Source organism: Sitophilus oryzae, unplaced genomic scaffold, assembly GCF_002938485.1.
Source record: "Sitophilus oryzae breed Bouriz unplaced genomic scaffold, Soryzae_2.0 scaffold_1440_pilon_pilon, whole genome shotgun sequence".
NCBI lineage: Eukaryota > Metazoa > Arthropoda > Insecta > Coleoptera > Curculionidae > Sitophilus > Sitophilus oryzae.
Genome location: NW_022146105.1, coordinates 1,298,199 through 1,426,772, shown reverse-complemented (window position 1 = coordinate 1,426,772; position 128,574 = coordinate 1,298,199). Strand labels below are relative to the sequence as shown.

Sequence of the window (128,574 nt, the reverse complement as noted above, 5' to 3'; positions counted from 1 at the left end):
TAGGGGAGAGCGGGTACAGTTGTAACAGTTTTTAGAAATTTATTTTTCAAAAATAGAATGAGAAATTTCGCGAAGTGTACTTATTATCTTTAGATAGCCTAGATATTTATCATCAAAATGCACATAAGAAATCGAAGGTATATTCACCTATGTAGTCTTAAAAAAGGCAACAGTGGTGTGATGACATGTGTTACAATTGTACCCCGCGGTGGTACAGTTGTAACATAGAGGAGGGACAAATGTAACGTCTTTAGTATATTGATTTTTCATCTGAAGCAAATAAAATTTTAGCTCCTAGAATCTGACAAACGTTAAGATATGATTTGGATGCATTCAAACAATAATAATTGCTAGAAAATGAATGCCAACTTTTATTTACAATATGTGAAAAACTGGTTCAGACAACAATCTTCAAAAGTTATACCTATTCTATAGAATTTTTTCTAAGAATAATTCTAACCTAGTCACAATCATAGATTTTTCCAAACAGCGTTCTCAAAAAAACTAATGCGCCTATAAAAAATACAATATTAAAAACAAGATAATTAAAAACTTTAAAAAAATATCAACTTGCGAATTTCCCTTTTTTCCAAAAATGCTTTTTCTTGTTCGGGGGATAAAATTCGAGTATGTGGATTGTAAATAACGGAAAAGTGTTACATGACAGAGGTCCAAACTTCTAGCAACTTGTCGAAATCCAAGATTTTCGTTCACAACCAAACCCGCAGCTCTTTTTATAAGTTGTTTTGTAGGTCCCTTATCACTATTAATTATTTTTACTTAGGCATGTTAATTAAAAAAATGAGTACATCTAACGAAACAATGGGTAGGTATCATTGTAACATGTTACAAAAAGTACCCTTTGCAATTGTTACAATTGTACCGAACTGACAACCCTGCACTTTTATTGAAATTAAAAACTAGAGCAAAATTTACCTTTAAACTGAACCATATCATGTTAAATATACATGCATAGGCTACAAAAGTATATACCTACATTGGCTGTAAACTATCAGATATGATAGTTATTTAAAAACTGATAAAATGGCTTAAGTTTTGCTTTTGTGTCGATAAATAGATATAGCTCTATTGTTATGTCACTGCACCATTGCAAAAGTCTCAACTGTCGTCAGATTGTACTGAGTCTTAAACTTGAATAACTGACAAGGTGCCATAATAATGTATTTGAATTTAAAAAAGTTATGGTACCTGTTACATTTGTACCGCGTTACAATTGTACCCGATCTCCCCTACATAAAATTAGCAGACAATTAAAGCTCTGCTGATGATGCTAACATTGTTAGCGGAACGCCCGTCAAGTGCAAAAGTAAAGTGTTTTGGTGTATTTTGGCGAATTAGTGTTTTATTTTGCTGTTGTAACTTCAAAGGTTCCAACCCCTACCTGTAATATAAGACCAAAAATATTAAGATGTTTGTGCACAACATGTTTTGTTTTTTAAAAGATTTCTGTTACATGTGGTGTTTGAAAAATCAAAGAGGCGATAGCTGAGCAATATACATAATGTTTCAAAAAACATGTACCGTTTCTCGTGGGGACATTCCTCACGTGTTTTTTTTTTGAAAAATATTCCAGTGATAACCCATATGCACGTCCCTGATTAATTTATCGCCACTTTTTTAGCATTAAAATATGTAGCACTTATATAGTAACTTTTACCCTCAAAATTTCATCCGAATCACTAAAGTACTTGGAAGAAAATTATAATAAATCGAAATATTATTAAGACTTTAACACCCTGTAGCTACGAAACAAAGCAGAATCGGATCTAACAAATAAACCTCATTTTTACGTGAGGAATCCCCCCACAAGAGATGGCACATGTTTTTTGAAACACCCTGTATATTTTTTATTTGATTGGATTAGAAAATCCTTTTTTATTTCTCATTTAGGGGCTTTTAATTTTGAATTTTTAGGGGCGTTCTTGCATTATAACTTTTGTATCCCCAAATTAAATTTAACCAGTAAAAAACAACTGAGCTGATAGAGGCAGCATTACATATAATAAGGGAAATATAATTTGACAAGAGAGATTAGAATTGATTGTGGCATGTATATTCGGCATAATTTTATTCAACGACATTGTCTGGTACTTTTGAAATCAATTAAGAGGCCATAGATAAGACGCCGACAAGCCAACTATACTAGTCTGCAAATTTTATGTAAATGTATCTGAAATTACCCTACTAATGCTTTTGTTTGTATCTCGGTGTCCACGCCAAGATAGCTAATATAATATTTGTCTGCGTAAACTATTCAAAGCTATTTTATTTGGTAAAAATTTTAACACTTTGAACATTAAACGTTATCGCTTTTGTCCCGGCCAATATAAAGAACTCCACCTAAATGTTGCTCTTAACGTCTCAGTGGCGTGTTCAATTTATAATTATTCTCATTATAAAACTTATTTAATGAACAGCTAATGAGTCTGATAGAAATTGGATTAGATTATAATAAAATTTCAATTTATTTTATTATAGCACACTTATATGTAAGTATCTCCGTAATAATAATTAATTTATCTATAGAAATGTATTAATATGCTTCTCTAAATTACGATTATTTCTTGAAATTGATATCTGTATACATTATTGCATTGTTATAATTATATAGTAAATTAATACGTATCGACAGTAGATACCTTACATAGACCATAGACATGTATAAAAGCTATAATACATTTGATTTGTTTTGGCCTAATATATGCAATAAAATGTAAACAAACCGTACGTTTATTAACAATTTTATTTGACCACAGACTTAATATACCTAATTAAGGTTTGAGAACGTATCGGGATCTTCATAAATACACTTCTTCATACAATTCTGAATTATTCATAGAAGAAAAAAATCTATAAATCTTCATATAAAAAAGGTGTGTTCAAAAAATATTTATAATTTAATGACATACTATAATAAGTCTATAATAATAATATACGATCTCCCTTAATGAAAATAAAGTCCTCCTACTCTGGGTGCCCGCTTACCAAGGGATAGAAGACAATGAAAAAGCAAACGAACTAACTAGAAAAGGTACGAACACTCCACTAACTGGACCAGAACCGTTCTGCTTTCCAAGTGGAAACCTACTTAATGCGGACATCAAGAACATGGAAGATTCCATCCGTAACCTGGAATGGGAATCCTCCAACGGTCTAAGACACTCGAAAAAAATTCTCAGAGCTTACGACCAAGAAAAATCAAAGATTTTCTTCGATCTTTGAATTGTCACGTGGTTTCTAACAGGACACTGTCTCTTCAGCGAACACCTCAGTAGATTGAAGCTGAGAAACAACGGGGAGTGCAGATTCTGTGGGGAAAATGGGGAAACACCAGAACACGCCATCACTGAGTGCGCCGAGACAACAACCATTAATTTGTGCCATATACTTTGGTACGACTGATATCGGAGATGGACAATTAACCTTGGTAGTTATATCTTGGCCACAGAAGTCAGCTTGTGAGGATTGATACGTCTATGTCTTCTTGTAAGCCTATAGAATGTGGTGTCCCTCAGGGTTCAGTACTTGACCCTATTTTGTTTCTGGTGTTTATCAACGACATTGCAAATCTAGACATTAGCGACAACATCTGCCTCTTTGAGGACGATACTAGTTTCACTTGGGGCGGCCCAGATGTTATGGCACTATATAATACTATATCTAGTGACTTATGCACCATTAAATCTTGGTGCGACTCTAATCTCCTATGCCTCAACCTATCAAAAACTAAAGTTTTGTCATATAAAAGTACTATACAGCCTTTTGTACTTAATAACACCACTATTGACTTGACGTCGTGGACTCTGTGAAATTCTTAGGACTTGTTGTAGACAACAGGACTTGCACATCGAAGCTTTATCAAAGAAACTAAGCGCTGCCTGTTTTGCGTTAAGATCAGTTTCTAAGGAACTTAACTTATCAACCTCTTGAATAGCATCTTCGTTATGCCCTTCCATTCTGGGGTACTTGCTGCGCAACAAAATTTGATCGTATTTTCAGACTTCAAAAGAGAGCAGTTCGATATTTATTGGGACTGAACAGTAGAACTCATTGCCAGAATTTCTTTAAAAATTTCAAAATACTGACTCTTCTGTCTTTAATAATTTTTGAATCCGTTTGCTTAATCCGCAAGCACATATCTGCTATTCCCGAAAGGCCATCTCACAACTACCCACTTAGGAATGCGGAGCACGATCTTTATCTGCCAACCCCGAGCTCAGAACTAGTTAAAGGGTCAATACTGTACAATGCCAAAAAAATGTATAATCATTTGCCTTTGAATATTAAGTCGCTTTCATTCTTTCCCGCATTTCGCAAAGCTCTAAAATCATACTTACTGGAGAGATGCGGTAAACGACTTTTTTGTTGATGTTTAATCATGAACAATTTTGAATTTTAAAATTTTGATCATCTCACACACTGGTTAAAAGTCTAGATAGTATTTAATATTTTATAACTCTTAAATCCATTTTTTATCCATTTACAATTTTCCTAAAACTGTAAAATTTTATTGAAAAGCCTTTTTTTGTGTTCTGCAGTGTCCATGTATGTTCTATTTGTAATTTTAATTACGTATTTTTTTTTGAATTGTTAGATTTGTATTGTATGATATTTTTTATTATTTGTTTATTTTTTGTGCTTTTGTTTGTTTTGTAAATACTTTGTCGATGAAGCTATTTTGGCTTTTTGTACAATAAAGCGTTATTTATTATTATAAAACCGCCTCAGGTACTAGCTTTCGTCAAAACCCTGATACTGTATGATGAGTTATAACTCGTTATAACTCAAGAAAGAGAAACAGACAATAGATCTGTAAGGTCAAAGCAAGTCAAAGTGTCACCCCCCTCCTAAACATTCTACATTCTACATCTGTTTTGTATATCTTCGGTACTATGGTTTTGTATAGCAAAGTTTGTTTTCTTACATATATTATTTGTCTGAGGTTAATATTTTTGTAGACAATTTATAGAGCTCCAATTAATTCTTAAAATATTATTTTAATTATTATAATAATTTTTTTTTCTGCTTATGACGAAAGATGACTAAAACGAGCATGTCCCCTAAAACTTTAAGTGATTTTTGTTTTATTTGTTAAAAAATGAACTTGAAATGGCAGTGCGCCGCTACTGTGTAGGTAAATATAAAACTGTGGTCCATCTGAACTCAGCATCCATCGAATGCGAGTACCCGCCTACTTTTTACTTATATCTCGGTTTCATTACCAGCTATTTGTATGCCAGTGTCGTTTGGCGCTTATAAGGCTAGGGGCAGCCATCGTATGTCCACTCGCTTTTTTTTACCATCGGCTATTTCCGTTAAAGATATTTCAAATGGACTGACAATACGATTTATTGTATTTTAACTGATTATAATAAGTACAGGCCCTTTAATCTCTAAGCTATGGCTAAACACTTTTTCCTCCTGATTTATGATGGCTATTGTCACAACCTTTATCTAACGTATTGCGTAGTAAAGCCCCCTATTTATGAGCAATTCGGTTTTTCTCTTCCTAGCCTGTCAATAATTACCACAAAATATTTCTTAGTTCAAAGCTGGCTGACTGTTGAAAAACAAGGAGTATTTAGAAACCCAAAAGACAAGATAGGATAAAATATTTTATAAATTTATATACATACATAATAGGGAGCACCAAAAAAAAATTTTTATTTTAATTACCCTGAAAATACCATTCACCATGATGAAAAAAAGTTCTGGTAAAGTTTGAGCTCTTCATCTTCTACACATTCTTCTTCATCTTCTTTTACAAGTTCTTATATTTCTTTCTTGTTCTGTCTTGTTTATAATTTTATCGTTATAAATAATAAATATATATATGAGACAATTTTAGGATGCTGGATCTCTTTGAAGTGGATGGTATGAGTTCAACAGTAAACCATTAGCTGAAGATTAATTTTATCTTGGATTGATGGGTATATAAAAGTTAATACAATAAAAGAATCTCTCCCTTAATTTTTTTTAAATATGTATTTTAAAGACGCTGAATCTATCTAGATACAATCGAGGTTAATTAATTAAATAAAACCGAAGAAACTGTTGAATAAAGTTAAATTAGTAACGTTATAGTAACAGTATCTAACGATCTTAAAGAGAATTCCATCATGAAAATTTATTACGAATCGTTCAAGACTAAAATGGATGAATTGCGGAGTTTTTCTTGTGATCGTTTACTTTTACGTACGCTAGCAAATTCTTTTTATGTAATTAAACGTCTGTAAACCTTATTCCGACAAAAGAACAGAAAAAAACTAATGATAATCTTCTTTTGCCTAACGAAATTCTATCGGAACATAAAGCTGGAAGCATAAATTAACCAGTGACAAAAAATCATTTGGGAGATTATATTTCTAAAAACTTTGTGGTGTTTATTCTTCAACCTTGACCTTCAGGTTATTTATGTATAGGTATCTTTACTTTAAAATGTTTCCAAATAAGTCTTACGTAATATCTCCGAACATTAATTTTATTATAACTATAAATTATTGTCTTACATCTGCGCAAATAAATTGTTTTTGTCTCGAGAGATCGAACTCTCATTTGAATAATTTAACCATTTCTAATATTACATGTTTAAAAGAAACACAGCAATAGATTATAAGTTTTTAATTTATCTATTTATATTTTAATTAAAAAAAACAACATTTTATAATTTTATTCGTCCTGTCATTATTAAATTAATCTGTTTTAAAAATATTTTTTCTGTGCATAATTTTTAAATTAATACTACGCTAGCGACATCTATTAGAGAATGAGTGAACTGTTGGAATGTTTTCTATGTATAATAAGTTGCCTACCCATTTAAGACATTCATATTAATCTTTGGTTTTTGAAATTTTATGGATCTTTAAATCTGACGTCTGACGTTTATTTCTAACCTAAGATTTTCTGTTAATTTTTCTGAAAATTGATTAATAGAGAGAAACCACTTTGAAAAGATTTATATAAACAGACGCCATGGCAGGAGACTTGATTGTAGATTCAGAAATAAGAGTCTGGGTGTTTTTGCCGATAGTGATAATTACTTTCCTAGTAGGAATCGTGAGGCATTATGTCTCAATGCTCTTAGCTAGCCAAAAGAAAATCGAGACTCAACAACTTAAGGACAGGTAAATACCTATATGTAGCCCTACTTTTTTTCTCTATGCTAACTTTGTTTTACAACTATTTAGTCAGATGATATTACGATCCAGAATTCTTCGTGAAAATGCAAGATATATTCCTAAAAATGCATTTCTGATAAGAAGACAGGCATTTAATAAAGAAGAGGATGGATATTTAACTCAAAAGAGACCTGCAGTAACACAAAACATGATGACTGACCCCTCAATGATGACAGATATGGTTAAAGGCAATTTAACTAATGTTCTACCCATGATTATTATTGGTGGATGGATAAACTGGATGTTTTCAGGATTTATTACAAGTAGATAAATTTACCCTTTTTTATTTCTAAAACACCAAAGGTGTAATGCATTTTATATATCATTTTCAGCAAAGGTTCCATTCCCACTAACTCTACGATTTAAATCTATGCTTCAAAGAGGAATAGAATTGTCACATTTAGACGCTTCGTGGGTGTCATCAGCTTCATGGTACTTCTTGAATGTATTTGGTTTGAGGAGTATCTATACGTTAGTTTTAGGGGAAAATAATGGTAATAATTAGATTATTATACATGTTACTGTTTCTATATATGAAGAATTTTTTTAGCTGCTGATCAGTCAAGGCAGATGCAAGATCAAATGTCCGGTGCAGCTATGGCAATGCCACAAGACCCAAAGATTGCTTTCAAAGCTGAATGGGAAGCACTAGAAATAGTTGATCATCAATGGGCTTTAGCAGATGTAGATAATAAGCTTTTTGGTGAAGAAAAAGTAAAAACTGACTAGTCATGAGTATCTCACGCACTAATTTATTTGTTGAACTTTACTATTTAATATCAAATGCGTTTTTCTTTTTATTTATATTATTATTATACATACACTTTATACTTTTAGAAGTCATATGTATGTTTCTTAAATATGGCGAATGCGCTGGTTATTGCTAATTTATCCTTCCTAATTTATGAAGTATAAAAATCGCAAATTGTATATCCATTAAATTTTGTTAAGGTTTCTCATTAAAAATATTGATAGGAGTTCTCATTGTATTAATAACCTTTTGATGAAATTTCCTCACTGGTGTTATAAAGATGGTATTCATCCACTCAGAGAAATTAATTGTTTTTTATAACTAGCTGTAGGTATGAGTTTCAAGCAGAATTTTATAATAAAAAAGTGTCATAAACCGATAATGTGTGTTTTTTTGCTCGAAGCCGAGTCTGAGGTTGAAAAAAGCTGAAGAGACCTTTGTTACTGTTAAGAAAACGAGCAGTTGCATATATTCTAAAACTTAAAGAGGTTTTTGAGGTGTTTTACTATCTTTTTAAGGGTCTTATATTATTTTTGGCAACTAATAAGTCCAAGTAAAAAAAGAGTTTCGGTACAGACTCAGCATCTTTACTAAGTTATCACCTGTGGAGATTCTGTGAACATGCGCAAACGCCGTTGTCTGCAAGTTCGTTGCACACATCTACTTGTTTGTCTTTAAAAACTAACCAAACTAAGCGGATGTGTGTCGAGGTAACATTTGATTTCTTGCGAAAAAAATGCTGAAGATTTCGGTGACAAAAGTTGACTGGTGCGTTTGTTAGGATGTCTTCGCCCAAATCATGGTGCCCGATATATTTACAGACCAGTGTAGTATTTTAAACTTCGTGTCATCGTTGAATCTGCCGCCTGTCGTTGCTTCTTTGGAATTTGGTAGGCGTTATTTTGTTACCTCAATCTTCCTTTGCATGTTCAATTCATATCTACCTGTTTATTCACGACCTTTCATACCTCTGCTCTTTGATCTGGGAGAATAGGTATTTTTAATTCAGAATACTTTATTTTGTTTTTATAATGCAGAACTTATTTTTAGCGATGACAATGTTATTTAACTATTATTACAGATGCCCTCAAGCAACCAAGTCAGGTTTTTCAATGTATAATCTAGTTTAATTAATATAATTCAACCCTAAAAAAGTTGCAGGAAATATTTAAATTGCGCTAATTTGGCCTATAGAAACAGCCACCTGTTGCTCTTATTTTCCTTGCGTAAGATCTATTTTTTTTTTCGAAACCGTAAAAACATTAAATAATACAATCGTTAAGTAAATATTTATTTGCTAAATTGTTCACGCATTCCTTGTTTACATTAAAACCCACTAAATAATGTGAAGGTTTTTTAAAAAAAATGTTTTATATATATTTTTATATTATTGATAAATTTCTTGGATTTTTGAGTGAGAATTTAGATGGTTTAATTTTTAAATGTCTGAAGAACCTATTTATATACTTTTAATTTCCTGTAGTTTAGTTGTCCTTTGAACATCTTAATTTAGATCTGCAACAGTCTTAAGTTATAAGAAAAAAAGGACTTACAACTCATTAGATGATTAAAAATAGCCCTAGTTGAATGACACATAGCACAAAATGTGTGAAAAAGTCGACCTATTCTTGTAAAATCACCAGAGAAAAGCCTTATTTTACTGTCACTTCAAATTCGTGGAAGACCAACATTTTATATTTAGCACCATTCTTGATTTACTACTACGGTTCTTCAAATTAGTTTCTTTTAAAAAAATCGGAACGGATTTAACTTAAAGTTTAGACGGTTTTTAGAAAAGAACAACAAGAAGGAAAAGATGACTAAACGTATTAAAAAAAAATATTGGAAAATTATTAGGGCTTACAATTATTTTATTAATTTTTATTTTAAAGGGCAACAGTCGTACGTACACACACATGTCACAATAAATACTTTTTTATCTAATCAAGTATTTAAGCGACAGCATGTATAATACCAGCATAATGTAATCTATTTATTATGTTAAAATGGACATGCGTGATGTGTTCGATACTGAATTTAAGGCTAAAAATCGTTGAATTATACCTAAAACACCTATAGCCTTTTTTGCTGGTATTTATAAAGTTGACATTTTTCTTTGCAGCTAGGACAAGTGCTAATTGAAGCTTGATAATGTCATATCCCAGGTTCAAGCCAAATATTTCACCAGTGAGGAATGCGGAAAGCGGTAAGTCTATTGATTCCTTGCTTTAAGAAAAATTTAGAACAATAAAAAAATCGTAAACCTAGTATAATATGCTTGCGTTTTTCGCTAGGCAATTCTAGCTAGATCTTTGTTTTTGGTTCGACTGGAATAATTTCAATACAATGTACCCGCCTTAGTTTGACTTAGCATACAAAAAGAAACGATAATTTATAAATGAAACACTACTTTGCTTATGGCATTTGTATGCATGATCGTAAAGAGATATTTTGCCCGTACACTTTCTAACTGTAAGCCCACCCACACCATACCATGCTGATAAAGGCGTACTATCGATTTTTTTATTGAATTAAATCGCCCACCCATCTGCACATTTTTTTGGAACAGACGCAGTCAAAATCGTTTTGAATATTAATAATTTCTGGGATGCTGGGTATAGCAGGAAGATTATAAAGATACACAAAGCTGTTTCATAAAACGGGGATTTTACGCTTTAGTCTGTTGTGTAAATATAATAAAATTTTGCTTTCGTTTTGACCTTGGTAGTAAAATACATTTGCTTTATGCTTGAAATTTATTTATATTTGATTTTTTTTTATTTTTCTTCGTTTTTTTACGCTCAGATGCAAAAAATAAGTTTTCTATAATCTTTAGTATTTGGTTGATTGAAGGGTTGTTTTTTTATCCTATTTTTAAAACACCCTGTGTAATAATTTCGTGATCAAATTTTCCTAAAACATTTGTTTTCAGTCAGAACCGTGTCTTTTGAGCATTTTGTTTTTTTGATTCATGTCAACAGACGCCTTGGTTAATTTTTAAGAGCGAAAAGAACTTATTGTCAAGAACAATTTGCAATTTTTTCAATTATTATCATTATTTTTGGGGATATATTTCAATATGGGGGGGGGGGAGATTACGGAGTGACTATTGTCATAACGCTGTCATATTACACTGCGTTGGATACTCTGTACTAAATTAAAAAAACGCTAAAAAACTTAGTTCACAATAATCACCAAAGCCACTTATTGTTGGTGGCAACTTCATTAAGCTCTTAAAAAATAACCAAGGCATGTAATGACATGAACCAAAAAAACGAAATACTCAGGAGACATGGTTCTGACCGAAAAATAATGTTTTAGGAAAATTAGTTCACGAATTATTGCATAGGGTGTTTTAAAGTTAAGGTAAAAAAAACAACCCTTCGAATAACCCTGTGTAAAAAGCCTAAAACTAAAATTTATAAAAAAAATTAATTTACGAATTAAAGCAGATTATATACAGTTTCTTAAAAAATAAAAATAGGGGGGGGGGAATAAAAATATCACTTTAAATTTGACCGCAACGTTTTTTTGCATCTGAGTTTATATATAAATAAAAAAAATATTTCTAAACATACATTTTTAAGTTATTCTCATACGGTATCGTTCAAGAATTAGTATGATAATATCACTTCCCGTCAAAGAATATTCAAATTGAAACACGAACTGACTTTAAATCATTCCTTGTTGTAACTATATACTGACACATTTTCTGTATTAGAAATTGTAAAGTATTTTCTCGTTACTTGTTTATGAAATCCACGAAAAAAAATAACATGACCGCATTATCACAGCGCTTCAAATGGTTTGACCTCTGACATCTTTCAGATTATCATTCGTGGTACGACGAATGTACCTGCTGTCCCTATGGGTACCACATCGACCTGGACTTCGTACGCTATTGCGAATCCATCAGCAAGGAGGATAAAAATCGCACTGGGTCTATTAAAAGAAGAAAAGACCGTAGAAAGCAAAGACAGAGCATGGAAATGCTTCTAGGCTTGACACCACCCGTGTTGGCTGTATTAGATGAAGCATACAAGGTATAGAATAAAAAAATAGGCTAATCTTACTCCTAAAGATAGTACAATCATTGAATTTAGATTTTCATCTTTATAAAAGATTCCAGTACCTATAATTTTGCAAAGAACATCCTGCCTTATCTCAGGAATGATATTTAAATTTGTATAATAAAGCCACATACAGTTTTATCAGTACTGATATAAATTTAGATAATACAGAAACATACAGTCAACATTTTTTTACAACAAACAAAACAAACATTACTCAGGGTCTTGCTATAAATAGAGTTTGTACTCTTTCAGCCTGAATATCTGCAAAAATCACCGAAAATTATTCAAAAAACCAATCGACAAGAACTTCAGTTTCCGTTTACAGACGGCTTTGACGATGCAGTCTCTGATTTCGAACGAGCCTTGCAAAGATCCAAGAATAAGTTGTCCAACAATTTACCAGATGTTACTGCTGTTTCAGGTTTGTAATCATATTAAAATATTCCCAATTATTCCTTAAAATTCCGTATTATTTGTAATATTACTATTCTTTAATCTATTTAAACAGAACAGATGAAATAATATATTCTGTAATCTCGTTATACTATCATCGAAAAAAAAACAATGTCACAGTGACCTTAGAAATATGAAACAATGGCAATTTCTGTCGGGTCAATCCATATACAAAAAAAGGATGTCTTAAATAAGTGTAAATATTTTTAGGGGTAGGTAGTGTATTTCGACATCAGAAATACGTCTATGAGGTTTTTTTCACGAAAAAAAAAACATTTTGAAAATATGGAATTTTTTGAAAAAAAATTTGGATTTTTTTTAATCACAGCCCTGAAAATATTTGCACTTATTTAAGACTCACCCGGTATATTATTTATTAAAGCATTGGCATCAAAAATTTGCCAAAATTTCTACTGTAATCGTAGTATTCTTTAGTCTATTTGAACAGCACAGAAGAAATAATATATTCTGTAATCTCGTTGTAGTGTTATCGAAAAAAAAAACAATGTCACAGTGACCTTAGAATAAGAAACGATGGAAATTTCTGTCAGGTCAATCCATATATTATGTCATTTATTAAAGCATTGGCATCAAAAATTTGCCAAAATTACTAAAAGAAAATAAGTCATACATCCAAATAACTGAATTTTGATTAAAATTTTGTAATCAATCAGCGTTATAATAATTATTGCATTAATGACTTAAAATAACATTCTAGATATTAACCATTACGTGAAAAAAATTAAGAAAAAAAGAAAGTGCCTATTTCTGTGTTATGAAATTGTATTATGTCATAATTATCACCAAATATGGTGACACTATGAAAATATTCATTATTACTTTAATAGGTACAATTGCAAAATATCTATCAGTCTCATATAAGGATATAGTATGGCCTTAATTTATTTTTTAAATGATTCAACATTCAATATCTCTATGTACGTTAAGTATAACCTTAGTATAACGTATAGGCGAAAAAAATACCGTCATAGTAGGTTTTAAAATGACATTCATTGATAAATTCTCTCGGGCCGGTTCCTATATACAGGGTGAGTCTTAAATAAGTGCAAATATTTTTAGGGGTAGTCTATTCCGACCCCAGAAACACTATTATAATTTTTTTTTTGCGAAAAAAAAAACTTTCCAAATTTGAAATTTTTTGAAAAAAATTTTGGATTTTTTTTTTGTTTTTAGTTAAAAACATAATTTCTTGATAATATGTAGTAGATTTAATTTACAAGAAAGAAAATCCAGAAAAGATCCAGTGGTTCTCAAAATTTTAGCAAAAAATATTTTTTTGGTAATTTTCAAAGTAAAATAACTCGGTTATTTTGGATTTATTTGAAAAAAGGTAAAGAAAAAATATGTTTTTTATCGAAATCTATCGAGCCCTGAAAATATTTGCACTTATTTAAGACTCATCCTGTATATATGTTTTTAAAAATTGGCGTAAAAAGTTGTATAAAAATCATTATTATTTTTAATAAATTTTATACTTATAGAGATTGTTGGCTCAACAGAAATTATAATTTATTTTCATTTCAAAAGTCACTACGACACTGTTTTTTTTTTCGATTGTATGGTAGTCTTAAAATGATTGTAATTTATTTCATATTTAGATATCTCCGGATTTTAAAATAAAAATGATGAAAAAAGGAATTAATAAGATGTTCTTATCAGTTATCCTGTTAGATAAAAATTGTAACTTGAAATACTCTTGCAATCGTTGGAGTACTAAAATAAAAAAAAATATATTTTATTTGATTAATACAATTAAATAGTAAAATTAAACAAGAATTTTAACTAAGGGTCTGCAGAGGAAGTTCTGTTAACAGGGGAACAACTAAAGAGATGAACAAATTTAACACGAGCCTATTTACAGCTGTTTTTGTTTGGGAACCTCCGCGACAACGGCAATTAGAGCTAACAAGCGAACCGTGAACTTTCAAACTTTGCTGTTATGTTCAACAGACCTAAACACTGCGAAGGAGTGCGCAAGCCTCTCTGTAGTTTAGCTTATGCCACTTTCAGTTCAGCTTAGTCGACTTTACGTGGCTTGAAAAAAATTATTCAAACAACGAAAATAATCAACAGGTCGAATGGAGCAGCACAAAATCCAATTGTCTCGTGTTTTCCTAATGTTCGCCTGGCTTGTGTACGGTGCCGTCCGAAAATTCGTTCTCTTTATCGATAACATTATCTATATCAATTCGGTGCGGTGCGATGCCCGTCCTAACTTAATACAATTCGCGCAATCAGAGTGTTATCAAGATTTTTTAATATGTTTAGAGAATCTGCGAAGGGTGCCTTCAATCTCGTCATTGTCCACCACTTCTGGCTCTTTGACGGTTCTGCCAGATAACCAGGATGGACAGCTGAAGGGCGACTTCGACTCAGTCAGCATCGAATCTTGTGGACTGAGCCCTATGGCGTTGCAAAACATCAGAGAGGCCCTGGCACTCAGCCTCGAGCACACCAAGCAACTGGAGAGCCAAGTGAAACTAATACCCGACCTACAGGTAGTTTAACAATGGACTTTATAACAATTAGATTTGCTGTAGAATAGTCTGTTTTGTTTGAAATTGTTGTTATTTTTGCGAAAGCCCAACTACGTGAATATTTATAGATTTAATTCTACTTGTTATCAAACACAGATCTATTGTTTAATAACGTTTATCTAATTTTTACCACTCATTATCAAAAGAGTTATGTTACCTGATGATGTAAGTGCTAACCAATATTTTTTACACGTCTATTAAAAGCTTCTTATGAATTTATTCAATAGTTTTAGTTCTTTATTTAGGATATATAAAAATATAAAATATTCAGTTAAATTAGAATTCCCTTATCACTACACAATAAACAAAACATTATCTTGTACTTGTAACCAAACACGACTAAATATATTTTAATGCATTTATTCTTGAAACATCCACTTCAGAAATGACCGCACTTTTTTATTTGCTTAAACATTTTCTAATTTCCAAAGAGTTCATGGCTTTAATATGAATTCTTTATAAGCGCGTCATGTAAGAATATGACTACCATTTATGCAACGTTTTGTTTGTATTGTAATAATCTTACGTGTATGGGCAACTTTAAAATTTAGTATAGCCTTCTCGGATTTATTTTAACCTCTAGTATCCGCTTATTATTGATTTTAGACACTTCTCATTTTTAAGTTTATTAGGGGTTTTATCAGCGGAGGTAAAATGTTTTTTAATTTAAAATTTCAACTATTATAAAGTATAGGTTTAAAGCTTAACGGTATATTAAATAACAGTGTGTGAAGTGATACAAATAAGTGACAACAGTCGCGTGGAACTACCCGCATCAATTTGTATTCATATACTGAGGTACTGATTATTACAAAAAAGGCTAGTGTCAATAAATGGTTATTATTAATAGACTAAAGTTTACTTTTCAACCGGTTTTGAAGTAAGCATAATATGAAAAAATATTAGATATTTCGTGTTTTAGTCTTGAATTTTGGTACTTTATTACTTTTAGCGTGTTTTTGACAATATAGAAAATTGTTCATAGCATTTCCAAAAAATACAAAATTATATACTTTTAGTGAAGTACAGAGATATGTCAATTTTTTATAATTAATAAGATATGTGTCTTACAATGATTTTTCCCATTAGTGTACAGTGTAGCATTTTATTTGGCCACACTTTTAACATATTTAATTTTGTATTTTTTTAACTAGAACACTCATTAAAAATTTATAGTTTTAGATAAATTTTAATATGCTGTTAAATGTCACAGTTATACAGAGTGAGTCTTAAATAAGTGCAAATATTTTTAAAAGTACTATATTTCGACACCAGAAACACGATTATGACGTATTTTAATTGTATTTTTTTTTAGTTTTTAGTTAAAAACCATAATTTCTTGATAATATGGCAACATAGGTAATATATTAAATTTGCAAGAAAGAAAACCCAGAAAAGATCCAGTAGTTCTCAAAATTTACGCAAAAAAATATTTTTTTTTGGAAATTTAGTAAAAAAAGTAAAATAACTCGGTTATTTTGGACTTACATATTTGAAGGACGACAAAGAAAAATGTTTCTTTTATCGAGATCTACAATCCCTGAAAATATTTTCACTTATTTAAGACTCACCCTGTATATTAGAAGTTTCTTTATCAGTTAGAATATTTTTTTCGGATTTCAAAATTATGTGCCCATTTTTTTTCATAGTTAGGTACCTATATCAAAATTTCGTAAAAAAATCAATGCTAATATGTTTATTGCTCTTAAGTTAGATATGTAGATATGTTTTCTTTTCATACATTTCATCAAATACAAATTCATTTTAAATTATCTATATTTTGCTTCAGGATGAACTAGCGTATTTAAGACAAGAAAACAAACGCTTACATCACCAAATAAAATCGGAAGAAGCTTCTAAAAAGACCCTTTTAAATGGAAACTACGAACCTGCTGCACCAGTGCCTCCAAATCGAAGACGATCGCAGAGTTTCACCCACATAGAAAACTTTAATGACGAAACGAAGAAAGAACCTCCTCCTCCACCTCCCAGAAAGGATTTCGGTGTGATGTGCGGAGTTTTAACCAGAAATATCGGGGTTGGACATCAGAATCCCCACACAAAACACGCAGCTACACTGACCACCGAATTTGCGGACAAGTGGTATGTAGAAAAAGCAAAATTCCTGAACACATCACCCATAGTGAGCCCTAAAATCACGGCTAGTAGGAGCACGCAAACTGTTAACCTTAGGGATAAGAGGGACATGGGAATTCAGTCGTCCATACAGGCACCCAAGGCAGTGACCGAAGTGAAGTTTTGCCAGACAGATACCATCCAAAAACCAATAACTTCTAACGCAGCTATACAGGCTGTGACTCGAATGTCTGATTTCGCTGTTCAAAAGGACGTGGAATCTTATTCGATCGGGTGTTCAAAAGACACCATAACAGACGTTCTCTGTGAAAAATGCAGCATTGTAAAAATATCCGTAGGAGTAGGCCCTGAGAAAGACGAAGACTTGCACACATCGCCAGTATCATTATCCGCTTTAAATAATAGAAGTAAGTCGTTTAATTTAGGAGAGGAAAGACTAGATTTGCACAAAAGAACACGAACGGTAGCTTCCCAATACGACAACACCAATACAATATCGAGGGGTTGTCAGAGTGAGATTAAAACGTCATCTAAGTCTTCCCAGCACGAGGTGAAGAATGCAGAAAAGACTACGCAGTCAGAATACACTTCTGAAAGCAAGAAAACTGATACTGAGGACTTGAAAACACCTACAAAGTCCGTGGCTTGCGAAATCAGGGAATACAAACCAAAAACTTCGGAAAAAGGCAGCAATACGATAAGCGAAGAAAAGGAAGTGTCTGAGGAGAAAATTTGTGCGAAATGCGCCAGTAAAGAGATGGAATCTTCTAAGGAATTCAAAACGCCAGGTAGTCCGAATCCTAGTAGAATTCCTGTACCGACCACACCGATTGAAGCTCGGAAGTTTAGGAGGCAGGATACTTATACAAAATTGTATTCTTCATCCCCTACAGATAAATCTCCAATAGATCCTTCCAAGTAAGTGTTGTATTTATACATTCAATACAAACTAATAATTAAAATGCATCATTAACAAGTAAACAACATTGTGCATGCACACTAGTAATTTGATCTTCTCTTAAACAAAATGTTTTTGATATCTTCCTGATAGTTTTCGTCTAAGTGATATCCCCCCCCCCCAGTTATTGCTCATGTCAATAAGGTTTCTGGCTAATTAAAAAATCAAACATTCTTTCCCTCTTAATTCAATGGACTATCTATTAGATTTTCAAGGGATAAAAAATACATTATAAAATAAAATTTACCACATCGATATACACAACACTTCCTATCAATTGATATTTAGTACTGTCTTATTATACCATTAACATTTTTATGTTTCTACTTACTACTCTATTTAATTAGTATGAAACACGCCTTTGTAGTGGGACCTAAAAATATCTCTTGGTGCGTGTCTGTATTTACTATTTCTTCCCAATTCCCATTCTGGGTGTTAAAAGGTCCTAAAAGCCAGGATTTGAAAGCGCAAGCGCTGCTGCCAAATCGTTATTGATGAGGGGAGAAAATTAGTATTTGTATAACAATGCTTCTTTTGCCGTGAGCAGAATTATTCGCGCTTGAATTTTTTTCTTTGCTATGTCTTGAAAGACACGCTTCTTACGAATGTTAGCTCCGAAGCAAACTTTTAGCCAAAATGCCCACTGCTCATACATGCATCAACATATCCTTTTAACTAGGTAATTATTTCTGGTTCTTTATAAATTCTTTTTTGAATTACTAGGTTACCTTAAATGAAATCTTTTTCTCGTATTTTCGGTTTTTCATTTTAGTTTTTGCAAAAATGCGCATGTTCCAGAGTAGTAGTCCCAGTGCAAATTAAATTTTTTCTTGCCTGTTTGTACAATTTTATAACATTTTAATTTTTAAAAGCTGTAGTGAGTAATTTAATAAAGATTAGAGAAATAATAGAGATTTTTCATAATAAAATAAAATCTGATTAATGAATAATTTGTATATTTCGCTCTAAAGTATTTGCAACTCTTTCTAAAAATATTCTAAATCATTTTGACAGTCTTAATTTAATTCTATGTTTAAAAAGTTATATTTTTTGATTGATTTTATCACTACTATAGCATAAGAAAAATTGTTTTTCTGAAAGGAATTTAAAAAATAATATACTGATAATTGGACTAAAGAGAATTCTTTTGAGCAAACTAATAATTTAATAAAAAAAAATTAATCAAAGTAATTGAGTATATCAGTAAACGGTGATGTTCAGTGTTACTATTGTACTTATGATTTTTTGATAACTACAACCTGTGTTGTTATTGTACTCTATCGTTCTTGGAAAATATTATGTGTTGTATTTAAAATTGTATCTAAATATTATTATATTTTTTCTAGATTATCGGGCCTAGATTTATCGCCAAAATCAGTTTCCACAGAAGCAATAAGCAACTTTGAAAAAGTAAAAGAAAACCTCAAACTCGACATCCCAGCCAATGCTTCCACCTCAAAATCGCAAAACGGCTTGAGCACTTCGTTTTCTAAAGTTCAAATACAGGAAACAACACTGCCAGTATCGGAGTCGACAATATTCCAACCGTCGACAGACAATAGACTGAAGTAAGCCTTTTTTTTCTATCACCGAAAAAACATACTACTTCTTTTTACCGTAGGGCAACTCCTAGTAAAGAAATGCAGGGTGCAATGAAGGTCCTTAACGATTCCTTGCAAAAAAGCCCATCTAGAATAGGCAAGAACCAAAGTGCAATAAACATAGTGCAACAGGAATGGTTTAAGATATCCAGCTTAGTTACCGCAAACCCTCTAGATGTAGAAGACTATTTAGACGCATTTGAAGATATCTCTTTATTACTTCTTCAGTATATCGTGAACATGACTGATGTCAGTGGAAATACAGCTATGCACTATGCGGTCTCTCATGGAAACTTTGACGTCGTGTCCATTCTTCTGGATTCCAAAGTATGTGATATTAACAAACCGAACAAGGCTGGCTACACCAGCGTCATGTTAGTTTCTTTAACGGAAGTCAGAAGCCAGACACATGCCAACGTCATTAGAAGACTCTTTCATTTGGCAGACGTAAACATACGTGCTTCACAGGTAGTTCTTTTTAGTTTGTTTTTTATTGATAAGCAAACGCAAGCCCAAGACTGGCTTGGTCGTAGTCTTACACTGGGTTTTAGTCTTGCTTTTTATGCAAGACCAAGACCAGTCTCGTTTATCACTAGTTTGTTTCATTAGTTACTGGTCCCAGTCCATATTAACAATATTTAAAATAATTGAATTGTATTTTCTAGCATGGTCAAACTGCTCTGATGCTAGCAGTGAGTCATGGGCGTCTTGATATGGTGAAAATGTTACTTGAGGAAGGAGCAGACATCAATATTCAAGATGAAGATGGTAGTACAGCTTTAATGTGCGCCGCTGAACACGGCCACATCGAAATCGTCAAGCATTTCCTTAGTCAACCAGATTGTGATTCTAGTATTACTGATGTTGTAAGTTAACATAAAACACGAAATTAATAAGTATTTTGACTATTCGCATTGCAGGATGGCAGTACAGCGTTGAAAATAGCTATGGAAGCTGGACACAGGCACATAGGAGTTCTATTGTATGCTCACGAACGAAACTTTCAGAAACCTCATCCGAACAAATTGAAAAAAACGAAATCAAACAGCCCTAAAACTCCTTCATCTCCTCTTCCAATTAGAAGTAGTCATCGTGCTCTAACTGACACAAAAAAGTAATTTTTAGATCCAGACAAAAATAGTGATTTTGATTTATTCTTAAATTTGACACACACTATAGAATCTCTAATTACAAAGGGTATTATTTTGTACTTAAAACGTAGATTGAGTACAATATGTTTCAGCTAATCAGCACTACCCAAGTACACATACATGTACATAATCCTCAAAGATGACAGCGATTTTTACAGTTTAAAATGTGTTTATATCACAAATGTAGGTGTATTAACTAAACCACTTGTTTCTTATTTATACTAGTGTGTCATATATTTTGTTACTTAATTGTTAAAAAAATATAAAACTGTTTGTATTTTTAAATAACTGACTGAGAAAAATATTTTGCCTCGTTTTGCATAGCTACCCTGTACATATTTTTATACATCGACTTAAAGAATATTTTTTTCAATCAGTATATTATTTGTTATATAGTACAATAACTGTTAACTGTACAATTTAGTATACTAGCATTTTGAATTAAAAGATTTCCATGTTTTATATATTTTTAACCAACTAACACCTTAATTATATCTTATCCCAAAGTGTTTTTATTTCAATAAGTGGAAATCTAAAAATCTAATTCAATTTGAATTGAAAATAAACATTCCATTGTTTCTAATATGTATGTGTGTTGTAATATATTGTACAATTTATGCTAATAATACAGTGTTTGCAGAAATTCTTATAAATTTATTTCCTAAATTAAAATTTGTTTACAATTTTATACTAATATTAAAGCTTTCTCTGTTTTCTTGGTCTAGGCGGGTACCAAGAGACCCTAGTGTTGTCTGTAATAGACACAATATTTATACCTGCCATTTGTAGACCTTTTATAGCGGACATTCTTCCTGGGCCCATTCCTTGTACACGAACACGGGCCTAAAACAATTAAAAATAAAGAATTATTTAATGTTTTGTGTTAGAATTACATACAGTTTTAGTCCCTCGCTCTATAATCTTTGTACCAATTGTAATAGCTGTAGCCTGAGCCGCTACATTTGTTCCTTTTCTGGTGTTCTTGAAACCCTCTATTCCACACGACCTTATAATTTCAGGTAATCCCTTTGCATTCGTTAAGTTTATTATTGTATTATTAGGCGACACTCTTATATTAATAATTGGCAAGTCTTTGAAAAGAACTCCGTCAAAGCGTTTACTGTCGATTTGGGAGTTTGGAAACCTGTCTCCTCTACCCTGTATCAAGGAATCTACATCGATACTCTTTTCTCCTGCAGTTCCCTCATCGGCTACAGGGAGAGACTTTAGCATTTCCTTACGGTCTGTGACTTCGCGGAAATTCACTCCAGTGGTAAATACTGTCCGTCTATTTAAAGCAGTTTCGAAAATATCTAACAGTCCTTTTCGTAACATTGTAGTAAAATTTTACAGGTTATATCTAAAATGTGAGGTTATTTTAAATTATTTGTAAATAACATATTACTACATCTTTACCTTTCTCTACCAAGTATACATACAATGTATATTTTTATTAATTAATTGATGCTATATGTATAAATAAATAACTTCAAAAATTGCAAATTTTTTAACTTCAAAACAAACCATAGAAGAACTACAGATGACAAATGACACAAAAGCAAGGACGAAAGTGACATGTGTAGCCACAGACAATATAAAATTATCGGAGATTTAGGGTAAGGATGTATCTACATTTCAAACTATCGATATTTTAGTGAGAAGGTCGATACCCTACTTAAAGTTCAATTTTCTTTTGGCAGAAATTATATTTATAGCCTATATACTTCGATAAAGATCTCATAATCTTTTATAAGGCAGAATTGAATTATTTTGATTATTGCGCTATCAAAAAAACGCACGACAATGTAACCACTACTACTATGATATTTAGGTATATCTGAATATTACTCACCTCATAAATTTCTAAAAAAAAATAATAAATGGCAACTGGTACTAAATTCTTTGAATAATATCTATCCTTTTTCCATATTATCTTAAATGAAACCTCGACTTAAAGGTGTATTTTCGATTTCAGACAAAAGGGCATCTTATATTAAGCCCTTTCTAATAGTCCTTTCAAGACACTGCTTATTGCAAACATTTTCAAGTTCCTGAAAGGATGAGAGTCGTGTTTTGTATGGGTAATTTGAGCTACAATAGAAAAAAGTAAATTAATAATTAGAATGTAATTGTAACTACAATAAAAAAATATATTAGTTTAGTGATTTATTCAAAATGTAATTTAAAAAGTTTATCATATGGCTATATGCATAATATGTCCTAAAGTGATATTACGTAAAGCAGCCCAAAAGAATCCTAAATGGTCTATTGTATTTTGCTAATTGTTACAAACCTTATATAAATATTGTTGGGTCAAAAATAATTGGCGGTTCCTATTACTTCCACTGACAATTATGTCTATTCTAACTCATGTTTTTTTGACTTGACTAACTAAATTAACATCTCGTAATTTCTTCAATATTTTATTTAACACGGAGTTTTTTCCTAATCTCTTCTAAAATAAAGGCCCCATTTCTGGGGTACCACTTCCTATACATATAAAAGTAACGTAAAAAAATGTATTAGCAAATAACTATAATTGTTTTATGATTGATTCTAATAGGTATTCGTCGTGGCCTGAAAAATACAACAAATAATGAGAAATTAAACAGCCACATAAATATGTATGTGTATAAAAATACACATACTTACCTTTTTGTAACAATATGTAGAAAGTTGATATCCTGATCTCTTATTGGGGTCCCTGTAATATTATCTGATATTATTAGAAAGTGCCCCTCCCTAATAGCTAGAAGGTCAATGGTGGACAGTTGACATTGAACGCTAGATTCCTACGCATCCTAATTGTTAAACTCATGTATTATTTTATATTTAAATAATAAACATATATGATTAAACAATAGTAGTTTAAGTCATACTACAGTCCCCATCACTTCACTCCCAAAAAAAATTCAACAAATACTTAATACTATTCCTACCTTATATAATTTATACGGCTTTGATACGGCTCTGTCCTCTTCATGGAGTCTTGGGAGGAGATGACTGACTCTTTCAACTGCTTCGTGATGACTGATAAGGGGGACATTAGCCCCGTTAGAGATCAGCTTCTACACCTTCTTTGCTTCAGTGAGGACTCATAGGGGGAACGTTAGTCCCCTTAAAGTTCGTCTCACACCTAGGGATATCTGAAATAGGGTTTCCAATTCTCGGGATCGGGATCCCGTTTTGAAAATCCCGGGATTGAAAAATGAATGAGAAATTTAATCCAAATAAATACTTATTAATAAAAATGCAAATACATATATCAAAAAGAAAATGAGAAAAGAGCTTTATTAAAATAGAGAAAACAAAGTAACATTCATATTTAGTGATTAAAAACAAAATAAATTTTTGTTGAAAAAAAAACACTAAATATAGCAAATTAACAAAGGAATATGACTTAGAATTCTGCTTAGTATAAATAAAATTTGACCTTTTAAAGACTAAAGTGTCGTCATCAGTCGAATCATTTTTTCAGGATCCCGAGATTTCGGGATCCCGGTTTAGAAACCCTAATCTGAAACATATAATTAACAAAAACAACCATAACGGACTGAGAGCAAAAAAAACTGTTTAATTTTCCAAATAATTCCGACTTGAAAAACGCACATCCCCCCAAGAGGGTCCATATTCACTAACACTTGCGAAGACGGGCTATATCAAAACTATGCCTAGCACTAACCTGAAACAATAGAGAAAAAACATTAGTTCGATATAAAAAATAGAACAATCGTATAACATACCTGATTCAATCTCGTTCCGAGCCTCGATCCTGATACAATCCTTGTGGTTCCGCAAGATCTTCATTCTAGAGTTGGCATCAGTTGTAGTACCTCTACAAGAACTGCTTTAAGAACATACGACCTTTCAAGCAACAGTAAAGAACAGGAAATGAGACTTCAATAGCTATAATATTTTAGAAAAACATTTAATATGAAATTACTGATATTTTCTAGCTGCTTACTAAGCCAGCATTTTTTTTATTATCGGGATACGAGTGAAAGAAAAATGAACTCTCTTTTAGTTCGTTCGACGTTTTGAAAAGTTATTAGCATCATCAGGACAATTTAAATACTGAGTTTCTCTTTCATTGAAATAAATATACAGATATTAATGAGGGTAGAACCGGATTTTGCTCTTCTGTTGAGTTTTTTTCAGTGTTAACCCATTACACTTGGATGTTACGAAGCTTTCCAACACTTGGATAAATATTTAATATATTTAATTTTATATATGACAGCATCCAAGTGTACTTGGATAAAGTACTTTGTCCAAGTACTTACTTGTTTTATTACAGCATCCATGTAGGTATACATACCCCGCTGGCAAGCAAACCCTTAGGTCGGCGTTTACATGTATAGGAGTGAGTCGTTATGGCAATCTAGTAAGTCGAAGTGAGCAAAAATACGAAGTATTTATTACATAACTACTTAATCTGACGCTATATTCTATGCGCTTGGGAAAATACTCGCCTTCTGTCTTTATTCAGTACGTCTTATTTTACTAAGCGTGTTGAGCGTACTCTTCGTACACATGAAAACCGGCACCCAAGACCAGAAATGCCAACCCTTAGTATATGGCAGCATCCAAGTGTATTTGGATAAAGTACTTTGTCCAAGTACTTACTTGTTTTATTACTTTTTTTTAAATGCTGCACAATATATTTTATTTATATTTTTCTCAGCACCAATTAAAATAAATTTATTAATAATCGAACCTGTGATCAAATAGGAAGTCAAATATACAATAATATACAGGATGTCAAAAAATTACTCACGCATACTCGCACTTTTTTATATATCCTCTAAAAGTGAACATATTTTGAACAACATTATATTGTGAAAATATGTTCACTTTTCGATTTTTGGGGAGGAAAAATTAATGAAAAAAAAAGAATTAGTATTATATATACAGGGTGGTCCGAACTGTATTCCGGAAACTTCGGCACCATATTCTGCAGATAAAAATAAGTTCGTATAAATGTATGTCCTAAAATGCTTAGTTTCGGAGATACAGGGTGTAGAAGTTTCATTTTTATTTCGATTTTTTCCAAATAATTTCTGAAGCAAAGTCAATATTTGAATGAATTCTAATTCTTCACCTTACCTAAAACATTATCATAAGCCATGCATGCATCTAATATCACAATTTTATTATTGGTATAAACATTTTTTCATGACACCCTGTATAATAGGTATAATCGAAAAAAAGGCGTCCAGATGCCTTGGAAATGTTGATCGCTGACATTCTCCATATAATTTTATATATAAAATGACAGCGATATTGTTTTTTTCGATTACATTATAGAAATGTACTTTTTTAAATAGTTTTATTTCAATTTCATAAAAAATGTCTAAAAATGACACGTACGGACTTAGTCGACGGAAAGTTAAATAAATTCTAATAACATAAAAACAGTATCAAGTTGGGAAAATTATGATGTAATTTTATATGTATTGTAAATTATATTGGGATGTCAACGGTCATATCAAAGCCAACTGGGCCCAATTATTTTTTGGATAATACAGTCTAATGACATAAGAAGTGTTTTCTGTCATCGTCCAAAGCACGCTAGATAACATTTTCATCATATTGTACTTCCTAGAGTGTCAAAGAATTTCACTTCAGGTACTTTATTCCCTGTGTACACCATTTTTCTCATGCGAACTTATCGCTCACATACATACATCATAGAACAAAGAAACTCATACGCGCAAAGTTCAAAATTAAAAAGGGACGAAGTTAAAAAATGAATTCAACGAATACGAATCTAGTACCTAGTGCCCTTATACTATATGTATAAAAATACTTAAACATTGTTATATCAGTTAAAAAGATTGAAATTAAATATAATATATATATATAACATAACTACATATTAGTTTCATAAAAAGTCCTTAAGCTTATAAGCCATCTGGTGGTCCTTTGTTTTTTGTTTTTGCAACAGGTGACAGGTGAATTTAACCAAGAAATGTAAAGTAAATAAAATTGCGAAATTTACCATTCCTGGGCTTCTGCGGTGCACTCACTATAACCGATTAAGAAGAAATAATTGTATAAAGGCAGATATCTTTTTACTCTGAAAGAGTTCCGGAACGAACCCCAAGGCCGCCCATGTTTGGTGAATCGTCCAGAACTAGATATCGATCAAAGCCAAAAAGTCAATATCATAGGATTTTTAGGGGTCGAAGATACACGAACGGAAGCAAATCCTACCTTTTGTGGTTACACATATTTTAAACCACTTTTAAATAAAGCTACTTCAGGAAATAACACTGAACATCTTTATTGAATCATACGTAGGGACATTACAAAATATTAAAAAAAACTTATTTTTTAACATTTGGGGGTAATTATAACAATATGCGCTTGCGCTGCGCTTTTGCCCTAAGTTCTAACTTCTAACTACTTTTAAATTAAAATATTTTATGAAAAACTGTATATTTTTATTGAATTATTTTTGCATAAATGTAAAAAAAATACTTTTCATTTATTCTTTTTTTTTAGAGTATTTTAGAAATGCATTTTGCCAATATACATTTACATAGCAAGGAGATTAATCAACATGCAAAACGCGCTTGCGTTGTACATGTTGAAAGAGGAAGTCTTGTATGAATATCCAGGAGGAAAATTTGAATTTTTACAAATCTTAATTTTCTCATAGCTAAAAATATAGCTAAAGATAGCTTTTTGGTTCGATTTTGAACTCTCATATCGGTCCTTTTTAAACAACATAAAAAATTAAGTTATCTGTGCAAAATACAGTAAAATAAAAAGAAGAAGAAATCGTATGATTTAATGATAGTTTTGATATAACCTGTAACTTGAATTGACAAAAAAATATATATGTATATATTTTTAATTAATTACTGATCTGATAATTAAAAATCTATTGAAAATGTGGAAGAAAGTGACTCTATGCACAAGACGGTAACAAGACATTATTTTTTTTGTCTAATATAGTTTTTAAATGTGTATGCTTCAAAAACATAAGAATTTGTGTATGGATATGGAACCTTGGGTAACTATTTTGTTATGTTCAGAAAGTTTATAAAAAAATCTTAAATTGTAGGTAGGTATATTCGACAGACATGGAATTAATAGTGTGGAGTTAATGCCCTTAGTTATTAATAAAAATAGTTCTACAAAGCTTTAGAAGGGAATTTTTGATTTTATAACCGAAAAACTTAATGAAAAGCTCAAAGGAGACCAAAGTTTATGTAGGTATAAGAAAAATTACTATATTTTTCTATATAAGTAAATTTTAAAGCATCAATTTTTTAACTATTCTAGGGATAATGTGGTCAAGAGAGCTTTGACTTTACTGGCTAAACAAATTCTAATGTAATTTACCATAAAAATTGTTTATCTGTTATCAAAATACAAAGCATTCTTGATCATGAATTAAGTTTAAGAAAAAGTAGAATACCTACTATGTTGTTGTAGTACAACATTTTTTCCTCAATAAAAAATAAATGAATTAAAAGACTAAAAACTATACGTAAAATAATATCAATTATTTATAGAGTATATGATTAGAAAGTTTTATGATCAAAAGTGCTTTCAGTTCAGTTAGTTAAAGCAAATGTAAAATAGCGTTCTATAAGAATTGTTGATCTGTCATCGTACAAAGCATTCTTGATCATAAATTCGGCTTAAAAAATAGAATACTAAAAATTTAGAAGGTTGTTGTAATAAAGCATCTATTTCTCAATATAAAAATAAAATGAAATATCACTAAAAATCGTATATTTATCTATTATATAATACAGTATATGATAAGAAAGTTTTATGATCAAGCGTGCTTTCAGTTTAGTTGGTTAAAGCAATTGTAATATACATAGCTTCCCATAAGAATTTTGTTGATATCTGTCATCGTACAAAGCAGGCTTGACCACATTGCATATGCAATCAAGTTCACTTACATTTTCTACTAAGGGGTAAAACATATATTTTTGGTGACAGTTTAACTATATACCGAACACTACTAACGTCTTGATATACATAATTTACTAGGATGAACTGACTGGGCTCCCCCAAATGAATATCCCAAAAGACAAACATTTGGTGTAAGCCCAGCTCAAGGTTTACATTCTAGGGAGTTCTGTAAATGTGTAAGCTTAGAGTAACTAATAATCTACCCGTTTCAATTAAATTTAGAATACTTCACTGCTTTTTAACTAAAAACTTTGCAAAACTATTTAGCTTTGAAACGCGTTGATTTGAAAAGGACGCGGACGCCACAATATGGCGGCCCTAGCGGAAAACAAATGAAGATCTATCTCACAAAAGCGACATCTATAGATTTCTTTTAGATAAAAAAATAATTAATTCTAAATTACTTTTAAAATATATTTTTTATGATAAGATTATACCCATTTTTGTTGATGCTTTTAATATCCTGTTAATATATATATAATTTGTATAAATATAGTGATTTTTTCATTTTGTAAATGTTGGTTATGATATATGTATTACTGGTTGCATACTGATTCCCTAACATGCTCCTCTTATATTTTAGAAACATATGCTTTATGTAAACAAGTAGGCTATTATTTTTAATTAAAATATATCTCTTTTTCAACAATTTTGAACGTTCTTTTAAAATTTGATTGAAATGAGTTTAAGCAATATACCCAAATCCACAATAAACTTAGTCACTGGGTTACCTGAAGCATACAACAGTAAAGTGATAAAGCGTAAGATGTCGAAATATATTTTAAATATATATAAATCTTATTATTTTTGTTAATTTTAGTAGCTTTAGCAGCCTTACAGCCAGATACTCCAGACTTATCAAGATCTCTAAGTAAATTAGAAGCTGATGGTCATTTATCATGCGAACAACTTCTTGAAGTATTAAGTTTGTATATTCATTTATTAAAAGAGTTTTGCAACAATAAGGAGAAGGACTTTGTGGACACATTATTAGAGGAAGGTTTCCCAAACAACTTTGTTTCGAATTTACCATTTTTAAATAATCAGACAGAAATAATAAGGAAATATTTTTCTGCCAGCTATAACACATTTGAGAATGTTTCGAGTATTAAGTGGAGAATTGATATCAGTCTACTAAACAAGTCAGTATAAATATATATGCTGTTTCTTATGACTTTACCTAAAAAATAAATTTTAGCTCTATAGGATGCAGTTCAGCTCCAAATATAACGTTGTGTATAAAACTAACAAATGGAAAGCTATATATACTTCATTTAAATAAAAAGGAATTCCATAGCCTGAGATTTAACATTGCACTTATCTTGAAAGAAATCAAATCAAGGAATTTAATAAATAAATTATTAAAATAAGTTTGCATTTTTTGATAAACCCCCTTAACGGAACAGTGTATTACTTTGAGAGATTATCTCCGATTATTTTTTATAATACCAGAAACAATCAAACTGTTTTAAAATTGAACAAATTAAAGTAAAACGCATATAGTTTGTATTTATTTAAAATTTATTATACAGGGTTATTCGCCTCATTTGACAGAGAGTATTGTAGCCAGCAAATTATTGGATTTTTAGAAATTATGAGTGATGGGATCATTGGAGGACTACTAAAGTTACAATTTAAAATTATTTTCAAAAGGCACAGAGTATCCCAAATAAAAAAAATATCAAAATTTAATTTTTTTAAATGGAACACCCTGTATATTATTACATTTTTAGTTTCTACCATTAAAATATAGGTAAATTTGATTAAGGATTACTGCACTTTAATCTTACCGTTTTTGAAATATTTACGATTTTGTGAAAATGCGGTAACAATTTTAATGCTTCATTTATCTGCTTATTTAAGCTTTTAAAACCAAATATTGTCAGAAGTTTTTCTGTTTACTAAATTTTGTGTTGCAATAAAAATAATACTACCTTATACAGAGTGTCTAAAAATTTATATTAAATAATTACTAGCTGTAAACAGCAATATCTTGTTTAATTCTCTATCAAATTGTATTATAGCATTTTTTACCTATGTATATCTTAAAGTTTTCATAGAAAAAACATATTTATCAACATACCCATGAAATATTGACATTTTAGATTATTTTTAAGATGTAACAAATTTTTACAGATATTAATATTGTTGATATAGTTCGCGTATTTTATTACTATTCATATACAAGAAGTTCGCGTATTTCATATTATTCATATACAAGGAGTTGTTTTAATTGTTGTTTTAGATGTGTTTACACATCTAAAAAGAAATTATCGCTATTCAAATAACGTACAACACTGATTTATAATTAGCTATATTTAATACATTAACAAATATCACGTTCCTAACATAACTTGAAACAATTAAATAAAATATATTAAATTTTTAACACTTCTGTTACTGATTTGAAGGAACATACCACAGCAATATAGTTAGGACCCATATATGTACAATAACCTAAAAGATAAAGAAGATATTATTATCTATTTACTAAGATAACTCTTTAATAGTTACAATATAAAGGAAAACAAACACCCGAGCTACAGGGTATCTCCTAAGAAATATTCCTGTTCGAACACTCAAGGCATCTAAGGTTGAATAGGCATGCTTCACTCTTCTGGTTACTGCAGCATCATGTGGTGTCACCCTCAGGAAATTTGACATGTAGCTTTTTTCTGGAATAAAAATATTAAATTTTTACTTTAGTAATAAGCTTAGTAATGCAAATCATAATACTCTTGTTAACCAAGTTTAGAATTCTCGTTATCTTCATAAAATTACATTTCTTTCAAGTTTTAAAATTTTCTTACCCTCATTAAACTCTTGGATGTTTATTACATTCACTTTATCATTCTTTAGCTGTGTAATTTTTCTCTCATGTTCTATCTTGAAAAGAAAACTGTATTCTAAAACAATATAATTCAAATTTGAAAATATGACACCTGTAATTTTTCCAACTGTACTCTTAAAGCATTTCTTTCTGTAGTAATTGTTTCTAAAGCATTCTGTTTTGAAATAATAGTTTGCGTTAAAGATTTCAATCTATTTTCATATTCTTCATGCGATAAAGTATTTGAAACTCTTGAGTAATTCTCCTTTAATTTGTCAATTTCTTCATTTTTAATCTTGATAACATTCTGCAACTGTCTTAATTCATCATATCTATTTTGTAACTCCTATTAAAGAAATAAAACATTTCATTTAATAATATTCAATAAATACACAATACACTTTACCTTTGTCTTTTGTGCACAATCTTCCTCAGTTAAAAAGTGATTCTTTTTTTCAGTTAACAGACTCTGTTCTAAAAGCTGATTGGATTGTGCCATTCGGTTCTGAATAACCTGGTGTTGCATTTGTTGAGAGTGCATATCATTTAGCATGTTTTCATTCTTTTTATTTAATTCAGCTACCTTGTCTTTCAAAAATTCTAATTCCTTCCTAAAAATAAATGATATCAGTAAAGGAGATATGGATTTGTAATCATCAGTTATTTTAACATCATCCATCAGACAGACCATGGCTAGCTTACTTTTAAAGAAAAAAATCTTTCTTACTTGAGTTCCTCATTATATGTTTCAAAAATATTTCTGCCTTGTTCACCAGAATTATTTGTCTGCTTAAGTTCAATTAATTTCTCTTTCTCTTGTAGAATACGCTGTGCCCTAATAACATACTGCTCTTTCTCTTTTTGGGATTGAATAAGTTGCTCATTTATCCTTTCAATTTGACTATGCAGGTTTGCATTTTCATTTCTCATCTCTAAATATAAATGCTGTATATTCAACAACTCCTTGGTCACTTCGTGGTTTTCTAATTCTAATCTTGCAACTTTTAAATGGAGATCTTCTATTTCCTTAGTTTCAGTGAAACTGTTGTGCATGGAACTTGATGATACAGATGCATTATCATTCTTAATAGTCTTTACCTCAGCCACGGGACTTTCATCTAGAATACCTAAAATAAAGTTTTACCATAAATCCATTAAAAAGAGGTTTTGAATCTGACCAGGGTTTTCGTCTTCAGATATATTAGTAACAATTACTTCACTATTAACCACTGGATCTATTTCAGGTAGTGAATTATCTTGAATTTGTTCATTGTTAATGTTTCTTATTACTTCTTCACTAGACACTCGAGCTAAATTTTTATCACCGTTGTTCACATATCCATGTCTAAAATCATATAATACATTAGTATTTTAGTTAAGCTTCTAAAAAATCACTAAAACTTACTCATTTTCTTCTGATATTAGCTTATTTCCTTCATTTAGAACAGTAGCAGCATTTTGATCTATTTTATTTAATAAATCCTCTGCATGTCCAGCAAGGTTTTGAAACCATGCCATAATAGATTATTATACTTGAAGCTATAACGATCGATCTTCATAAACATATAACTTCAATCATAATATAAACTATAATGAATTTTATATTTTTATTGCAGAAAGTTTTAATCATAGGTTTTGAGTTGATATCAAAACGTCAAAATAATTTTAGGTTAGAATAACTGTTTACGTGATGTTGACGTGTAAATATTTTTTCCTTAGATTAATAATATATAGTTTTGACCACAGAATATATGTGTCTCAAAAATTGCAGATACCGTTATTCGGCAATAGGTTTTAGTATTTCTCATGGACACGAGATGGCGCTACAATGCAATTAAATTTTTTTTCGATCTATAGTCAGAAATGGAATATTTTGTAACAGTTGAGTAGTTGCTCTTACAGACTTGAAAAAATATATCCGTTTGTTGAACTTTACGGTTTTTGCTACCAAATAATAATTTATCCACTCAAAAACAAAAGATATTAAAATTATCAATAGTTTATAATTTAGATTTATCTTTAGTAAATAAAAAAAAATCAAGCAAGATTTTTACGCATTCTGTGTTTATTATCTCTTAACTGCTCAGTTTCGTAGAAATATTACTAAGGAAAATAACCACTCAGAGCATTGTTATTCTTTTTTCCCATGTCAAGATGATCTTTCATTATTTAAACGACAATTCTGGATTAACAAATATCCTTTTATAGTACGTTAACGAAGTTCATATTTTTAGAGCCGTCCTAAAATATCGATACATTAATCGATTTATTTACCTATGTATTTTACTTTTTAAAATTTTACTATTTTATGAAACCCACTTATTCTACGTATAACAGTATTTTTTAAAGATATAAGAATATAACTTCTATATATTTTCTAATATGCCGTTCTGTATATTCTACAAAACTCCATATATTATACCGATATAACGGTATTATTTGCCCATATATCGAAGACTAATAATATATATATCGACATTAGTAATTAAAAAGGGATATCCTAGCTTATTTTATTTTATTTATTTTGGATTAAAATAATTTTTAAAAGCGATATGTCACATAAATATAATTGATTGATAAGATTTATATTAATCTTGTAATGTGGAAGTTAAACTAGCATAGTAGGCAGGATGATATTTTTAATTAACAAAGAATGTGCCTAGATAAAGGTTTTCGTCTTAAGAAATATTTTTATTAGGTAGTATTTTCCAGATATATTGTTCACAAAAATTTCTCAACACTAATAATACACAGGCCATAAAACACCAAGAAAATATAAAAGAAAAAATATATAAACCCTCTAGAAAAACGCGCTTACCAACTAACAAAATTTAATTTTTTTGATAGGTACATACATTGAGCCATATATTTTCGAAAATATTAACAATTTTTTATTTAAATACTTTAAAATATTCTTTTATCTTGAATCGGGTGAATGCGCCGTGAAATATTAAGTAAACGTTATTATGTACTAAAATATTTGAAGTAGTTATTTCACTTTCAAAAATAAACTTTAGAAGAAAACGAAAAATATATGTGCTATACTATCTCCAGATCCTGTTGTCAATCAGACAGTTCATTCTAGGTGAAGTCCAGCATAGTTTTGCTAATTTACGAGGTACATCTCTGAGTCAGATTGCCCATTTTTTTAACAAACAAGTATAACAACTTTCCAGAGATACAGAAGTTATACAAATAAACAAATTTTGTTGAAATAATAAATAGTAATACTTTATCTATTTTTTAAATTTAGAAAAATTAATGGATTATATGAAACTACATATATTGTAAAAAATATTTAAATCGAAATCCTAAAAATAAACCGAGTATCTACTTATTGCTTTTAGGATATAATTTTCGAGAGTCTCTTGACATTTATTTATTTCATATCCTGCGTGATTTTGATTTATTCTCAACTAAATTATTTATTTAAAATAATCTTAGTGACAAATTGGAGTTTAAGGATATAATTATTTAGGATATAATTATTACTTATTGCTATAATGAACTTATTATATTGATTTATACCTATGTTTTTAGGGCAATTTAATACACAAATTGACTTAGAATTAAAAATTATTTAAGTATATCTAGTTATTTGTAACTATAACGAGAACACTCTCTATATATTCTTTCTTGAACTCTCTAGGCTCTTATAGACCGTCGTTATCATTAGATGAAGAAGTCAAGTCTGAATTTAACAATTACTGTATAAGGACTATTAAAAAATATGTATGTCGTGTTAGGCTTGGAATGTAGCATTTCTTAACATTATCTTAAATGTTTAAAGACGTAGCAGATTTAATAATTATAATTATTGTCGAATTTGTCAAGATTTCTATACTTAAAAATTGCTTACGTTAAATTATAAAAAATATAGGAAAGGTAAATAGAGTGACCAACGATAGATTTATTTAATTAAGGAACATGATCATACAACTAAACATAATATAATAATAAATAAAACAATAATTAGCAGATTTTTCTTTACTTTTGACAAAGCTATATCAAAAAGTGATGTTGTTTATGCACTAATCAATTTTTAATCGACATTTACTCTTCTCCTCGACCAAATGGTTCTTCTGAGTTGGTAGTTAGGTAGTACACACCTGTAACACTAAAAATAAAACAGGGACATCAGTAATCCTGTTACAATTTACATGAAAAGTACACTCCTTTACATTTTTGTTAAAATTTCAGAAATTTATATCGATATGGTTGTCTGAAATACTTACGTTGTATCGATCTTTATACCTCCCATGAAGGTGTGACTGCCATCACAATCGTGATCTACGTAATTGGTATAGCTGCTGCACTGTTGGGCTACAAATTTATTATCTTTTATGGATTCGGCATATAAAGCCCACGCTCTGTTATGACTGCAACCGAGGCCGCTGCATCCAGGTTGGGACTTGCCATCGTTGGGGAAGAAATCGCTGTGACCCAGAACATCAGCCATACCTGCAGAACCTGCATCGGTATGAATAACCTGAACGTACTTAGCATCAGCGGTGTTTAAACAAAAAGACGTGTCTTTAGCGCTAATTAAAGGTCCGGCAGGGTCTAACCCAACAATTAGGGGAAGTTCTCCGTTAAAGTACTTTCCTACGTTCCCTGCTACGTGAGCTCCGAGAGAAAACCCAACGATGGTAATATTGTCGTAGGGATATTGGAATTCGTTTGTAAGATCATCTAAAAATTCTCCGGTCCATTTTCCGACGCTTGGTACAGCATTCTTCGCAACCACGTATAATTTTCCTGCATTTACACTCCAATCGACTTTGATGATGTTTGCATCGGTGGTGGATAATATTGCCTCTCTGATGAACGTATTGGAATCCGATCCGTATCCATCTTTCCATCCGTGGATAAGGACCACAGTAGGGTGCGATGAGTTGAAAACGGTTCTAATGTGTGTGGTGTCGTTGACTTCTTTGCTGGTCACGTGAAGACCATCTGGATGAGTTCTGCTGTAGAAGTAGAAAAGCACATCATTTTCTTTGGCGGCTCCAAGTGAGGCATCTTCTGTAAGAAAAAGCGTAACCAATTTTAGTTTTAATATCTAGTTTTAAATATATAAGACTATAACAGTACATATTTTCTCTGTCACGAGGGTCACAAGTGTAACAAACAAAAAGGCAGATGAAATAGCCAAAAAAGGTTTATAATTGCCATTCTTAGCTCAGAACCTATCACTTACGGGTATAAAAAATAGATAACCTATTCTCAGACCTACTAAATATACATATAAAATTTCGTTAAAATCAGTTAAGTTGTTTCGGAGGAGTATGGTAACTAAAACTGTGGAACAAGAATTTTATATAGGGTGTCCCAGAAATAAGTGCAAGTATTTTAAGGGATGGTAGATCTCGATAAAAGACACATATTTTCTCTTTATCGTTTTTCAAAAAAGTCCAAAATAACGGAGTTATTTTACTTTGAAAATTTCCAAAAAATTTGCTAAAATATTGAGAACCACTGGATCTTTTCTGGATTTTCTTTCTTGTAAATTTAATCTAATACCTATGTTGCCATATTATCAAGAAATGATGTTTTTAAACAAAAAACTAACAACCACCAACGACAAAAGCCTCAGGCCTGTTTTTGGGGTTGAACTATACTACCAGTTAAAATCCTTGCACTTATTTCTGGGACACCCTGTTAAATAAAGTTTGTTAAACACTAACAATTCAAGCTCTTCTTTGCCATTTTAAAATTTAAAGATAGAGTGGGATTCAATAAAATTTTTAAAAAATAAACATAGTAGGTATAATTTCATACGTTAAAGAAGTACATAATCATTGATTAATAGTTGCAAAAATGTGTTCTTTGTATGAGACTCTTAACAGTGTCTCATTTTGTAAGTGCTTACTTTAAGATTAAAAAAATTGTAAATAAATCTACTTAACAAATAGTTATAGTTACCTAAAGGAATAGAAGATGCCAGGGCAACAAGGACTACGCTGACAATGATGTACCTCATCCTGCAAACTGTGCACGAAATATATTAGAGATAGACTTGAATTTATATAGTTATTATACGATTAATTATTCTGATTAGGGGACTATCTTAACTAATTAGGTTTTTTCGTAACGAGTTAAGTGTATATTACCTGAATTAAATAAAAAATTAGAGATAATTCCAGACTGATATATTTTGACGGATTTCGAGTATATCGATACTGTTTTTTTATCGCTTTCTGCTTTTAGGTATATTTAGATTGTTTCGAAATGTTTATTTTTTCAGATTTTTCTCTGTCTAGATATTATTATCAATTACTAACACCAACAGGAAAAACATATTTTATGGAATGCAAGCGATTATTGAAATATTTATATTAATAATATTTTATTTTTGTTTTTATCATTAATATTTTTTTAAGTGGAACAATTACAATTAAATGATAAGGGAAACAGCTGATAGGGCATAGTGTGATCAACGTGATGATCGAGGCCTCAGACTTTTTGACATCACGAATTTAAATCCTAACGAATTCTGGTATATATATATGAAAAACCTTTTGAAATGACTGGCCATTTTCCTTTCTTTAAATGTTCTTATTCATACCAAATCTACATTATCAGCTGCTTGAGAAATATATATTTTAAAACCTATTCAAATGAAATATAAAATTAAGTTAGATGGATACAATACGATAATGAAATACTTCTAACTTAAAAAAAACATTTTGTTTATCGATACACTTTCGACATTAATTCTATTTCACTTAAATTAACTTTATTTTTAGCTTTTTCTATTGTTCAATTTTACAAATGGCGTTACGTGTGAGCTTTTCTATGAAAAATCACTCTGCCGCATTTTCCGCTTACAAATGACTCACCTGCGACATAATGGTAATTTCTTAAGTTGAAAGCGGCATATTTTAGGCCTTATGGAACTTTTCGATTTCCTGTTTATTCTCGTGCATTCAAATGAAAATTGCACGAATTTTTAAGGATTTTTTGGGTTCTTTTCATTGAATTGTGTTTGCTCGCACTTGACAGAGAGATAACGAAAAATCAAGACATACACTCTAAGGTGTATGGCTTTATTTTTAATATAAAGTATGTATATTTATACTAATATATAAAATCCTTAAGTGACTGACATACTGATTAATCACGATCCTGCTCAAACCACTCAACGTAAGAAGCTCAGTTTTGGCATACAGGTTACTAAGAGGGTGAAACCATCCCTCAAATATTACAATATTTATTTACCATTTTTTATTTAAAAAACGGTCAAGTTTCCGAAAAAACACGTATATTTTATTTTGTTTTTTTACATATTTTAAGATTTTTTAAAAATGTATACAGGGTGTTTCGAAAAATCTGGTCAAGGATTAATCACGATCCTGCTTAAAGCGCTTGACGTAAAAAGCTGATTTTTGGAAAACAAATTGAATTTAGGGTGTAGAGGTTCGATAAGAATGGATTTTTCGAAATTCGAATTCTAAGGGGGTGAAACCACCCCTCAAATATTAGAATATTTTTTATTTAAAAACCTGTGAGTTTTTCGGAAAAACTCTTAAACACGTATATTTTATTTTGTTGTTTTACATATTTTAAGTTTTTTTAAAAATTTATACAGGGTGTTTCATAAAATATGACCATTGAGTAATCAGGATTCTGCTTAAACTGCTTGACATTTAAAGCTGATTTTTGGTAAACGGATTGACTGTGGGGTGTAGAGGTTCGAAAGAGGGGTTTCTCGAATCTCAAATTCCAAGAGGGTAAAAACGCCCCTCAAATATTACATTATTTGTTATTTAAAAAACGGTTAGTCTTTCGAGAAAACGCTTGGTCACGCATAATTTATTTTGTTTTTTTGCAGATTTTGAATTTTTTTAAAAAATCATACAGGGTGTTCCAAAAAGTTGGTTGTGATTGATTAACCACGATTCTGCTTAAATTGCTTGACGTAAAAAGCTTAATTTTGGCAAACGGATTTTTCGAAAGGCAAATTCCAACAAGATGAAACTGCCCCTCAAATATTACCAAGTTATAGAATAATATCGCCATATTGTTTTTTCTCATGCTGTTAATGGAAATTCTTGCTTTGCTTTATCATCACCATTACAAATATAATGATTAATTCGACGCGAACGAAGTCGCGGAAACACGCTAGTATTTTATAAAAAATGTTCTTCGTATGCATTTATTTTCTTTAGAGTTTCTGGAACCGGAAATTTCGGTACTGTGCTACTTAGGAATCGGGATTTCTCGTTTTTTTCGGTACTTTTGATACTATTCTATAAACGGTACTATAAATAAGGGACGGGATTCTAAAATTAAAAATGCAAATGCCTATAAAAACATAACATAAAAAACTTTAACCATCTAGCAACATTATACCAAAAAATAAATTAACATATTTGAACTTCAATAATTGCTAATAAATATTATAGGAACTTGAAAACAATTTCAGAAGTAAGAACAGTAAGAGATAGCATCATTACTTATTTAGAAGAGTTTGATTTCGGCCGCTAAAAAGTATTAATGGACTTTCGCATGCAACAAAACATATTTTTTTGAATATTGTTACCAACTCCCGAAAGTACCGAAAGAACCGGGAATTAATAATTTCGAGTCATGGTCCTTTGATGTCTTAAAAGAACCGTGGGGAACTTAAATTCCCCGTTCTGAACTCCAATTTTCTTAAAGAGTGTGATTTGATTTTTTTTTCAGTCCAAGTAGATATTATATGTCTTAATTTTCTCAAAGTAAATAAAAAAAAATGGCTTAAATATGTAGTTAAAAGGATACTGAATTAGAACTAAATATTTACGATTTAAGTAAGTGTCTTACGAATGTCAATTTTTTGATAAATTTGATTCCGCAGACGACTAATAAATAATAAAATTGTAAAGCAGCTTAACTGAAACCATTCATAAATCATATCAGTTTTTGCGTTTCTTTTCTATTCACAAGTGCAAAATAAATATCCATCCATACTTTGCACATTTTTTGCGTATTTGTAATGTTCTAATTAGGGGAATACGGAGCACCTAAACTAATTTATTGGGTGGTCTGCGCAGTAATAGTGAATGTCTATAGATACTTTAAAGAAGCTATTAAAAAAATCGGTTAAAACTAGGACTATTACAAATCTTGTTTAACGTAATTTGTTTTTAATTGGAAATGTAATATTTCATTAATCATATTTTGAACATGAAAATTGTTGAGGATTTATAATTTATAATGACTGTCTACGGCAGCAGTTTTATTCATACTCGCTATAGTACAAGCTTTATAATAATAATAATGTAACACTAATTGAAATAATTTTATAAAATACGTATTACCTGGAAAATCCCGTTTTCTATTTAATTTCTTTTATTTTACGTTATTTATGTTGCCCGACATTCCCCCATTTTAATATTAGGAAATATATCTTGAATATATATTTTTTAATTAAAATTGCTGTAAATAGATATACAGGGTGTCATTGAAATGGTGTAAAAACAATCGGGGGGTGATAATATTCCTAAAAATATTAAAAAAAGTTCCTATAAGTATAGGAAGGAAAATGCATATTAAGGGAGTTAGGGGCACTGAAAGGGTGTATTTAAAAAACGGTTGTTTTGAAATTGTAGGCTTAAAAAACTAGATACAATTTTGAAAAAAAATTCTCTTCCATAAATTTTGATCTTAAATGAAAAGGTGATACTGAAAAATTATTTGGAAGAGCGGAAAGGGTGGTTTTTGCAAGGATAGGGGATTTTTTCGTGAATAACTTATTTGAAGTTATTTTTTTTGCAACGTGGGTTCATTTTTTGAAAACTACATACACTTTCCTACAAAAAAGGTACTCTTGTTGCACATCCCTAGAGTGATGGTTTTCGAGAAAATTGAAGGCATAGAGTTTGCTCTGATAGGTTGCTAACTGGTTAATCAACATAAATTTATGAAAGTTATGGCGCATGGCGGTTCAAAAGTAACCAAGTAGTTATTAAATAATTAATTGGAAAATCAAAATTTCAGGATTTTTAAAACATCTTTTTGCTTTAAAAACGATATAAACCAATCACCAAAATTCCTTATTAAAATAAATGCATCCCAAGTAGCATTTTCACGACTTGCGACCACATGTTTACTAAACACAACGTTGGATTAGTTACAAAAAATAGTTAGCTCCCTACCTTGTGTATTAAAATAAATTTAAAGGTTTTTATAACGTTGTGCCGACGTTGGACTAGTACTACAGCAAAGTAGAAGCTTCTGCGACGTCGAATAAACGTTGTCTTCTAACCTTTTTTGCTTAAGTGATCTTTAGGTGATTCGGACAACGTAGTTACAACGTTGGACAATATAGAGTTTTCCGACGTCAGTTTCAGGACCTATTCCAACGTTATGCAAACGTCGTCTGTTTTACTAATTCCAACGTTGTTTAGATTTCCTTATTCTTACGTTGGTAGGACGTCGAGTCACTACCTTTTTGCAACTGTATTGAACCATAACCTTAAATCTTAAATTTTCACTTCATTGTTCTGTTCAGTCAGACAGTTCAGTACTGTTTTTATTTTTATAAAAAAAAACTTAATTAAAATGGGACATAAGAAAGGTACATATATTACCGATAGTTTATCCACTCCCTCGTTTATTTAGATTATAGAGAGCGGCACAAGCTAGACTCTAGGATGACTAAATTAGGCAATCTTGCGCCTAGTATACTACCTGTTAAGGCCGAACTGCGACTTTATTAGTCCAGTATGCGACTACTCGAACTACTCCATCTTAATCTCCCAAAACAACAAAGTGAAAGCCGCCATGTTGTTAAATAAGAAAATGTTTCGTTCCTAAAATAGCAATTCCTGCTTTTTGAATATATTAACTTGAAATATTTGACCCTAAAAATCACGCGGAAACAATTTTTTCGACTGCGAATAAATTATTCTTATTTTATTAAAAAAAAATTCAAGAAAATTTTTAAAACTTCTTTAATTTTAACGCCCATTAGTATTTTTCAAAGTAGAAACAATACATTTATCAGTAAAGTTGTTTGCGTTTAACTTTTTTGCCTTGGGTAACGAGTTACAGAGTCGGTTAAAGTGTTTCAATAATTATGATCTTCAAACATCCTCCACACTTAAAAACTTTTGTTTAGTATTCCTTCACTGCCATCTGACATATGTCTCTAACTAAATCATAAAAATAATATTTTTACTATAATTGTCCCAATTTAGGTTAAAACGCGACTTAGACGCCATATTAGTTTTGTATTTCTGTGAATTAGGATTATAAACAACGTTGCAGTTTGTACTAAATTAGGCTTCTAGCCAACGTCGGTATCCAACGTCGTTTCGACCCAAAAATTATTCTCCAAACTAGTGCAGAGTAGGGTTGGCACGAGGTTGTCCCGACGTTGCGCCCCGACGTTTGGTCGCGTGACACAACGTTGTCCCGACGTCCAAATGCCGCTTGGGATTCCTTAATTCATTCATAGTAAATGTTCAAAGTGACCACCATTCATTTCAATGCAGACATCTGCTCTTCTTTTCTAAAATCTGCGTACCCTGTGGATTATCCTTGGTGTCCGAATTTGATTGGAACAGTCAATAATGCGTTGCCGTAGTTGCTCTTCAGTATTAATCGGTACTGAGTAAACCAAAGCTTTCAAGTGGCCACAGAAGTAGAAATCTAGTAGGTTATTTCGTTTTTTAAAGCAATAAGATGTTTTAAAAATAATGAAACTTTAATTTTTCAATTAATTATTTGATAGCTAATTGGTTACTTTTGAACCGCCATAACTTTCATAAGTTTATGTTGATTAACCAGTTAGCAACCCATCAGAGCAAACTCTTTGCCTTCAATTTTCTCGAAAACCTGCCAGCCTGATGATGGGCAGGACTCTTGACAAGAAGGACGGACAACAGGTGGACCACAAAAATTACAACATAGTAGCCACGAGAAATTAAAAGACCTAGAAGAAGATTAAACCTGAGATGGGACTATGATATTAGCAGGGATAACTTGGGCACGCATAGACAACAAGAGACAACTATGGGCCCAACTACAAAGAGAGTATCTAAATATGTGTTTCAACTACACCATAGTTGAAAATTGTTGAATAAGCTAAAAATGATGATGATGATGATATCAGTCACAGTGTTTTCTTTAGTTATTGATTGTTAGATTGTATACAGGGTGTTTTTAAACATAAAAGTCAATAAGGAAGTCTATTTAATAAATTTGCTATGTTTTGTAGTTCCTAAGAAGCTCCTCTTAATTTTGGGTCTAAGGAAGATAGCACGTCCTTTTTAATAACTTTAATAAAATAAATCTCTTGGCCATAATTAATAATTCTAATATCTGGTAATTTTATTTTTCGTAATAAGATTTTTTTCATTTATTGATACGAACTTTGTAGCTATATGTAATTTGCCAGGTGTACAGTATACCGTTTAAAAAAATCAAGAAATTTAATAAAGTATTCTGTTTATTTCATCTGTTTGTTACTATTCAAAATCTTGACTTTTAAAAGTGAGATAACGTAATCTCTACGATTGATTACGTGCGTATAAAATTGATGTCCTGTTATTTCTACCTCAATTGCCAAAATGAAGTTTTCAGTGCTTGCAAGTTTGGTCCTTTTATATTCTTGCTGTACAATTGCAGGTATGTACAAAAATATTACTACAACAGAAAAAAATACATAGTATATTCATTCACAGGTGCGGCTATAATAACTAGGGCAAGTGAAGAAGATGTGACCTATGTGTTCTACAGTAGATCCGTTTTTGATGGAATAGAAGTCACCATTAAAGAAGTAGATGACGTTGAGCATATTAAGACTGTGTTTGATCCCGAGCATCCCACAATTGTTCTTATTCATGGTTGGAAAGACGGCTATGCTGCTAATTCAAACACTTACATCAGAAGTGCCATTTTATCCCACTTGGATGCAAACGTGATTAAAGTCGACTGGAGTAAACTTGCCGGAAAAATATATTTGGTTGCTAAAAATGCTGTTCCATCTGTCGGTAAATACGCTGCACATTTTCTTCAAGAACTAACAGAGGAATTTGATTATTCTTTGAAGAACGTCACCCTAGTAGGCTTTTCCTTGGGTGCCCATGTTGCAGGAAACATTGGTAAAACCTTAAAAGGCGAGTTTCCACTGATTATTGGTCTTGATCCAGCGGGTCCTTTGATCAGCTCAAAAAATAAGGCCTACTCTCTGTGTACTGATGATGCTGATTATGTCGAAATCATTCACAGTGATGCTGGAAGTGCAGGCATGAAGGATGCTATTGGACACAGCGACTTTTATCCAAACGGAGGAAAAAATCAACCTGGGTGCAGTGGAGTTGGATGCAGTCATAATAGAGCTTGGGAATACTACGCTGAGTCTATTACTGATAATAAATTTGTTGCTCAAAATTGTAATAGTTATAGAGATTTTACTAAGAAGAGGTGTGAAGGATCGTATGCTTACATGGGAGGATTTACCGTGGATAAAACGTAAGCTTTATTATATTTAATTTAAATGCACAGGGTGATTAAAACTACTATGGCTAATACCAGGAAAATTAAGATTATTGAAATTTTTTTATATAAAATATGCGTCAATGTTTTTTTTTGATATAGAGATAAAATTCAATTGCAGAAAAAATAATACTACATGGTGACACTGTAGTATTTTATACACGGGTTATCTATTTGCGATTTTTTTTGAGATTTTACACTTATAAAAAAAGAATTTAAGATAATTTTTTAATAAAAAAACAAAATTTTAATTAATAATGTATGAAGTGGTTACACACGTGTTTGAGTTAATTATGTTATTATCATTTTTTTTCTCCTTTTAGGGTTAGCGGAGTCTATTATTTAGATACTAATTCTGAGGCACCATATGGACAAGGCTAATTAGAAAATGTGTGTGTATACAACAATCACTAAAAATGTTCTATTTTGAAAGAAATAAATATTTTTACAAGCTGATTTAAATTAGTTTCATTGGTTAATTAGTAAAGTAGGTGATTAATATATGAATAAAAAATAATTATTTTGTCCCAGCAGCCACTTTTCAAATGTGGTTCCACCTTTGATTAGGGTGTATTTTTATATATGTTCACCTCGTTTTTACCACTATTCAAACTAATTTATTTTACATACCCTTTATTTCTTATGTTAATTTTATTTAGAAAATAAATATTTCTTACTTCTATGGCAATTAAAAAAACACCTGTAAATAATTCTGTTTCTTAAGATGTTCAATCATACAGAACTTTACTTCTCTAAAGGTAATTTTTTCTTTGTAATATTATATAAAAGATGTCTACTCTTCTGGTAGGAAGCGACATAAAAAATGAATATACATTTATATAAGCACAAAAAACGTATTCACAAGCAGCGACATTTTTTGCGTATTCTATAATTTAGAAATATAGCTAAAAGTGGAATAAAATATGGTTTTCCTTTCTATGCCATTTATCTCCTCTATTTATATAAGGATATTAAAAAAACACATATTCGTTATTTTGATTAAATAGATTATTAAACATATTAATATATTATTGATTTGAATTTGAATGTGTGATTCAACAAAAAGTAAATATAGACAGAATAATTACAGACATCTATAGCCATTCCATTGTAAGGGGAAAATATTGTATTATTATAATCATTATATTATTATATTTATTGACAAATTGTAACTCTGTCCGTAATTATTTGTTATAGTAACGGTTGTAAATTGTTAAATACTTTTAGCAGGAATTACATTATATAAAGTTTTCTACTCGTAAATTTACATCAACAATGTATTAATCACAAGATTAAATTTGCTTGAGATTAGGTCTAGGGTTAATCACTATCACAAATTAATCCATTAAAAGTCTATATATAATTTGACAGAAAGAAAATTGTGTCATACGGGTATTTAGTTACGGTTAAAACAATGAGAGCTTTAGTTGCGTGTAGTTTTGCTCTTCTTTGCCTGTTTTCTGCAGCTTCTTCTGAAGGTAAATTTCTTGTTTTATTTATTATAAGCAAAATATTATTTATTATTCCCTAAGATAATTATTCTTTGTTTATATTTCAGGAGGAGACAACGGCTCAATTGAAGATGAAATAACTTACGCATTTTATAGCCGTTCATACTTTGACGGTATCTTTACCCATATCTACGAAGACCCCGACTTTGTTAATATTCGGCGAGTGTTCAATCCAAAGAAACCAACCGTTGTTTTGATCCATGGTTACCAAGATGGATATGGAGCAGACTCCAACACTTACGTGAGGAAGGCTATCCTTGAAAAAACAGACGCAAACATAATCAAAATCGATTGGAGTACTTTAGCTGGGGGAAGTTATTTTGTTGCTAGAGACTCTGTGCCGTACGTTGGGCTTTTTGCAGCTCAATTTTTACAAAGAGTTGCTAAGAAATTTCATTATTCAATTAGTAATGTGACACTGGTAGGTTTCTCTTTGGGAGCTCACATTGCAGGAAATCTAGGAAGAACTCTGGGAGGAAAAGTTGGTGTTATAGTAGCCTTAGATCCCGCTGGTCCTTTTATTGAAGGCGACCTTAGTGTTACGAAATCTGATGGCAAATATGTACAGGTAAGGTATAACACAATTTATATTTATTATTTTTGAATTTGAAATCAGATTGGTTATCGAGGTACAAAAATAATTAGTTTATCTTTCCGTAAATCTTAATAAAAATATTGATATTTGTGATTAATAAAGCTAATTAGCTAAATAAAAGTCAAGACAGTTTCAGATATATTTCGTAGTTTCGTTTCATGAAGTGTCTGTTTTTAGTCAATTCACACAAATGGTGGAATGTTAGGTATGACAGCTGCAGTTGGGCATGCAGATTTCTATCCTAATGGTGGTTCAAGGCAGCCAGGATGTGGACTGGATCTTGTAGGAGGATGCGCGCATAACAGAGCTTGGGAATTCTTTGCTGAATCTGTCAATGATAACCGTTTTGTATCGCAAGAGTGTTCTACATGGGATGAATACAACAAGAATGCTTGCAATGGGACTTTCAAACTCATGGGTGGACTATCCAATATTGATAAAACGTAATGTTACTATACAATAAGCCATAATAATCATATGAAATTTTTCTTTATTTTATAGGGCACGTGGAATTTATTATTTAGCTACAAATAACCAGTCACCTTATGGTCGTGGATAAACCCACTGAAAAAGAAGATCATGTGAATTATATACACGTACATGTTAATTAGTTTGTGTTATTTTCTAATAAATATTTATCTTTGAGTCTTATTGGTTATCAGAAAAATGTTTAATTCTTATAAAAATAGAATAAAAAACCATTTTATAAACAATTCGTAATAATTTATTGTTGGTTATTTAATTGTTGAATCTGTATAATAGGAAATAATGGTACAGAAAACAATAACATTGTGTGCTCTTGTTGTCAGTACAAATTATTGTGAAACACGTACAAGATAATGTTCTGTTACATTGTATTTTGATTTCTCTCCAACTTGAACCATCTCTGTATGCTTTCACATTCTATAATCAAGTAGCTTTTTTTGTTTTTCGATATAAAATTTATGTAAGCAAATCGACATATCATATTATATGTTTCTCGGTTCATGAGCTATCCAGAGCTTTGTTTAAAGAAGTGCAATTATATTCAGAACTGGTAGATTTCGGTAAGAAATATATTTTATATTATCGGTTGTGAAATACCTAGTTGTCATATTATATATATATATATATATATATATATATATATATATATATATATATATATATATATATATATATATATATATATATATATATATATACTATTAATGTCAATAAATCTACTGTACAGGGTGAGCAAACGATATCCAAAATATATGTCCCTCTTGTTTTACTCCATGAATAAACACTAAGTTATATATACATTTCATATTTTTGTTATTATATTTATGTCAATAACAAAAGTTTAGAAAACGATTAAACAGCTGCCTACTTAAATGAAAATAAGCGTCATCATTTCCAAATATTAAGTGACCCTTTTTTCCTTTCAATTTTTTTATATTTGAGATTGGCGTCAAAAAGGATGTCAGCTAATCTATCTAATTGCAAGATTTATCATACGTTTATTTTTATCCGATAAAAACCAACGACATTTCATGGTTGGTAACGATTTCGTGGAGCCACCAGGTATACAAAATATGTCAGCATTATTTTGACAGAAATATTTACCGTAAAAAATAAGATTAAGGGTATTTTAGAACAAAAACACAATAGAAATATTAATTTATATCTTTTATTCTAAAGGAAATAACCTCTAATCAGGTGATCTATCAAAATTTCTAATCTTACCCCCCTGACATTTTTATTGGCAAATGTTTCAATTATGGAATTAACTTCTGTTGGAACGTCAGTAAACATCCGATTTAAAAAATTTATAAACAACAGTATAAAGAAGCACATATTTTGGTTTTAATGCTTAGGAAAGAGACGGGAGAGTTTTTAATGAAATATTTTATAAAAATCTTAGTTAATCTTATCATCGGACCATTTACAAAATTAAGGAATAAATTTAGATATAAATAAGTAACGAGAGCACTATTTTGTATTCATTTATAATCAGTGAATTAAGTGTCACTAAGCTACTTTCAAAATGAAGGCAGCACTACTTTTTTTAGTAGCTGTTGCGACATATTGCTCAGCAACTCCAGGTAAGTCTATATTATTTGGAATTTCTATATCCAAATTTGATATTTATTGAGTATTTTTTGTATAACTGTGCTTAAATCTATGATAAAATATATGGGTGTTTGATTTCAAAAAATATTTCTTATGAAAATAATGAATTAGGTACATAGATATTTGATAATTTAAAATTTTTAATGCGCTTTAGATGCCCTATAATTATCTAAGAGTGATTGTATTTCAATCACTACTCAGTAATATATTAGCACCTTATGGTATTCTTGAAATGGTCATTGTATGGCAAATCTACTTAAAAATGGAAATTTTAGTTTAAAAATAAGTTTAAAAACTAAGTTAATATTGACGGATAAAGACCTAGGTCACCCAGTATTGAGAATATTTTTTAGAATTAGTATTTATTATTAAGTTAATTTAGTTAACTCGTAATAAATATAGGAATTGGATTCAAACTGTATTGAATTTTGGAATATTAAACTAGCAATTCATGTTTTTTAGTTAAATTAAGTAGCGAAGCTGTCAGGAAGTATGTCAACGATTCCAGGTATATAGTTCGTGAAACAGAGAAGGGACTTTATGAAGTTGAAGATCTTACTGAATTAGCAACAGAAGTTTTCGCTACTGAAGATGACATTACCTTCTATTTTTTCTCACAATCGAATCGCAATGGTTTGTTAAAAAAAAAATAACTATGTTTTTATTTTCTATTTTTTTATCACATTCCAATCTGTTTAGGTGTCGAAATCAAGGAAAGTCAGTTACACGATATTGTTAGACTTACTGGTTTCGATATTAATAAAGAAACATTAGTGGTTATCCATGGATGGCAAAACGACTACACATCACCCGTGAACGATCATATCAAAACCGCAGCTTTGCAAGGTCACGACATCAATGTTATTGTCGTCGATTGGAGTCCAATTGCTGCACGGAGATACATCATAGCCCAACCTGCTGTACTCAGAGTTGGCAACTATATTGGAGACTTCTTGCTTAGATTGGATAATGAACTAGGACATAGACTGACAAAAGTTTCGTTAGTTGGGCACTCATTGGGAGCTCATATTGCTGGTAAAACAACATAAAATAAAGATTCTTTTTCATTTTTTATATTATATACTTTCGAATTCTAGGAAATATTGGAGCCAGGACTGGTGGATTGGTAGATAACATCATTGGTTTGGACCCTGCGGGACCTTTTTTTACCCAAAGGAATATCGACAATAGGCTGGACCCCACTGATGCTCGCTATGTTCAAGTCATCCACACCAATGATGGAGTTTTAGGATTTGGAATTATAATGGGACATGCTGATTACTACCCCAACGGCGGAAAAATTCAGCCAGGATGTGGAATCGACATAGTAGGAAGTTGCGCACATAGCAGGGCCTATGTATACTACGCAGAGAGTTTAAACAACAACAATTTCATCTCGAGATTATGTTCAAGCTACTCCGACTTTTCATCTAATAGATGTAATTCCAACACAACTAGCTTTTTGGGAAGTTTCCCAATTGATAAAACGTAAGTATCTCTAAATACCTGACCAGAAACTATATTAACTTTTTCTCTTTATTAAATATAGGGCTACTGGAGAGTACTTCCTTGAAACAAACAGTAATTCTCCATATGCTAGAGGTTAAATGATGGAATCAGTTATTGTGCTTCGTATAACATCTGTAAATTATGTTTGAATCAAATGTAAATAATTTTTTTTTGAAAAATTTGGATGGCTGATAAAGATATATGTTTATATTACTTATTCATTATATAAACTTAACTTTTACACAAGTGTATTATTTTGCTCCTGAAAGAAAACATTTGATGCGACACTCCTTATGGCATTGACACTGCCTTGTGGATCAACAGCTTTTATCAAAGTTACTGGATATATATTTTAGTTTACTCTAACTCTAAACGCTCTGTCATTTAGAGAGACATTAAATTTAAAGCAAATTTATGTTCTCATTACAAAATAAGTTACATTTTATATAAACAGTTATTATCTATACTAATATATAAAATCCTTCAGTGACTGACATACTGATTAATCACGATCCTGCTCAAACCACTCAACGTAAGAAGCTCAATTTTGGCATACAGGTTGACTCTAGGGTGTAGAGGTTCGATAAAAAGGGATTTTTCGAAATTCGAGTTCCAAGAGGGTGAAACCACCCCTCAAATATTACAATATTTTTTATTTAAAAAACGGTCAAGTTTCCGAAAAAACGCTTAAACACGTACATTTTATTTTGTTTTTTTACATATTTTAAGATTTTTTAAAAATGTATACAGGGTGTATCGAAAAATATGGTCAAGGATTAATCACGATCCTGCTTAAAGCGCTTGACGTAAAAAGCTGATTTTTGGAAAACAGATTGACTTTAGGGTGTAGAGGTTCGATAAGAAGGGATTTTTCGAAACTCGAATTCTAAGGGGGTGAAATCACCCCTCAAATAATAGAATATTTTTTATTTAAAAACCGGTGAGTTTTTCGGAAAAACTCTTAAACACGTATATTTTATTTTGTTGTTTTACATATTTTAAGATTTTTTAAAAATTTATACAGGGTGTTTCATAAAATATGACCATTGAGTAATCAGGATTCTGCTTAAACTGATTGACATTTAAAGCTGATTTTTGGTAAACGGATTTACTGTGGGGTGTAGAGGTTCGAAAGAGGGGTTTCTCGAATCTCAAATTCCAAGAGGCTGAAAACGCCCCTCAAATATTACATTATTTGTTATTTAAAAAACGGTTAGTCGAGAAAACGCTTGGACACGCATAATTTATTTTGTTTTTTTACAGATTTTGAATTTTTTTAAAAAATCATACAGGGTGTTCCAAAAAGCTGGGTAATTGATTAACCACGATTCTGCTTAAACTGCTTGACGTAAAAAGCTTAATTTTGGCAAACGGATTTTTCGAAAGTCAAATTCCAACAAGATGAAACTACCCCTCGAATATTACCAAGTTATATAATAATATCGCCATATTGTTTTTTCTCATGCTGATATAAATGTGAGAAAATTTTATCCAGTTTGTTTGTTAATGGAAATTCTTGCTTTGTTTTATCATCACCATTACAAATAATGATTAATTCGACGCGAACGAAGTCGCGGGAACACGCTAGTCACTTATAAATTCAGACATGCTGTCAATTACACTTAAAAATTTAGATATCATTTTTAAGGAGATACCAGCATTTAAAAATATAGTGTTAAGAAGCATATTTCATGCTTACAAATTCTACTTACAAACTCCATAAGAATCTAAAAGTTGACTATTCTCAACTGAAATGCAGAGGTGTGTATCAAAATCGTCAAAAGTGAAATGAAGGAATACTATTTCTAGTCTTGTGTCAAGAATACTATTTCCAGTGTAGATAGTGCTGACTTAGGGCATTTAAATAATGCGTGTAGAAACACTAATGAATACCATTTAAACTAAAAAAGAATAGTAATAGAATAAGTTAGATTAAGACTACTGCTTATTGGTTATTCCTGATGGACTGTATATTTTGCTAGCTGTACTTATAACATATAAAAAATATAGGTCGGATTTTAAAACTAGAAAGTAAACAATGAGAATATTTTTTTTATTATATATAATAAATATATACTATACATACTCACTATTAAGCTTTAAGATAAATGTTACTAAGTTTTATTAATAGGAATGTTTTTACTTGAATAGTGGCGATCAGATTGATGTGTTTTTTAATTTCTTAAAGGTTTTTGGGGATATTTTTTTAGAAACTTGTATGGAAACTGTACAATTTGGAATGGTGAATTTTTAACAACGATAGAATAAATAAAACTACGGCAAGTAAATTTATGCAGGTTACATTTAATACTTAACTATTTTATACATATATACATATTTCATCAATACACTGGTGTTTATCAATTAACCTCTAGCAAATAGGGACTTGGAGTTTGTACGAAGGTAGTAGTTTCCATTAACCCTAATGATTGAAAAAAAAAATAATACTAGTTATATATTAAAAAAAATTTTTTTAATGAAATCTATATACTAAAAATTATACTAATATAAATATAAGCATTTAGATGACTTACGATCTGGAAATTGGAAAACCTCCCATAAGACTTGCTCTGTTGGAATTGCATCTGTTAGAGGTAAAGGAGGAGTATTTTGAGCACAATCGAGACATGAATTTGTTATTGTTTATGCTTTCTGCGTAGTAATTGTATGCTCTTCTGTGCGCACATCTTCCAAGTAAGTCCGTGCCACATCCCGGTTGAGATCTACCGCCATTAGGATAATAATCAACGTGTCCCGATTTAACTCCAAATCCTAAACGCCCGTCATTGGTGTGGATGACTTGAACGTAACGGGCATCGGTAGGGTCTAAACGATTATTTATATTTCTTCTAGTAAAAAGGGGTCCTGCAGGATCCAGTCCAATAATGTTTTCTACTAAACCACCAGTTCTAGCTCCAGCATTTCCTAAATTCAAAAGTATATATACTATATCTGCAATAAAGAGAAACTTTAAATATTATTTTACCAGCAACGTGAGCTCCCAGGGAATGTCCAACGATGGATACTTTCTTCAATCTGTGTTGAAGTTCGTTATCCAATCTGATCAAAAAGTTTCCTATGTAGTTTCCGACTCTTACAACGGCACGTCGAGCTCTAATGTATTTCTGCCTCGCAATTGGATTCCAATCAACTACAATAACATTGATATTGTTGTTTTGCAAAACTGCGTTTTTGATTTGATCATTGACAGCTGATGTGTGATCGTTTTTCCACCCGTGAATGACAACCAGAGTTTCAATGCTTACATTAAATCCTGTAAGCCGGACAATGTTACGTAGCTGACTTTTCTTGATTTGCACACCTAAACATTGCAAAATCTGTTAATAAAAAACAAAATTAATTGACTTTATAACATACCATTGTGATTCGATTGTGAGAAGAAATGGAACGTTATATCTGATTCAATTGCGGAAAGTACGGAAAGTTCTGAATCAGGTGCGGAAAGATCTTCGACTTCGTAAAATCCGTCATTAGTTTCATAAACTAAATATTTGGCATCGTCGACATATTTAAGTACAGCTTCGCCACTTATGTTAACTAAAAAGTTAAAGTGATTAACTTTTAACTGAAAATTTTAGTAATAATGATCAATACAAGGTAATCCAATGTACCAAAGAAAAGTCTATATCAGGTTTTCTGTTATAAAATGATTAGCTTTATCATTGATCTCTGTGTGTTTTATAAAAAATGTCAAAATTGATTTGGAGGAAAACTAATAGAGATTTTTATGGGTAAAGTAGAAACATAGGCAGAAAAAAAGCAAGTTACATACAGTTCCCGAGCAAGATGTAGCAACGGTAAGTAGGAGCAGAAATGCCTTCATTTTGAGGTTGATTGAGGTAAACTGATTGCAGATGAATACAAAATTCAGTTATTTATATGTAAATTCATTGCTTTATTTGTATATAGTGCCTTGATAAGATTAACTACGATTTGTATGTAATATTTTATATGTAACTTATTTATTTACTTTGTATTTGTGCATTTTTTAAATCAATTGTTTACTCACGTTCTAATAGAAATTAATTTCATGCTTATAATTTTTGTGAATGTGTTTATTGTATTGAATTAGTGTGAATTGTGTGAATAGTGTGAATAATTTCAGCCGTCGAAATAAATTTAGATATAAATAAGCAACGAGAGCACTATTTTGTATTCATTTATAATCAGTGAATTAAGTGTCACTAAGCTACTTTCAAAATGAAGGCAGTGCTACTTTTTTTAGTAGCTGTTGCGACATATTGCTCAGCAACTCCAGGTAAGTCTATATTATTTGGAATTTCTATATCCAAATTTGATATTTATTGAGTATTTTTTGTATAACTGTGCTTAAATCTATGATAAAATACATGGGTGTTTGATTTCAAAAAATATTTCTTATGAAAATAATGAATTAGGTACATACATATTTGAAAATTTAAAATTTTTAATGCGTTTTAGATGCCTTACAATAATATGATGCCTGATTATTACCAATTCATTCATTATTAACACTTCATTATTTAGCTATTCATGTTTTTTAGTTAAATTAAGTAGCGAAGCTGTCAGGAAGTATGTCAACGATTCCAGGTATATAGTTCTTGAAACAGAGAAGGGACTTTATGAAGTTGAAGATCTTACTGAATCAGCAACAGAAGTTTTCGCTACTGAAGATGACATTACCTTCTATTTTTTCTCACAATCGAATCGCAATGGTTTGTTACAAAAAATAACTATGTTTTTGTTTTCTATTTTTTTATCACATTCCAATCTGTTTAGGTGTCGAAATCAAGGAAAGTCAGTTACACGATATTGTTAGACTTACTGGTTTCGATATTAATAAAGAAACATTAGTGGTTATCCATGGATGGCAAAACGACTACACATCACCCGTGAACGATCATATCAAAACCGCAGCTTTGCAAGGTCACGACATCAATGTTATTGTCGTCGATTGGAGTCCAATTGCTGCACGGAGATACATCATAGCCCAACCTGCTGTACTCAGAGTTGGGAACTATATTGGAGACTTCTTGCTTAGATTGGATAATGAACTAGGACACAGACTGACAAAAGTTTCGGTAGTTGGGCACTCATTGGGAGCTCATATTGCTGGTAAAACAACATAAAATAAAGATTCTTTTTCATTTTTTATATTATATACTTTCGAATTCTAGGAAATATTGGAGCCAGGACTGGTGGATTGGTAGATAACATCATTGGTTTGACCCTGCGGACCTTTTTTTACCCAAAGGAATATCGACAATAGGCTGGACCCCACTGATGCTCGCTATGTTCAAGTCATCCACACCAATGATGGAGTTTTTTTTTAGGATTTGGAATTATAATGGGACATGCTGATTACTACCCCAACGGCGGAAAAATTCAGCCAGGATGTGGAATCGACATAGTAGGAAGTTGCGCACATAGCAGGGCCTATGTGTATACTACGCAGAGAGTTTAAACAACAACAATTTCATCTCGAGATTATGTTCAAGCTACTCCGACTTTTCATCTAATAGATGTAATTCCAACACAACTAGCTTTTTGGGAAGTTTCCCAATTGATAAAACGTAAGTATCTCTAAATACCTGACCAGAAACTATATTAACTTTTTCTCTTTATTAAATATAGGGCTACTGGAGAGTACTTCCTTGAAACAAACAGTAATTCTCCATATGCTAGAGGTTAAATGATGGAATCAGTTATTGTGCTTCGTATAACATCTGTAAATTATGTTTGAATCAAATGTAAATAATTTTTTTTTTGAAAAATTTGGATGGCTGATAAAGATATATGTTTATATTACTTATTCATTATATAAACTTAACTTTTACACAAGTGTATTATTTTGCTCCTGAAAGAAAACATTTGATGCGACACTCCTTATGGCATTGACACTGCCTTGTAGAACAACAGCTTTTATCAAAATCACTGGATATATATTTTAGTTTACTGTAACTCTAAACGCTCTGTCATTTAGAGAGACATTAAATTTAAAGCAAATTTATGTTCTCATTACAAAATAAGTTACATTTTATATAAACAGTTATTATCTATACTAATATATAAAATCCTTCAGTGACTGACATACTGATTAATCACGATCCTGCTCAAAACACTCAACGTAAGAAGCTCAATTTTGGCATACAGGTTGACTCTAGAGTGTAGAGGTTCGATAAAAAGGGATTTTTCGAAATTCGAGTTCCAAGAGGGTGAAACCACCCCTCAAATATTACAATATTTTTTATTTAAAAAACGGTCAAGTTTCCGAAAAAACGCTTAAACACGTATATTTTATTTTGTTTTTTTACATATTTTAAGATTTTTTAAAAATGTAATCAGGGTGTTTCGAAAAATCTGGTCAAGGATTAATCACGATCCTGCTTAAAGCGCTTGACGTAAAAAGCTGATTTTTGGAAAACAGATTGACTTTAGGGTGTAGAGGTCCGATAAGAAGGGATTTTTCGATTCTAAGGGGGTGAAATCACCCCTCAAATAATAGAATATTTTTTGCTTAAAAACCGGTGAGTTTTTCGGAAAAACTCTTAAACACGTATATTTTATTTTGTTGTTTTACATATTTTAAGATTTTTTAAAAATTTATACAGGGTGTTTCATAAAATATGACCACTGAGTAATCAGGATTGTGCTTAAACTGATTGACATTTAAAGCTGATTTTTGGCAAACGGATTTACTGTGGGGTGTAGAGGTTCGAAAGAGGAGTTTCTCGAATCTCAAATTCCAAGAGGGTGAAAACGCCCCTCAAATATTACATTATTTGTTATTTAAAAAAACGGTTAGTCTTTCGAGAAAACGCTTGGACACGCATAATTTATTTTGTTTTTTTACAGATTTTGAATTTTTTTAAAAAATCATACAGGGTGTTCGAAAAAGTTGGGTAATTGATTAACCACGATTCTGCTTAAACTGCTTGACGTAAAAAGCTTAATTTTGGCAAACGGATTTTTCGAAAGTCAAATTCCAACAAGATGAAACTACCCCTCAAATATTACCAAGTTATATAATAATATCGCCATATTGTTTTTTCTCATGCTGATATAAATGTGAGAAAATTTTATCCAGTTTGTTTGTTAATGGAAATTCTTGCTTTGTTTTATCATCACCATTATAAATAATGATTAATTCGACGCGAACGAAGTCGCGGGAACACGCTAGTCACTTATAAATTCAGACATGCTGTCAATTACACTTAAAAATTTAGATATCATTTTTAAAGAGATACCAACATTTAAAAATATAGTGTTAAGAAGCATATTTCATGCTTACAAATTCTACTTACAAACTCCATAAGAATATAAATGTTGACTATTCTCAACTGAAATGCAGAGGTGTGTATCAAAATCGTGAAAATTGAAATGAAGGAATACTATTTCTAGTGTTGTGTCAAGAATACTATTTCCAGTGTAGATAGTGCTGACTTAGGGCATTTAAATAATGCGTGTAGAAACACTAATGAATACCATTTAAACTAAAAAAGAATAGTAGTAGAATAAGTTAGATTAAGACTACTGCTTATTGGTTATTCCTGATGGACTGTATATTTTGCTAGCTGTACTTATAACATATAAAAAATATAGGTCGGATTTTAAAACTAGAATGTAAACAATGAGAATATTTTTTTTATTATATATAATAAATATATACTATACATACTCACTATTAAGCTTTAAGATAAATGTTACTAAGTTTTATTAATAGGAATGTTTCTACTTGAATAGTGGCGATCAGATTGATGTGTTTTTTAATTTCTTAAAGGTTTTTGGGGTTATTTTTTTAGAAACTTGTATGGAAACTGTACAATTTGGAATGGTGAATTTTTAACAACGATAGAATAAATAAAACTATGGCAAGTAAATTTATGCAGGTTACGTTTAATACTTAACTATTTTATACATATATACATATTTCATCAATACACTGGTGTTTATCAGTTAACCTCTAGCAAATAGGGGCTTGGAGTTTGTACGAAGGTAGTAGTTTCCATTAGCCCTAATGATTGAAAAAAAGAAAAAAATAATATTAGTTATATATTAAAAATTTTTTTTTTAATGAAATCTATATACTAAAAATTATACTAATATAAATACAGGCATTTAGATGTACTTACGATCTGGAAATTGGAAAACCTCCCATAAGACTTGCTCTGTTGGAATTGCATCTGTTAGAGGTAAAGGAGGAGTATTTTGAGCACAATCGAGACATGAATTTGTTATTGTTTATGCTTTCTGCGTAGTAATTGTATGCTCTTCTGTGCGCACATCTTCCAAGTAAGTCCGTGCCACATCCCGGTTGAGATCTACCGCCATTAGGATAATAATCAACGTGTCCCGATTTAACTCCAAATCCTAAACGCCCGTCATTGGTGTGGATGACTTGAACGTAACGGGCATCGGTAGGGTCTAAACGATTATTTATATTTCTTCTAGTAAAAGGTCCTGCAGGATCCAGTCCAATAATGTTTTCTACTAAACCACCAGTTCTAGCTCCAGCATTTCCTAAATTCAAAAGTATATATACTATATCTGCAATAAAGAGAAACTTTAAATATTATTTTACCAGCAACGTGAGCTCCCAGGGAATGTCCAACGATGGATACTTTCTTCAATCTGTGTTGAAGTTCGTTATCCAATCTGATCAAAAAAGTTTCCTTGTAGTTTCCGACTCTTACAACGGCACGTCGAGCTCTAATGTATTTCTGCCTCGCAATTGGATTCCAATCAACTACAATAACATTGATATTGTTGTTTTGCAAAACTGCGTTTTTGATTTGATCATTGACAGCTGATGTGTGATCGTTTTTCCATCCGTGAATGACAACTAGAGTTTCAATGCTTACATTAAATCCTGTAAGTCGGACAATGTTACGTAGCTGACTTTTCTTGATTTGCACACCTAAACATTGCAAAATCTGTTAATTAAAAACAAAATTAATTGACTTTATAACATACCATTGTGATTCGATTGTGAGAAGAAATGGAACGTTATATCTGATTCAGTTGCGGAAAGTACGGAAAGTTCTGAATCAGGTGCGGAAAGATCTTCGACTTCGTAAAATCCGTCATTTGTTTCATAAACTAAATATTTGGCATCGTCGACATATTTAAGTACAGCTTCGCCACTTATGTTAACTAAAAAGTTAAAGTGATTAACTTTTAACTTAAAATTTTAGTAATAATGATCAATACAAGGTAATCCAATGTACCAAAGAAAAGTCTATATCAGGTTTTCTGTTATAAAATGATTAGCTTTATCATTGATCTCTGTGTGTTTTATAAAAAATGTCAAAATTGATTTGGAGGAAAACTGATAGAGATTTTTATGGGTAAAGTAGAAACATAGGCAGAAAAAAAGCAACTTACATACAGTTCCCGAGCAAGATGTAGCAACGGTAAGTAGGAGCAGAAATGCCTTCATTTTGAGGTTGATTGAGGTAAACTGATTGCAGATGAATACAAAATTCAGTTATTTATATGTAAATTCATTGCTTTATTTGTATATAGTGCCTTGATAAGATTAACTACGATTTGTATGTAATATTTTATATGTAACTTATTTATTTACTTTGTATTTGTGCATTTTTTAAATCAATTAATTACTCACGTTCTAATAGAAATTAATTTCATGCTTATAATTTCTGTGAATGTGTTTATTGTATTGAATTAGTGTGAATTGTGTGAATAGTGTGAATAATTTCAGCTGTCGAAATCTATCTACTATTATAGACTTACCTCTACAAAAGTTCAAAATTAGTACTGAGTCAGCAAGGGAATATTATCAAGTATTTATAGAGGTCTTTTGTGGTAATAATATACGTAGTGCTCTGTACAAGACAGTAACAAGAAAACTAACAAAGAAGTACTTGACTTTTCTATTGTGCGTATTAGATATTTTTAAAAGGTTTATATCATTATGACTAACATAGCAATCAAAATAAAGTGATAAAAAACAAAAGAACCTATTCAAAAGACGTAAAACAACTTGTCAGATGTTTCTATTAAACAGATAATCATAACAAAACAAAAATTCAAATTGAAAAAATAGCCCAACAATTTCAATGCGTTTTTTTGTAGATACAATAATATATACAGAATACACAAACACCTTTGAAGGCTTATGTACCTTGGCTTTGTAAGAAAATTAAATTTTTGGACCTATGTTTTTGAGCTATTTTTGATGATAGTGAAAATGTCCCCTACACCCATTACTATTCCCGTAAAACTACAACGGCCTATATTTTCTTGTTCTACGCCTTTTAACTAGAAAATAGTAGCAGTTTTCACAAAATCGCTGACATGAGGGGAGTCGCCAATTTTCATGACTATATGTATGGAAAAAAGTCGAAAAATGCCCATTTTTGGCTATTATATACACATTTTCAAATGCCTTCGAAGTCATGCCTAAACGTAGTGATAAAATTATGAAAATTTCAGCATTTTTAGGAAATTTTATGTAGATTTATATCTTCGTTTTATGAAAAAAAATATTTGGACCCATGTTTTTGAGCTCATTTTGATGATGGTGAAAATGTTCCTTATTTTCTATTACTGTTTTCGTAAGACTACAATGGCTTATATTTTCTTATCTTACGCCTTTCAATTAGTAAATAACAGCAGTTTTAGCAAAATCGCTGTGAAAGAAGAAGAAAATGAATTCCTAGTAAAAGCAACATAAAACACTAATTCATACAACACTTTTGTTTTAACACTTGACTTGCATTAGCAACATAACTTTTTTTTTTCTTTTTTCTCCAATATTATCTCCAATTTCGTACATTTTCTATAACACCTCTCTCCGCCTGGCATTTTTTTACATAAATTTTAATCTCATGGAATTAACTTCTAGAACGTCAGTAAATAACCGATATAAAAAATCTGTAAAAACAAAGTAAATAAATAAGTTACATATATTATAAAATAGTGTATTCAATCGTAGTTAATCTTATCGGCGCACTATATACAAATAAAGCAATAAATTAACCCATAAATTGCTGAATTTTGTATTCATGGAAAAAAGGCAAAAAATGTCCATTTTTGGCTTTTTTACACATATTTAAAGGATTAATAAACATACCAATTGTAGACATATAAAAATGAAAATTTTAGCATTTACAGGAAATTTTATGTAGATTTAAAATATGTATATCTTTGAAGGCTTAGATGCCTCAGTTTATGGTGATAAAATAAATTACATGGACCATCATTGGTAGACCACCATTTTTTGCAGATCTCCAGAGAACTTAGAAATATAGTAATCATCGTACTAAAATTATGAAAATTTCAGTATTTGTAGGAAATTTTGTGTATATTCACATTATTATTATACTATTTGAAGGGGTCGATGCGACGGTTTGCTGAGAAAATAAATTAATTTTATCCATGTTTTTGAGTTACTTTTGATGATGGTGAAAACGTCTTTTACATCCATTAGTGTTGTCGTAAGACTACAGTGGCCTATATTTTCTTATTCTACGCCTTTTAATTAGTAAGTAACAGCAAGATTTTAACGAAATCGGTGACATGACGAAAATCGCCAATTTCCATGACTATGTCTATGGAAAATGTCAAAAAATGCCAAACATTTTTTAGCTTATTTTGTACATAAGGCCTTGGTAAAATTGAATATGAAACATAGTAAAATTGGTCATAAAGTTATGAAAATTTCTGCATTTATAGGAAATTTGAAACTTTATATAGGTACCTTCACTTTGTGAGAAAATTATAATAATTTTTTGGACCCTTGTTTTTAAATGAACCATGTTTTTGAGTTACTTTTGATATGAAAACGTCCCCTACATTCACTATTGTTGTCGTAACACTTCAATGGCCTCTATTTACATATTCTACATCTTTTTGTTAGTAAATAACAGCAGTTTCAATAAAATCGGTGACATGATGAAAATCGCCAATTTTCATGACCTTTTTGCGTATCTTTAAAGGCCTTAGAAACATAGTAAATACAGTCATAAAATTATGAAAATTTGATACTTGAATAATATGATACTGAGTTTGACATTGATACATATAACACCGTAATTATCAAAAATAAGTAAAAGTGTCTTTTTTATCAAACAACATATATTTATTCCAAGAAATATTTATTTATCAAATATAAACACTATACAGGTAGATTATGCATATTTATATTTATATCTCGTTTATACAATAGATTATACGAAGCCAATCACTTGATTTCATCGTTTAGCCTCTAGCATATGGGGAATTGTTGTTGGTGACGAGGAAGTAGTCTCCAGTAGTCCTATTGTTTAGAAAAAAAAATATTAATAAACAGATAGTTGAAGGTATATATTATTGCTTTTTATACTGCGAAATTTTAAAAAAGTATGTATTCATTATTGAGTATGTATTCATTATTGAGTATGAATAAATATAACTCCTGAAACTGCTGAACTTAATGTACTAGAGCATGATCCTTCATAGAGTCGGTGCGGCTATTCAAATTGAATACTATCCAAATTGAATAATGCAAATAAATATTCAAAATTATTTTAGTGTCTTGAGAGAATCATTGTCTCATCATCATATTCAAAGAAAATATATAAATTCACTTACGGTTTATCAATTGGGAAACTTCCTAAGAAACTGGCTCTGTTGGAACTGCATCTATTAGCAGTGAAGTCGGAGTAACTTGAGCACAATCTAGAGATGAAGTTATTGTTGTTTAAACTTTCTGCGTAAAATTCGTAGGCTCTGCTATGGGCGCAACTTCCAGCTAAGTCAATTCCACATCCTGGCTGCGATCTTCCACCATTAGGGTAGTAATCAGCATGTCCCATTTTAATTCCAAATCCTAAACGTCCGTCATTGGTGTGGATGACTTGAACGAAACGGGCATCGGTGGGGTCCAAACGATTGTTTATGTTGCTTTCAGTAAAGTATGGTCCTGCGGGGTCCAATCCAATGATGTTTTCTATTAATCCTCCGGTTCTGGCTCCAGTATTTCCTAAAAACCAACGATATATAACTGAATTAATAAAGTAAGCTTAAAATTATTTTACCAGAAATGTGGGCTCCCAAGGAGTGCCCAACGATCGACACTCTTTGCAGTCTGTGTCCAAGTTCGTTATCCAGTCTGAGCAAAAAGTCTCCAATATAGTTTCCTACTGCGAGAACAGAGCCTTGAGCTATACTGTATGAACGTGCTGCAATTCGACTCCAGTCAACTACAATGACATTGATGTTGTGGCCCTGCAAGGCTGCATTTTTTATATGATCATTGACGGCGGATGTGTGATCGTTTTGCCATCCGTGGATGACCACTAAGGTTTCTCTGTTGACATTGAAACCAGTAAGGCGAACAATATCTCTGAGCTGACTCTCCTTGATTTGTACACCTACATATATTTTAATAGGATCAAAAATAAATAAACCTAGTTTTAGTTTTTTTGTAACAAACCATTTCTATTCGATTGGGTGAAGAAGTAAAAAGTTACATCATCTTCGGTAGCGGTAACTTGTGGAACAGGACCAGTAAGTTCTTCAACTTCAAAAAGGCCGTCTTCAGTCTCATGAACTATATATCTGGGATCGTTGACATATTTAATTACAGCTTCACTACTTAGTTTAACTAAAAAACAAGATATTCTAGTAGAATACTACAAAAATATACTACAGATAGATTATAGGTTGTTTGTTAAGAATGGTTACATTAAAAATTACAGTAGGTATTATTAAAAATATCAATAGAGCTTGATCCACTAGTTTGAGATAGTATCAGTCTTTGAAAGAACAAAAAAATTAGTCTAAAAATGGTTATATTTTAAGAACTGTACTTTAATAATATTTTTAGAATGACGTTCATTCTAAATTGGATAAAGAAAATACACTCACTAGCACCAAAAACGGGCACCTTAAAATTTTGATGTATTTTAAAGTTTTATATATTGTGTTCTAGTGGACAGATTTTCAAAATTTTTAAGCAATTACAGCTAAATTATTTGACTTTTTAGTACCTTTTTCTAAATTAAAAATAAAAGTTGCAATCTGTCAATTTTATATAGTTCTTTTGGTGAAAGTAAGGAAAATTTTTTTATCATTTATATTAAGATTTTTTCTCGATAGTTTGTTTTTTTATGCATCTCAATAGCCTCAATTTTATTGTAGATTTTCGCTTTTGAATAAAACAGTAAATATTTACAGCAATTTTAGTATTGGAAGCATACCTTTACTTATGTATCCTCATCAACTGATAGATGGTTTCAAGTTCAGGAGTATCGGCTAATAATCTGATTTTTCAAAGAGAGTATTATTACATAAATCATAAACACTATTTCATAGGTATGTTGACTACCATGGTTTTAACGTAAAAATTACGAAAAAATGTTTGTGTCTTCTTCAAAATCGAATATCGCTATTGAGATGAACCAAAACAAGCTATCGAAAAAAGATGCATCTAGATGATAAATGCTTTTTAAATTTCTTGCTTGTTAAACATATTCCACATGGTGTTTGAAACTTTCAAATGAGTGTATATTCGTTTTTTAGATAATTTGAAAGGAAAATAGGGAGTATCTAGAGTTTTTGTGTGTAGTGCTAGACTCTGTGTAGAGAAAAAATAGCAACTTACCTGGGGTTGCCGAGCAATATGCAAGAACGCCTACTAAAAGTAGCACTGCCTTCATTTTGACAATTGCGACACCACTTGCAAATGAATACAAATCTAGCTGTCGTTACTTATTTATATCTAATTTTATTCCTTAATTTATAAATGGTCCATTGATAAGATTAACTAGGATTTCTATAAAAAAATATATAATTCTGTCTTTGTCTATGCACTAAAAAAATGAATTTTTGAGATCTTTTTAAATCAGATGTTTAGTGTGGATATTAAAAAGTCATTCGGTTCTTAAAGTATTTGTCAATAGATAATGTCAGCGGAGGTATTTTTTAAAACTTTGATAGATTACCTAATTACAGATTATTTCTTTAACATAAATATATTATATAGCACATTTATCATCATCATCATTTTCAGCTTATTCAACCATTTCCTTCACATATTTTAATACTCTCTTTGTAGTTGGGCCCACTGTCGTCTATTTTTGGCTATGCGGGCGCAGGTAGTTATCCCTACTAATTTCTGAATATCATAGTCCCATCTCAGGTTTCGTCTTCTTCTAGATCATTTAATTCCTCGTGGGTACCATTGTTGTCATTGTGGTCCATTTGTTGTCAGTCTTTCTTGCTAGGTGTCCTGCCCATCGCTTCTTCAGTAATTTGATTCTATTACCTGGGTTTTTTGTCGTATCCACTCTATTTTTTTTCGGTCTTCCTTGGTTATTCCCAGCATATTTCGTTCAATTGAGCGTTGTGCGTTTTAAGTGCCAAGTTTTGTATGCATAGGTCATGACTGGTAGTACACATTGGTCGTCATAGTACACGTTCATTCTAAAACTAAGAATATTGGGCGTCAGTCAAGAAGGAAAAAAATCTCAGTGGTAGTTAAAAATAAATGACTATATTGAATCAGGATAATTCCTACTTATTGTAATTAACATTGTAAATTTTTTGTTAGGTTATTGTAGAAATATTTGTCAGATAAAAATTATGTTACAATGATGATTATACTAAGTGAAAAAAAGTGTTAAAGAAAAATATAATCTGATTAAAGCTAATGAAAATTAAAAGAGGGTAGTATTACTTTACTTAAAAAACATTAAATTCTATTTTGATTGAAAAACAAATTGACATAATAATCAAGTGTAAATAAGACATTTAAGCAAATAAAATATTATTAGTTTAGGATTTTTTAAGAAATTATTAATTTTTTTAAGTCATTATTCAGGTGAAAAAAAAATTCGTGTGCCACATTAGATAAAATATATAAAAAATCTATTTTTCTTACGATTATTTGTATTTCTTTAAAAAATTCAATGTTTTACCAAAGAACACTTGAAGTTTACGAAAAATAGGTTATTTTATGTTTTTGAGCCATAATTTCGTGATAAAATATAAAAAATTGTGGAAGTTATCATATACGATTTGAAGTTGAATTTTAACCTTCAATAACTTTCAAACGAGTCCATTAACTGAAAAATTATATCAGATATTTTTTGAAGATCGTTCAATTTCCTACAAGAATATGTATTGATCTTCACAATACGCTGATTTGTTAGAACGCAATAAATTTCCAAAAAATTGTTTCCCTGTGTTATTTAAATTGAAAATAGAAAATCGCGATGAGACACCTCTTAATATTTATATTAAGCGCTGAAACTTTACCATAATTTTGTTTTTCATCATCGTGAACGATATTTTCACGGCGAGTAAAAAGAGAAAAATATTTTTTTTTCGGTGCACCCTAAATTGCATAGTAAAAAACATAGAAGCGTATCACAAAATCAAGACGTGATACAAATTTTTAAAAACAGTGTTTACTTGCTATAACTAATAAAAATCTACCGATATCGTATCACATAGTATTATTATTTAAAATCAGTATTAGCCAAATGCAAAAAATTAAGTTTTTTAATAACAAAAAACAAAGAATTTAAAGCACTTGGGTACGTCAGTGATTAAATGGACGTTTCTATTGAAGGCAGGTACTTAAGATTGTTTTCAAAATATCTCATCACCTATTTTTTATGATATCAATTTGTTTTTATTCTTTATACCTTCATGCATGGGTGGGATATAGAGGGGGTCCGTAGCTTACTTCCACATTCATTAGACACAATAAAATCTTTCAATTAAAAATACAACATGATCAAGAAACTTTATGATCTGGAGTATTTGTTTGGCATTATGACAGAAAATCAATTCTTTAGGACAATTTTATCCAAATTTTGACAGAAGTCTTAGTTGCTTTTTTTATAAATACTCCACCCTTTTTAGAATTCTTTTTATTTCAGAGAATTTTTTAATGAAGCTGACTATAAATTTATTCCCGGGTTTAAAACATATCCAAAAACATTTTAGTAAACAATAATTAAATAAATTCATTTTATTTTTAACGATTTATACAATATATAAATTATTATGCTTTTATACGTACTGCTACCTACACAATGCTATTATTATTATATTCAAACACAATAGCAAATATAATCTCTATTGTCTCCGTTTTCTTCTATTTGTTCCGGTAATATTTTATTTTTCTTTATAGGATACTCACACGTGTTTTGTATTATATTTGTTTTTTTTTTTCTAAGGATAACTACATGATTAATTAAAATTTTCGTGTGCTTTTTTTATATTTTTTTGCAATAGGGGATTAGGCCAATCCTCGTATTTAATTCATCATTGTCATCAAAATACAATGGCCTGATCTGCTACGTGTTTTTAACTGAGTAAACACTTGTTAAAGATAAATTTAATAACTATTTGATACCTACATATAGTTTGCCAATTTAAAATTTTATTTTGCTAGCTAATATAATTAGAAATATTGTAATTATCTTATTTTTTAAGTATATACAAAATTAAATTTTATTGAAATGATGCATTTTGATTGAATCTGAAGAAATGCTAATTTTAAGAAATATGTCATTGTAGAGAGGAAATCGGTTCTAATCGTTCAAATAAAAATATGATGTTAAATTGTGATTTTATCTACCAAATATATTGAACAAGACATTTTTCTAAGTGTGTTCATAAAAGACATATCTATATTTACAAATTAAATAATTCATTCCATAAGTGATATATCACCTGATGCCACTTCTTATTACATAGATAAAAACAATTTTTGTTTTCTATACACTTTATTTTTACGCATAAGAATTTTGAACAGAAACAATCTGCCCGTCTTGAAGAGATACACATGGAAACTTTAACAGAGTTATAGTAGAACTTAAACTCAGTTTGGTACAAACTTCCCTTTTCTTCAAATCGATGTGATTTACTGAAAAACACACAGGTGTTGATGGAACGCATATTGGAGCAGAACTGGGATCTGAAAAACACCAAAAAAAGTAAATTTATCAAATATATGAGTTATTTTAAAGAAATATTAAACATAGAAAAATGCGGTTATTTTATTTAAGTTAGTTTAAATTAACAAATGGTGGTAAAATCCTGGCGAAAGACAATTTAAAGCTAGTTTGGGTTTATTATTTAACAATTACAAGAGCAAGAACTTCACCCTAATTTTATTTCTGTGTAACAATAAACTTTCAGCTGGAAAGTTCATGAATATTAAGATAATTTAGAATGACCCTATTCCTGGCACTATTTCGTGCGAAATTTTCATATTAATATGCAGAGCAGATAAAAATAGAAGTAACATAATTAATTAAATTACGTTTTAATAAATCATTTTTAAGACACATCTAAATTTCGTTACTTTATGATTTATTTTATTTCTGTAAAACTTAATATTAATGGACACAAAAAAATGAATAAGTATTTTTTCTGAGAAAGTGTTTTTTCTTATACAATATACAAACATTTATTTAATTTATACTGCGATTTTAAATATATTTTAAATATACTATACTCTGTAAAACCGTCTCAGATACTGGCATTCTCAAACCCTGAAACTGTATAACGAGTTATAGCTGATAGTTACAGCGATCAACCCCCTCCTATACATTCTACATCCGTTATTATAAATGCTCATTTTAAAAGGGTGTCAGCTAAAACAGGTTTTATTGTACTGTATAAGTTATATAGAATAAACTAGCGTGTACCAGCGACTTCGTTCGCGTCGAATTAACCATTTGTAATGGCGATGATAAAGCAAGCAAGAATTTCCATTAACATACAAACTGGATAAAATTTTCTCACATTTATGTCAGCATGAGAAAAAACAATGTGGCGATATTATTATATAACTTGGTAATATTTGAGGGGTAGTTTCATCTCGTTGGAATTTGACTTTCGAAAAATCCGTTTGCCAAAAATAAACTTTTTACGTCAAGCGGTTTAAGCAGAATCGTGGTTAAGAAATTACCCAACTTTTTGGAACACCCTGTATGATTTTTTAAAAAATTTCAAAATATGTAAAAAAACCAAATAAATTATGCTTGTCCAAGCGTTTTCCCGAAAGACTAACCGTTTTTTAAATAACAAATATTGTAATATTTGAGGGGCGTTTTCACCCTCTTGAAGTTTGAGATTCGAAAAACCCCTCCTTATCGAACCTCTACACCCCACAGTCAATCTGTTTGCCAAAAATCAGTTTTAAACGTCAAGCAGTTTAAGCAGAATCGTGATTACTCAATGGTAATATTTTATAAAACACCCTGTATAAATTTATAAAAAATCTTAAAATTTGTAAAACAACAAAATAAAATATACGTGTTTATATAAGTTTTTCCGAAAAACTGACCGGTTTTTAAATAAAAAATATTCTAATATTTGAGAGGTGGTTTCACCCCCTTAGAATTCGAGTTTCGAAAATTCTTATCGAACCTCTACACCCAAAAATCAGCTTTTTACGTCAAGCGGTTTAAGTAGGATCGTGATTAATCAATGACCAGATTTTTCGAAACACCCTGTATACATATTTTAAAAATCTTAAAATATGTAAATAAACAAAATAAAATATACGTGTTTAAGCGTTTTTTCGGAAACTTGACCGTTTATTAAATAAAAAATATTGTAATATTTGATTGGTGGTTTCACCCTCTTGGAACTGGAATTTCGAAAAATTCCTTCTTATCGAACCTCTACACCCTAGAATCAACCTGTATGCCAAAATTGAGCTTCTTACGTTGAGTGGTTTGAGCAGGATCGTTATTAATCAGTATGTCAGTTACTTAAGGATTTTATATATTAGTATAGATATAGAATACCTAGTTTTCCATTATAAAATGCATCTCCGTTTAGTTTAAGGGCAACGTTTACTGTAAGTTCATTTAAGACAACAGTTACTTCAAAGCAATCTGAAAGAAAAACAACTTTAATTGCTATAGGTTTAGCACAATCAAGCTATAGCATATATATAAATAACTATAAATTTAGCATAATAAAGGAGTTAGTTACTTGGTGAGTCTTAAAATGAGTGCAAATTCTTTCAGGACTGGTAGATCTATAAATAAGTTCGAAATAAGCCTATAGTAACTTTACTTATATTAAAATAAAAATGAATTGAGTTTTAGTTTTAACTATCGTTCTAATAGTCAAATACTTACAATCATATGATGTATTATTAGCTAAATTAACGTTGGCACAACATTCAAATTGTGAAGGTGAAACTAGAGTGCATCCATTAATATTAACAAATTTTACTAAAGAGGATCTTTCTGATTTAATATAACTCAATAAAACAAAAAATGTTACTAAAACACGTAGAACAGTAGCAGACATTTCAATGTAACTAACTAATAGAAGGATCAATTTAAAACGATTACAAAATATAATACTTAAACGGCTGTAATTTTTTTAATACTGCAATCCTTCGTTACAGTTGAGTACCATTGAAAATAATAAAAATACTTTTATTGCACGAATGAATAAAAAATGATTCAAATAAATGGTGAAAATAGTTCTGACATTCATGGCAAATTTGTAAGTATGATTGTTAAATATTTCTATCTACATTCTTCAGCTCTTTGAAAAACTGAATCTGAAAATCTGAAAAAGATAGTAGGAATGTAAAACATCGATATATCTTTTCCATCCCTACTCCAGACTTTCAGGCTTTCCTACAGTTTAATAACGCATCTCAGCCAATGTACATACCTTCTATTTAAAACATTACAATGAATTGCACAATTTCTTAATTAAGATTAATTTGTATTTCTTTTAATTGGAAACAGTTAATTACATTGCGCGGTACATACACTATAAGCTTAACTTCAGAATAGAAGTAATGTAAGTTTGAATTAGGTAGAAAATGAATAATTTTGAAATAAAATATCTCTTTGTACTAATATTATTTTTTCAGCCTCGAAACTGATACAAACTGACAGTTTATTATTATTTTATTTATTAATATTTCTGAAACTAGAAACAAACATATTTAATAATATCTTAGGATTATGTAAAGTGATCAGAAAGGAAGTATATGACAAAAATTAGGATTGATTGACATATTCAACTTTTGATTTTTAAACGGCACCCTCGGTATTTTTTTACTTTGTTGGATAGAAAATGACACTCTGAATAGAATGACGTATCATATGTCAACTTTTGATATTTTTGCATATGGTTTATTTGAACTTGTAACATGCGGTTCATAATGACAATTTGACTTGAAATACCAAGTGTGTGTTATCAAATTATTCGTAAAAAAATGCATTTTACAAATATGCTAATGAGCCACCCTCGTTCCATTTGAAAAACTTGAGATATGATTAAAAATACGATTTGGGCATCTTTTAACCAGCCAGGACAAGACACTGAAAACCTTAGACGATTAAATCTATTTCTCCAAGGCTTCTTGATTAAAAATTAGTGTTTTTAACACAGCTATGGCACTCTAGATTGAAATTTAAAATACAATTTGTTTTTGAGCGAATATGTCAAAAGTTGGCATATGATATGTCATTCGATTCAGAGTGAGATTTTCTATCGAATAAAGTAAAAAAATACCGAGGGTGCCATTTAAAAATCAAAAGTTGTAGTTATTTCCGGTGAAACAGGAAGTGACCGAAAACAATTGAATACGTCAAACAATCCTAATTTATGTCATAGTCTAACAAACCAATAACCTATACTTAAATTAAACTGTAAATTGCCTGTATATTTTATAAAACGACCCGTAAAAATAAGAAACGTCTAAACCCTATGCTTAGTTTAACAATAAAACAACGCAAATTCCCTTGTTCCTAAATTCATTAAAGTGGTAAAAGACAAGACCCAAGCTTCACTCTAAACAAAAGTTGTGGTAGTGGATAGAGCCCAAATTTGTGAGTCGCGCAAACTTATTTTGGCCTTTACATTGTGTGTCACACTAACATTGGATTTTAGTGTGAAAATACTAATTTGTTTTTGAGACTTTTATTAATTGACTTTGAAAGTTATAGAAAAAAAAAAAACGTAAGGGTATCTAACAAGTCAATTTATATTCTGATATGTACAAATTAAGGCATATACTTCAAGTCACATTATAACGTTGTCAAATTTTAATCGATAAATGTAGGACTGTATGCTATTGATAAAAGGGAAAGGTATTAAAGTGTCCCCATCTGGGAAAAAATGGAGGAAAAACCATTTGTCAGCGAGGATCATCCTTTAATGCTGCGAATTTCACATTTTCATCAAGCATTTTCTATATATTTATTTATTAAATTGCTTATCTGCTTTATTCGTTTCTTAAGGGCGGAGTTAAGGGATCAAACGTTTGCTCTTTAAATACAGTGACACACAAAATTATTTAGTTAAAGTTACACATATATTCTATATTATGAATAATAACATGAATAACGGATTAATAAAGACAATGTCATCCGTCTTAAAGTTAGCGGTGTTGCGTCTGAAAGATTTTTGTCGCCTACATACTATTTATTTACTGGTTGAAACCTACGAGGCTAGTAGCAAATATCTTTGCACAATAGAAAATATTTACTTCGATAAATACTGGCATTACCTGCCGTATATAGGAATGTAAACCGATTTGAAAGTCAATGAGACAAAGCAAAAATTATCTGCAAATAAACTTTTAGGAGGCCATTCAAGAGAGACAAATATTAAAACAAACAGTTTCGAAAATACTTTTTGATTAACAGAATTTCTAAGTTTAAAGAATTTCTAAGTTTATACCTATATGAAGTTGTTATACAGGGTGGTCAGAACTATATTCCGGAAACTTCGGCAGTATATTCTGCTGATAAAAACAAGTAAAAAAGTTCGTATAAATGTATGTCCTAAAATGCTTAGTTTCGCAGATACAGGGTGTAGAAGTTTAGTTTTTATTTCAATTTCTTCCAAATAATTTCTGAAGTAACGTAAATATTTGGATGAAAATTGGTGTCTGGGAAAACTTTGGACACAAAAACATTTCAAATTTATGATTTCAGTCTAATAACTATTTAGTCAACGTGATTAATTTATGTCAATGATGACAGGTATTGATAATTTCGATTTCAAATATCTTTAGAGCCCTTACCCGTAAAAAACGTCGTAAATGTATATTATTTTACTCAGTAGTTTTATACAGGTACGGACGAAAAGGCATTAGTCTTCAAACCAGTAAAAAATATGTAGGTGGCGCCCTCTACAAGTAGGAGTAATATTGACATCAAAATCAAATTTTTCATGTCAAAAAACTCCCAGATACCAATTTTCATCCAAATATTGACATTAGGTACTTCAGAAATTATTTGGAAAAAATCGAATAAAAATGAAACTTCTACACCCCGTGTCTCCGAAACTAAGCATTTTAGGACATACATTGATATGAACTTTTTTACTTATTTTTATCTGCAGAATATGCTGCCGAAGTTTCCGGAATACAGTTCGGACCACCCTGTATAGGTCTAAATGTTCTATAGGTAAGAGGTATTTTGAAGTGTAACTTCTTTAAGCGCGCCGGGCTTAAAATTCAAGGCAATGATACACGAGCTAGCGTCACAACACGCGTCACGAAAAGTGGTAACGATCGAAAAAGTGGTAAGCCAATGAGGAAGTTGAGATGGGTCTTTGGAGCGCCGTAACTCGGGCCCTATGTGAGCTAGGGAGCTGAAACTCGGAATGTAGATGGAGCTCTTAAATGACAGACAGACAGATGGGCAGACGGACAGACAAACTAGCTCATCATATAGTCTCGGGACTTTAAGAAAAGCCAGAATCTGTGACGGTTTTACAGAGGTTAGTTCTCTATCTTCGATATCTTCGATATCAGTCCTACCAAAGTTCATGGCACGAATGGTTGTCTCCTTGGCGCACACAAGGATGAGATTTTCTGGTGTTTCCCCATTTTCCCCACAGAATTTGCTTTCACCGTTGTCTCTACTAAGTTCTTCATTGAGGAGGCACAGTGTCCTGTTATAAACTCTGTGACAATCAGCAAATTGCTACTTATTTAAACCAAGGAAAATTTTTGATTGACAAGTTCATCATTTCACAGCATTTTTAGAATAATAAAACAATCGTTTTAATTTTTAACTAGTGTGAGTTGTTTTGTCGAGATTATGAACTTAATAAAGTAAGTTGCTTATGAACTTACTTTATTAGTCTTTTTGGTTGATTCACTCTGTGTAGTAAAGGGGCCCACAGACGATACAATCGGTTGTACAGCTGATCGTACGATAGGTTGGACGAAAAATCGTTCAGCCAGACCGTAGATACTTTTAGCTACAAACGTAACGACATTCTAAAGCGACTTGTAGTACGATTAGTTAAATGTTTTAAATGAATTAGTTCAGTGACTCAGTGTATGTTTTATTAATTTTCTTTTTAAGAAGTTCTAATGTTGCATCTGGATTTATTTCTTTCATTTTTCTCAGCAACACTTCGTAGCTGGAGTTCCGTTTGTGCTTATTAGAATATTCCTCACTTTTAACATTCCATAAGCACGAATGATCTCTATAAATTTCAATAAATTCTGTCCAAAACTGCCTATTTTCCTCCATGATGAAACACCACAATCTCACTACACGATGTATTTCTGTATTAACATAGTAGCAATAAGACGGTGAAAAAGCCACAGACGTTCAAACTTGTCCTTGATCCAACCAAGTTGTACGACAGATTTTTAAACATGATTAACTACCAAACGATCCAACCGCGTCTAACGACAAGTTGGACGACAAGCCCACAGACGTTACGATTATCGTTCAAATAGATGGATCAAACCAAATCGTCCAACTTGTTGTACACAGATTAGATCGTCTGTGGGCCGTTTAACAAAGTAAAAAACCAGTCAATAAAGCATTTCATATAGATTGAGTCTTTACGTTAAAATAAAACCTATTGAATTAATTTGAACAGGACGAAAGGAAAAAGATATGGTTCTAAATGAACACGTTTAATCCAAGCATTTAATTAACTAACAAATGTTTTGATAGGTGATATAAACAAATTAAGCTCGAAACGAGCTTTAATTAAAAATCACGTTTTCCCGACCACAAATTTTCAGCCGCCTCCCCCTTTTTTCAGAAACAGAAACAATTGAATTAACAGCAACGACTGAAAAGGATTAATTTCACGGTCACCTAACAAATACATAAAAGGTACAACAAAGGTGGAAAATTACGGAATGCTCTCTAAAGTAAATTGATTAAAAATAAATCGCTTCGAAAAGATAAAAGCGCAGTTTTAATTAACTTGCTACGTTTAACAATAACTTCGAAAAATATTTTACTCGCCAGCAATGATGTCCAAGTCATACTTACTTTTATTTTTATATAGCGCATGTTAAAAAATTAATGGGAAGCTGAAAAAAAAAATTGGCGCCGGGAGGTAGGCAGTTCTTTTAGTTTCAAAGTAAAGGAATTTTTTCAATTTTTTTTTATCTCAAAAACTGCGACTTTGATTTTGATGTTATTACAAATTTTGTTGCAAATATTATTCCTAACCTTAAATTGAAAACCGCGTTTCGCTACCTACTGTAATTTTGGAGTTACGATTTTTTTAAAATTTTTAATCCCCTCCCATACCCCCTTACCAACCCCCCATCCCCACCAAAAACTAATGGCCAGATTCCAGGGTGCCACAGTATTTTTGTGCCAAATTTGGTTAAAATCGGTTTAGCGGTTTTTGAGTTATCGTGTTACAGACGGACAGACAAACACCATAAAATGACCCAAATAACTAATTTTGAGTGAAATTAAAAATACTTTTTTTTGCCGATCTTAATAGCCTACCATACCTGTTGGTCTGGTCGGCTAATAAAATGATACATTTTAAAATAAGATGTAACACTCTGTATATACAACATTGTAAGATATTTTGATTCAGACCTTCTATTATTTTCCGCCAACCAAACTTGTACCCTACCTGAACAGTTGTAAATCAGTTTGTCTCTATCTGTTTGTAGACAGTCTAAAGGCACAGCTAAGTGACTAATGATGTCACAAGGGTTATAATTAATTTACCACATCGATGTTGATAAAGTAGATAAGAAGGAACCTGTGATGTTGGACGTCTAGGACCCTTAGATGATCTGGAATTCGGTCCCACTAGAATTATGTTTATCTTTTTTAGGCTTATAAGTTAAATTTCGACGTCTGAACATGGAGAAAAAGGTTTTATAGGAGATTGTAAAGAGATCACCTAATCTTTTATCTTTGTTTCGGAATATTTTAAACGTAGGATGAAGCAGCAGTTTTAACACGATGCTTATTCTACGGGGTAGGGATTTCTTTCTGGCTTTTGTGACCTACACAAGGTAATTCTTAATTTAATACTTTTTTCCCTGTCGTTACTTTTGAGAAAATCGAAAAACGTATTGCACATTCTATAGCCACTTTATCAGGGCTATCTAATCCTAATTCCGAGATACCAATGTTCGTACCCCGAATTTGTAGCACCCTATATATGATGTGGAAGAGATCAAACTTAATATTCGCAATAATAACAATTACCCATTTCGAAAAATTTGGTTTTTAACTTTTTTGAAGAGCGCTACGGTTTAGGCTGCTTTCCCCTATATAAATTGTTGATTTTTGCGCGAGCTAATATTCTCTTACTAAAAGAAATAATGAGAGTATCAGCTTTAGAAATGAAAGCACTGAATGTGGAATACTCTATACTGTTAGTTTTAAATTAAGCTCCTTTTATAGTCATGTTAATATTGGTGTCGTTCGGTGAGTGGTCTCTTAAAGTTAAACAAAATTCGAGTATGGCACTTAGCAGAAGGAGCGTATAAAAATTTTATCAAATATTGTAAATATTGCCTTCTTTCGTTTCCCACGCTTTCTGATTTGTGTTTAAGGAAGAAAAATATAGGCGTAGATATTTACACAAAAGCCATAAAATTAGTAAGGAATGATACTTCATATCCTTTCTTGTTTGTTTAAACACACAATTGATTCAATGCGGAATATCACGATAAACTGGCACATTCAGAAATATATACAGGGGGAACACTGTTTCGCTAATGATTCATATCACGTTTATAGTCATATTTTTTCCAAATATGCGTGAAAATGTAACGCACAACAAATTATTAATTATTAACAATAATATTGATATTTTAATAAATAATAATAATAATTATTGTTTATTATTTTATTTATTTTACGTGTATGAAATTATTTGTTACACGTTAAAAACTATTTGTTACACGTAAAAAAAATATTTTTTTTAATTTATTACTTTTTCAAACATTAAGTCCTTCCACCATCATCATTTTTTTCTGTTAGGATTTTATTCAGGAGAATATCATCATCATCATCATCATTTAGCTTATACCGTCCACTGCTGAACAAAAGCCTCCCTTAACTCTAGCCATTTCCTTCTATTTTGTGCCACTTGAATCCAATTTCCAGCCACCCTCTTAATGTCATCTGTCCATCGACTAGGAGGTCGTCCTCTGCTTCTATAGGCCTCGTGTCTCGGTCTCCATTCCACAAGTCTCTTTGTCCATCGTCCATCTGTCATCCTAGCCACATGTCCTGCCCAATTCCATTTAAGATGTAAGACAGATATCACCGCATCTCTTACTCCTGTTCGATTTCGTATTGTATGATTGGGTATTTTATCTCTGAGTGTAACTCCCAACATAGACCTTTCCATTTTCCGTTGCATGACCTGTATTCTATGTATGTTCTTTTTTGTCAAAGTAAGCGTTTCAGCTCCATACGTGAGGACAGACAAGACACACTGGTTAAAGATCTTTCTTCTTAAACATATGGGAATATCACATCTCAGTATATGCCTTAGTTTGCCAAATGCCGCCCACGACAAACCTATTCTTCGTAGAATTTCGTGGGTCTGATTATCCCTTCTAATACCGATCTCATGCTCTAAGTATTTATATATATGCACGTGTTCCAAAGGTATGTTATTAATGTTTAAATTTCCACTTAGTACTAGGTTTGTCATGTATTGTGTCTTTGACAAGTTAATTTTCAAACCGACTTTTTCCGAAGCATCATTCAGCATATCCAGCATATTCTGTGCCTCCTGTATGTTGTCTGTTATTAAAATAATGTCATCTGCAAAACAGAGATGATTTATCAATTTGCCATCGATGTTAATTCCTGTTGAATCCCAGTTTATCATTTTTAGCATACTTTCTAGCACAGCAACGAATAGTTTAGGGGACAGTGTGTCGCCTTGTCTTACCCCTCGATCGATATTGAATTTATCTGTGCATTGATTTGTCGATATTCTGACGTTTGCCGTGGCATTATCATATATATGTCTTATGATTGAGGAGTATCGATGATCGATGCGACTCTCACTTAGTGTCTCTAGAAGCTTCCGCTGGTCTACCGAATCGAAGGCCTTCTCGAAATCCACGAAGACAAGCATTAGTGGTCTATTATACTCAATGCATTTCTCGATAAGGACCTTGACTGTTAGAAGATGGTCATTTGTTCCGTAACCTGATCGGAAACCTGCTTGTTCGCTCGAAAGAAAAAAGTCTATTTTATTTGTCAAACGCTTGGTGAGTATTTTAGTAAATAATTTGTATACGTGGCTAAGAAGGCTGATGGGCCTATAGTTTTTAAGGTCTGTAACGTCACCTTTCTTGTGTACAATAATGATGGTTGCGTTGTTCCACTGTGATGGGGTTATTTCTTCTTCAATGCATTTATTAAATAGGACATTTAAAGCTTTGATGATTTCTGGTCCTCCTTCTTGGATTGACTCTATTACCAGTCCATCGTCGCCGGCAGCTCTATTGTTTTTCATATCTCTAAGGGCACTGATAATTTCTTCCTCGGTTATTTCTGGAATTTCTTCCGACCCCTGATTTATTACCTTTCGGATGTCGGTTCTGATCCCCTGCTGTTTTGATGTGTAAAGTTCTTGATAGAAAAGTTTAATAGAGTGTAGGATTTCCTGTTTGTGTGTTACTATGTTGCCGTGCATATCCTTGATCTTTTGTATTTCTTTTCTTCCCATTGTACTATTTCTCAATATCTTCAAACTTTGATTCTTCTCTATGACTTTCCTAATTTTTTCCGTATTCTGTTGCCTCCTATGCTTTCTGATTTCTTTGGATATCTCTCTGTTTAAAGTTCTATATTCTTGTGTACTCTTGTCCTCCATATCTCTTCTCTGTTTCATTAAAAGTTTTGTTCTTTTACTTTTATGGGACAACATTTTTCGATAGCCGTTTGAGTGGCCCCTTTGATGTTTTCGTATATTTCGTCTATCGTAGTAGTATTTTCATAATTTAGATTTGAGGCTATACATTCCTTATACGAATCTTTATTTTCAGGGGCTACCCATTTCTTGTGGTTTTTCTTGAGTACCGTAAAATGGGGTGAATAGAAACAGTTTCGTAGGCTATTAGCGATATACCGGTTGATAAAAATGTGGTATTATTTTCCCGAATATTTTAAAACATGGGTCTTTGTTTGTTCTTTGCGTATACATATAATTTGATTTTTGAAAAATATGCATATAAATATTAAATAAAAATAACATTTGTGTTTCTATTCACCTGCTATTGGGGAGAATAGAAACACACATTGATGTTTAGGTTTTTATCTATTCTATTTCCAACAAGGTAATTAGAAACAGTAAATTATTACATATTTAAGTAGGTTTAACAATAAATAACAATACATATAATATGACAACTTACATGTACCAGCTTATGTATTACTTTAAAAAATAAATATTTTATTTATAAAGTTTTCGCGCCATACAAAATAGGTGATAAATCGATCTCACATTTATTGATCAGCTGATTGACAGAAACAGTGCTGCCACAGATAAAAATATAGTTTTTACATTTTATTGTGTATTACCAATGATAGAAAAATTAGATATGTCGACTCTTTTTACTTTGAATATTTTTAATCGTGATTTGATTTTTTTCAGAAATTTTGTTTCTATTCACCACTATGTTTCTATTCACCCCATTTTACGGTATCATGTTAGTTCTTTCCTTCTTTATATTTATTTTTATCGCGGCTCTTACAATGCGGTGATCGCTTCCTATCGAAAATCTGTTTAATACACTTACGTCTTTGATTACATCTTTTCTATTGCTGATTATGAAATCTATTGCGTTTTTGGTTTTGCTATCTGGACTGGTCCATGTCCACATTTTGCTGTTTCTTTTCTTGAAGAAGGTGTTCATTATATATAATTTATTGTGGTGTGCGAAATCTATCAGTGTATCTCCTCTGTCGTTTCGGCTTCCCAATCCATGATAGTTGACTGAAGTTTCCGCTTCATCTTGTTTGCTACCAACTTTGGCATTAAAATCAGGTGAATATAAAGAGAGAAGATATTCAGGAGAATATAAAGAGAGAATATAAATAGTATTAACTACAGCTTTTCCGCCGTACTTTAGCATTTCTGTTGTTATTCTGTCTTTTCCAGGTGATTTGTTGATTTTCATTTTCTTCAATGCTCCCTTTATTTCCGATTTGCTTATTTCAGGTTGTAATTCTCTTATTTGAGACTTATCAAAGTTAATTAAAGAAATCGAAATGTTTCTAATACGAATGCGAATGTAAAACATCCATCAACCGGACTACAGAATCGAATTTAGCCGATGCTGAAAATACGTACCAACGAACGAAACAGGTTCTAATTTAGGTTGGATTTTTTCTCCAAGTCTTAAGAGTGCAAGAGACAGAACCGTGTGGGTAGCAGGCGCCATTCGCTTACAACAGGTGATAATAAACTAACCAAAGCATCTCGGCGATGCAATGTTTCAAATTTAGATATTTTTCAGCTCTTACACACCGCTCGTCTGCCTGATTTGAATATAGTCCGTTACGAAGAAATAACCTATAATTTTTATAGGCCTATTTCGACCAAAAGAGAAAAATGAAGCAATTTTAATAAGAATATACGTGTAATAACAGAATACATGATAGGAACAACAGTTTATTCAAATGAGATTTCGGTCTGTTCTTTATCTCCTATTTGTCCTTAGTTTTTCAACTGCAGCTTTTAATGGCTTCTTTTAAATGTTAGTTTTTTAGTTTATGATCTATCGTATCCACATCCTTTTAATTTGATTAGTTATTTATTTTTACAAACGTGCTGTTTTCTGACTTTATATATATGATCTTAAATAAATAAGTAGATACAGTCATGAATAATAAACGCTATTGAAAAAAAGAATCAAAAATATTAAGGTACATTAACTGTACTTACATATGAGACCAATAATAAAACTTTAAGTCTTTTATGTGTCTGTTTCCTATATAAATTATACATTACAATGGCTATTATTGTTAAGGTACGTACTTTCAAATCGTAATTATCCAGCTATTCATTAAATTAACATTTTTTTTTCAAAGGAGCATAGTAAAACGACTGTTCAATATTAGTATCGTTATTTTCAGCTTGAAATAGAAATGTGATAAAAAAATTGTGGTACTAATTAGATATATGAGAAAATTATTAGTGATCAAGCTGAAAGTTTGATTGACTTCTCTGTTAAAAATCTAATGGTTTCTATTTCTACAGGGTGCTCAATGCTGAAATATTATATAAACGTATAAATATATAGATAGGGAAATGCCAAATCTAAAAGTTCTATACAAAAAAAAAAACTTATTTCGCAACAAGCAATCGGCTTCATGTAAACCCTGTGTATTTATTTATTTACTAACAGGGTGCTCAATGCTGAAATATTATATAAACGTATAAATATATATACAGGGTGTTTCAAAACAAATACGAAAAACTTCAGGGGGCGATTCCTTGTTCAAAATAAAGGGTAGTTTGCTTTATAAACGTTGGGTCAAAAGTCAACCATTAGGGAGATATCGCGGTACAAAGATGGCGGAAAAATAATATTTTTATTTTTTATCTTGAAAACGAAAAGAGATAGACTAATGAAATTTTATGGAAGCATTACTGTTATGAAAACACACTTTCTGGTATTTTTTTCACTTTTTTAAAATGAATGGAAGAGGTTGAAATAACTACCCCTATCATTCTTGTTAAAGAAATTTAAAGAAAAATCTTATCAAACACATGCAAAAAAAATTAATTTTGATAGTTTAGTTTATTTAGAAACTTTTTTATTTCTTGTATTTTTTTGATAAAACTCACCGATTTGAAATTAAAAAATAAGTTAAGCATTACATGTCAGGACAAAAAACATTTTTAGATAAAGAATCTAGTGGGCAGCTGTATTTTTTTTAGGAAAAAATCTAGTCGGCCGCTGTCACTTTTTAGGATGTTTCTAATATTGTTTTATTTGACATTACCCTACTGCAATACGTTATTATCTAGATTATTATTATTATCATTATTATCACTAGATTCTTAATCTAAAAATATTTTTAGTCCTGACATGTAATGCTTTACATTTTATTTTTTAATTTCAAATCGGAGAGTTATATAAAAAAAATACAAGAGATAAAAAAGTTTCTAAACAAACTAAACTATCCAAATTAATTTTTTTGCATGTGTTTGATAAGATTTTTCTTTAAATTTCGTTAACAAGAATGATAGGGGTAGTTTATTTCCAACCCTTCCACTTACATTTTAAAAAGTGAAAAATTACCAGAAAGTAACCTTCATAACAGTGATATGCTTCCATAAATTTCATTAGTCTATCTCTTTTCGTTTTCAAGATAAAAAATAAGAACATTATTTTTCCGCCATCTTTGTACCGCGATATCTCCCTAATGGTTGACTTTTGACCCAACGTTTATGAAGCAAACTACCCTTTATTTTGAACAAGGAATCACCCCCTGAAGTTTTTCGCATTTGTTTTGAAACACCCTGTATATAGGGAAATGCCAAATGTAAAAGTTCTATACAAAAAAACTTTAGCTTATTTCGTTACAAGCAATCGGCTTCATCTAAACCCTGTATATTTATTTATTTACTACTATTTTTTTCGTATATTTAATCAAGCTGCATGTGGGCGTCTCAATATACTGACCTACACTGTACATAAATTTAACTGTATCTAGTAAAACCTTGTACACAAAGAAAGAAGGAAAGTAAGATTAAATTGATAAATTGTGGCACAAGCAATGGCTGCACACATAGGTATGGTAGTCACTGCGGTTTCTCAAACATAATATATAACACTTATTTTGTGATAAATTCATTAGATTTATTAGCAATCAATGTTACAGAACGCCATAATCTATTTGATTAGAAATAAATATATCTAACAATATCTAATGTTGACTTATAAGGTGTTAGTATTTAAAATATACGTTATTTACTTTCTTACAAATTGGTAGTGGAATATAGAATGTAGAATGTATGGGAGGGGGGGTTAGATAGATCCATAGAGGGTAGCTCTTGGTCTGATCCACTGCGACCTTCTCAGATCTATTGTGGTCCTCTTCTGATCCTTAAGTTACATTCTCCAGTCCTATAAAGTTTCTCCAGTCCTACAAAGTTTAGCAACTTGGAGACTGAACCCTCCATGTAGCTCCCTGGCAATGGCCTATCATTGCCTATTACCGAGAACCGCACATTTGCCAGGCTTCGAACCGACATAAAATGTGTTCTGTTGTTTCTTCTTCAGATTGGCAGAACCTACACATAGCATCGTTCGTCAATCCCGTTAGCTTTAGATGCCTAAGCAGCTTACAATGCCCTGTTAGTAGACCCACTACAGCTTTGACTGTCTTTCTGTCCTTGCTTATCAGGTCTACCGTGAATTTTGGCGAATGTCTACAATGAACTTTTGTTTCTCTCTGCCCTGGTGAGTTTCTCCACTAATCTATAGATTTTGGAAAGGGGGTTAATCACCGCGGCCTTACAGATCTATTGTGTCCCTCTTTCTTGAGTTATAACTTACCATACAACCTCAGGGCTTTGACAAAAGCCAGTATCTGAGACGGTTTTACACAGGTTAGTTTTCCATCTCCTTATCAAGGCTTATGGCATGTATAGTTATCGTCCCGGCGTACTCAGCGATGAGTTGTCCTTACTTAAGTCACACACAAAGAAATTCCTTGTTTTTTCTCGGTCTTAAGTTCTGGGGAATTTCTTCGAGTGTCTTAGGCCGTTGAATGATTCTTATTCCAGGTTACTGATGGAGTCTTCCAGGTTCTTATGTTGGTGAATTGGCAACCAGAGTAGGAGGACTTTATTTCTTTTGCCTAATTTGTTTAGCTTATCAAAGCATTCTTTGACCAACTTCGATTGTTGGACAAACCTTCTAAGCATTCTTGGACCAATTGATCAGATGTACGCATCTTTCGATAGCTTAGATTTCTTTCTGAAGGATGCTGAGGTAGGTGCATGGTATATATTGGTTCGGAGTTTTTAGTTTTCGACCCAAATACTCCTGTTCCTGTTCCTGCTTTGGATTTGGAAGTACCGCGTTGTGGTATTGTCTTTTAACTGCTGAGCAAACATTTCTCTCTTTCAATTCTTTTTATAGCTCAATCCTACATTGAGGTGGTATTCGTTAAAGTTGTACGTTCTTGGTATGTCATCAACAGGGAGATGGAGGAGTGGAATTTCCTTTTTGAGGGTGTTCCTGAGTTGACAATTCTTCCTGTTCTGTTTCCGTCAATGACCGTTCTAATTATTGTCGCATTGGCATATGTACCGATGACAATGTGCAGTGGTGTTAGGTCTGGAATAATCTCCATTGCTGTTGTTGGGCAGGTCTGATTCTTATGGCTTCTGTGATGCAGATGCATGTAAGTTTCTGCACTTTGCACAGGTTTTGCCTTGCTGTGCGGTGTTCTAGTTTTGTGTACCAAACACCTGCTCCAGAAATAATCATGGGTCTTACTATCATGGTGCTATTATACATTGATTTAATTAATATCAACGTCACATTTTAACTACGTCATGTGGCATTGATAATAAAATAATTGTAATTAGTGTTAGTCTGCGTCCCCCTTTAAATAATTCATTTTAGATGCAAAACCGTAAAACGGATACGTCATAAAACTTTGCGACTCCTACTAAGTTATTGCTCTCTCTTTTGTCAATTTTTTACCTGCGGCGGCGGTAAAGCCATATGTGCAACTCGGAACGTTTTATTTAATTTCCTATTATTTCCTCTAAAATATGATTAAATTGTTATACAAGTACTCGATTAAAAAAAGACTGTGTTAAAATTTTATTGAAATGCATTAATAGCGGACATGCATTTTACAATTTTGAAAAGTTGCCGTATCTTCGGGCTATATTTCGAGCGCTGTTGTCAGATTTTTTGTGCTGTAAAATAATTCTGTAAAATATTACGCAAGTTTTAAATCATACGTGTATATTTAATAGTGTTATTTATGGTCAAACTTACTTGGCCAGTGTGGAGTTTCAAATATATTATATTTAATTTGTAGTTAGAATATATAGCACATATCGATTTTTGAATGTTTATTTGTTAATTTCCCAACCAATGTACAATTTTGATATATACAGTAGATGCCAAAAGGTTCGATCAACAAATGAGTCTTTCAGGATCATAGATTATAGGCACCGTTAAGAAGTTCCTTCAAGATTCTGGTGAATTGGGATGAGTTGAAAGAACACTAGATAATTCACTGATAATATTTCTTTTTATCTATTTATTAGCGCTGGTTACAATGAGTTTGCAATTGGATATAATATTATTGTCTAGGGATTTTGCAGAGAGAGTGAATGCTCGGCTCTAGTATAGAAGCTCAGTAGTTTTAGGATTTTGTTGGCGTTGTCTACTATTTTATCTAACAGATACGATCACAGCCTTGTTTTTTCTTCTAAATTTAGTTTTTTTTTTTAAATTGGTTTGATTATCTTTTTAACCTGATATTTTGGGTATATTTTGTTATTGTAACTTCAAAATTAAAGAATTTAATAAAAAAATAGAAAAAAAACTTTATTTTTTAGGTAAAATGTTAATTGCAGTTACTTATTACATCCCCTTGTATTGATGCCACGCTACGCCGCTGGTATAGATAATAAAATATACTTTAAATATATATTTCTTCAAAAAAAAATTTTTGTATGAATACCAGTTATGGGTAAAGGAGAAATGAAGCAGTACGACAACGTTGGTTTTGTGGTAGGGTACGAAGGAGATTGTGGGGAAAAGAGGATGGTCTGATCAGTTAAACACGTTGTGGAGGTTTTGCCGCCGACGTGCTTTTCTCTCAGTTAATGATTTGTTGTGTGGGTTGGCGAAAGAAATAGACTTTAGCTCTTTTGTACAAGTTATTTTAAAGGTTCGTAATGTTTAATAGTAAACACACTACAGAGGATACGACCCGAACCTTGCTAAAGCCATAATTTCACCATTTCATTGGGTATAAACATTTTGATTTAATTTTGTTTCTTGTTCGAAATTATCAGATGCGATGCGGTAATGTTCTGGCAACATTAAATGGGGCTGTGAAACGTAACACTTAAGTATTTCCTGAAAATATTATCTTTTAGAAGGTTTTTTTAAGATATATAAACGAGATACGGCCGAAGAACAAAAAATCAGTATGAAATAATATTAACAAGACCAAAAGAGTTTATTAAAACCTAAATATAACAAGAAATCCTCGTGGGACTGCTCTCTATTGAAGTAGAAGGTTTGTGTCCATCAGCCAGTAGCTGAAGAAGTAGGATTTTGTGATTGACGGGAAAGAATTCAATATGAAATAATATTAATAACACCAAAAGAGTATATTAGAACCTAAATATAACAAGAGATCCTCGTGGGACTGCTCTCTATTGAAGTAGAAGGTTTGTGTCCATCAGCAGTTTACCATTAGCTGAAGAAGTAGGATTTTGTGGTTGAGGGGCAAAAATTCAATATGAAATAATATTAATAACACCAAAAGAGTATATTAAAACCAAAATATAACAAGAAATCCTCGTGGGACTGCTCTCTCTTGAAGTAGAAGGTTTGTGTCCATTAGCAGTTTACCATTAGCTGTAGAAGTAGGATTGTTTGGTTGACGGAAAAAAATTCAATATGAAATAATATTAATAACACCAAAAGAGTATATTAAAACCTAAATATAACAAGAAATCCTCGTAGGACTGCTCTCTATTGAAGTAGAAGGTTTGTGTCCATCAGCAGTTTACCATTGGCTGAAGAAGTAGGATTTTGTGGTTGAGGGGCAAAAATTCAATATTAAATAATATTAATAACACCAAATGAGTATATTAAAACCTAAATATAACAAGAAATCCTCGTGGGATTGGTCTCTATTGAAGTAGAAAGTTTGTGTCCATCAGCAGTTTACCATTAGCTGAAGAAGTAGGATTGTGTGGTTGAGGGGCAAAAATTCAATATGAAATAATATTAATAAAACCAAAAGAATATATTAAAACCTAAATATAACAAGAAATCCTCGTGGGACTGCTCTCTGTTGAAGTAGAAGGTTTGTGTCCATCAGCAGTTTACCATTAGCTGAAGAAGTAGGATTGTGTGGTTGACGGGAAAAAAATCAATATGAAATAATATTAATAACACCAAAAGAGTATATCAAAACCTAAATATAACAAAAAATCCTCCTAGGATTGGTCTCTCTTGAAGTAGAAGGTTTGTGTCCATCAGCAGTTTACCATTAGCTGAAGAAGTAGAATTTTGTGGTTGAGGGGCAAAAATTGAATATGAAATAATATTAATAACACCAAAAGAGTATATTAAAACCTAAATATAACAAGAAATCCTTGTGGGACTGCTCTCTATTGAAGTAGAAGGTTTGTGTCCATCAGCAGTTTACCATTAGCTGAAGAAGTATGATTTTGTGCTTGAGGGGCAAAAATTGAATATGAAATAATATTAATAAAACCAAAAGAATATATTAAAACCTAAATATAACAAGAAATCCTCGTGGGACTGCCCTCTGTTGAAGTAGAAGGTTTGTGTCCATCAGCAGTTTACCATTAGCTGAAGAAGTAGGATTTTGTGGTTAAGGGGGAAAATTCATTATAAAATAATATTAATAACACCAAAAGAGTATATTAAAACCTAAATATAACAAGAAATCCTTGTGGGACTGCCCTCTATTGAAGTAGAAGGTTTGTGTCCATCAGCGGTTTACCATTAGCTGAAGAAGTAAAATTTTGGGGCTGACGGGAAATATTCAATATGGAATAACATTAATAACACCAAAAGAGTATATTAAAACCTATATATAACAAGAAATCCTGGTGGGACTGCTCTCTATTGAAGTAGAAGGTTTGTGTCCATCAGAAGTTTACCATTAGCTGAAGAAGTAGGATTTTGTGGTTGAGGGGCAAAAATTCAATATGAAATAATATTAATAACACCAAAAGAGTATATTAAAACCTAAATATAACAAGAAATCCTTGTGGGACTGCTCTCTATTGAAGTAGAAGGTTTGTGTCCATCAGCGGTTTACCATTAGCTGAAGAAGTAAAATTTTGGGGCTGACGGGAAAATATTCAATATGGAATAACATTAATAACACCAAAAGAGTATATTAAAACCTAAATATAACAAGAAATCCTGGTGGGACTGCTCTCTATTGAAGTAGAAGGTTTGTGTCCATCAGCAGTTTACCATTAGCTGAAGAAGTAGGATTTTGTGGTTCAGGGGGAAAATTCATTATAAAATAATATTAATAACACCAAAAGAGTATATTAAAACCTAAATATAACAAGAAATCCTTGTGGGACTGCTCTCTATTGAAGTAGAAGGTTTGTGTCCATCAGCAGTTTACCATTAGCTGAAGAAGTAGGATTTCGTGCTTGAGGGGCAAAAATTGAATATGAAATAATATTAATAAAACCAAAAGAATATATTAAAACCTAAATATAACAAGAAATCCTCGTGGGACTGCTCTCTGTTGAAGTAGAAGGTTTGTGTCCATCAGCAGTTTACCATTAGCTGAAGAAGTAGGATTTTGTGGTTGAGGGGGAAAATTCATTATAAAATAATATTAATAACACTAAAAGAGTATATTAAAACCTAAATATAACAAGAAATCCTTGTAAGACTGCTGTGTAGTGATGTAGAAGGTTTATGTCCACCTGCAGTTGACGCCGGTCTGTGATACATCTCACCGAAACATTGTGTAAGATAAATCAAATAAAGAGAATTGAAGTCCGATTTTTTTTAGAAGTGATACTCAATCGTTGTTTACCATATTCAAAGAAACACATTGTATACCACAAACCGGAATTTAAATTATCTGCATCAATTTTAAGAAAGAAACAGACTAAATTATTTATTTCCTTTGCGGCATTACCAGTTGGTTCTTTTGTGCATAGTTTAATTCTTACTTTGCTTGTATTAAATTAAAGTTTAACAAAACAAGAAAGATTAAACTTTATACTTTGTACCTAAGTTGAGGCATTTAACCCAAAGTTTGGTTGATATTCTTGAGATATTCGGTTTAAAGAGAAATGAAAAAAAAAATTAAATCGTATTTTAAGAGTTACCTTAGAAATTTAAATATATATAAAGAAAGTTCAGTGTGAAGAGGAAGAGGAATAGATTATGAATTTATTCCTTTATAAAAAAAGGTTGGTAATATTACGATAATAAGCAATAATAAAATTAATAATTAGTCAAACAAGCCTACATAATTAAAATGTATAGATTTAACCGACAAATACAGACAAATATCTAAGTTATTTAATATAAAAAGAGCTTTGTAAATTGCGGTTAAAATATCTAAAAAAATAAAATAAAGAAATTAAGGAAAGCGAATTTTTCCAAGGTAAAAAATGCCTCTGGATCGAAAATGGAAAACTTTGAGGCGAAATAATTCTGAAACGGAGGCTTGGGGAGGCATAGCTCAAATGGGGGCGTTTGTAGGACTCAATTAGTTCTTTCTCTAGCGAGGCATAAATGGCAGCCTCAGTATTTACCGTTTGCGAGATATTCGCATCTTTGAGATATCTCGATTTTTTTTTGGTTTTAGATGGAATTTCCTCAGAGCTTTTGAAATCAAAGGAAGGAAAAGTAAATCGTCTTGTTGTTTAGTATCATTAATTCCCCTATACTGAAAAAAAGTATACGAAAAACGGTAAATATAAGGTTTATTTAGTTATTCTCGTCTGGAATAGTTGGGCGATAAGATCAATCTCATCAAAAACATAAAATGTCAACACTGCCAAATTTTGCAACGCAGTCTTTCCACTACAAAAATTGGTGAGCTCTCATTTATTTTTGATTTATTTCATATACGGGTGGTCCGAACTGTATTCCGAAAATTTAAAAAAATCGTAACTCCAAAATTACAGTAGCTAGCGAAACGCGGTTTTCAATTTAATATTAGGAATAATATTTGCAACAAAATTTGTAATAACATCAAAATCAGTCAAAGTCGCAGTTTTTGAGATAAAAAAAATTGAAAAAATTTCTTCACTTTGAAACTAAAAGAATTGCCTACAAACTTTTTATTAACATATTTTAGTATGGGCGGCTATACGTGCCTCCCGGCGCCATTTTTTTTTCTAATTTCATTTTGAGACCTACTTTATTGGTGGCTGTATTTATTCCTAAATTTATTTATTCACAAACTAATAATATTAAATATTAGTATAAACATTTTTCGATAAATGATATAACAAAACCACGACTGAATAATAACAAAAACATATACAATTATTATTATTACCGTGCAGTAACATAGATTATAGAATTTATGTACTGAAATTAATAAAAACTGCATTGAATTATTGCAGCTTTCACCTGCATATAATGGGCTTCCCTGTGAACAAAAATATCTTAATAAATAGGCACCTGAATGCGACTGTATAATAGTGACTTTATTAAGAAGACATAATTTTATACTAGACATGCTACGAGGCGTAGAATTTTGTAAATAACAATAAAATAAAATGTGTATTATAAGTTTGATAAAAAAATTATACATCAGAAAAGAAAATACAACCTGCTAAAAATGGAGAAACACTGTATTTACCGTCTTCGAAAATATTATTTCACTTAAATTACCTATTGTGATTTCCGTTTTTCCTTCCAAATATATTATAAATAGACAGCATAATTCTGCTGCATTGCCTATTCAGAACTAAGCATAAGAATATTTATGAATAGCTGGCATTTATTTTCAACTCAATTAGAGGTGTTTTTTTACAGTGGGATTTAAAATTAAGTGTCGACATCAAAGCGGACACCTTTAATACAGGATGATCTAAGATTTCCATAGTTATTTTTATCCAAACTGAAGTACTTCCTGTTCTAAAATAAGTGGGTACTATTTATATACAGGGACATAAATCAATATGTCACAATATTGTTAAAAGGTGTTTCTTTTTCTAAATATGATCGCTTCTCGATGATTTATTAAGCCAGAACATTTAATTAATAAAATAGACTTGAATAATATAGTGACTGGTTTCCAGTTATAGATAGATACGATATTTTAAATTAATTTTACGAAAATAGACTATATTTTGTCTAGTGTCTGTATTTTATAAAATAAATAAATATAGTTCATATCAAATTTAAAGTATTGTTAAAAAATTATGTATAAATTGATGTTATTCTATTAGTAAAATAAGCAATGTGCCTTATTTTCATAAATATTTAGACTTACATATGCTCAATAAATACCAATTTTGGTTCGGTTTGGTTTAGGAATTGCTTATATATTGTTATGAATTGCTTGTTATTATATATAAGATGTATCAATTTATCATATCAATTATGGAGTGTCGCTTTTTGGCAGTATTAAAAAAAATCCATCTATTTTTGACTTACCCTGTATAAACCAAGCAGTTTATTCTATTTTGGTATGATTATTTTTGAAGAATATATATCTAAAATACTTGCAGTTAAAAAGCATAATTTATTTGCGCTTTTGAAATTTTTAGGAGCTTTAAATGTGTAGAAACTGCAAAGTAAAAATGGTCATATATTTAAAATCACTCGGTATTGGCCATGGCATGATTAGTTTTGAAGAAGGCACTATCTAAGATACTTCCAGTTAGAAAGCATAATTTATTTGCGCTTTTTTCAATTTTTAAGAGATTTAAATGTGTAGAAACTGCAATATAAAAATGGTCATATTTTTAAAACCACTCGGTATTGGTCATGGCATGATTAGTTTTGAAGAAGACACTTTCTAAAATACTTCTAGTTAAAAAAGCATAATTTATTTGCGCTTTTTCAATTTTTAGTAGCTTTAAATGTGTAGAAACTGCAATATAAAAATGGCCATATTTTTAAAATCACTCGGTATTGGTCATGCTATGGTTAGTTTTTTGAAGAAGTTACTCTCTACAAAACTTCCAGTTAAAAAGCATAATTTATTTGCGCTTTTCAAATTTTTAGGAGCTTTAAATGTGTAAAAACTGCAAAATAAAAATGGTCATATTTTAAAATCACTCGGTATTGGTCATGCTATGGTTAGTTTTTTGAAGAAAAGTTACTGTCTACAAAACTTCCAGTTAAAAAGCATAATTTATTTGCGCTTTCCAAATTTGTAGGACCTTTAAATGTGTAGAAACTGCAAAATAAAAATGGTAATATTTTTAAAATCACTCGGTATTGACCATGGCATGATTAGTTTTGAAGGAGGACTATCTAAAATACTTCCAGTAAAAAATCATAATTAATTTAGGCTTTTGCGATTTTTTAAGAGGTTTAAGTGTGTAGAAACTGCAATATAAAAATGGTCATATTTTTAAAACCACTCGGTATTGACCATGGTATGATTAGTTTTGAAGGAGATAGTATCTAAAATGCTTCCAGTTAAAAAGCATAATTTATTTGCGCTTTTGAAATTTTTAGGAGCTTTAAATGTGTAGAAACTGCAAAATAAAAATGGTAATATTTTTAAAATCACTCGGTATTGACCATGGCATGATTAGTTTTGAAGGAGGCACTTTCTAAAATACTTCCAGTGAAAAATCATAATTAATTTAGGCTTTTGCAATTTTTTAAGAGGTTTAAATGTGTAGAAACTGCAATATAAAAATAGTCATATTTTTAAAATCACTCGGTATTGGTTAAGGCAATACATTATTTTTGTTAAAATATTTTTGCAATGAATAAAAAAATAGATTATTCTATTTAATATATTATAATTTTATAACCTTAGTGTCAAATATATTTGAATTACCTTTTATAGGTGGGAAGTGTATTCTTAAAATAGTGCACTATTATTGTTTACATAATAATATTTTATATGTGTGTCTGTTCTTAGTTCATAACTATTCAGTCAAGTCACAGCGCCTTACTGAATGTCATGCGGAAAAATGTTTCCGAGTTTTTATCAACAATTTTGCGGAAATACTTGTGCCCGAGCGAATCTTTTTATAGTGCCTTCTTCCAAATAATTTGTTACATCTATTAAAAGGGTAAGTTTTTCGAAATATTTGTTTATTTACGATATTTTAGTAATTTTATAGTTGAGTTTTTTTAACCAAAATCGGCGACGCGTCATTCGTTTGTTTCGCGTTGGCAGCCTTTGACTACCTATATCCTTCAAAAGTTTTAGATTTAACGATACGTGTTACTCTAAAGATTTCACTTTTCTCATACTTTATTATTCAAATGATCAGACATAAAATCGATTATCACAATTACTGCACTATTTTAAATGGGTCCACTTTAATAAGTTTTTTTCCAAATACAGAAAATGTGTTTAAACTGTCTAGGATATTAAAAGTAGTTACAAATGTTTGAAGAACTCTTTAATACTTTTTATATATTACCATAATTTTCTTATTTTGTCAAATTTGGAAAGCAATAAAACTTTTCTACCTCAATCAGATACTAATAGTTTTCGTAAACAAGCAAATTTACATAAAAATGTGTGTTAATCTACGGGGTGTTAATTATATATACAGCCAAAACTTCAAAGAGTGAACTCACAACTCATATAAACAGATATTAAATAAAATTGTTAAAATACAGGGTGTAAAAACTCTTGAAACATCGTTTTTTCTTAATATTTTTATTTAAAATTCATTATAAAACCTATAAATTTGAGAATTGTTTCTTGTATATAAAAAATAATATTATTGAGACATAATATGTTACTCTTTCTCATATATTTTGTTGGATTATTTCCAGTTTCGTATAAATTATAATAAAGTAATACATTAATGTTACAAGACCAGAACATATCAATATTTATTTCCAAACTGAAGCATTAAATATTAAAATAACATTGGAACTATCTATGTATCAAATATTTTTAGCCTACACACCGTACTGTACCTTGATTTTAAGACCATAAAATGTATTTCTATAAAGAAATGTTGTTTCAGTGTGTCGGTACATACAGTATACACCAAACCTTATTTACTCTTTTGACGTAGAGATGTTTAATGTATTGTATAAGAAGTCACAGGAAATTTTATAAAATAACTGTTATAAAGATGTCTCTATTTTTATTGTTTATATATTATATGCCTATGATTAAATGTTCTCAAATTTATAAATTGAATTAAGTTCAGTATTTTAGTTATTTTTAAAGTAAAATATATTTTTTTGACATTTACTTTGTAATCTGAAATCTATTTTGTTTCAAATAATTAGGTTTAGTTTTAATGGTCAAATAAACACATTAATGTTGTGTACATCTATGTTAGTTTCAGAATAGAAACTGTACTATTTGTAAATGAAACGGCAGTTTGGTGAGTTTAAACTACTTAAAAGACCAAAAGGTGTGTTTAGAAACCGAATTAACTATTCATGATTAACTAGGAAATTTATATTTGCGGATTTAATTAAAAAAGTTATAACAAAATATGTTTTGTTGTACACAGGACTGTTAAATATAAAAAAATGAAATTAGTAAAATAGTTAGAAGCCTCTTATTAACAAAAACATATCCTAAAATAGAGCTGCTGCTAGTTAGAGTACTATTGGAGCCTTTTAGGACTTAGGAATTTTAAATATTTTTTCTTAATATCTGTCACAATTGCAATTTTATATATTTTTTTGTTTATCTTTAATTCTGTAGATAATTCATCATCATTTTCAACCAAACCAAACCTGGGTCTTTTGTCCTATCTAGTCTATTCTTTTACGGTCTCTTTTGGTTATTCCCAGCATATTCCTAGCATTTTAAGTGTTTTAAGTTCGCATGCATAGGTCATGACTGGTAGTATACAGTGGTGGCCAAAAGTATGGAAACTTTTTACTTTTTAAAATATCACAGAAAATATTGCTATGCTTAAACTCTCAGGAATATAAATGAACAGCTTATCAGCAAATAAAAGTATTCCAAAAATTACACAGCGAAAAAAATCTGTTTAGCAGTTTTTGTAGGAGAACAATAGATTTCTTGTGGCCAAAAGTATGGAAACCATAAATAAATACATTAAAATTATTTAGTTTAAGCTGATAAACGGTACGATTTGCTTCAGATAAATATAAACATCATGCCCAAGTCTAAATATTTCTCTACGGATTTAAAAAATAAAATAGTTAAATTATACAAGAGCGGTTATAAACAAATTCAAATAAGTAAAAATTTAAACATTTTAAAAGGCACCGTTTCGAAAATAATTCGTAAATTTAATAAAACAGGAAACGTTTCAACAGCTTTTAAGTCAGGAAGACCAAGAAAGTTGTGCAACAGGACAATGAAAGTAACGAAGAGAATATCAATGGGAGATCCAAGAAAAACATCCACAGACATTTCTCGAGAAATGGGTGAAAGAGGAATATCGGTGTCTGCACGCACAGTGAGAAGAAGGTTGGATGACATGGGACTTTTTGGAAGAGTTGCGGTGAAGAAACCACTAATATCAAAGAAAAATAGGATGGCCCGCTTTAAATTTGCTCAAGATCATCTCACCTGGTCTTATCAGAAATGGAATACTGTACTGTTTAGCGACGAAAGCAAGTTTCAACTGTTTGGTAGTGACGGCAGACGTTATGTCCGAAGACCAAAAGGTACACGGTACAGCCATAAGTACCAGATGCCCACAGTAAAACATGGGGGTGGGAGTGTAATGATATGGGGGTGTTTTTCTCGCTCAGGTGTTGGTCCTCTTGTTAAAATTGATGGGATAATGGACCGTTTTTTGTACAAGTTATTACGACAAGTAAGACATATTGGAGAATAATATGCTGCCTCATGCTGATGAAGAAATGCCACTCAGATGGTTGTTCCAGCAAGACAATGATCCCAAGCACAACTCTCGGTTTGTTCAAAATTGGTTAAATGAACATAATGTTCCACTAATGGATTGGCCCTCACAGTCTCCGGATCTTAACCTCATAGAAAATTTATTGGACCATTTGGATAGCAAAATTCGAAGCCATTCCAAATAAAGATGAATTATGGGAAGTGCTAAAAACTGAATGGGCGGCCATTTCCAGTAAAGATTGTACGAGATTGATCGATTCGATGCCACGAAGATGTAGAGAAGTAATTAATTCAAAGGGATATTCCACTAAATATTAGTAATTTTTATATTATCTTGAATTTTAATAAACATTCTTCTTAAGTTTCCATACTTTTGACCAAGAAAATATTCCTAATTTGTTATATATTTTTTGATAGCTGTAATTTTTTATTTAAATGTATTAGGTTTTGTAGGAAATTATTTGTAGGTCACGATTATATAAGTCGTTTTATTTCATATTAAAAAAGTTGACAAATTAAAAAAGTTTCCATACTTTTGGCCACCACTGTACATTGGTCGAATGTTTTCTTCTTTAGATAAAGTGGCATTCTAGGTTGTAGATATTTATACTGTCAAAACGCTTTTGGCGTAAATATCTAGAACTATTTATTAATTTATTACTTTTTTCATGTTGTTTTAAGAAGGGAAACTATGCCTATGAAATTTTAAGTCTGTCTGATCAAGTCATTAACAAAGAGTTTGCCAAAAAAAACCTTGTATGATTCATGCCAAAAAAAAACGACGATTAGATATTGCAGTTCTTTCCAAACTTCTAACGTAAGATGCCTTGGACACGCTGTATATTTTACAGTGGCATTTCACTCAAAACCCTCTTCTAACTATCCACTTTAGTCTTGTTCGAAACAAAATTAACAACGAGTGACTATATTCTACATATATAAACTAAACTATCCAAAGGCATGTTAATATTTTGCGTGAAAGTTTCGTTAAGTTTGAGGCAAAATATTAAATTCCCTTGACTTAGGAAAAACATTATATATGCAAATGTATCTGCAATTATTAAATGAAGATGTCAGAACTTGAGACGGTAATGACCCTAGGCGATAGTTTAAATTTATCCAAGTTAATCTTGCAGCAAAATGAAGTTAGACATAAAGCACGGTAATTTTCTTATTGCGAATATATTTCATATAAGATAGTGTCATTCATATGCGAGATTTTACTGTGATACACCTTTAACAATATCAAATAACAATTTTATGCCTTATGGCCGTCGGGAGAAAATGTATTAAGTATTATTGTATATAGTAGGTGGTCAGGAAAGTAGAAACACTCGGTATAACTTATATTTAATCGCGTTTGCTCGTAAGGTAACTGGTAGCTATGTAGGTTTTTAGCTATGGGCAATATATTTTATTTATATTCTTTAATGTAACTGTTTATATTTATAGGGCTTTCCTTGTCATAAAAACCTGTAAAAAAATTTCTGTCATAAAATTTATACAATATATTAATATTATTAATAATATAATTTTTGCTAAATCATACAGCAGTATCTAATTATGACAAAAAATTATCCAAAAATGGAACATGCATCTCTACTTAACACGATCCTTTTTCCAAGAATTTGAATTACTTGCTGTTTTAGAGACGTTGTAATTAATAAATAATTATTAAATAATATATTGCTTCAGTCTGTTTTAGTAACACTTGTTTCTTTTTTATTTCAGAATTTTAGTATAGATACAAACACTAGCTAGATACAAACACTAGCTCACATTGCAGAGATGAAGTGATCGATATTTATTGTGATATTTTATTATCAACTGGTGTCATTTCTGGTACATGGTGGAAAATTTGCTGTTATACTGCTTCTGGAGGAGTTTTTCCTTAGGATGGACGTTATGGGTAGCGGATAGAGATCTTTCTATCAGGGAAAAATGAATCGATCCTGCCCTCCGCAGATTCCAGGCCATCTTTGACCCGGAAAGCTAGTATCTTCTAGGGTCCGTTATCCAGAGGTATGGATAAGGACCATCCTGGAAGTTTTTGTTTGTTTGAGGACACCTTTTCGTGCCACTGGCCATTGTCACGTGAAAGTGTTTACACTGTACTACCACCATGTCAATGCTGGCATATTTATGGTACTGGTGCCAGCTACTGGATACTTGTAAATTAGCCTTAATGGTGAGTCGGAGAAACAGCAAATTATATTCAAGTATAATGTTAGTGATGTAAGTCTGACATGTATTTATTTCTTTATCTTTTATGTTTTAATAATCAGTTATAGTTGTAGGATTTCTTGAATAATTTATGAATTGTTGATATGGCTTCGGATATATCCAGGCGTCGATTCTGATGTACGAACTGTCCAGATTTATTGTACGATTTTAAATTCGATTGGAAGTAAAGTGTTTACACTGTGCTACCACTATCCCAATGCTGGCATATCAGTAATACTGGCGCCAAGCTACTGGATACTTGTTAATTCGCCTTAATAATGTGATTAATGTTAGTGATGTAAGTCTGACATGGCATTTATTATTTTATTTCTTATGTTTTAATATTAAATTATTTTTTAGGATTTCTTGAATAATTTATGATGTGTTGATGTGGCATCGAATACATCCAGGCTTTGATTCTAATGTACGAACTGTCCAATCATCACTTTGCGGCCATGTTGAATTTGGAAAAGTTAATGTTAAGATAACCTAAGAATATGAGCTGAGCTGTGCTAGCCAAATGGATGTCTTTCGGGATATTCATTTGGGGGCTTGGTCGGTTCATCCTGGTAGATTCTGGGTATTGGGTCGCGAGTGATAGTCAATTTTTAACTCGTATTTAAAGAGGTAAGCAAACTTGATATCATATACCATATGGTTAAAAAGTTTTATGATCAAGCTGGCAGCCAATGCCAAACATATTATTCTAATGTAATCTTCTCACAGAATTTTTTTGCTTAGTTTTTAGCATTCTAGTGCTTATTTTAAAAAAAAAATTAAAAATACCTCCACTATATCAATATCAAGTATTTTTGTACCATTCTTTCAATAAATTATTTAAGCTATTTTTATCATTAATAATACGATCACCTTGGGTGTTCTGCTAAAATACCTATAATAGTTGATTTGTATTTCTTTTTAGTAACAATTGCTCGAAAGAAGTTTGTCATTGAAACCATCTATAATGAGGTACTGCGACTGATGCAGCTCTAAATCGAAGATCTTGGAGATAAATTCCATTGGTTTATAAGTCCAGAACGAGACTGAACCAGGTGTGTTATACGAGTATTTCATTTTCTTAATTTCCAACTAACAATTTTTCTCTATTGTTTCAGGTTAGTGCTAGGCCTAGTTTAGATATAGTCGGCCTTCGTGAGTATCTAATAGTGAATATAGGCCCTCTTAGATGTGCGTTATTGAAGTCGGAATTATTCGAAAAATTAAACAGCTTTTTTTGCTGTCGGTCGAGGTCCGTTATGATTGTTTTCTTTAATTATTTTCTTCAGATAGCTTTAGGTGTGAGACGATCTCTAAGAGGACTAACGTTCTCCTTATAAGTCCTCAAGAAGTAAAGAAGATGGAGTTGAACTCTAAAGGGGGTTAATGTCGCCCTTATGAGTCTTCACGGATAAATGGAGGGAGGAAGACTAATTTAATAAAGGATAAAAGTAAGTGTATTTTTTTTTCTTATTAGAGCTAAATTATTTTCTAAGTTATTAGAAAATACTTGAGGCGTCAAGATGCAAAACTCGCCTTGTCCATTTAAAGAAAAATGGCATAATGACATATATTAATAGTGGACCTTTTTTTATAGGAATATTTTTAGGGGTAGTATATTTCGACCTCAGAGACGCGTTTATGAAGTATTTTCCGGTAAAAAAAAATTGAAAATTTGGAATTTTTTAAAAAATGTTTTGGATTTTTTTTTAGTTAAAAAACATAATTTGTTGATAATATGGCAACATAGGTTGTAGATTAAATTTACAAGAATGAAAATCCAGAAAAGATCCAGTTATTCTCAAAATATTAGCAAAAAATCTTTTTTTTTTGGAAATTTTCTAAATAAAATAACTCTTTAAGTTATTTTGGATTTATTTGCAAAAGGTTAAAGAGAAAATATGCTTTTTTATCGAGATATATCTACCAGCCCTGAAAATATTTGCGCTTATTAAAGACCCTGTATTATAGTTATACTAACAACTAAACATTTTTTTCTGCATCTAATATCTAGGGAACACTTGAGATGAAGTTTCTTTTTGTAAAAGATGCAAAAGAGATTGGCACCCGTGGAAAATATATCACCTATTCAGAATTGTTCACTATAGAGAAGAAAAGTGTGAAGTTAGTAAGACGTATTAATTAGAGAATCTAGTAGCAGTTGGCCACTTATTGTTTTCCTAAGACTGTATAAGGTTAGTGACATTCAGCACATCATTGTTATGCCTACACATTTTGATGTTTTTTAGCAACTGTGCCACGAAAAGATGACCCTCCTTGCAAAAATTTGAAGATGACAGGTGACTGTGAAGCAATAAATACAAAAAAAGTGGTAAGTCTAATTATTATGAATAATTGGTAACTATTTTTAATGATTTATTGATTGAAGCAACGCAAATTTTATTAATGTGATGTTTATGTATTAAAATAAATAAATAATTGTGCTACAATTTAAAGTAATATAACATTATTTAATTTAAATGCACATTATATAAATCATACGGTATTAAGTCAAAGCAACACCTGCAAATTGTTCTAATTGTTGAGAAAACATATGTTTCAGGTGTATATTAAACGTTTTCTGAAAGGTTCTTTGAAAAAACAAGAAATAATTCATAATCATTACACATTTCGTACAGAGCATGTCTTGGGGAAAATAATTACTATATTTAAATTTAAATATGAAATGCCTGGAATGGATAATATCTAAGAACTTTATTTTTAATGGTCCGTAAATAAATATATAATAGTGTTTTAATTTAATAAATTTTAGTAAATAATAATTTAAATAATGCTTTTGACATATTCTAACACAAAAGGCGTCAGTTTTTGTATAGGTATTACTAAATATTTTATTACTATACTATTTTTGTTAGTTTTTGAAAAAAATCCTCCTCATCATCATCACTTTCAGCTTATTCAACCATTTCCAGTTATGGTGTGGCCTCCCTCACATATTCAGATACTCTCTTTGTAGTTGGGCCCATTGCTGTCTATTATTGGCTATGCAGGCCCAAGTTATCCCTGCTAATTTCTTAATATCATGATCCCATCTCAGGTTCCGTCTTCTTCTAGGTCTCTTAATTCCTCTTACCTCTTAATGGTACCTAATGGGTACCATTCTTTAATTTTTGTGGTTCATCTATCGTCCGTTCTTCTTGCCAGGCTTCAAGTGGCAATGTCCTGCCCATTGCCACTTGAGGGATATGACTTTGTGGATGACATCTATTACATTTTCAAGGTCTTTTGTCGTAGCCACTCTATTCTTTTACGGTCTCTCTTGATTATTCCCAGCATATTTCGTTCTTTTGAGCGCTGTGCGACCTGCAGTTTTCTTATGATGTCCGTTTTAAGTATCCAGGTTTTGCATGCATATGTCTCTGTCATATGTCTCATCACCCTGTATTCTTACCCTGTATATATATTCTTCTATTTCCAGTGTTGTGTTATTTATTAAAATGCCTTCTTTCCACTAGTTCGTTGTACAGGGTGGGTCAAATTCGACGCTTTTAAATGGAAATACCCTTTTCTATAGGAGATAGACAAAAACTAATATCGGTGTCTGGAGATCAATTTTTGTCAAAAACATGATGGTGAAAACCACATATCATACCGTTTCGGAGTTACGGGGTGTTTTTCAAAAATATGCATTTTTAACAAATCGCTGTAACTTTTTTGCTATGGAAAATTTTGTATCTTTATGAAAACATTTCCAAAGCACCTTTTTACGTGGAATTTAATGGTTTAAGTATAATTTTTTTAAAATTAATAATTTAAGAATTATCAACAGAAAATTTGATTTTTTATATGGGACACGCTGTATATTTTTAATTTATTGAAAATAATTTAAAATTATCTTTCCAAAAATATAACACACACACTTTTGCTAGATTCCTCTTCGAGATATAGAGTATATAAAAATTTGCCCGCTTTAAATAAGTAGGCTTTGAACGGCACCGGCTGTAATGCAAAAAAATTTAGCTGTGAGCATCAATTAAAACGAAAATAATATTTGCTATGAGAGATGCAGAATTTTATGACAATTTAAAATATATTTAACCAACATCAACACATTTAAACTATATCTATTAACAATAAAAATAAATAGCAAACCAAGACATCAGATTTTGCTACAGGTGTTCGACATATCGACCCTCTTCTGTTATGGACAGACGGGACAGTTTTTGAAAATTTCTCGCGGAATTAATTTACTCAGTGGGGGTGAAAGATACCCTCTCATAACTGCTTATACTTAAAGTATTTTTAATTATTGTCTAGATTATACGGAAGATAAGGAACCTTTATTCTTCCGCAAAAATATCCATAGGATTAGATATATGGGCACTAAGTCAGGCGGCCTCGACGGCCAACGTCTGGGATCGTGGTTAGCTATCCAATTATTCTTGAAATTGGCTGCAAAAATTTGCTGCTAACTTCAGCTTTCAGAGGCGGTGCTGTTGTCTTGCTGGAAAAATATGTTTTCGAGTTCCATTAAGGGCATATCACCAATAAGGGGTCCAAAGCCTACTAGTTAAAAGTGGCGAACTTAAAAATTCTGTATTTCGAAGGGGATTATAACAAAATATCAAGTGTGCTATATTTTTGGAAAGGTACCGTAAAATGGGGTGAATAGAAACAGTTTCGTAGGCTATTAGCGATATACCGGTTGATAAAAATGTGGTATAATTCTCCCGAATATTTTAAAACATGGGTCTTTGTTTGTTCTTTGCGTATACATATAATTTGACTTTTGAAATATATGCGTATAAATATTAAATAAAAATAACATTTGTGTTTCTATTCACCTGCTATTCGGGAGAATAGAAACACACATTGATGTTAAGGTTTTTATCTATTCTACTTCCAACAAGGTGATTAGAAACAGTAAATTATTACATATTTAAGTAGGTTTAACAATAATTAACATTGAATAATAACTATTTTTAATCAAAAACATTTATTTTTTTTATGAAATACAAAAATATAGTAAACCTATTCTAAGCATCTTATATCAAAGTCAAATTCTTTAAGGCCTCTTCTAAACTCTTCAGGAGGATTAAGCTTCCCAATAATTTGGGTATATTCAAATTCAGAGATATCTGGAATATTGGGCAATCCATAAATGTATCCTTTAAAGTCCCTTGAATCTCTTTCGCGATAAAATTCTCCCTCAAAGTTGCCGTTTCCAATAAGGGCTCTTACTCTTCCTATATAAGGTTTCTTATTTGAAGTAGAACTACAAGCCTTTGTTGTGCTTACAAAAAAATTAACAACTAGCCAATCACCTTCTCGAATGTCCTCTTTGTTTATTTTAAATGGGTAAATAGTGGTGGACTTTGTTGAAATTGAGCTTGTTCATTCCTTTCATAGACACAGATCCAGCAGATGTACTATAAATAGACTTGTTCATTTAAGCACAATAAATCCAAATGTTCTGAAAAAAGAAAACAAAAGTATGAGGTGAATAGAAACAGTGTTTCTATTCACCACACAACCTAAAAAAAGTGTTTTATTTACAAAAACTATTATTTTTGAAAAGTTTATACAGTTGATTAGAATTATCAATTGAGTACCATGAAAAAATACATATAATATAACAACTTACATGTACCAGCTTATGTATTACTTTAAAAATAAATATTTTATTTATAAAGTTTTCGCGCCATACAAAATAGGTGATAAATCGATCTCACATTTATTGATCAGCTGATTGACAGAAACAGTGCTGCCACAGATAAAAATATAGTTTTTACATTTTATTATGTATTACCAATGATAGAAAAATTAGATATGTCGACTCTTTTTACTTTGAATATTTTTAATCGTGATTTGATTTTTTTCAGAAATGTTGTTTCTATTCACCACTATGTTTCTATTCACCCCATTTTACGGTACTTTTAAATTCTTTTCAGTTAATTAAAAATATAGAGGGTGTCCCAAATAAAAAAATATTTTTTCTGTTGATAACTCTTAAATTATTAATTTTAAAATAATTATATTTGAACCATTAAATTCTACGTAAAAAGGTGCTTTGAAAATGTTTTCATAGAAATTCAAAATTTTCCATAGCAAAAAAGTTACAGCTGTTTTAAATGTTTTCCTTCAGTTATTTTTATTGAACAATTTTTACTTGTTTTTAAAGCGCGTGTGTTTACTCCGGTAACTGGTTTAACTTAAGTAAATTGATTAACATTTATAATATATTTAAAAATAATCATCATTAATTTTATTCATGTTCATTTTTAAATAATGTTAGTGCGCCAGTCGATTTAAATAAGGCCGAGAACTTAATTTAAGACTTTATAATTGTGAAAGTAGTTCGATATCTGCTTTCTATCTAATTAATAACTTTATATTACTACATACTTAAGTTAATATTTAATGTGCGGAGAATAGGCTGTTGGAATTCGAAATAACTTTATTTGCCTATTTAACACATCGCTAACTTTTATAGTCAAAGTAATAACTTTAGGTTGCCAATTTTAAATACCAGCGGAATATGGGAAACAATTAGGAAATGTACCTGAGGCGTGGGTAGCTCGGCTAATACTTTTAAAAAACTATTTATTTTATTTTTTTAATTTTTTAAAAATATACATTTAGATGCAACGATGTTTCTCAGGGCAGAAGCAAAAATAACTGATGATAAACTGTTTTTATATACAGTATCGGACAAAATTAGAGCAACTATAGAAAAATGTGAATTTAACTCCCATCATTTATTTGAATCGGTTTATTTATTTTTGCAATGGAATGTTTCTTTCAACCAAAACATTTCGATTATTTGTTGACTTAAATGTATTCTTTATCGGTAATTTTTTGCATTTTTTTAAATATGTTGATGAAATTCTAGGACAAAATTAGAGCAACTTGATCTTTACGCAGTGTTAGTTTTCTGAGAGTGTTGATACAAGTAACCATTTTGCTCTGTAGAATGCCTCGGGCTATACATTATTTAATTGATTTGAAACAACGCATCGTTGACACCTACAAAGGTGGCATGTCGCAGGCAGACTATATGGAAGGTATATATTTTTGGGACAAATAATAATACAGCTCGGCATTTCTACTGCTTGAATCAACAGAAACATTCAGTTAGCATGGAGTACTTATGGAACAAACTCAATCATATTCAAATCTAAAATGCCACTTTATCTAAAGAAGAAAACATTAATTTAACCAATGTGTTCTACCAGTCATGTATGATGACTAATGTACTAGTCATGTATGATAATGTACAACCGTCATGTATGATGACTATATCTGTATAATGACTGATGTAAAGTATGAATAACTTTTTATCGAGATGACATCATAACATTCTGGTCTGGAAATCCTGGAAACTTTTGTGCACCAATTAATTTAATTTTTCATAGTATATTTATATTTTTTTTATACATTGCTCTTATAAGGTCTCTTATCAAATTAAAAAAATATATTTAAAAATATTTTTTAATTTATTTTCTTAGCGGTTCTGATTTTTAAAGAACATTTAAACTAAAATTGAGTCACTAAAGAAAAATTATAAATAGAATGATGTCATTTACAAGATTTAACTTTCGATCTTTAACTAAATTTATGACTGTTAGATAAATATTTCACTGACAAACGAACAACCATCAGTCATTTCTCTTTTACTATGAGAAAAAAAATCATTAGATGGCTCAGAATTAGTACATTTATGTAAAATTAAAAAAGAAATAACTTTTTCAAATAAAGTTTTTTAAAATTCTGCCAGAAAACCCATATTTCAGCTATTTATGTCTCTAAATGTTAAATTTGACAGGTATTCGAGCTTCATAGCTTCATATTCATAGTTGAAAATAAATTTCATTTAAGACCTAAGGAGATAAATGAAAAAAACATATAATGTGGATTTTTTTATTATATTTCAATACTCTTTTTTTTAATGTTGAGAGGAAATACAACAAAAGTACATGATCTTGGCAACTATACATCTCTATCAAATAAAATCGTAGATATATCCGTATGTATATCTAGTCTACTTAACTGCTCCTTCAAATCAGAATGTGTGGGCAGTGGTCATAGTGACCAATAAGATCGGAGTGTGCTAAGAAAATTCAAAGATGCAGTGCGACGGGAGGTGCCGTAACAACTCTACACACTAGAACCGAACAGTCAAAGTCTGTTTCTTCTTGCGGTTACTTCTTGAGCGCCTTAACTTTTCCCCGACACCCACGTGAGTTGCGGGAACACAAAAAAACACGCATACTGGCAGGACTAAGATGATGATTTTTAGCGTGTACTGTATTTTAGTGACGTTGAGCCTGAACGTAGCGTCGAAAACACCCTACAACCCTTCGGCGTACTATAAAAATCATTTCTACCTTCCCAGGTGTAAATATGACGATTTCAAACACGATAAAGAGATACACAAAGCGGAGTTTGTTTTCACCGGGAAGGTATCTAACGCGGACGTCGTATATAAGGAAAACGAGATTGTTTTTAGTGTGGTTGTGAGAAGATATTTTAAAAATTTATTCAAAATACCGAAAACTAGGGAGGTGCGCGTCGTCAAGACGTTAATCGAGGGTGAAGGTGTCAAGTGTCGTATTCCGATTCGACCTAAGTTCACTGCGATTTTTATCGGGAAAAAGTTCAGGGATTCAGAAGAGGCTGATATTGTTTTAAGCGTCGGACCCATACCTGTCACCCTGTATAATTTGGACAGGGTCAGTGCAGCTACAAAGGGTTAGTACTCATTTTTGATTGATTAAAGTCCAACATACTAAATTAATTTGAAAAAAGATCAAGTTTTTTGAAAAGAGTCGATGATATTGTGGTGTTGGTTCACCCTATATAACCAAATATTTTTGTGGGGATAAAAGTTTTTCGAGAAATTCATATCATTTTTAACAGTTATTTTTTTATACAGGGTCGCTCGATTATTAGGTAAAATAGAGGAGGTACCGCAAAAAGTTAAATGCAAAAGTTATAGGATTTTTAAGTATCTATTAGCGAGTAATAAATTCATGTATACAGGGTCGGTCACAAAGTCGTGGCACATCGAAGTTTTATTTTCTAAATAGGACCCCCTGTATATTATTGCATGTTTCAATTCTTCCTTCAATTGTAAGCAAAAAATCGAAATACACACAATGTACCTCAAACCAACCGTTTCCGAATTATTGACTTTTGAAAATATCACTTAAACAATTTGATTTAATTAATTTGGATATGTTCAGTTTCATTTAACGATACTATTCTGCCGAAACTGTGATACTTCATAATATTTGTCATTCTCAAGTTACTATTTACAGATGCATAAAATGAGATTATATCAAGTCTGGAAATTCCAAAATTTAAGTTTAATATTTCAATTCTTTAATTTATGTACATTGTGTATTACGATTATTGCTTAAAATTGAAGGAAGAATTAAAATATGCAATAATATACAGGGGGTTTCATTTAAAAAAAAAAATAAAGTGTGATGTGCCACAACTTTATGACCGACCCTGTATACTTAGATTTAGTAATATTTAATAGGCTTTTAAAAATCAATTACAACACTATCACAGTTTTGGCAGAATGACATCATTAAATGAAACTGAACATATCGATATTAATTAAATCAAATTAATTGTTTAAGTGATATGTTCAAAAGTCAATAAGTCGGAAACGGTTGGTTTGAGGTACATTATGTGTATTTCGATTTTTGCAATAATCTACCGGGTTTCTATTTAAGAAAATGAAACTGGGTGTGCCACGACTTTATGACCCGCCCTGTATACATAAATTTATTACTCGCCAATAGACATTTAAAAACGCTATAATTTTTGTATTTGACTTTTTGCGGTACCTTGTATATTTTACCTAATAATCGACCGTTTATATAAATAAACGCGACCCTTTATTTACTTAAATTACTTAGTTTAATGATTTTTAAGAAATTACAAAAAAAAGAGAGTTTAGAAAATTAGCAAGCTCACAAACTTATTGACAGCAATTTTTACTTAGAAAATAATAAATTAAATTAAATTATTTAGTGTTAATATTATTGTTTTTGGTTTCTAAAATTTTCTAAGTACTTTTTTGTATATATTGCCTATTAATTAACAATACTCTCGTCTCGTATGACTGCAATACAAGCACTAAGATGCGTTAATAAATTTTCTGGTGTTATGTACATGTAAACATACCCTTTCACGTATAAATACGTTTGTACTTAAACTTAACACAAGATTTTCTGCTATATTACACATAAAAAAAACACTGAGTGTAAACATTTTAAAAAAATAAATAAGTTGTGTTATTAGATCCCATAAAATTAGTTATCTTGGCATGGGATTGAAGCGTAACTTATATAAATTGGTAAGATTATCCTTTCGTGTATAAATGCATTTTTATATGAAGATGTTTGTAAATAAGATGGCTTCATTTTAACAGGACGTTATCAGATTCGTATCTCTGCGTATATCCGAGGGAGGTAAATTTTATTACATATTATGTATATTCTTTCGAGAAAACAGAAATAGAATGAAACTCTATAGGTGATAAATAGATTGAGCTGTTAAGAAATCGAATAAATCTCAGAACGCCAATGTTTTGACTATTCAGAATTAAAATAGAATATCTTCTAATGAAAAACATTTCAAAATCCAGGAACATTTTTAGAATTCTTTTTAAATTTATTGACGATAACAATTAAGAGCTGGTTATAATAAATTAAAATAATTGATTTAATTAGAGCTGTTTGTTTAGGTGTTTAATACGATAAAAAGTAACTCCTGTGTCTATTTGTAAAACTTCAGATATACAGGGTTGTTCACCACATACGACACGGAGTATTGTAGCTAAACGATGAGATTTTTACAAATTGTAAGTTTTGGGTTCGATGAAGGACTATTAGAGGTACAATTTAAAAATAATTTTACAAGATACAGGGTGTCCCAAATAAGTAAAAAATATCAAAGTTGTATTTTTTAAATGGAACACCCTGTATATTACATTTTTAGTTTCTACGATTAAAATAAAGGTAAATTTGATTAAGATTTATTATACTTAAACCTTGCCGTTTTGAAATATTTTTTCAATTTTGTGAAATTGCAGTAAAATTTTAAGGCTTCATTTCTCCAGAAGTATCAAAGTTTTTAATACTAAATATTTACTGAAGTTTATTTACTGATCAGTTATTGTGTTGCAATAATAAAATAATACTACCTTATACAGAGTGTCTAAAAATTTATTTTAAATAATTATTAGCTTCAAACGGCAATAACTTGTTTAATTTAAATGGAACACCCTGTATATTTTACGAGAATCAGATGCACAATTTAATTGTCCATCAAATTATATTATACCATTTTTTACCTATTGAAAATGCATTTTCTACGAAAACTTGAAGGAATAGGTAAAGAATGGTATAATACAATTTGATAGACAATTTAATTGTGCATCTGATTCTCCTAAAATATACAGGGCATTTCATTTAAATTAAAGAAGTTATTGCCGTTTGAAGCTAATAATTATTTTTAATAAATTTTTAGACACTCTGTATAAGGTAGTATTATTTTTATTATTGCAACACAATAACTGATCAATAAATAAACTTCATTAAATATTTAGTATTAAAAACATTGATAACCTTGGAGAAATGAAGATTTTTACTGCAATTTCACAAAATTGAAAATATTTCAAAAACGGTAAGGTTTAAGTATAATAAACCTTAATCAAATTTACCTTTATTTTAATCGTAGAAACTAAAAATGTAATAATATACAGGGTGTTCCATTTAAGAAAATACAACTTTGATATTTTTTATTTATTTGGGACACTCTGTATCTTGTAAAAATATTTTTAAATTGTAGCTCTAATAGTCCTTCAACGAACCCCAAACTTACAATTTGTAAAAATCTCATCGTTTAGCTACAATACTCCGTGTCGTATGTGGTGAACAACCCTGTATATGATAAATATGAATAACCAAATATACAGTAGGGTGCATAAAAAAATATATTTTTTTCTTTAATTCGCCATAACTAAAAAGAAAAAAAAACATTTTTTTTGGTGCACCCTAATATACATATCAAGTGCAAACAGAAAAATTCTAGGTTGCCACTTAATTATTAAAAGCTTATTAAGATTTGTGTATGATTATTATAATATTTATTAACATTTTTGGGTCACACTTTTTATATTTAATATTCGTTTTTTTGATTATTTTTTTCTGTAGATATTATATTTTATGGTATCATGTCATTTTACTTCTATTTATGTTATAAATTTAATCAAATTATTATTAATTAAAACACTAATACACTTTTATTCTTGTTTATTTACATTTAGGCGTGACAAAGACATTTTCTTTCATTTCATTATAGGAATTCAGAAATAGAATGAAACTCTATAGGTGATAAATACCTTCAGCTGTTAGAAAAATCCAATAAATCTCAAAGCACTATTGTTTTGACTAATAAGAATTAAAATAGAATGAATCTCTTCTAGCGAAAAACATTTCAAAATCCAGGAAATTTTTTTCTCAAATTTATTGACAATAAAATTTCAATTTCTCTTCTCTCAACACTAATATTGAATTACAGAAAAATTACAAGTTTAAAGAACGAAAATAGAGATAATATAGAAATAAATTTTCTGTTGTATTATTTGTCAAACTGAGCGTTAGTAAATAATATTAACACTAAATAAATTAAGGCAAATAAATGTTATATCTCTGTGTTATGATCTTAACGTCGGAGTTTATTACTTACTATGAACTATATTCACAAAAAAACAAAAGGAGCTATCACAAAATAAATTTTACGATTACTATATGACACCATGGGAGTCAACGCACAATAGCTTGATATAAATGTTACATCAAGCTGTGTTTATAGGGATTTTCGTAAAATATCAGTAAGGGATATAACAATAAATATACCCCGGCAAATAATTCTGTCACTATTAAAAACCTTCCGTGATTCTTGTGACGTTTTATTACCTTGAACTTTATAAACTTTACTGATAGAATATAAATCTGTGTCAGTTCGAGTTATTTTTGGAATTGACAGCCAAAAAGTTATGTCGCCCTTAAATCGAATATCGATCCGGATCACAGTGACAAGACATAGCCTCAAAAATGTCAAGCAAATTGGAATATGTGATAATAAAAGAAAATATATTAAAATTAAATCTTTTCAGTAATGTGGAAAACCCAGCCTGATTTTTGCTATATTTTTCTTTAAGATACCAATTCAGGATAGAAATAGGAAACTGAGAAGTTCGGTTTATATGTATTAAGATTATTAAGAGGAAAATATAATTAAGGAATGCTTTGCAGGCGATTACGGCATATTTAGAAGTCGCTTTCAATTTTAATTCGGTACTTAGAGTTTTAATTAAGTCATATTGAGTTCTCAACAAAAATATGACGCTGTATAGTGCGTCATAAAGAATTTAATTTAAGATAGGTTTTAATAGTACTTCTACCTAGCCGTATACGAAATATGAGTCAATATATACCTCTTATTAATTATATTAATACAGGTTATATCTGTTATTTACTAATTAAAAGGCGTGGAATAAGAAAATATAGCTCATTTTAGTCTTATGAGAAGAGTAATGGATGTGGGGGACGTTTTTACCATCAAAAACAGCTGAAAAACATGGTTTTAAATAATTTATTTTCTCACCAAAGTTAGATATCGAAGCCTACAAAGGTATCTCTTTCCTGAATCTACATAAAATTTCTTACAAATACAGAAATTTTTATAATTTTATGACTATGTTTACTATGTTTCTAAGGCCTTTGAAAATGTGTAAAAAATAGCCAAAAATTGAACATTTTTTCGAATTTTTTTTTCGGACCTCTATTGTCTTCATTTGTTTCTAACTTTACACAACGTTTCGGTCAGATGTATTACCGACCGTTATCAGGTGGATTCAGTTTACATTAAAAATAAATTAAAATAATTTTAATTTTGGGACATGCTTTAGGTAAACAGATAATAGAATAAATATTAAGGTCTGTATATAAACAGAGTCTGTGTTATATATAATTGATTTTGCCGAAAATTATTTGATAAATCTACTATGAAATAATAGGAACGTTAAACAGAAAAGCATATTGTCGATGTGCACTAATCAGAGGGTTAATTAAAATTAATTAGAGCATTCTCACTGACACCTAACAGAATAATTATTAAAATTTACCCTTCATTGTTAAAATATGTTCCATAATTGAGTTATTTCTATACAGAGTGAACTAACAGATATAATCACAGTATTTTTAAGATGTTTAAACACATACAGCCTTAGTATTTCAGCAAACTATTTTTTATTAATAAATTATTATCATTTTATAAAGTTATGTTTATAAATGTGAAACTCGTGAGACTAATTTTCCCAATATGTGTCAAAAATCTACTTAAAAAATTACTATGTATAAAAAGTAAATGTCTTTATAGACTGAAGTAACAAAATTAATACGTTTGTAGGAAACTTTTACAAAGTTACAGGTCATTTTAAAATTACACCCGTTAAATATATCCACGCTATGTTTAGTATGGGATTTAAATAATGGCAAAAGTTGAAGTATATGACATAGACATGCTACGAGCTCATCTCCCCATGTAGCAGTTAAAGCTGATTTAATAATAAATGATGTTGTCGATTTAAAATCGTTTCAAATTTTGTTCAGTCTAAATCATGCCAGTCGCAGCTCTTTAACATTGAAATTTTATCGGTAATTAGTATAAAATTATCGAGAACCGACAGTTTAAATTTGATATGTAACAGGTAATAGAAATTAACGTACAGGGTGAAGCAGTGTTCCGAAAAAGCAGAGTATCAGTTTTTCTGTTTGGGATTTTAAATATATTTTTCGAATTATGTATGTTTTTACCGTTCAGTGAATTTGACATAAAATAACATTATTTTAGTAATAATCTATACAGAATGGTTTTGAAAATACGAAAAAAATACATATATCTATATAATGAACTGTAATTATTTATCCATAAAATTATTTGCAATATTAGACTGAAGTATATAGGCATTACATAAAATTGTTTTGTTTTACTCTGAGCAACATATGCATCTATAAAATAAAATTAAATTATCCTTGCTACATACATATTCAGCTTTTCGTTTTGATCTTATTTTACTTTTAACTGCAGCAAGTTTATATATTCAGAATCACTTAGAACACCTATAGCTGATCCTTGCAGCTAGATTTCCTTAGTATTGTTGTAAATCGTTAATTAATGAAAAACAAACTTAATTGATATGTGTTGTTATATCTAGTTGTTGTAGTACAGTTATTGCTATGCAAATTAATTCATTTTATGGATATTCCGGATTAAATAGTGATGGCGATTTAAGCTTTCATTAGTCTGCTTAAACAAATGCTAACTTTAATTAGCTGGCATTAATTGTTATTAAATTTTACTTGAATTTCACTTAAAAATTAGAGAACAAATAACTTGTATTTTTATACAAGGTGTGTAATAGGCAAGGTTTTACAATAAGAAATTACAGAAGTCTACCTAATTACAACACAACATTTTAGATAGTGATGAGCAAATGCATCAACAAGATCAAGACTCCAACGGTCTTGGTCTTGCAGTCTAATAAGTAGTCTTGGTAGTCTTGGCACTAATTTAATTGATTTTTACTAGATGCACTTTCAACATAGAAAATATTTAAATAAAGAGTTTTCAAGTATTTTAATGAAAAAATGAAACTTTAAAGAAATTTCCTTATTTTTTTGTCGTTAGGAAACACTCTGTATAGTTTTAATAGTAAGACTAGAATGCAATAGTATCGTAAAATAACCTGTACATCTTCTGGAAGTTTTAAAAATGTCATGACATGCAAATATAAACTCTTTTTACAAATTTATTAAGATAATAAAATATTTCATTCGCCAACATTCTTACATTGAGTTCAGCGTGTTTTTGTAAAAGAAATACCTGTTTTCGGTCTTATTGCCAATAATCTATTATAATATTTATTACTTTTTGATTTATAATAGGTTATTAAATTCGCGCAACTGACGTTTATGAAACGAAGTGTCGACATACAAGTTTTCGGAAAATAAAAAATGCATATTGACTGCAATTTTTCGCAAAATATATTTTGAAAATGTGTTTATTATGACGTATGTTTATTTTATTCTTCTTCTAGAATTAATGAAAACCATTATTGTTAGAATTTTTGTGTTTGGTAGTAATTTGGTGTTTTTATCCGAGAATGATAATATATTTGTATCATTTGAGTCATGAAAATACGCGATTTTTATCATGTCACATTATTAAAACTGCTGTTATTTACTAGTTGAAAGGTCTATAATTATAAAATATAAGCCATTGTAGTCTTACCAACACAGTAATAGATGTAGAAGATGTTTTAAGTTTCATCAAAAATAGCTGAAAAGAAAGGGTCCTAAAATTTGATTTTCTCACAAAACGATGGTACCTAAGCATTCAAGGGTGTATATTTTCTGAATCTGCATAAAATTTGCTACAAATGCTGAAATTTTCCTAATTTTTTGAATATGTTTTCTAGCTTTCTAAGGCTTTATTTGAAAATGTGTAAAAAATATCCAAATATTGGGTATTTTTTCGACTTTTTTCCACACATGAAAATTGGCGATTGTCGCCATGTCACCGATTTTGTTAAAACTGCCGTTATTTATTAATTAAAAGGTGTAGAATAAGAAAATATAGGCCATTGTAGTCTTACGAGAACTGTAATAGATATAGGGGACGTTTTAACCTTTATCAAAAATAGCTGAAAAACAAGGGCCAAAAAATTAATTTTCTCACAAAGCAAAGGTAACTACGCCTTCAAAGGTGTATATACATATTCTGAATCTACATAAAACTATTAAATTTTCATAATTTTATGTCTGTACTAATTAATGTCTTACTATGTTTCTGGCCTAATATACAATAATAGCCAAAAGTGTATATTTTTTCGACTTTTTTCCCCTTCATATATAGTCATTCCTCTTCTAGAATTAATAAAAAACATTATGGTTAGAATATATTGTGTGTGCCAAAAAGTTATATGTACATACATATATAGAAATATAGGAGGTAGCAATTTGGTGTTCATGAAGTGGACAAATTGGCAATTTTATTTTATCCCGACCTTCGTGGAAACAATAAAAAACGCTCTAGTTAATTGGCAAGTGCTAAACAAGGGCAAAACATATTTTTCACTGTTAAAAATTAAGAAAGTGTCATTGAAATCGGACTTTCAGAAAAGTAATCCCATTACCGATTGAATTATTGTAATGGACAGCTACCGGGAGATACCCCGTATTACCAGATTAAGCCTGGCTTATATATGCTTGTAAAATTTGCATTTTTACATCCTTAAGGCTAAGTTTGACGGCAGTGTCTCACAGTGTCTGTATCGGGCGTTATTAAGTACGTGACCTTTTTTTTTCGCTCAATTTTCATTCCAAGGCATAGCCAGAAGACAAAATCGTTGTTTTACACACATTTTTTGACACTTTAATTTTCACAACATGATATTAATATGCCGACAAGTGGATAAAAAGATGTTAGTGCGGTAGATTTCAGTCAAGTTAATAAATAATATTAAAACATATCGTTTTCAGAGATATAAGTAAACCAAGAGGAGTACAATATACATTAACTGAATACAATACATTTACAAATACATTTACTGAATACAAAATTATAAATAATGACTATAAAAACATTTAACAAATACAGGCATAAGAGACACAAGGACTTTACTTTATTTCAATTTAATATTGTAATGTTATAATGGTCTACAAACCAGTTTTATTTATATGTTAGAGCTCTTCTGTGTTTACCTATTTCTCTGAGATTTGTTTCGTTTCATCATCACGATAGCCGTATTCTTGTTCTAGCTACTTGCATGATACTTTACATGATATGTAAACACTTAATTGTAGCTAGGTATAAAAATAGTAACATGCTATAAGCCGTTCTGGGTATTATTATATTAAAAAATTAGTTTACAATGAAAATGAGATGTCATATTTAAAAGTAAAAACCACTTACTATAATAATATATAAAACTTTTTAAAGCTACGAACAATTAAAAGAAAACTTTGAAAACTTCTTGTCTATATCTGTAGCTCGTGCTATAAAGATTTATATATCCACCTGAAATTTTCCGATAAATTTACTTTTCTATTCGATCGATTTTCATTTTGCGCTTGAGTCACTTTCAAATTGACATTTTCAAAACAATTTTAATTTAAACCGATAAATAAAATTCAAACAAAAATTAAACGAAACCTTTATAGATAGATAAATTACATTTAGCATTGATATTAATAATGTAAAATTTATCGCATTCACATGGTATTTGGTATATTACATTTTTTGTTTGTTGTTCTTTTTTCATTTTTTTTTGTTTGTTGTTTGTAATAATACCAAATACCCCATGTGAATGCGATAAATTTTACATTGGTGAAACATCTAGACCCTTGAATGTTAGAATTAAAGAACAAAAATATTATTTAAGAAAGGGAGATTTTCACAAATCTAAGATTTGTCAGCATGCATGGGACGCAGGGCATAGAGTAGATTTTGATAACGCCAAAATTATAATGAAAAGAAGCGATAGTCTCTAAAAGAAAAATAAAAGAGGCTTTTTTAATACAATCTAATAAAAATAAATGTATTGCTCATGCATCTGTAGATGTTAGTAATGTATGGCAATCGCTTCTTTGATTTTAAAGAACATAACATAAATAAACATAATATACGTAAAATTTAAAAATAATCATACAGAAAGTTTGGGGCTTTTTGGTTTTACCTTATTCAGTAATTGTTATCAGGTAGTAATTGTTAATTTCGAAGTTTAACTTGGATATAATGTCATTTTAACAGAACGTCAACGGTTTCTTGTAGACGTATCTGTTAAAAAAAAAAACAAAAAACTAAAGTGTTCTCATAATAGTTTGAATTTAAATATTTTAAATAGTTTTTTTTCTTTATTCTTTGTATTTTTTTGCTTCTGACGACGGAAAGAGATAGACTTTCCGAAACGTTAAGCATTTTTTTCTTTGTTAGGCAAATTTTTATTACTGTAAACATAACAAACAAACAAACAAACAACAAACAAACAACGCTTTATTGTGCAAAAAGCCAAGACAGCTTCATCGACAAAGCACTCACAAACAACAAAATCACAAAAAAAATACAAACAACAAAAAATACACAATACAAATAATACAATTCAAAAAAATTTAAGTCTTTAAAATTACAAAAAGAATATACATGGACAATTTTAGAACAGTACGCAGTAAATAGATATAATTTTAAAGTTATAGAATATTAAATACTTGACCTTTGACCAGTGTGTGAGATGATCAAAATTTTAAAATTCAAAATTGTTCATAATCAAACATCAACAAAAAAGTCGTTTACCGCATATAGGGCTCTCTCCAATAGGTATGATTTTAGAGCCTTGCGAAATGCGGGAAAGAATGAAAGCGAATTGATATTCAAAGGCAGATGATTGTACATTTTTTTGGCATTGTACAGTATTGAACCCTTAACTAGTTCTGAGCTCGGGGTTGGCAGATAAAGATCGTGCTCTGCATTCCTAAGTGGATAGTTTGAGATGGCCTGTCGGGAATAACGAATAATAATGCTTTGGATTAAGCAAACGGATTCAAAAATGAATAAAAGAAGGAAGAGTCAGTATTTCAAATTTTAAAGGTGGGTTCTTAAATAAATTCAGTTAGAATGCAGTGGGAAGCAATAATGTGCATAAATTCGTTAGCATGTACAGGGTGTTCATGTAATCATGAATATAAGTATTACCTGAATAATTAATTGATTGCCTATAGATCCGTTTTCTCTATCAGTGTTGATTTGATTTTTGAAGTGAAACTTCTTTTTGCGTGTGCTAGAATAAAATTCAAGGCCATTGACACACAAGCCAGCGCGAGACGAAAAGTGGTAACGACAACTACGGCTGAAGAAATACGTGACACGACGTGTATTTGTTTATCATAAATATTGATATTTTAAGACAAATTTTAATGAATGTGACTCAAATTATTTTTATTAGTTAGATACTATTGGTAATACATAATTACTATACAATACACAAAATATATCATCATCATTTTCACATTCACATCGATGCCCAGTCGTTATAATTTCGATGTTATATTTTGATTTTAAAACAACAACATTATGTTGATATATGTTTATCATAATTTTTTTTATCTAATTGTTGGATGAATGTAGTGTAGATTTTATTAAGGGAAGAATAAGTTAGCGAAAAATGTCTAAAAAAAATAGAAGAGGTCTTCAAAGTTTCAATTCAAACGTTTTACTAAAAATCCCACAGTATTTAAAATACTATTAATATATTGAGAAAATGAACAAGTTTATATAAGTTTTCTTACAAATATCCACTTAGCGATTCCCGAATTTGAGTACTATGGAAATTATTTAAAATACATAAATTTTTTGAAATCTATTATCTGTGGTAGTAACATGTAGTTAATAGGTTGAATTGGATATGCATGGCTACCCAATTTATAGCCTTCTGTATGTTATTGCCGTCACATTCTCTTGGTAGGCGCTTGAAGTCTTGCTAGCCTTAGAAGTGATATTTATACCATGAATAGTAGTGTTTACCGTAGCTTGTGCTGTACAAGAATCACCCTGTATACAGGTCTGAATTTAAAATTCCATTTTGTTATTATAAAACTAGTTTAGATAATGATTTTTTCTCGCTTGAAAATGCGAAACCAGTCACTTCAGTGAATGTAGTTTACTCTTCGCTGTAGGAAAGTCATCTGTGGAAAGATTGAAATTTTCAAATTTTTAAAGAAATTCTGGCAGTGAGTTCTACTGTTCAGTCCCAATAAATATCGAACTGCTCTCTTTTGAAGTATGAAAACACGATCAAATTTTGTTGCGCAGCAAGTACCCCAGAATGGAAGGGCATAACGAAGATGTGACTCAAAAAGGGCATAATATATATATATAACTTCTGATAAGCAGTGTCCGTTTAGGTTTAGCGCCAGAAGTGTTTACAAAAAATAACTATTTTATTTTGTAGATTTTTCTTGCAGTGCAGTAGCGAAATACCCATAAAGGATTTTTTTGGAGAGATGAATCCGCCACATAGATATAGACATTTTTGTAATTTTTGTGCCCCTCTGTTGTCCGTTCTTCTTGCAACGTGTTCGGCACATTGCCACTTGAGAGCTTTCGTTCTGTAGATGACATTATTATGTTATTTATTAATTATTTATTTAATAGTTCGGTTCATGTAATTAAAAAAATATTAAATTAATTTATATAAATAAAATTTAGCCCTGCCTTTCTATAAAATTATATTTATTTTATTTTACTACCTACTATATCTTAAATGATACACCAGTAGCTTATTCATAAAATGTTTATCTAGTTTTTAAATCCAATAATCAAGTTTTATTTTTTTCCTATAAAGATATAGATATCAAAGCTAAAATAGCATCGATGCTAAGTAGATAAGAGAATATTCAAATTAATGAAATTAAGAGCAGTTAAAGTCACAACCAAACAAGTGAGAAAGCAATAATGTGCATAAATTCGTTAGCATGTACAGGGTGTTCATGTATCATAGAATATAAGTATTACCTGAATAATTAATTAATTTGTAATGCCTATAGATCCGTTTTCTCTATCAGTGTTAGATTTGATTTTTGAAGTGAAACTTCTTTGCGTGTGCTGGGAGTAAAATTCAAGGCCGTGACACACAAGCCAGCGCGAGACGAAAAGTGGTAACGACAGCCTACGGCTGAAGAAATACGTAGTGACACGACGTGTATTTGTTTATCATAAATATTGATATTTTAAGACAAATTTTGTGAATGTGACTCAAATTATTTTTATTAGTTAGATACTATTGACAATACATAATTACTATACAATACACAAATATATCTATGTCATTTTCACATTCACATCGATGCCCAGTCGTTATAATTTCGATGTTACTATATTTTGATTTTAAAACAATAACATTATGTTGATATATGTTTTATCATAATTTTTTTATCTAATTGTTGGATGAATGTAGTGTAGATTTTTATTAGGGAAGAATAAGTTAGCGAAAAATGTCTAAAAAAATAGAAGAGGTCTTCAAAGTTTCAATTCAAACGTTTTACTAAAAAATCACAAATATTTCAAATACTATTAATATATTGAGAAAATAGACAAGTTTATATAAGTTTTCTTACAAAATATCATAGCGATTCCCCGAATTTGAGTACTATGGAAATTATTTAAAATATAATTTTTTGAAATCTATTATCTGTGGTAGTAACATGTAGTTAATAGGTTGAATTGGATGTCCGTAACTACCCTTGTTTATAGCCTTCTGTATGTTATTGCCGTCGCATTCTCTTGGTAGGCGCTTAAAGTCTTTGCTAGCCTTAGAGAAGTATTAATTATATATGAATAGTAGTGTTTACCGTAACGTACTTTAATACAGAATCACCCTGTATACAGGTCTAGTTAAAATTCCATTTTGTTATTATAAAACTAGTTTAGATAATGATTTTTCTCGCTTGAAAATGCAGAAACCAGTCGCACTTCGGTCGAATGTAGTTTACTCTTCGCTGTAGGAAAGTCATCTGTGGAAAGATTGAAATTGTTCGATTTTTTCCGCAACCAGTTACAGGATTCACTGAATCATCTTGAGATATGTGTTTGTTTTAGATGAGACTGGTTTGTTTTTCTCATGAGCCTTATTTAAAGGAACGGGCTTGCCGGTAATAACGTAACCACTTGAAATTATGCAACTGCTATAATTAATCATTGCACTATTTGCAGTTTGCATATATCAAAATGCGTAATCTTATTTAGGAGATACTTAATTGCTTTATACAGTGTCACAGATAAAGTCCGCATTATATAGAATTTTATTTATTTATTGCCTTGGGTAAAAGTTGTCTTCGGTAATAGTTTTTGCTTCCAACTAGATTGAAAATGATATAACTTTTTTTTCTAAAAATCGGTATACTTACGTAAAATAGCTAATTTTTCAAATAATTTTTTAAAATTCCGTCAACAAGCCCAGTTTTAAGCCACTGATTACTTTAAATGTCACTTTTCAAAAACACCTATCAACTATTATCACAGCTATTATAATGGATGTTTTTAATATATTGATGCATATAGTATTCTCATTTTATTGAAAGAAGAACAAGCATACACAGAAGCCTGTATTTATGCTGGCGCTATTGAAATAATTATGGTATCGCTGCCATTTTAAACAATACTAATTCAGGTGTTGCTGAGTGATATAAATCATTGTGATTAAGTATCCATACACTTCTCCGCACTATTAAATTTTATGTATGTTGTTGCAGCGGACTCGGGACAGCTTTTTTCTTGTTCTGCTTCTTTTATTGCTTCAGTTAGTATTTATTTCAGTTGTTGATAGTTTTTCGTGCGATCCGACTATATTGTTAATCCTCAACCAAGGACAATGCTTTATTTTAATATTTAGCTTTAATTTTTTAATTAAATATCTGTTTATTTATTAGCTTTATTTAAGAAATATTAAGATAAATTAATACAATAATAGTGTTTCTGTAAGAATTATGCAAATCCCTATCGACAAACACCGAAACGCCAATGATTTATTGCTTTACATTAAGTGGTCATTAATATATGGCGAAATGGCCACGGTCTAGAAGCAGGCGTTTGATATTTTTTTCTAATTACAACAGTGAATAATAGTGAATTAATATATGCGTGCAGTCTATCTGTATTTTAAATCAATGCCGCTTCAGTGGGTGGATTTTATAATATTCTTTGTGGAATTATTAATGATTTCAAAGCAAATGCGCAAATTCTCCAAGTATAGTCAATACAAGGTGCACCCAAAAACTGGAGATAAAAAATGCATACATATATATATACATGGCGAGTCTTAAATGAGTTTTATAAGTGCAGCTATTTTCAGGGCTTGTAGATCTCGATATTTGACTTTTAAAATCTAAAAACCTGATTTTTCCTTCAATTTTGATAACCACTGGATTTTTTCTGGTTTTTCGTTTTTCTAAATTTAGTCTACTACTATATTGCCATTATTATCAAGATATTATGTTTTTATAATTGAAAATAGAAACAGAAACCCAAAAGTTTTTTTTTCTCACGAATATAACCGTGTTCTTGGGGTCAAAATATACAACCCTTAAAAATATTTGCTCTTACTTAAGACTCGCCCAGTATACAAAAACTGTCTGTTCTGTATTTTAGCAGTAAAGCTAATGAATTTAAACCTCGAATTTTATATTATTTAACTGTAGCTCTACTATTTTTATTAGACATTTTTTAAAATTAATTATCTCTACATTATGTTAGTATAGAAGGAATTTAAATAAATTAAACTATCACGAACAAAATTTATGAATTTACCTTTTCTAGGAAGCCAAAGGACTCTGATTCTCTATGCATAGAATATGTAACCTTATTAAAACTATGTAAATATAAAACTCGCTATTAACATCGTTACAAACTTTAGGTTATGCCTGAAGATTAAACTGTATCATACTAAATCCCACATTAAAAAAAAGGAGATATGTCATTTGACCGGAGTATTTGCTAGTTAATAACATAGTTAATGAGGGATAAATATTATAATAAAATTTATACATAAAATAGTGCAGCCAATGGTCATAAAGGTGTCACAAACCAGATTAAATGTTTAGAAATATAAATATAAAATTTGTAACGATATGGTATAATAAAATCAGATGTGTTATATATACTTAAATTGGCTGTTATACAATGTTGCGACCTAAACAGGGTTATCTTTTTGGTATAATAGCAGTCAAGACACTTAGAAACAAAGCAACACGAACTAAGAAATTTAAAAATCAGTATAATAAAGTAAAAAAAAGTGTCTGGATTTAACTTAACGAGATTATATATTACCTTACTCTACCTTAAAATATAACTCAAAGACACCTCCCATTAGTAACTTTGTGTTTCCTTATTGTCTATTGTGTATATGGTATTTTAAAATTTTTATATAAAAAAAATTAGTCTCATTTAAAGCATTTCAAAACAATAGCACATTAACGTCCTAAAATGTTTAAAACCTGTTAATTTTGCATGCTTTTCCTAATATATGTGTATAATATATCATCCATTTGTTTGTCTCACTTTGCGGTTTTCCTCCATATTAATATTTCTTCATTTATGTTTTCCTTTCTATATATTAGGGTGTATCAAAAAATATTTATTTTTCTTTTAATTTCCATGAAAATATCATTCACGATGATCAAAAAAAAGTTGTGGATTGTGGTGAAGTTTGAGATCTTAAATATTAAGAGGTGTCTCATCGTGTTTTTCTATTTCCCATTTAAATAACACGGGGAATTTTTCTCAACTGCGGAGCTCAAACGAAACAACTGCTGAGCTCAAACTTTACCAGTATTTTTTTCATCTTTGTGAAAGATATTTTTACGGTAACTAAAATAAAAAAAAAGTATTTTTCTTGGTGTACCCTAGTATATATAATAATTATCTTAATTTTATTTTTTAAGAGAGCCGTTGTTAAGTTGAATCACCCGGTATAATATCCGTGTTGAATTGTGACGAGGGAATATATGATACGGTTGTGTGGCGAGATTCGCGCTTCAGTGTTAATATTTATAAGGAATGATTTCGAGAAAAATAAGTCATATTGTCTTCAGCTCTGTGTTGTTCTTCCTTTTTTACTCAATTAGGGAAATATAACACTTCGCCAAGTTGTTTTATTATAACGGTAATATACATATATTTATTTATATACAAGGTGGACATTGTAGTAAAAAATAACAATACAATAATATCTTTCAACGAGGTGTCATACAGAGCTTTGTAGCCATGATTAGATAATAAATATAATCTATATTTTTCTGAATGTCATACAGATAATTAAATAAAAGCTTTTAGTTTGAACAGTGTTCTGCAGTAGCATTAACTTAACAGTAGGCGATGTATCATATTTGACACTTACCATGTGAATTATTATTATTAAAAACGCCACCAGAGGCGTTAGTTATATGCCGTTTTCCTATTGTCTGTATTTTTGTAACAGCTCATTCACTATTTCAGTTAAAATATTTTCAAACAAAAGCTTACAATGAAGACTCAATGAACCATCGTGAGAACGATTTCTGTAGTGGTTCGTTGCTTTTCCCGTTAAGATTTTTCGTAATATTTCTGTTTGCTAATTTATTTTAAACACTTGTTGAAATAATTAATGTCTACAGGGTGATTCACGGCCATGGTACGTTAGACGTTTATGAAGAACCGGTGATTTGAATAAAGGCGCTTGCTCCATCTGTCCAAATTATTTTCAGCATTACAGTGTTGCCGCTTCATACTAAAAGTGGTAGCATCTTTGTTATTTTAAACTGAATATTTAATATATTATTACATTTTTTGAAACTAGTTTTCGAGATAAAAAATAAAACATGCGCAAAATTGACAAAAACATGATCTTGAATAAGCATTGGTTAAATCATAAATTCGGCATAATGAAAGCTGAAATTTGGTTTAGGGGTTAAGAAAAGTCGACGTATTCGAAATCCGTGTCTGAATCTACCGATTGAATATCAAACAGGGAATAGATTGTACATTGAAATTGTATGCGTGTGTCTCTCTTTGAGTTATAACGTTATGTATAGGTCTTATACGTTATATATAGTTTCAGGGCTTTGACAAAAGCCAGTATCTGAGACTGTTTTATAGAGGTTAGTTCTCCATTTCCGATAACAGTCCAAAGTTTCTGTCTGGTTGTCGAACTCGGCACATTGATGAGGTGTTCTGCTATTTGGCCCCATTTTCCCCACAGAATCTGAATTCGCCATTATTTCTTTGCTTCAATCTATTGAAGTATTCATTGAGGAGACAGTGTCCTGTTAAAAACCCCGCGGACATCAGAAGATGTTCTTACTTAAATCAAAGAAACTCTTTGATTTTCCTCTGTCGTTAGTTCTTTGGTATTAATAATAGCGCACGTATTTTTGGTAATACGTGTTACAGCTTGACCAACAACACCATAATTTATATTTGAATAAATGTCCTAGCTGAAACGAGCGATGTTATAAATTATTATCAATGTTTGTAAAATATTATCCCACTTCTGGTGATATAAACATATTATTAGAAGTGTTGTTTTAATGTGTAAAATGTGAACGTGTATGTGGATTGACTTTAATTGTATTTTGTCTGATGATGCTCGTATGAGCGAAACACGTGTCACTGTTTAGCTTAACATAAACGTTGATACCGGGACTTTGGGGCTTTTTTTTTCTTTTTTCTTAAACTAAAATAACATTACTATTCATAAGATTTATTTTAAATCGATTCATCAATTATTGTAATCCCAGATAATTGCACAAACAATACTTGGAACATCATGTATATTCTGAGAAAGACAGATATACATAGCGCAAGTAAATTAAAGTTGGACCACCGTGTTGTGGCATTATACCGGCCCGAAAATAAGATATATTAATCGGTTTCTTTCTGATAGTTTTACGATAACGTAAGGTAAAAATCTGTCACATAAACGTAATCTTTTCCGAAACTGTTTTTTTATTTATACCTCGCCGCCCACTACGATCCCCCGCCTTTAGGGCAAGCAACGAGTTGACAAGGCTAAACTAACACAAAAGAATATCAATGTCGTATTTATACCGAACCAGAACAAGATAAAAAATTATGTAGTTTATCGTTGTGGAGATACACACTGCTCTTTTCATGTGTGCTGGGTGCATTGTTCGTTTTTTTTACACCTTTTAATTTATCCAGTCGAGACAGGCACAGGGAGAAATTATTATCTTTTAATGAGATTAGCCTTTTATATTATTCTTACTCAAGTCTTCTTCTTTTGTGGTATCTTACTCAGATCTTAAGAACAGAGCCCAACAGAGAACCAACTACTATAATAGCTCATTTTATAAAACTAATTTCAGCTGCCTGAGTATAGGCTCAGCTCTGGAGGTGGTCTAACAAAGTTTTTTGATTGCGGCAATCTTCTGGGAATAGCGTCTTTATAAAAATCGAAGATAAAATTAAGGCATTATTAATTAAAATCTATTTTTGTGTAAAAGAACACTAGATTAGTTAATAATTGATGGCTGTGTTCTTCCAGATTTTGGATTTTTAATTGTAAGATAAATATTATACAGGGTGAGTCTTAAATAAATGCAAATATTTTTAGGGCTGGTAGATCTCGATAAAAAAACATATTTTCTCTTTAGGATTGGTCAAATAAGTACAAAATAACCGAGTTATTTTACTTTGAAAATTTCCAAATAAAATGTTGCCTAAATTTTGAGAACCATTGGATTTTCTCGGGATTTTCTTTCTTGCAAATTTAATCTACTACCTATGTTGCCATATTATCAGCCATATAAGAGTCAACTAGTCTAATATAAAACATTCTCGGGGGTGTCACAGTTTTAGTTACCATACTCCTCCGAAACCGATTTTGGTGACGGCTTTGTCCGGCTTGACCGATTTTGATGAAAATTTTATATGTACATTCAGTAGGTCTGAGAATAAGTTGTCATCTATTTTTTATACCCCTGGTGCACCTACAAGTGGTAAGTGTGGTCCACTCCAAATTTTTTATTTTATTTTTTGGACAAATTTTTTATTTTTATTTTTTTATGATGTGGCATTAAAAAATACATGCAACCCTAAATTTTCACCCTTCTACCGTCAACCTCTTCTTTTAATAGCGATATTAGTAATTCAATAATTTTCAACCTCGTGGATAAAAATGATTGTTTTCCCAATAATAAAAAATATTTATTAGTTAGTCAGCTAGTAATATGTAAAGCAGAATATTGAAATTATATTCCTGTACATTAACATCAAAATGGATATCTTAATCAACTGCATGTCAATTACAAGTTGACAGTTTTATCAACAAATATGTTAAAATTCCTCTAGGTTTACTTATTTCTCTGAGACAACGTATCTCAGTTATCCACAGGAAAAAAATATAAACAAAAGTTATATTTCTGATTCTTGCGATACACACTGTATAGTAATAAACACGTATCTCGACAGTTTTATTTCTCTTAATATCTATAAAAAATCAGACTCATATCCCACCTTAAAAAAAAAGAATAATATAAAAAGGAACCGAAAAGGAAAATCTACGAAGTAATAAAAGTAAAAATTCCCGAAGTGACCTAGCTAGGCGACTTGAATCGTTTTTTTTCTCTTCTCTATGCCGGTTTCCCAACAGTTCGAAATCGGCCCACACGAGAACGAACGCCCAGTGTAGGCTGATTAGTTCAACATGTTACCAACAGCTATGTCTACTGTCACTGGACGGTCTGACTACGTTTTTTTCACGCTTTCTTAAAAACTATCGGCGCCTAAATACCTACTGCTTGCGATGTCTTAAGTGCAGTTACTTTTAATGGCGCCGTATTTAAAAAGTAACGAACATGGGCAGTAAATTAAATATTACTTATATTATAGCGCCATCCTTTATGAAATGCGTAGAAAATAGTAATTGTCCGGTTGGGTAAAAGCAAGATTCAATCTAGGCGCTTAAAGTGTTAAGTATTT

At 30.7% G+C, this 128,574-nt stretch overlaps 12 protein-coding genes, 1 long non-coding RNA gene and 1 pseudogene across 16 annotated transcripts in view; 8 read left to right on the top strand and 6 right to left on the bottom strand.

Moving 5' to 3' along the window:
- The first annotated feature begins 6,895 nt into the window (after window positions 1-6,895).
- LOC115876703 (ER membrane protein complex subunit 3) lies at window positions 6,896-8,325 on the top strand. The gene is made up of 4 exons (XM_030892590.1): window positions 6,896-7,145; window positions 7,209-7,462; window positions 7,532-7,693; window positions 7,750-8,325. The coding sequence occupies exons 1-4, from the start codon at window positions 6,994-6,996 to the stop codon at window positions 7,926-7,928; spliced, it is 747 nt and encodes a 248-aa protein (XP_030748450.1). The 5' UTR covers window positions 6,896-6,993; the 3' UTR covers window positions 7,929-8,325.
- Window positions 8,326-8,602: 277 nt separating this feature from the next.
- LOC115876702 (KN motif and ankyrin repeat domain-containing protein 2) lies at window positions 8,603-21,507 on the top strand. The gene is made up of 10 exons (XM_030892589.1): window positions 8,603-8,840; window positions 10,073-10,156; window positions 11,779-11,993; window positions 12,276-12,444; window positions 14,766-14,995; window positions 16,824-18,049; window positions 19,436-19,657; window positions 19,711-20,158; window positions 20,356-20,556; window positions 20,611-21,507. The coding sequence occupies exons 2-10, from the start codon at window positions 10,102-10,104 to the stop codon at window positions 20,806-20,808; spliced, it is 2,964 nt and encodes a 987-aa protein (XP_030748449.1). The 5' UTR covers window positions 8,603-8,840; window positions 10,073-10,101; the 3' UTR covers window positions 20,809-21,507.
- On the bottom strand, window positions 21,342-22,398 carry LOC115876704 (30S ribosomal protein S11-like). The gene is made up of 3 exons (XM_030892591.1): window positions 22,258-22,398; window positions 21,739-22,201; window positions 21,342-21,684 (listed from the first exon to the last, which is right to left on the bottom strand). The coding sequence occupies exons 2-3, from the start codon at window positions 22,174-22,176 to the stop codon at window positions 21,538-21,540; spliced, it is 585 nt and encodes a 194-aa protein (XP_030748451.1). The 5' UTR covers window positions 22,177-22,201; window positions 22,258-22,398; the 3' UTR covers window positions 21,342-21,537.
- Window positions 22,399-22,699: 301 nt separating this feature from the next.
- LOC115876935 lies at window positions 22,700-23,548 on the bottom strand. Its single transcript, XR_004049231.1, has 3 exons — window positions 23,494-23,548; window positions 23,135-23,418; window positions 22,700-22,932 (listed from the first exon to the last, which is right to left on the bottom strand). It is a non-coding gene; the product is annotated as an uncharacterized LOC115876935 (long non-coding RNA).
- Window positions 23,549-26,389: 2,841 nt separating this feature from the next.
- On the top strand, window positions 26,390-30,149 carry LOC115876579 (COMM domain-containing protein 5-like). Its single transcript, XM_030892396.1, has 5 exons — window positions 26,390-27,862; window positions 27,914-28,061; window positions 29,363-29,540; window positions 29,600-29,921; window positions 29,978-30,149. The coding sequence occupies exons 3-5, from the start codon at window positions 29,459-29,461 to the stop codon at window positions 30,147-30,149; spliced, it is 576 nt and encodes a 191-aa protein (XP_030748256.1). The 5' UTR covers window positions 26,390-27,862; window positions 27,914-28,061; window positions 29,363-29,458.
- Window positions 30,150-31,076: 927 nt separating this feature from the next.
- On the bottom strand, window positions 31,077-33,281 carry LOC115876701 (golgin-84). Its single transcript, XM_030892587.1, has 8 exons — window positions 33,015-33,281; window positions 32,788-32,954; window positions 32,337-32,736; window positions 32,016-32,220; window positions 31,722-31,955; window positions 31,590-31,665; window positions 31,294-31,454; window positions 31,077-31,236 (listed from the first exon to the last, which is right to left on the bottom strand). The coding sequence occupies exons 1-8, from the start codon at window positions 33,125-33,127 to the stop codon at window positions 31,177-31,179; spliced, it is 1,416 nt and encodes a 471-aa protein (XP_030748447.1). The 5' UTR covers window positions 33,128-33,281; the 3' UTR covers window positions 31,077-31,176.
- Window positions 33,282-35,499: 2,218 nt separating this feature from the next.
- LOC115876578 (pancreatic triacylglycerol lipase-like) lies at window positions 35,500-54,746 on the bottom strand. Its single transcript, XM_030892394.1, has 8 exons — window positions 54,599-54,746; window positions 54,188-54,367; window positions 53,796-54,131; window positions 53,344-53,734; window positions 53,176-53,231; window positions 37,535-37,612; window positions 35,845-36,634; window positions 35,500-35,726 (listed from the first exon to the last, which is right to left on the bottom strand). The coding sequence occupies exons 1-8, from the start codon at window positions 54,651-54,653 to the stop codon at window positions 35,663-35,665; spliced, it is 1,950 nt and encodes a 649-aa protein (XP_030748254.1). The 5' UTR covers window positions 54,654-54,746; the 3' UTR covers window positions 35,500-35,662.
- On the top strand, window positions 44,100-45,553 carry LOC115876700 (probable phospholipase A1 magnifin). The gene is made up of 3 exons (XM_030892586.1): window positions 44,100-44,227; window positions 44,284-45,073; window positions 45,421-45,553. The coding sequence occupies exons 1-3, from the start codon at window positions 44,170-44,172 to the stop codon at window positions 45,476-45,478; spliced, it is 906 nt and encodes a 301-aa protein (XP_030748446.1). The 5' UTR covers window positions 44,100-44,169; the 3' UTR covers window positions 45,479-45,553.
- Window positions 46,364-47,854, top strand: LOC115876699 (pancreatic lipase-related protein 2-like). The gene is made up of 4 exons (XM_030892585.1): window positions 46,364-46,575; window positions 46,656-47,176; window positions 47,381-47,646; window positions 47,705-47,854. The coding sequence occupies exons 1-4, from the start codon at window positions 46,512-46,514 to the stop codon at window positions 47,760-47,762; spliced, it is 909 nt and encodes a 302-aa protein (XP_030748445.1). The 5' UTR covers window positions 46,364-46,511; the 3' UTR covers window positions 47,763-47,854.
- LOC115876698 (pancreatic lipase-related protein 2-like) lies at window positions 49,129-51,017 on the top strand. Its single transcript, XM_030892583.1, has 5 exons — window positions 49,129-49,272; window positions 49,763-49,933; window positions 50,000-50,335; window positions 50,398-50,788; window positions 50,850-51,017. Exons 1-5 carry the CDS (start codon window positions 49,215-49,217, stop codon window positions 50,905-50,907), a joined length of 1,014 nt encoding a protein of 337 aa, XP_030748443.1. The 5' UTR covers window positions 49,129-49,214; the 3' UTR covers window positions 50,908-51,017.
- A 219-nt stretch (window positions 54,747-54,965) lies between the features above and the next one.
- LOC115876697 lies at window positions 54,966-56,576 on the top strand (annotated as a pseudogene).
- A 2,109-nt stretch (window positions 56,577-58,685) lies between these two features.
- On the bottom strand, window positions 58,686-60,659 carry LOC115876696 (pancreatic triacylglycerol lipase-like). Its single transcript, XM_030892582.1, has 6 exons — window positions 60,563-60,659; window positions 60,194-60,269; window positions 59,783-59,962; window positions 59,391-59,726; window positions 58,942-59,329; window positions 58,686-58,823 (listed from the first exon to the last, which is right to left on the bottom strand). The coding sequence occupies exons 2-6, from the start codon at window positions 60,246-60,248 to the stop codon at window positions 58,766-58,768; spliced, it is 1,017 nt and encodes a 338-aa protein (XP_030748442.1). The 5' UTR covers window positions 60,249-60,269; window positions 60,563-60,659; the 3' UTR covers window positions 58,686-58,765.
- A 2,231-nt stretch (window positions 60,660-62,890) lies between these two features.
- LOC115876695 (pancreatic lipase-related protein 2-like) lies at window positions 62,891-65,538 on the bottom strand. The gene is made up of 5 exons (XM_030892581.1): window positions 65,418-65,538; window positions 64,248-64,418; window positions 63,850-64,185; window positions 63,404-63,794; window positions 62,891-63,089 (listed from the first exon to the last, which is right to left on the bottom strand). The coding sequence occupies exons 1-5, from the start codon at window positions 65,470-65,472 to the stop codon at window positions 63,032-63,034; spliced, it is 1,011 nt and encodes a 336-aa protein (XP_030748441.1). The 5' UTR covers window positions 65,473-65,538; the 3' UTR covers window positions 62,891-63,031.
- Window positions 65,539-93,908: 28,370 nt separating this feature from the next.
- Window positions 93,909-128,574, top strand: part of LOC115876692 (agrin-like) — a 272,204-nt gene continuing 237,538 nt past the window's right edge. For 3 of the 4 annotated variants that reach the window (XM_030892578.1, XM_030892577.1, XM_030892576.1), the window contains exon 1: window positions 107,119-107,712. In XM_030892578.1, the coding sequence (XP_030748438.1) occupies window positions 107,247-107,712 (466 nt within the window). In that variant the 5' untranslated portion in view covers window positions 107,119-107,246. Of the gene's footprint in view, window positions 94,034-98,511; window positions 99,016-99,077; window positions 99,302-99,363; window positions 99,631-99,925; window positions 100,056-100,118; window positions 100,452-101,014; window positions 101,196-101,249; window positions 101,333-107,118; window positions 107,713-128,574 lie in introns of those variants that run through there. The other variant, XM_030892575.1, reaches the window with a different exon arrangement.

Bases quoted from the DNA above. Each gene is read 5' to 3' on its own strand.
- LOC115876703 (XM_030892590.1), top strand. From the start codon at position 6,994: ATGGCAGGAGACTTGATTGTAGATTCAGAAATAAGAGTCTGGGTGTTT. The intron at 7,146-7,208 runs GTAAATACCTAT...ACAACTATTTAG, and splicing joins ACTCAACAACTTAAGGACAG to TCAGATGATATTACGATCCA. The intron at 7,463-7,531 runs GTAGATAAATTT...TATCATTTTCAG, and splicing joins GTTTTCAGGATTTATTACAA to CAAAGGTTCCATTCCCACTA.
- LOC115876702 (XM_030892589.1), top strand. From the start codon at position 10,102: ATGTCATATCCCAGGTTCAAGCCAAATATTTCACCAGTGAGGAATGCG. The intron at 12,445-14,765 runs GTTTGTAATCAT...TAATATGTTTAG, and splicing joins AGATGTTACTGCTGTTTCAG to AGAATCTGCGAAGGGTGCCT. The intron at 19,658-19,710 runs GTAAGCCTTTTT...TTTTTACCGTAG, and splicing joins TCGACAGACAATAGACTGAA to GGCAACTCCTAGTAAAGAAA.
- LOC115876704 (XM_030892591.1), bottom strand. From the start codon at position 22,176: ATGTTACGAAAAGGACTGTTAGATATTTTCGAAACTGCTTTAAATAGA. The intron at 21,685-21,738 runs GTATGTAATTCT...TAATTGTTTTAG, and splicing joins TAGAGCGAGGGACTAAAACT to GCCCGTGTTCGTGTACAAGG.
- LOC115876579 (XM_030892396.1), top strand. From the start codon at position 29,459: ATGAGTTTAAGCAATATACCCAAATCCACAATAAACTTAGTCACTGGG. The intron at 29,541-29,599 runs GTAAGATGTCGA...TGTTAATTTTAG, and splicing joins CAACAGTAAAGTGATAAAGC to TAGCTTTAGCAGCCTTACAG. The intron at 29,922-29,977 runs GTCAGTATAAAT...AATAAATTTTAG, and splicing joins GATATCAGTCTACTAAACAA to CTCTATAGGATGCAGTTCAG.
- LOC115876701 (XM_030892587.1), bottom strand. From the start codon at position 33,127: ATGGCATGGTTTCAAAACCTTGCTGGACATGCAGAGGATTTATTAAAT. The intron at 31,956-32,015 runs GTAAAGTGTATT...TTTCTTTAATAG, and splicing joins ATTGTGCACAAAAGACAAAG to GAGTTACAAAATAGATATGA. The intron at 31,455-31,589 runs GTAAGAAAATTT...TTTTTATTCCAG, and splicing joins CATCCAAGAGTTTAATGAGG to AAAAAAGCTACATGTCAAAT.
- LOC115876700 (XM_030892586.1), top strand. From the start codon at position 44,170: ATGAAGTTTTCAGTGCTTGCAAGTTTGGTCCTTTTATATTCTTGCTGT. The intron at 44,228-44,283 runs GTATGTACAAAA...ATTCATTCACAG, and splicing joins TTCTTGCTGTACAATTGCAG to GTGCGGCTATAATAACTAGG. The intron at 45,074-45,420 runs GTAAGCTTTATT...TTCTCCTTTTAG, and splicing joins GGATTTACCGTGGATAAAAC to GGTTAGCGGAGTCTATTATT.
- LOC115876699 (XM_030892585.1), top strand. From the start codon at position 46,512: ATGAGAGCTTTAGTTGCGTGTAGTTTTGCTCTTCTTTGCCTGTTTTCT. The intron at 47,177-47,380 runs GTAAGGTATAAC...GTCTGTTTTTAG, and splicing joins CTGATGGCAAATATGTACAG to TCAATTCACACAAATGGTGG. The intron at 47,647-47,704 runs GTAATGTTACTA...TTTATTTTATAG, and splicing joins CTATCCAATATTGATAAAAC to GGCACGTGGAATTTATTATT.
- LOC115876698 (XM_030892583.1), top strand. From the start codon at position 49,215: ATGAAGGCAGCACTACTTTTTTTAGTAGCTGTTGCGACATATTGCTCA. The intron at 49,273-49,762 runs GTAAGTCTATAT...CATGTTTTTTAG, and splicing joins ATATTGCTCAGCAACTCCAG to TTAAATTAAGTAGCGAAGCT. The intron at 50,336-50,397 runs GTAAAACAACAT...TTCGAATTCTAG, and splicing joins ATTGGGAGCTCATATTGCTG to GAAATATTGGAGCCAGGACT.
- LOC115876578 (XM_030892394.1), bottom strand. From the start codon at position 54,653: ATGAAGGCATTTCTGCTCCTACTTACCGTTGCTACATCTTGCTCGGGA. The intron at 54,132-54,187 runs GTATGTTATAAA...TGCAATGTTTAG, and splicing joins CTCACAATCGAATCACAATG to GTGTGCAAATCAAGAAAAGT. The intron at 53,735-53,795 runs GTAAAATAATAT...TTTTGAATTTAG, and splicing joins CCTGGGAGCTCACGTTGCTG to GAAATGCTGGAGCTAGAACT.
- LOC115876696 (XM_030892582.1), bottom strand. From the start codon at position 60,248: ATGAAGGCATTTCTGCTCCTACTTACCGTTGCTACATCTTGCTCGGGA. The intron at 59,727-59,782 runs GTATGTTATAAA...TGCAATGTTTAG, and splicing joins CTCACAATCGAATCACAATG to GTGTGCAAATCAAGAAAAGT. The intron at 59,330-59,390 runs GTAAAATAATAT...TTTTGAATTTAG, and splicing joins CCTGGGAGCTCACGTTGCTG to GAAATGCTGGAGCTAGAACT.
- LOC115876695 (XM_030892581.1), bottom strand. From the start codon at position 65,472: ATGAAGGCAGTGCTACTTTTAGTAGGCGTTCTTGCATATTGCTCGGCA. The intron at 64,186-64,247 runs GTTTGTTACAAA...AAATATATGTAG, and splicing joins CACCCAATCGAATAGAAATG to GTGTACAAATCAAGGAGAGT. The intron at 63,090-63,403 runs GTAAGTGAATTT...TCTAAACAATAG, and splicing joins AGTTTCCCAATTGATAAACC to GACTACTGGAGACTACTTCC.